This window comes from Hyaena hyaena, unplaced genomic scaffold, assembly GCF_003009895.1.
Source record: "Hyaena hyaena isolate Hyena2069 unplaced genomic scaffold, ASM300989v1 scaffold_214, whole genome shotgun sequence".
NCBI classification, from domain to species: Eukaryota; Metazoa; Chordata; class Mammalia; order Carnivora; family Hyaenidae; genus Hyaena; species Hyaena hyaena.
The window spans coordinates 1243026-1386863 of NW_024080842.1; the positions used below are offsets into that span (position 1 = coordinate 1243026).

A 143838-nucleotide genomic window follows, 5' to 3' on the forward strand; every position below is an offset into this window, starting at 1 on the left:
AATGACCATGGCAACTGTGAGGAATGAACTGTTCCAGTTTCAGGGGAGACAGATAAAGAAGGAGTGTGTGAAGGAAAATAATTGGGGCTAGTCTGGACTTCGCCACAGGGCAAACCTATTTTTCCCTAGGTCTCCATTCCAGGCTACAGGTGTTGGTTTCCCTGCCATGGGTGGCTTGGGGAGCTTTGTGGCACTGCTGTGGAAGGTTAGCATGGAAGGGCGATACTTACAAATACTCCCTGGCACTTAGAGGCCAGACACCGGAGATTAGCTCAGTTCCTCCACAGGACAACCTTGGAGGTAGGGGACTGTCTCCTTTGAGTTTCATAGATAAGGAGATTGTGTCTCAGAGAGGTTACATGACTCACCCAAGGCCACACAGCCAGCCTGTGATACAGTCAGAGTTGGCACTCGAGTCTGTCCCAGTCCATATTCTACATCCTTAGCTCCTGGCTGTGAATATGCACCGACCACGCTACAAGCTCTGGCAGCCCCACACAGCACACACAGCCTCAATGAAGCCAAAACAAAAGAACACAAGTTGGGTGAGCGCGGCTCATGGCAAAGCATGGGAGAATGACGGTCAGTACCGCAGTCTGGAGAGCTCAGCGAAGACAGCCCCGGGCCAGGGCACGAGTTGGGGCTACGGCATCTCTCTGCACAGGGGATTCTGTCCAGGCCTATCATGCATTCTCCCCTTCCCACGCCATCCTGTAGGATTTGGAGCAAGTCTTAAAACCAAGTTGTTCCAACGAGAGAAAGCTTAGTGGGTTGTCAGTCCAAACCTCCCATAGTACACATGGGGAAACAGAGGTTGTAAAAGAGGAACTAACCTGTCAAAGGTAATTCAGATGCCTGGAATCAAGGGGTAGGCAAGCGTCAGGCCACATTAGCATTTCCTCAGCTTTGGAGCTGGCATTTATTTTTTTTAAGTTTGTATTTTTTTATTTTGAGAGAGAGAGTGCAAGCAGGGGAGGGGCAGAGAGAGGGAGATGGTGAGAAATCCAAGCAGGCTCCAGGGGGTCAGTGGATAGAGCCCAAAGCAGGGCGCAAACTCATGAAACTGTGAGGTCATGACCTGAGCCAAAATCAAGAGTCAGATGCTTAACTGACTGAGCCACCCAGGCCCTAACATTTAAAGGAGAACCTAAACAATGTACTACAATTCAGTGCCCCTAGAATATACCCTCTCACATCACCAAGAACTCCCCTATCCACCCTTACTTGTCAATTTCCAAGATAGTGGGAATGTTTTCTTTCTTGATGGTGATAGTCACATGGCCATATTGACCTTGTGAAAATTCATTGAGCTGTTACTTATGGGCAGATGTTTTCTCTGCATTTTTCTATATTATGTCAAACTTCATTAAGAAGCTTACTTAAAATAATATTGGCTAATTAGGTCTATCCCAGGACCAGGAAAATATTCCATGTTTTCACTGAAAAGCCTCTTCCTTTCAGTCTTAAGTGGCTGAAAAAATCATATCCTGTGTTGCTGTCACCACAGGATTTGAGTAAACTGAGGACATCAAAGATCCAAGAAGGTTTGGAGGCTCTTTGCAACAGCTGAGACCTTCTTTTTTACTTTTTCTTTGGAAAAGGCAGAAATACACACACACACACACACACACACACACACACACACGAGACCTGTGGCAGGGACTTGATAGCTGTTCACAAACCATTTACCTACTCCTCCTGGGCCACCACTAAGTTACACTTCCCACCTCTTTCACAGGTAAGTACAGCCATTTGACTGAATGGTAGCCAACGAAATGCCCAAAGTAGGTATAAGTGATACATACTAATTCCAAGTCCAGTTCACAAACTTCCCCATGTGTAAACCTTGACTACCTTTCCCTACCTATACTGCCTGACTGGACAGTTTGCTGAGGCCCTAGAAGAGGGCGGAGCCATCAAACAGAAGGAGCCTGAGTTCCTGTGACATCAGGTGGAAGAGAGCCAGGAGGAGAGTCACCTGACCAGCAAAATCCATGACGAGACACTGCACAAGCAAGAAACAAGAAACAGACTTCTTCTTCTTCTTCTTCTTTTTTACAAACCCTCGTGTTGAGCGCTGACTTTTAATAGATCGCAGCGAGGGAGCTGTTCTGCTATGTGGGAAACCCCAACCCGGAAGAAATAAACTTTCTTGTGTAAAGTAGTAAAATGTGTAGCTTATGTGTTTCAGCAGTTAGTCTACCCTTAAAAATACAAGGGCCATTGTGAAATTTGGCAAATCCTATTCTCCAGATCACTCCTACCTTCTCGACCTAGAGCCAGCCCCAAGGTGTTTTTTTAAAACTGAGAGGCCAAAGTGGAGTCTTGCTTGTTACCTATTGATTCTTAATTCAGAAACAGTTATCACAGGTATAATTCACCAGTCCCTGGGGAGTCAGGGCAAGAGATCAAGGGTGGAAAGACTCCTTGTAATAAGATGTGAGAGTCGGCTGTCCTTTCTCTCTTCTAATTGTTCTGTCTCCTCCTTTGTTGACAGTGTTCAAAATGGCGGAGTTCTGGGCCCATTCTTTAAGGGGCCAACAGTTCCATCCACCAGAGGGCAATACTATATAACCGAATCATCATGAAAAGGAGAATTGGAGTCAACATTTATGGAAGGGGACCGGAGGCAGATAGCAGGATTGTGGAAAGGTCCCTGGGTGATGGAATGAGGGACCGTGAAGCAAGCATCTTTGAAATGCACACCCCACGCCTCTGTCTCCCTTCCAATTGTTCCAAGGACTAACTCTCTGCTTTTTTCCTTCATGTAGAAAGTTCTCTAGCCTACCCTATGATTTCACTCATATGTGGAATCTAAGAAACAGAACAAACAAGTGAAGAAAAGAAAGAGAGAGAGAGAAAAGTCAAGAAGACTCTTTAAAAAAATGTTTTTTAGAGAGAAAGAGAGCAGGCGAGCGTGGGAGAGGGGGCAGAGGGAGGGAAAGAATCTTTTAAAAAAATGTTTATTTTATTTATTTTTCAGAGAGAGCACTGGAAGGCAGAGAGAGGAAGACAGAGGATCTGAAGCAGGCTCCACGCTGACAGCAGAGAGCCCAATATGGGGCTTGAACTCATAAAGGACTCAAGAGATCATGACCTGAGCTGAAGTTGGATACTCAACCGACTAAGCCACCCAGGTGCCCTGAGGACTTAGCACATAGTAAACACTCAGTAATTAGCAGCCCTTCATAGCATTTGAGAGTGGGATGAAGGGAGAGAGAGAGAGAGAGATTGAGAGAGAGAGAATCTTAAACTGATTCTCAGCATGGAGCCCCATGGGAGCTTGATTTCACAACCCGGGGATCATGACCGAAGCTGAAATCAAGAGTCAGACAGAAGCTCAACTGACTGAGCCACCCAGGCACCCCAAGAAACAGACTCTTATCTAGAAAATAAACTGATAGTTACCAAAGGAGAGGTAAGTGGGGGGATGGGATGAATGGGTGATGGTGATGAAGGAGAGCACTTGCTGTGATGAGCACTGGGTGATGCATGGAAGTGTTGAATCGCTAAACTATACACCTGAAACTAATATAACACTGTATGCCAACTCTACTGGAATTAACATTTTAAAAATTTAATAAAAAATAGAATTATAAGTAAAGATTAAGTATGATCTTACATCAAAACTTTTCAAAACCTTGACAATTTTCTAGGAAAACATACATTAGAAGAAGAAATTATCCAGCTGACAGATCCAACTGTATATAGAAAGGAAAGCTGTACTAAAGCTACCTTCCACCAACACACTCAAACGTGGAAAGCTGTTAGAAAACAAAGGCGCTGAGAAAAAATAGAAATAACAAGTGAGGCACGCGAGGGGCAGAGCCCTGTTCCGTTCTCTGCCGGGCCGGGGGCCTGCCAGAGTCTGTAAGGAAACAGCAGTTTTTCTAGTGGTGCCCTGTGGTTTCCTATGAAAACCCAGGGTTGTGAGTTCTGCTTCCTGAAATGGAGAACTAGCTTTTTTCCCAAACCAAGCTTCCAGCTGAAAATAACTAGAGGGAAAAAAAAAAGACAGAAAAATATATCTTTAAACGTCTTGATGGCAGGAAAGAAAGACGCAGGATTTCCAGAAGCAAGATCTCAGAGAGAAGGAGGCGCCCAGAAAGCCGAGCCTGATATTTGGCATTCTTTTTCCCCTTGAGATATCTTCCAATTCGGACTTTTTGGTGGAAAAGGAGATCAGAAAGCGGCAACTGAGAAGCAGAGTACAGCTGATGCCGCCTCTCCTCAGCCCTCAGGAAGAAGGCTGGAGTTCGAGACCTGCCAATCAGGAGAGGGTAGGAGTAGCCCCTCGGCCTTTCAGTCAGGACCCCAAAGCCTAGAATCCAGACCCAGAGCCTAGAATAAGAGAGTCTTTTTTTTTTTTTTTTTTTACAAATAGTTTATTGTCAAGTTGGTTTCCATATAACACCCAGTGTTCATCCCCACAAGTGTCTCCCCCGCCCCCGCCATCAGTCCTCAGTTTGTTCTCAACATTCAAGAGTCTAAGAGAGTCTTACTGTGGATTTCCTAGAAGAAAGAGCCGGAGGCAGAGGCTTGCATGCTGACACTTTTCTAAAAAATGCACTTGCAGGCTGGCTAGAGAGAGGGAAAAAAGGAAGCGGGGCAGAGCAGGAGGGGCACGTGTGCAAGGGAGGGCATCCTGAGCCCTCGACGCAGTGCCAGGGCTCCTCCGTACTCTCATCCACAGCATGGAAAGTCGGATCCAGTCACAGACCAGAGCAGGCGGAGACGTGGTGACCAAATATAAAGTGGTATCCTGGGACAGAGGCAGGATGTTTGGGAAGAAACTAATGAAATCCAAATGAAGTATGGAGCTCAGGGAATGGTCATGTACCAGCGTTGGCTCCTTAGCTGTTGTAAAGGCACCACAGTAACATAAACAAATCATAGTGACAGGGGACAGTGGGTACAGGTGTGTGGAACTTGCTGCACTATCTTTGCAACTTTTCTGCAAACCTAAAACTAAGATAAAATTTTATTTTAAAGAAAGTAAACAAGTAGTTTAAACCAAAATGATTTTTCACTTTGACAACATCTATAATAATGTCATGTGGGATTGTAAATATATATATTTAACATTACTTGTAATTAAATCATACACATTTAAATATTAATAAACACACGTAATTAGGGGTGCCTGGGTGGCTCAGCTGGCTAAGCATCTGACTTCAGCTCAGGTCATGATCTTGTGGCTCATGGGTTCAAGTGCTGCATCGGGCTCTGTGCTTACAGCTCAGAGCCTGGAGCCTGCTTCGGATTCTGTGTCTCCCTCTCTTTCTGCACCTTTCCTACTTCCATTCTTTCTCTCTCAGAAATAAATAAACACTAAAAAAAATTAATAATAAATAAACACACAATTATATCATGTACATAATTAAAACATCCAACGGTAACAGAGAAGGCAGGAGGAGAGACAAGTGAAGATGTTCTAAAATCCTTGTATTACTCGGGGCACCTGGGTGGCTCAGTCAGTTGGGTGGCCGACATCGGCTCAGGTCATGATCTCACGGTTCGTGGGTTCGAGCCCCACGTCGGGCTCTGTGCTGACAGCTAGCTCAGAGCCTGGAGCCTGCTTCGGATTCTGTGTCTCCCTCTCTCTCTGAACCTCCCCTGCTCATGCTGTGTATGTGTCCCTCTCTCAGAAATAAATTTAAAAAATTAAATCCTTGTATTACTAAGGAAATTATAATAAAATATTCATTTATATTAGATTTTAATAAATCAAAAATACACATTGTAATCTCTAGGCTTATCACTAACAAAATAATTACTAAATGTGTAACTCACAACTAATAGAGAAAAAATAGAATAATAAAAGTAAACAATAGAAAAGAGAGTAAGAAAAGAAATGGAATATAAAAGAGGTGGAACAAAGAGAAAATAAATAATAAATTGCAATGCTTAACCCCAAATATCAGCTGTAATATCACATAAATAATGGAAATGCTCCAATTAAAAGTCTAAGTTAGAGTAGATTTAGAAACAACAACATTAACCAAATGCATCTTTAAGTACATACTTTAAATATAAGGATACAGAATTATTAGAAATTAGTACGGTCAGGGTGCCTGGGGGCCTCAATCGGTCACGTGTCCAACTCTTGATTTCAGCTCAGGTCATGATCTCACAGTTGATGGGATCGATCCCACCCCATGAGGGTGGGATTCAATCTCTCTGTCCCTCCTCCATTCATGCTCTTGCTCTCATTCTCTCTAAATAAATAAATAAACTTAAAAAAATTAAAGGGATGGGGGTACCTGGCTGGCTCAATTACTAGAGTATGTGATTCCTGGTCTTGGGGTTGTGAGTTCAAGCCCCACATTGGGTATGGATCCTACTGAAAATAAAAAAAGAAAGAAAATTAAAAATAAAAAAAATTAATTTGATGGAAAAGACATTCAATTCAAGCAATTTAAATTCAGTGGAATTTAAAACAAAGCATTTCCTAGAGATAAAGAAGGATAATGTATATTAAAGGGTCAATCTATCAGAAATATATAACAATTCCAAATTTGTATGCATTTCATAATGGAGGCTCAAAATATAAAAAGCAAAACTTTAAGAATGGAAAGGGAAAGAGACAAACTTTAGCACATTTTTCTTGGTCACAGAACAAGGAGAAAAAAATCAGTAAGGATTGAAAAGAACTATACAATAAAAAAGTTGACCTAACTAACTGACATACATAGACTACTACCTCACAACAGTAAGAGAATGAATATACATTCTTTCCGAGTGCACATGACCATTGGCCAAAATTGAACACATGCTGAGCCATAAGGCAAATTTCAACAAATTTCAAAGAATAGAAACCACACAGAAGATATTCTCTAAACACAGTGGAATTAAATTAGAAATCAGAAAATAAATTACAATAAAATTATCCCCCAAATACTTGAATGTTCAGAAATGAAGTGATATACTTTTAAATATCACTTGGATCAAAGAAGACATCTCAACTGGAAGGAGGAACCTACTGAATAGCAATGAAGACACAGCATACTAAAACTTGTGTGCTATGGAACGGAGTGCTTCTGTCTCCCCAAAACTCATATGTGGGAACACCAATACCCAGTGTGATGGCATTCAGAGATGGGGCCTCTGGGAGGTCATCAGGTTTAGCTGAGGTGGCACCAACGGAACAGCCATAATGAAAATAGAGCCCTTGTGAGAAGAGAAAGAGACCAGATTCCTCCCTGTCTTTCCACCACATGGGGACACAGCAGGAAGGTGGCTGTGTGCAGACCAGATCCTCACCCAGCACCTTGATCTTGGAATTCCTAGCCTCCAGAACAATGAAAAATAACTGTTTGTTGTTTAAGCCACACACATCTATATGGAATTTTGTTATAGCCCTCTGAGCTGGCTGAAACATTGTGGGATGCTGTAAACCTGGGCTTAGAAGTCCAATGCACTATCTATTGTGCCACAGAGCCTGCACTAAACCTGGGCTTAGAGGGAAATTTATACCCTAGAATTTGTGTAAGAGAAAAGAGGACAGAGCAACTATCTCTGGGAAGTTAGAATAATGACAGCAAATTCGACGCAGAGTTCTACTTCCAGATAGATGAAGTCGTTTGTGGCAAGGCAATGCTCCCACTGAGAAGACCTAGAAACATCAGACAACTTATAAAAATCATACATTCTTTTGTTTTTGAAAAAGAGCATGAGAAGGGGAGGGACATAGAGAGAGAGGGAGACAAAGGATCTGAAGCAGGCTCTGTGCTGATAGCAGACATGGGACACGAACCCACAAACCATGAGATCATAAACTGAGCTAAGTCAGATGCTCAACCAACTGAGCTACCCAGGCAGCCCATAAAAATCAAATATTTTAAAGCATCAGAGAACCATGAAGGCAATGGAGATTGAAGGACATAGAATTCATGAGGGAAGATGTCTCATCAAACAACTGCAGAACACACATTCCTTTTGAAAGACGTGTATATGGTCAAGTCACTTTCAATAAATATGTCAAAACAAACCAAAAGAAATTTTTTCATCAAGTGATGCCAGAATGACTGAGGATCCAAAGGAGATAAAACAAAGCTTGACTTCCTTGCCTCATACTACACACAAGACTTAACGTGCCATAGATGGTCGACCTAAATGTGAATGCTGAAAGTATGAAGCTCTTATGGAAAATATCTTCACCATATGGGGCCAAAGATTTCTTTGATAAAACTGGAAAGATATAATGGTAAAAGAAATCATTGACAAAATGGAATTTGTCAAAAGTAAAAACACCCGTTCATCAAAAGACGTCACAAAGAAAATAAACAGGCAAGCCACAGACGGAAAGAAAATATTTGCAAGATATATAACTAAGAAAGTAATTAGTGTCCAGGACATAAAAAGAAACCTATAACTTAATGGTTAAAAAAACAAACAATCTTATTTTTATGGGACATTTCACAAAGGAAGATAATAGAATGGAAAATGGCAAGAATATAGAGTAATTCAAACTCTTCTATTGCCGGTAGGAACATAATAAAAAGAGACAGCTATTTTGGACAAAGTCTGCCAATTTCTTTGCCGGTTAAGTGTATACTTAGGCTTTGACCCAACAATTCCAAACCTTGAAGGTGTTCCTTCAAGAGATATAAAAACATATGCTTATGATCCAGCGTGTTAAAGGATGCTTGTCATGCCTTTACTCGCAATAACAAAAAATTGGGGGAAAACCCCCCAAACCACATACCCATCAAGAGGAGAATGAATAAACAAATGATATATTCATACAACGTGATGCTATTCAACAATAAAAATTTATGCAGTATTCGTTCACACAACAAAATACATGGATCCCTCAAACAGGAACCTTGCAACATGAAAGAGATACACTGTATAATTCCATTTTTATGAGGTTCTAAAACAGGCAAAACCAATGTAAGATAAAACACATCAAATTGGTAGCTGCCTCCGGGGATAGAGATTCACTGGGAAGGGACTCAAGGGAACTTTTTAAGATGATGAAAATGTTCTGATTGTGATAAAGGAGGCAACTAACGTGGGGTATCTGTTTGTCACAATCACACAGCTAAAATGTGTGTACCTCCATATATGCACATTTTACCTTAAAATAAAAGAGCTATTAAAAAATCATCATCATCCTCACCATTTTTATTGGTCAGGCCACACCCCGCTGCCCATCTTCTAAAAATTATCTGCAATATGTCATCTAAACCTACCCAAACTTCAATTCATACCCTATGAGTTGCTAGATTACAGTATCAGGGCACGGTAGAATATTTTTCACAACTGTTGGCAATTGTAGTTCTTAACTTCCCTCTTCAGAAGACAATTGGATTAGGGGAGCCTGGGTGGCTCTGTCAGTTAAGTGCCCGACTTCGGCTCCGGTCATGATTTTGCAGCTCGTGGGTTCAAGCCCTGCATGAGGCTCTGTGCTGACAGCTCAGAGCCTGGAGCCTGCTTCGGATTCTGTGTCTCCTTCTCTCTCTGCCCCTCCCCAATCCACGCGCTGTCTCTGTCTCTCAAAAATGAATAAACATTTAAAAAATTATAAAAAAATAAATAAAACAATTGGATTAGCCTACACCATAAAGAAGCAACCTAGAAATAATAAGTGATTTCACCAACATAAAATCTGTTTTACTTGTCAAAGCCCTTGCCCTTTTACATTTTCAGATACTAAAATTTAAAGGTTTTGTTTCCTCCGTAGTTGATTTTGTGAGACAGATTCTGAAGTGTCAGACTTCTTTTGCCTAGTTTTACAACCAATCTAAACAAAACAATCATGCTGGCTTATAGTCCGTCTTCTGAGAAACACTGAGAAAATCAAGCTGTTGGGCTAGTGCTTTCCATGATTTATGAAAAATTTCCTTCCTTTGCATTTCCTCTAACACTGTTTTCTCTACAGCCACGCAATCTTACTTTCTTTTATCTTTTGATCTGTGTATGCATATATCTATATATCTATACCTATACCTATATCTATATCATCTATATCTATCTATATCAGAGTTTATAATGCAATTCATACAATGAAATGCCTTGCATTTCCTTCTGTTTTCTTGTTTAAAAAACATTAAAGGCCATTGTGCACAATTCCTCATTTAAAAAAAATCATCATCATTATCATTACCATCAAGGTGAGGTGTGGTTGGGAGGAGATGTGAGAATGACCGAATTCGATAATTGTCATAAGTGGGTGATGAATCCGTGGGCAGTCATTACACTCTCCTCCTTATTTTGTAAATGTTTGAATTTTTCCATAATAGAATTTCTTGTGAATTAAAGTGAACTGAAGAAGTTTTGAGATTTATTTATTTATTTATTTATTTTAACGTTTATTTATTATTGATAGAGACAGAGCAGGAGCAGAGAAGGGGCAGAGAGAGGGAGACACAGAATCCAAAGCAGGCTCTAGGCTCTGAGCTGCCAGTACAGAACCCGACGTGGGGCTCAAACCGACAAACAGCGAGATCATGACCTGAGCTGAGGTTGGACGCTCGACCGACTGAGCCACCCAGGTGCCCCGAGACTTCTTTAAAGAAGGAAAAACAAAGAATTAGTCGCTAGCACCAATGGTGGTTTTTTCAGGAAAAATCAAAATGATACACATCATGACCTAGATGTGCCAAGGAGAATGAAGACTGCCAAAATGGTATAAATGAATAGAACTGCACAAAATAATCCTAGTGATGGATGGAGTTTCAAATAGATGCAGAAGATTCAGGAGAACAATGAAACATTGAAATAGTTAAAATATTCTCAGTTGAAATATTCTAGGTCTTATAATTATCGGGAAGATAGAAAAAACAATTTCTTCATAAAATGTCAAGGGCACATATTGTAATATGTGTGGCAGTTTGTTGTTGTAACAGTAGTCAGAAACGAATACTGTATCCACTGAGGATTTTTGCCCAAACTAATCTTGATCAGCATCGTTGTGAAAGGCTGATGTTCTAATTTCAGCCTTCCCTCGACATTTACCAGTTATTTCAATATTCTACTAAAGTAAGAGAACTTCTTCCCCTCACCTTTATAAGTACATAAACAAATGTATATTATAAATAAGTATATGTGATTTTTTTTCTTCCCTCGCCTTTATACATACACATTTAAAATGATATATATTATAAATAAGTATATGTGATCATATGTGTAAATGAGATCTTTTTATTCTCAGTATGGACTTAAGAATCTCTCACACTGTCCCAAATTTGGCCCATAGGTGCCTCTTCAAATTGGCTACTTTGTTCTTGTGACTTCCCCCCCATCGTGTGTGTGTGTGTGTGTGTGTGTGTGTGTGTGTGTGTACCTCCCTATTTTCTGGCATAACAAGCTATCACAGGCTTTTCTTGCATACTTCCTACTCCAGCCATGGAATCGGCCATTTCTCCAAGGAGCCCTGGCTTCTTTTAGTAGGTAGTAGAGTTAGAAAGCAGTATATGAGTGCTAGATATGCTTCTGTAAAGGGGTGTCTTTGCTTCCTGGCTCTTTTAGTGGGCAGAGCTAGGAAACATATGCATGCCTGTATATGTGTGCATATACGCAGGTATAGACACATACATATTTATGTATATTTTAAAAGTGAGTTCACACCAATACCTCCAATCCCAATTCATCCTCACAGGGCTCCTTCTTGCCTTCCAGCATGCCATATTTATACGACCCTGCTCTTACCCTGAGAACCCTACCTCCAATAACATCAACACATGTCCTCATTTGCTAAAACCTACAGTAGATCCAAAGTTGTCTTAGAATTGACTTTCCCATGCCACTCCAAAAAACAAAGTCAGTAAAAGTGGTTCCGGATTTATTTGTAATTCTCCCTGATGCCCTTTCTCACCACAGGCCAAAAGTATCAAATACTGTGTTCATAATGAAGTGGATTATGTCTTTCTCCCTGCCTTCAGGAGGATTATGACATTCACTTGAGATACACATGGGTTTATTGGTTTTAGTTTGATTTCAGTTTTAGGAATTTTCTCCCTGTCCATTATTATAGATGAAATGCTAGGTTTTGAGTATGTAGAGCACTAACACGATTCCAAAAGCCAAAATTATGCAAAGCAATATACTCAGAGAAACGTCACTGTGTCCCTTTCTTTCTGTCCCTCACCCTTCACAGAGAGGTAACTGTCTTCAGGGTTTTCGTTTATCCCCGTGCATTGCCGTCTGTAGAGATACTATGCATATGTTCTATTTTCCCTACTTTCTTACACAAAATGTAGCATCCTGTATAGGCTTGCCACCCTCTGCATTTTTCACTTAACAATATCTCCTGGAAATCACTCTGTAATCAGTTTATAGAGATTATCATTTGTTTTTTACAGTGTATAGTACTTATTGTGTGTACCTATCATAGTTTATTCAACCGGCCTCCCACGCTTGGGTATTTCAGTGTTTGCAATAAATATTTTGCAATGACAAATAATGATGCAATGAACAATCTTGTGGGTTTGTATTTTCATATCACTGGGGTGCACCGGAGTAATTGGAGTAAATTCTACAAGCAGAATTGCTAGGTTAGGGAGAAATGCAGAGATAGCTTTATTTAATACTGTGAAAGTCCCCTCTGCAGGGCCATAGCAGTTTGTAGTTCCACCAGTAATACAGGAGAGCCTGTTTCCTCTGTTAACAGTTTCTAGCTTCTGTGCCAGTCTGGTAAGCAGAAATGACAGCTAGGTGTGGTTTTATTAGCACTTATGAGTGAAGTTGAACATCTTTTCATATTGTAAGCACTATTTTGATACCTGTTTGTTAATTGTTCACACTTTTTGAGCCCTCTTTCAATAGTTTTAACACCCCCAGCTATTTTCATTATATATATGCATATATATTATAATGCATACACACACACACACACACACACACACACACATATGACTTCTATGGACTGAATTATGGCCACTCACAGTTCATATTGAAGTCCTAGCCGTCAATGTGACTGTGTTTTGAGACAGAGCCTTTGGGAGGTAATTGACATTAAATGAGATCATAAGGATGGGATCCTAATCCAATAGAGAGCCCTCCCTCTCCCCACCTTCCCCCACCCCTGGCCAAATACACACATGCACAGAGGAAACGTCATGTGAGGACAAGTGACTTTGCTTTGGAAGGGAAACTTCATTGAGTCAGAACCTTGACCCTGGATTTTACAGCCTCTAGAAGTGTGAGAAAATTCTTTCCTTAAAAATTTTTAACTGTTTTTATTTATTTGAGAGAGACAGAGAGAGACAGAGAACCACTGAGGGAGGGGCAAAGAGAGAGTGAGACACAGAATCCGAAACTTCTGGGCTCTGAGCTGTCAGCACAGAACCTTACACTGGACTCAAACTCATAAACCACATGATCATGATCTGAGCCACCCAGGCACCCAGAGAAAATTCTTTTATAAGCCATTCAGTCTATGGTATTTTGTTATGACAGTCCGAGCAGATTAAGACTGGGACAATCCTTTTATCTGTGCTCTATTTTTCCAATATTTTCTTCCAGTTTGTCATTTGTCTTTTGACTTTTTTATGTTGGATTATTTTCCATGAAAAAGTTTTATTTTGGTTTTTATGTAGTCAAGGGAGGAACATTATAATAACTTTTCAAATAATTGTGGATATTGTTCTCTGATTCTACACCCAAACTTGACAAGTGGTAGGTTCTTAAAATGCCTTCTTGACATTATGTAGATTATTAAAACATATCACTGAGCTTTTCATACTCTGTGACATTAAATCCATTGCTTTATCTTGCACTTTGGATCAATTTTTTTAACCTCCTCATGACACTGTAGCATCATACGTTAGTCATTGGGAAAATACTAGTTCACTACATTGTACTATCATGTATCACTAAGATAAATAAGATCTTTCCAAATGTTGACAGATTTTATCATACGACATCAAAAAATCATGTCTGTTAATATCATCACCAGTCTCATTAGAAATTTTTTTTTTTTGATACAGAGAGACAAAGTGCAAACAAAGGGGAGGCAGAGGGAAAGGGAGAAAGAGAATCCCAAGCAGACACCACACTCAGCTCAGAGCCCAATTCAGAGCTTGGCTTGGAGCTCGATCTCATGACCATGAGCTCAGGATCTGAGCCAAAATCAAGAGATGGAAGTTCAACCGACTGAGCCCCCCAGGTGCCCCAGAAAATGTATTGGGAAGCTGTCACGTTATGGTGGCAGATACAAAAATTTTTAAATCTGCTTCCTTAAGGACATTTTAAATTAAATGAAATTAGCTGTGTGTGTGTGTGTGTGTGTGTGTGTGTGTGTGTGTTGAAGGATCCCATGACTGCTAGCAGTTTGAGACCACTGTCTTGATTCATGCTGAGACACCAACAGTTTACCCAGCAGTATTTTTGCATCATCGGTGCAAATGTCAACATAGTGAAAAAGGCAATTAAGGCCTTAGCATTATTATGAAAGTACTTTCAAAGCACAGACCCTATTAAAGTGTCTCAGGCACCCCACAGTGGTCCGTGGCCCACACTTTGAAGACCACTGCTCCACAGGTAGTCTAAATCCTTCACACTATATTTTCAATCCAGCACTAACTTTAGGGAGAAGGCATTCAAATCTAGAGATGCCTGGAAAGAGGTACTAGAGCCCCTCTTTCTTCTGACACACACCCTAGGATGGTTTTCCTCAGGCCTTTGTGACACCTCACTAAGGGGAAATATGCACGTGCACTCCTCTTGGAGAAGGGCATTCAGTGCTTCACAAAGGTGAGATGGGGCAGGAGTTGTTGAAAACAAAGGAAAGTGTCACATGCTGCCGCCAATTGCAGATCAAAGAGAGAACTAATCTCGGAAGTAACCAAGTAAGGAAGGAAGTCTCCGGCCAGTAGAGGTGACAAATGCACCCGTTCAGTGGAAAAGAGCACATCTGTCTGCTTGTGGGGGTGAGGGCGGTGGGGGGAGATGCGTACCAGAGGCTTCGTTTCCTGGGATCCCCCCCTCCCTCAAGTGCACACACACCCTTCTTGGCGTGGTATGTACTGATCAAAAGCTTAGGAATTAACTGGAGACCTGCTCTCTGCCCTTCCGCAATCAAGATCAAGGTAAACCAAAGGAAAGAGAGACACCCAACTAAACAGATTCTCAGATCATCACAGGTCTTGGAGACCAGTCAGGGTGGGGCAGAGAGGTGCTGGGGGATTCAGGAACGTTTGGGCCTGCCCACTGAGGCACCCTGTCCTGCCTTCTCTGGAGGGCTATTTGGCTCCCTGTGTTAAAGCTTCAAGCAGTGTCGGTCTCTTTGATCAACAATCAAATGTGCACAAAGATGTATCTTAGGGTATTCACTGTGTCTTTGTAATGGAGTTGGAAACGGCCTCAAAGAAAAAAGAACAACCTTAAGGAAAGGAACTATCATACGGCCCCAGGGTGTTTGGAACACTGCTTCACAAAACGGGGTCTGCGGAGCCCTGAAGGTCACGAGACCCTCTCCAGGAGCGCACGAGTCAGAGCTTCTTAAGATAAAACTAAGACACTATTTGGACATTTCACCATCTTGATCTTTGCACCAGGGACACAAACACAGAAGTGGGTGAAATGGCTGGTGCCTCAGTAAAGATCAGCAAGGGCACCAAACTGCACTGATAGTCACTTTCTTCTGTAATTGCCAAGCACTTGCAAAAAAAAAAAAGTTTCACTTCAGAATGTTCTTGACGAATCAATAAAAAGTTTTAATTTTTACTGAATCTTGATCCCTTACGATACATTTCTAAAGATTCTGTGTGACCATATGAGAAGCACGGAGAAAGCACTTCATCAGGTCACAAACCAAGACAGTTGCCTTGAGGAAAAACCTTTGTGGGACTGAGTTGTGCACTAACCTGGCCGTTTTTTACAATGAACTCCATTTGTGCTTGAAACAATGACTGACTGCGGGACTTCATCAGTACTGTTACTGGCCATGAGCATTTTTGCCTTTGTGGACACTTTTCTCCATAAAAAGATACAAAAACTATATTTTATGATTGCAATGGTAGAGGATACATATTTTAATATCATATATTAAGATATTTTCTTCTAGCTAAAAGAATTAACTTTCATTTTTTCTGATTTTTTTTCATTTTTTAAAAATGTTTATTTACTTTTGAGAGACAGAGGGATGGAGCACTGGTAGGGGAGGGGTAGAGAGAGAGGGAGACACAGAATCCAAAGCAGGTGCCAGGCTCTGAGCTGCCAGCACAGAGCCCAATGTGAGGCTTGAACCCACAAACTGCAAAACTGTGACCTGAGCCAAAGTCCGACGCTTAACCAACTGAGCTACCCAGGCGCCCTTCTTTTTCTGATTTTAAAAGAAAATGTTTCTGTGGGCCCATAAAGTCTTGTGAACCTCATCAATATTCCCGATGGAGAAGTTGGCCCAGTGACTGACAAGCTATGGTTGTTGAGGCTCGGAATGTGCTGGATTTTCTATAAGGCACAATTTTAATCTCTAATGTTAATGTATTTGTCTTTATACCAATGCAAGGTTTTTTGGGGTTTGTTTTGGTTGTAATGGAGGAAGGGACCCATGAAGGGAAAATGCCTAAGGCTCACAGAAGTCATAATGCAATCCTGGGTATGTGATAAGCATTTTCTTGAAAATGCAGGAAAGGAACCTGTCATTTCAAGGAAAATGACTGTAATTATGTTGCCAATGAAAAATTTGAACTTTCAAGCAAAAAGTACAGTTTTGGGATACTTGTATTTTGCTGCCATAAGCTTTACAACTTAGCAATACTTAAAAATCTTTTGGTGAAATGTTCATAGCAGCACTCTACACAATAGCTAAAACATGGAAAGAGCCTAAGTGTCCATCAACAGATGAATGGATCAAGAAGATGTGGTATATCTATACCATGGAATACTACATGGCAATGAGAAACAATGAAATCTGGCCATGTGTAGCAACATGGATGGACCTTGAGGGTGTTATGCTGAGCGAAATAAGTCAGGCAGAGAAGGACAAATATCATATGTTTGCAAGTATAGGAGGATTAGGAGGAACTAGACGGAGGAACAAGGGGGAGAAGAAGGGAGGAAATGGTGGGGGAAAGGGAGAGAGGCAAACCATGAGAGACTCTTGAATGCTGACAAAAACTGAGGACTGATGGATGTGGGGGGGAGGGGGGGATGGGCATGGAGGAGGACACTTGTGGGGATGAGCACTGAGTGATATGTGGAAACTAATATGACAATAAACTATTTGTAAAAAATAAAATCTTTTGGTGATATCGGTGCTGATACTAAAGAATGTGATTTGCTAATATTGTACGATGAAAGGGGTTCATAGTTGGAAGATTGGAAGATATATGACTCAGCTGAAAAAACTACTTTCCAAATGACCAATGTAGGATTTTACCATATCATGCATGACTAAAATATCCTTTCAAGATACAGGACAATCATCAAAAAAAAAAAAGATATAAGAAAGATTCATGAACTTTTGTGTTAGTTCAAAAAGTTTATTGATCAGTTTGGATTCTCCATCGCAATGAGCAATTATGAAACTACTACCTCTTGAATTCTGGCGTAATATCAAAGAAAAACAGGCTAGATAATCTGAGGAGGCTATTAAAATCCTCTCTTTTAATAGAGGATTTATGCACATAGAAATGTTTCTGTGTGTGTGGGCTCTTCTTCATATACTTCAAATAAAACAACATCAGAATCTAGCTATTGTCTATTAAGTCAGACATTAAAGAAATGTGCAAAATTGTAAAACAATGCCACTTTTCTTATTACAGTTTTTGTTTAGAGAATGTTTTTCACACAAATACATCACTTATACATATTACATATTTTAAAATGAATACATTAATAAATATTTAAACTTCTTTGTTTTAATTTCTAATAGAGCAAATTTTGATAGATATAACCCACATGAACAAATGCTCTTTGGAGCCCTCATTAATTTGTAAGAGGACAAAGGAATTTGAATCCAAATAGTTTGAGAACTGATGTGTTAGAATAATGACCTGTTAAAATGTTCATAAAGGTCCATTAAGCTTAAAAAGCAGGTGACAGGGGTGCCTGGGTCTCAGACGGTTAAGCAGTTGAGCGTCCGACTTCGGCTTAGGTCATGATCTCGTGGTTTGTGGGTTTCAGCCCCGTGTCGCACTCTGTGCTGACAGCTCCGACAAGCGTGCTTTTGGATTCTGTGTCTCCCTCCTTTTCAGTGCCCCTCCCCTGCTCATGCTGTCTCTCAAAAACAAATAAACGTTGGAAAATATTTTTTAAAAAGCAGGTGACAAGCACTGAATGCAGTAGAAACCCAAATACATTTCATATTAAGTAGATATGCATACAAAAGCTAGAAAAGGAACAGTGCTTCTCTCCTAGTGGTGTATGAAGGGTGGTTTTTATATTTTGTGCATTTTTAGTCTCCAAGTTCCATATGGTGAACATGCATTTTATTTTGCAAACGGAGGAGGAAAATCTTGTGAATGTCCCCCCACCCCCAACACCAGAGCCACATTAGGTGAGGGGAAAGGGCACCAAAGGCATACAAATACAAAATTAGGAGGAGAGACAAAGGAGAGAAAAGACGGAGCCTTCTGGAAAGAGGAGGACACAGGGCCTCTGCCTGAGCAGCTCTGGGGCACAGTATTCCTAGTGAGTTCTATGAGAACGGTGTGCTGAAGAGGGGTGTTGGGGTGGGAAGGCACCCAGATCACCTCTAGAAGGGTACAGCGTCTAACCTATGGATGGCAGGGTGTGACTGGGTGGGGACAAAAAGACCCACTCTGAACTGGGGGACATGGATGACTGGATGGTGCACACAGAGAAAACCCAACCTCCAGAAGGGCTCCCTTCAGGCCTGCATCAGGAAAACTCAGGTCCTGGACAAACCTGGATGTGACCCCCAGGGCCAGCCCTCTGTGCGATCTCGGGCAGATTTCTTGGCTTCCTGAAACTATCTCATTCTTAACTGTAAAATGGAAGTAGAAACGTACCAGAAGTACCCTGCCTGCCATGAGGGGGAGATTATAGGATATACGTGATCTTCCCTGAGTCAGAAGCAGGGCTGGGGTGGCGGTGAGCGAGCTCCTTCTTGGCCTTCTAAGGTTGTAGATGGGGATCTATTGGACAGTCGTCCCCTGTGGCTGGCCTTGGCCATCGTTGAGGACCTGGGGAAGAACAAGCTTCACAAAAGTCTGGGGCCAGGGCACCAACTGGCTGTAGGAGAGTCCCCAGTCTCCACAGGTTCGGCCTTCCCTTCAGCCCCAGATGTTCTCTCCTGGTAAGGTTTCCAGGACTACCGCCTACATTTTGGACCAGGGCTTGGAAAGGGTGGCAACACACCTAGAAGGTTTCTCTCTCTGAAAAGGAGGCTTCCACGGGCCTGGCACAAAACAGGTGCTCAGCAAGCGTTCATTGATTAAATAAAGTCTGGCATCCTCCTTCCGCCTTGCTGTGGCCCACAGAATACTCAGCTGGTGGCTGATGCCTGCACAACTGAGGGACCAGGTCAAGGACCCAAGAAAGGATGAAGCAACGAGGTAGGTGGTCTCTGCACCTTCCCTGGCACCCCCTGTAGCTTCCCCGGGGGATCCTCACACAGTCTTAATGCCTTCATCTGGAACCTCAAGAACCATCATCATTTCTCTAGTTTCTTCTCCTGTTACTCTCACCTTTACTCATTTCACTCCAACCCCACACTCATTGTTCCTTCAAAAAAAATTTCAGATATGACTGACATATAACATTGTGTAAATGCAAGGTGTTCAATGGGCTGACTTTACCCATTTATATGCCGCAATATGATTACCACCGTGAGTTGACACTTCTATCAGATGGCATGATTATCATTTCTTTTTGTAATAAGAGCACACTCACTATTCCTTGACCGCCTCGGAGAGACTTCTGCCACTTGGCCTTTGCACTTGCCGTTCCTTATCCTGGAACACTCCTTCCCCCCATCCATATGGCTTGCTTCTGTAATTCCTTCAGGCCTTTGCTTAAATGTCACCTTCTCAGAAAGGCCTTCTCTAAAATTTGAAACCCCACCCCACCGTACATTCTCCATCATCCCTCCCTGCCTTATTTTTCTCCACAACATTTACACAATCTGACACGTCAACTCTTTTGCCTATTGTCTTTATTTACCTACGAGTTCAAACTCCAATGCTGGCACTTTTGCCAGTTCTGTTCACTACTTCATCTTCATCACCCAAATTAGAGCATGGCACAAAGTATGACCCCAGTAGTTAACTGGATTAATGAATGCTGGAATGGCCTGTTTGGGACACTGCTTTGCAAACTTTTGAAAGCAGTGAAGGCAGCATAGCGAGGGGAGGAGGTTACCACTGCTGCTATAGAGGCAGCCGGAGAGTTATAAGAGATTTTGCGTTAATCCCATAATCTCTTCCCATCACCTCCAGCAAGAGCACAGGAAACTTGTGCTGGGCGTGTATTGTTATTTAAATGTGGTCCACACCTGGGTGCTGAGGCGGCTTCCCCCTTCACAACTTGGCCACTAGAGGGGAGGAAATAGAGGGAAGGTCCCTATTTAGGTACCCTGGATGGGGCACTAACGCCCTCGAGCAAGAAATCAATTTAGGAATATACAGGTGGACTTTACAGTGGTTCCTTCTCTTTCTCCCGTCTGCAGTTTAAAAAAGAAATATGTGTGATAATCACTTTTGATGTTGTAAATCCCAATTTGAGTCCAATAGTGAACGTTGGCGGAGTTAAAGCAGCTAACCGCTTCCATGCACAAAGCAGGTCCAGACTTCCGGGGGTCACTATAAAGAACCCCAGGAGAGCATGATGTGCAGTAGCTGGTCGTGGAGCAGAAAAGAATTTCATGGGGGCTTGAAACGAAAGACCGCCGAAGGTTCTCAGGTCCGCGGGAGGTTTGCATTGGTGTGGAGGGAAAAGTGCTTGCTGGGTAACACCAATTGTGCCTCCACTTCCCTGGAGTAATGAGAGGGCTTCTAGGGCTGAGTCGGCTACAAGTCCCGCTCCACGCCAGGCACACAGTAGGCACTCAAGAAGTGTCGCTTGAGACCCATGGGCTGGGGCGCGCGCCAGAGAAGCGCCTCTGCTGGGGGGCCAGACCCTTCCGAGGACTTAGCTCAGGGCGCGCCCCGGCTCGGGGCCCGCCCTGCGTCGGGCGTCCAGCCTCGGGGCGCGGTGCCCGCGGGCAGGGCCTCGGGGCGGCCCGCGGACGGACCGACCGACGTCCGGGCGGCGGAGCGCGGAGGCCGCGGCGCGCGCAGCCGCGGGGCTGGGGTCAAGGCCGGGTCGCCCGGGTGGCGCGGGAGGGGTGGCCGGACGCGCGGGGACGGCATGGGATGTGACGAGCGGCGCGCTGTGCATTGTGGGAAACCCGGGGCCGCGGCGACTGGTTCCAGTTCACTCGGCAGCGGAGCCGGGCGGAGGGGGCGAGCGCGCGGCGCGCGGGCGGGAAGCGAGGAGACGGGCGCGCGGGCCAGCGACGAGCGCGGAGAGAAAAGGCGCGAGCGGCCGAGAGGGCACGGGCCGGACACCTAGCTGCTGCCGCCGCCGCCGCCGCCGCCGCCGAGCCGCCCCGTAAGTGCCGCGCGGGCCCCCTCGCCGCGCGCCCGGTCCCCGCCGCCGGGTCCGGCCACCGCGCTCTTCCGGCCGCAGGGGCTTGGGAGCGGCCGGGCCTGGCGCGCACAGAGGGCGCTCGGCCGGGCTCGGGGCGCCGCGCTCGGCGGGGCCCACGCGGGGGCCTCGAGCGCGCGCGCGGCGCCCTCCCAGGCCCTGCCCGGCCGCGCGGGATTCTCTTTGGTTTTGTTCAAACAGCGAACCCGGAAGCCAACTTCTCTGCAAGCCGAGTCCTCCTGCCCGCGCCTGGGCGCTTTTGTGGGAAGGCGACAGGGCCGGCCCCTCCCCCGGCGACCCTTCCCGGGGCGGGCGGGCGGGCTAAGCCGGAGCCCCGGGGAGGCCCCGCGGCGCCGGCCGGCCAGCGTGGGCCTGGGCGACCGGGAGCTGCGGTGCTCGGAGTTGTACTTGGTGAGGCCCCCGCTGGCCCGCGAGTTGCCGGCTCCCGCACAATAAGTCGGGCCCGAGAGCCAGGTGGCCGCGGTGCAGACGTCTGGCTCGCTCTCTGCGGGGAGGGGAGGGTTGGTGGCTGGGGGATACTTGTGGGATTGGAGCCAGGCAGGGCCGGGGAGGGGGTTGTCTAGGGACTGGCTGGAGAGGGGACGCGGGAACCCTGCTGCCCTCCTTCATCTTCTGATCGGCCTTTTGTTTGCTTTGTGGTTGGGAGTTTTTTGTGTGCTTTTTTCTTTCCTCCTTTCTTTCTTTCTTTTTTTTTTTAAACGTAACTCCCGAAGGCTGTAGGATCCCCGGTGGAGAAGGCCGGGTGGAGAAGGCCGGGAGGGAAGGGAAGGGAAGGGACTCGCTGGGGGTGGGGTGGAGTGGAGAGGTGAGTGCGCTGGATGCTGCTGGCGGTGTCACCTGACAACAGGTGTGCGGGCTGGCGCGCCCCGCCTCCACTTGTGCAGGGACCACGGATCACTCAAGGATCTGGTCAGTAGACTGGAAGGTTCTTTTAAACAAGATGTTTGGAAAAATACTGCTGAGTTTGGAAGTGAGAAATGTGCGTGCGTACAATCAGCTAAGACAAACTTGGAATTCAACAATTACAATTACCAGGAAATCCTTGTAAGATTTTAACGGTCCAATAAACAGCATATAAAAATAGACAATTAGAGGGGCACTCCTGATAGCTTCTCTGTTTCTTCCACCTTTGTGGTTTGAGGTTTTACCGTTAAAGAGGGGGCAAGGTGCTTTGTTCCAAGGCTTCCTGCACCACAGGCTAGGGGGATTTCAAACCGTTTTAGGTTTGAATGGGAGACTCTAGCTGGAAGTTAGGTGGAATCCACCCACTGCAGGGGCCCCTGTGGTGTCCCAGTCTGCCTTCCAGGCTCTGAAATGGCCACCCCGTGCCTGCAACTGGAATTAATACACGTTGTACAACAACTAACCAGAGTTGGGCAGTGTCATCTTGGTCTTGCACAAGAAGCCCTCCAATGAGATAAATATGCTTTTAAACCTTACTTCCCCCCCCTTTTTTAAAGCTTTTAAAAATTTGTTTAATGTTTATTTTTGAGAAGGGGAGGGGAGGGGGGAGAGAAAGAAAGGGAGACACAGAATCCAAAGCAGGCTCCAGGCTCCCAGCTGTCAGCACAGAGCCGGATGCGGGCCTCGAACCCACGAGCAGCGAGATCGTGGGCTGAAGTTGGACGCCCATCTGACTAAGCCACCCAGGTGCCCCATAAACCTTATATATTTTTTTCTTAACAAAAGCCAAAATCCCTCCGGTCTTTAGATTCTTCTCCCCTCTAGTTTTAGGTGGAGAGTGGGAAGTCTCTTCATTCTCTTATTTTGTTTTGACCTGTAAAACAATTACCATTGTTAATGCTGACTCCTAGGTAAAGGCACTGGGAGGCGGGAAGGGTTTAAGTGAAAATTATTTGAGGCAGGTAGGGCCTTTACAATGAGAAGTAGTCTGGAACGTCACATGTGACCGTCTAATACACGGTCCAAAGTCATTGGCTTGGTCTATAACAAAGGGCCCAGACACAGGGAGTGGTACATCTCAGTCTGCCATTTCTTTGGGTCCTGGTGACAGCAGAACGCAGAGCCCTCATCCCTTCCCCACAGAGAGGCTTAGAGTACGTGTATTTTGGGACCTGCCTCCAGTACCTTCAGAGCTAATGATGCCCCCAGTCATTTAAAGGAGATTTCTATAAATAAACAAAATCCAAACTCCATGCTGACAAAACACAGTAAGAGCCTATACATGATATTGATCAGAATTGCAGCAGCTTCTAGTTTTTGTTTGACTATGCCTTTGGATTTGTGTTGGGTTTTTCAGAGCCCCGTTCTTGGCACATACGCTGGGAAGGAGCAAGGGCGAGAGGGACCCCACCCGTGTCCTGTGAGTCCTCCCCACGTTCTACAGTTTTAGAAGTGCATTAGATCCCACCCCGGCTCTTACGAGGGAGCCCAAATGGCTTCCGAAGAGCTGTATACCTTGTTTGCTTGATTGGTATCTTAAAGGCTTTCAGTGTTTCCTGAGAATCAACTCTGTCAGGCACTGGGGACAAAAGCAGGAGCGAGACATGCGCAGTCCTCATCCTTGGGAAACTGACACGAGGAGAAGACAGGCAAGGGACTGTTGTGAGGTTGGTGCAGAAGACCGCAGGAGCTCCCATAGTAACCCCCAGCGGTGATGTAAGCAGGAGCAAGCCCTTACTGGGTACAGACAGACCAAGCAGGAGTTGGCTGGGCAAAGGAGGGCAGATGGGTACAAGCGATCGAGGCCTGGGGAAGCCCATGTGTCGAGTGTCAGAACAGTGAGAATAGAGGTCATATGGGGAAACTTCCAGAGGCTCAGGATGGCCGGATCATGGAGGGGACTCAGGTGAAGCTAGAAGCCGTTGAAGGCTCTGAGCAGGAAAGAAACATGGCCAGATGTTCTTTATTCTTACTATGAAATGCTTCATGTATTCAACAAATACTCAGTGGCTTCTGGATGCCAAGCCCAGTCAGCCAGGGTCCTGTCCCTATTGAAGCTCACATTTAAAGTTTTCCTTTGATGGCCTTCCATTGAAATGGTTATCTTAGAGTTTGGCACAACCTTTAAAAGAGGGAGGTGTGAATAAAAGTTTCCTCGTGAGGCAGGAGGACAGTGCCTTGCTATTGAAATGTCGTGCTGACTCCCCTAGCCTCCTGTAAACTCTTCCCGAATCACCCTCCTTCAGGTTCTCTTTGTTCTCCACCATAAAAACCTAACACACGAGGAAGACGCGTGTGTTGGATCAAAAGGTGCCATTTAGGATTTACTTATTATCTCAATTTATACTTCTCTCCTTGTTTGTAATCCCTTGGTTCGCTGAGGGTGGACTGTAAGTTCTTTAATGATCCGGCTCACTTTATGATGTAGAGTTTTATGAATGGAGAGAGAGGTTTTTTCGGATTGGCTCGAGTACCAGAACAAGGCTCTGTTCTCAGCCAATCAGAGCCCTGTTTCTGAACCGCAGCTCTGTGAGCCGTACTTGTGTAGTAGATCCTCGTGCCTCTGGGGACCTGACAGCAGTGACACCGTTAATCATCTGGTATGATAGGAGTAAGTGGGAGAGAATGCAGTAAACAGGATTAGTGTCCTACGCTTCAGAATTAAGTGTCTCAGGTTAGCTGTTGTGATTGGAGTTGATGGGAAGCTGACAAATGCATGTGGACACATGGGCATTCATCCAGCTGCGGGGAGTGGATGGTGCAGTCCTCCCTTGGCGACAGGGACTGTAAGCGCTGATCGCTCAGATTCCTCGGTCTTTGGGTGCTTGGGATGGGGGCCCTGTGACCGGCAGCTCCCCAGCAGTTCTGGTCAGTATTTCATTCGGTATCAATATGCACAAGTTCATTGCTTCTGTAACAGAAGACTTCACAATCGCCAGTTCCAGTGGTTTTCCAAGTGCCCTGATTAAGAGTTGGCTGTGCCGTAGCCTTAGTGGAGGTCAGTCACTTGCAGGTGTGAGGAAGGCAAGTATTTCCCTCTAGTCTCTTTTACTGAGCTAGTCTCGTGGCAAGAGGAGAGGTGGCTGGAGCCCCAGAATTACCAGGGAGGGGGAAGGCCTCTGTGGAGCTCTCACCCCAGTCATCAGGGAAGGTGTGGTGTTTCCTCCCTGGGAATCCCTAAGGTGTCTCCACAAGCCCCCTGAACTTCGAGGGGCTGAGCACCCACAGGGATCGGCCAGGTATGTGTCCGTGAACAGTTTCACTGAAGATCCCTGACTGTTGTCCCACTTGCCACATTTCTGAGGCCCATGGCCTTTGGAGATGCCGCCCTCACCTTTGTGCAGAGAACTGTAAATGATGCATCCACTGTAAATGCCAATTAATTAGTCACCAGCCAGCCAGCCAGCGTTTGAGCACTTACCAGGTACCAGGCAGGGCGGTGGGTTCCTGGAGGTATGCTGGGGAGCAGACTGGTGCATCCATCAAAACAGACCAGGACATTGGCAGTGATGATACAGTATAGCAGCTGTAAGGTTGGGGATATTGACTTCAGAATATTTATATAAATTGGATCTTGAGTAGCAATCCCATTGGAAGAAAGGGCTGGAAACTGCATTTGCAGGGAATGTTATGTAAGACTGAGGAAAGCAGTTGAACACATTAAAGAATGGTGTCAGGGTAAGGAGCGTTAGAAGGGATTTGTAGCTGGGCTCGGGCCACACGCAGGAATGCCCACTGAGGAATCCTGGAGCCATTCGGCCTGGTACAGCCCTCGTTGCTGGAAATAGGGAGAGATGGGCTGGAGGTCAGTGGGGCCTTGTGCACAAGGCTGGAGTCCGGGCATAGGGCTGCCCCCAACCAGGCTGTGACTGGGGGGGCACAAGGCACGGCTGCGGCGGGAACACAGAGGAGGGAGCCACTTGCTAGATCTGCATCACCAGACTACTAGGTAGGGTGGCCCCAGACAGACGGCTGGAGACAGTGTTGTAGACTGAGGGTGGTATGTGCCCAAGTACGAAGGTGATTTACAGTGCAGCGAGGAGCCTGTTATAGGAAAAGGGCAACACTGTGGTTGTGGGTAGACAGCCCTTTGACCCCCTTACTTCTGTCACCCTCTCTGTTAGTGGAGGGCTTGTCATTCTCATGTGAGGATCTTACTCATGGGAGCGTCACAGCCAGGCTGTGCCCAGAGGACAGATCGGGTGCCCTGGTCATATCTCCGCTGTTGAGGGGCCTGTGGTCAGAGACTTGCCTCTTACTCAGGCCTGTCATGTCTCCGAGTACACTTTGGGTTTCTGCAAGCAAGGTTCCTGTCTATCGTGATTGATTTATAGTCGGAGGAGTTGCAGAGGTACAGACCGCAGAGATCCCTTCAGGATCAACCACAGAATCTTCATTTCCTGGCCTGGTAACAGTCAAAAGAACAGCAAGGCTGACATGTAGTAAGGTTGCCTGAGGCCGTGTCACCATCTTCAAAGCATTGGGGACCCTCTCTAGGGGTGCAGACTTCTGGTTTATTGAATGAGGTGTTCTCCCGGATGACTAGTCTGGGAGGGAAGGACATAGCTTTGTCAGTTTGACAAGATAGTACAGCTGTGTCTTTTCTGAGCCATGTCCATGCCTTGAAGGGAAGCCAAGTGTGCAAGAACACACTTTTTTCTGTGGTGCAGGACTGCCCATCCCTCAGAAGAGGCTGAATGCAGGACATGGGTCAAACAGGGCCCAACAGGCTTTGGCTGGTTAGTCACACCCGGCTTCAGGGTCAGCTTTCAAGTTGGGTTGTTACAGGAACGAGACTGGCTGTTTTCTCTTCTGACCAAATAGCTGAAGGCCATTTCTCAACCTTTCTCGCAAGTACGTGTGGCCTTGTGACCAAGTCCTCTTTGGTGAATCACAGTCAGTAGAGGTATGCTCCACCTCCAGGTCTGGGCCCCGAAGACCTCCGTGTGTTATTATCTGCGACCTCTTCCCTTCTGGATCCTTGAATCATGTGGAGAAGCACCAGCCAGTCATGGAAACCTACTTTGGACTTTCCACGAGAGAGAAATAAGCTATAGGGGCATGTTTGTTACAGCAGCTGGTGCTATCCTTGCCAGTACAAATACCCAACCTCAGTTTTCAAGGAGGCCGTCTTTTTTCATTGTTGTTGTTTTTATTGACTTTCCTGAGTACTCACTCATTGAGTTCTTAGCAGGCCCCATATATGCATGTTTTTCAGTTTTCCCACTGAATGTCTGAGGTCCGTTCTATCCTCATCCCCACTTGACTGATGATAAAATAAGCCCAGAGGGTAACATCGTATCACCTGCCCAAGGCCACACAGGTGGTAAGTGGCAGAGGCACAACTTGAGCGAGGTCAGCCTGACTTTGGCATTTGAGTTACGAAGCCTAGTGCTCAACAGCCACTTCCATCACAGCAGCTTTCTCCCCCCATGTGGGTGCCTGGCTGTGGCTGCTCGGATCTCCATAGACCCCTGAAGAGTGGGATGGAGCTGGCACGGTCATAGCTTCATCTGGAGACACACTGATGGATGTCTTGAAGCTGCCTGGCTTAGTCAGAAGTCTTTCCAAGCTGTGGCTGCACACTGGGGACCTATAGTTAGAAGTGCACTGGGAAAAGGAAGGAAGGAAGGGAGGGAGGGAGGGAGGGAGGGAGGGAGAGGTGGCTCAGTCGGTTGAGCGTCTGACTTTTGATTTTGGCTCAGGTCGTGATCCCAGGGGCGTGGGATCAAGCCCCACATTGGATTCCATGCTAAGGGTGGAGCCTGCTTAAGGAGGGAGGGAGGGAGGGATGCTTAGGTGGCTCAGTCGGTTGAGCGTCTGACTTTTGATTTTGGCTCAGGTCGTGATCCCAGGGGCGTGGGATCAAGCCCCACATTGGATTCCATGCTAAGGGTGGAGCCTGCTTAAGATTCTCTCCCTCCCTCTGCACCTCTTCCCCGCTCACCCGAGTGCATGCTCTTTCTTTTTCTAAAATTAAAAAAAAAAAATGTAGGAAGAACATGGGGAGGGGTGGGGAGCAGGATCTGCAGGACACAGGCCCCAGGAGTGGAGTGGAGACTGGGGCTGCTTTATCAGGAGCCTGCCTGAAAACTAGATGTGAAGATGTTCTCCTCTCTGCATAATATCACTTGAGGATCCATGACGTTTAAGGTCCGGCCTGGGACCCAGGGACTTAGGGATGAGCTGACCACAGTGCCTGGCATCAAGTACCTTGCAGTTCAGCCAAGCTGGGGAGGGAGGCACACAGATACATGCCAGGATATGTTCTCTGGGGACATGGAGCAATGAGCGCTTCCAGCCCACGGTCGGGTCCGAGGGCAGGGATCGCATGAGAGCCAGTCCAGCAGATCAGCGCGAGGACAGAGGGCATCACAGGCAGGAGAGATAGCATGTGTAAAGACATTCTGGACACTGCGTCAGAGGGCAGGAACCCACTGGGGGCCTGCTGCAGCAGCCCAGGGGAGGCATGACAGGAAGCAATGCCACGGAAGTAGTTGAAGGATGCTATTTGTGGCTGGCTCAGGGTGATGAGGAACCGGCAAGGGAGCAGAGATTCTCTGGCACCCATGGAGCGAGACTGGTGCAGGGGAGGGTAGGTGAGAAATAGAGAGCGCTGAACCAAGGCAGGGAGGTTGAAGCAAGAAGTTACAAGGTGAGTTCAACAGAGCTTGGATGCTGGGGAAGGAGGCAGAGAAATAGGACCCAAGTTGACCCCTCCTTGGGGTGTTGATGCATGAGGTTGTCACTGCTGGAGCTGAAAAATCCACAGGAGGGCGTTCAAGTGGGATTTTTCATGTGGGTCATAGCCACAGGCAGTCAGGACGGAGCTCTGGGGCTCTGTGGCCAGGTATGTACTGGACTAGAGACCTGGGAGTCACCGTCCTGTCTGTGTCCACATAATGACCAGGTCTGTCCAGAGATAGAGCTGAAGCCTGTGCTCCAGTAAGAATGGGACTGAGCTGCATTAATTATGGCTGACCACAAGCCTCTCCTGCTTAAAGAGGGGGAAATGTTCAGATCTGAAAACTCTGAGTCCAGAGGCCTTGGGTTGGTCTGTGAAACACATTTGTGGTAAAGCAAATGATGGCTAGGAAACCTGGTGACAGCTTTCCCTGCAAATACACACCGGCGCACGTGTACCTCTCCCATTTCCTGGTCACAGTGAGCACATGCACCTGGTTGCCGGGAATGTTTCAAAATGGAGCTCATCACAGCAAGAAATGGAGCCATCTGATTGTTTCAGAGAAACTCAGACCTTTCTGGGACTCTATCTTCAGCACTCAGTGATCAGTTAAGCCTTGGTGCCCCTTGGTGAGCAATACAAGGTAGTTACCATAGTCGTCTTTAGTGCCCCTCCCCCCGCCACAACCCTCTAGACATCTCTCCAGAGCTGGGGCTTGAGCCACCTTCACTGTCAGAGTACCCAAGAATTCTGCTCTCTGCCGTGTCAGCCATCTCTGTCAGCCAGACAACTTGAGATGATCTTGGGGGTCATGCTAATGTTAGGTATGGACCACAGCATGTTCTCAATACAGGGCTGGGTGTCAGAGTAATGAGATCCCTAATGCTGTGGCCTCTGCTGGCACAGAGGCCTGGCCTGTTGGAGCTGGAGGGGCCCGCACCACACACAGCCTGGTCTCAGTTTACCCGCAAGTGGGAGGGAGACCTGCCTGTTTGGTTAAGCGGTTGAGCATAAATGTCCTCTGAGAAATGCTTGCCCGGTGCCAGAGAATGGGCTGAGAGGCCTGTTCATAGCTCCTCTCCCAGCACCCTCACTGCCTTTCACGAGGATCCTTTCAGTGACAGTAGGGTTATTTCCTCACTCTCTTCCCCGCCAGCTCTGGGAGAACAGCGCCGTCCTCTGTCCTGTGCACTACTGTCCCCAGCATCGTTCCTAAAGTGGACGGCATGAATGGCTTGAATGCTTTTAGCAAACATCAGAGACCTCGAGTGCTCTTAGCAAACATGGAAGCCTTAGTGGTACTGTGCTAGCACAGCTAGGGACAACTCTCTGAAAGCCGGGGCTAAATGCATGTCGCTGCAGTGGCATGAAGTGCAAAGGAGCCCGGCGGACGGAGTGGCCATACCTGAGCATGCAGGGCAGGGATGGCAGAGAGCAAGAAGCAAGCGTGAGGGATAGAGCAGGTCCTGGCAAAAGGGACGGCCACTGCAGGGGAGGGTACTTGACGGGAGTTGTGTGTGACTCCCCCTCCACTATGTCCGAGTTTGGGCCCCAGGAGGTAAGGGGTGAAGCTCTATGGATGTTGCAGGCCTAGATTTCTAGGGCAATGCATGACAAGTCTAGGATCTTGATTTGACCTTGGGAACTGTGGCAGCCAGAGAAAGCTTTAACACCGGCTGTTGAGTACTCGGATTCGTCTGTACCACCCTCAGAGGGCCAGTGGATTAGAGAGCAGGGCGAGCAGTGGGGAGATCTCTTCAGGACATATGATTTGTGATCGTTTGGTTAGTGATGACCCAGATCCTGTCACAGTCACAGTTGGGTGAGGAGGAGAGGACCCTCTGCAAGGTGGTGGAGAGTAGCATCCTCCGGATGGGGTGCCATTTTGGATGTGGATTGGGAGGAGGAGAGGGGTAAGAAAAGCCCTTCTCCCTCTCATCTAGGGAGACTGAGGGCCTGTGATTGCAGCCTGGCTCTCTGCGGAGCTCCTGTGAGCTGTTCTTGCACCTCACAGGGAAAGGGTCGTGAGATAGAGACGAGACTTTCATCAGAGGACCTAGTCATCAGGCTTTACGTCTTCATTCCAGGGGAAGGGGACATCATTTGCTTCTCAGCAATGTATCAGCCCTGGTCTCAAGCGTATGCGAATGCAATTGTTAAATAAGCATGTAAGACGTAACCAAGAAATCTCATTTTCTTTTACGCCATGTGGCATAAAGGCAGGGCACTTAGGAGCACTCATTGTCAGAGTACCGTTTAAATGTAAGTGTCCGATAAAATTGATGTCATGGTATAAAATGTGAGAAGCACAGCCGACCTCTTTCTAGGGGCCAGAGTGCTCCCTCCAAGTGCATGAACTGGGCCCGGAACGCTCAGGGGCCAGAGAGGGTGGGGCAGGGGGGTGCACTGCCCACAGGATCCTGACGGCTGTGCCTCTTGCCTCCACAGTGTGCTAACTGCCTCGCCTCGCCATGTCGAGCCGGGGTGGGAAGAAGAAATCCACCAAGACCTCCCGGTCTGCCAAGGCAGGGGTCATCTTCCCCGTGGGGCGGATGCTGCGGTACATCAAGAAAGGCCACCCCAAGTACAGGATCGGAGTGGGGGCGCCCGTGTACATGGCCGCCGTCCTGGAGTACCTGACAGGTGAGTGTGCCCAAGTCCACCGAGGAAGGACTCCGCAGTGCTCACCGGGTGGCCGTCCGACACTTGCCCGGGACGGATAGGACCTGTCTGCTTCCTTTTATTTTCAAACTTTTTAAACCCACGGAAGACTCGTCAGAGTAGGACAATGAACCTTTTCAGCCAGATGCCCCAGTGGTTAACACTTTGGGCCCCTTTGCCTTTTCATCACCCCGCCTTGTGTGTGTACGTGCATGTGCACGATGTGTGCACCTCTGTACCTTTATTTCCGGCTGTTCCACAGTCCGTGTGGGAGTGTCCTGAGTTGTCCCCAAAATGTCCTCCATACTTTTGTTTGGTTGTCTTTCCTGCCCCAGGATCTATTTCAAGATCATACGTGTCCTTTGGTTGTTGGGTTTCTTTAGTCTTGTTTTGGCTGAAGCAGTTCCCCAGTTTTCACGACATGGACGTTTTTGTTCACAGGCCGGCTGTGTTGTAGGTGCGCCAGCCTCGGGCTTGGATTCAGGTTAAACGTTTTGGTAGGGAGACTGCCCAAGTGACGGTGAGGTCTTGCCTGGTGTCACGCCAGGAGGCCCCTGATGTGGGCGTGTCCTACCCTTGTTGATTCCTTTGGTTCAGTGGTGTCTGCCAGATTTCTGTATGGCCTGAGTCACGGTCTTCACCCAACAGTTTTAGCATTACTTGATGATCTTACCTGGGGCTGTTACAACTATGGTGGTTATAAAAGAGCGATTTTTCTATTTCGGTCATTTCTGCTACATTTATTAGTTGGCACTCTTCAGTAAAGAACTTATTTTCCTTCTGCCCTTTCTACGTCTTGTCCTATCAGTGTTGCTTCATGGATGTCATTGACATAGTGGGCAATATGCTCTTCTGCCCTTGCTCAGTATGGTGCTCATGTATCCCACATTTGCCCTTCAAGCCGGTTCTGCTGTCCCCTGCAGCGGCCTCTTCCAGTCTCACACATCTTCTTGCCTTTTCATGCAATGAGATGTTATAGACTCACCCTGAATTTTCCCAGCACCGGTCTTGGAATTGGCTCTCTCTCTGGGAGGTAGGGGGTGGTCCTTTGCTCAGGAATAATCATATTGGTCTGACAGTGGCTCTGTGGCAGTTGTGGGAAGCCGGCTGGGCAGGGATATCACCCCCATTTTTTGTGATGACAAAACCAGCCTCAAAGCAGAAGAGGACTTCGTGGGGCAGCGCATAGCCAGTGAGTAGGGACGTAGATCCTGCTGGCCTGCTGTAATGCTTTCCCCACCGACTGCTCCCCACACAGTCAAGGGAGCTGGTGGGGGGAGGGGGCTTGAGTCTTGCAGCCAGCTCTCCTCTGGCAGGGTCAGGAGACTCAGCAAGGCAAGGTTTCCTCTCCCGAGTGGTGTGAGGAGGCCGAGCAGCTGGGTTACTTCTTGTTCTCCCAGGTGTCTTGGTAAAGCGAGAGTCAGGGTTCTTCCATCGAGAAGGTGGTCTCGAGGGATATAAAGTTTCTGTGTTCTTTTGAGAGCATCAAGGCAGGAAGAGACATCGGTGTGTTACAGGTGGGAGGCGTTTTGTCCTTCTGGGACACTGAAGCCTCGGCTCCTCAGAGACTCTGGTGGGTGGAGTGCTTGGCAGCACCCGCTGGGCGTGATTCTTCTCTTCCATGGCTGAGGAAACAGAGGCCCAGAGCTCGTGATACAGGCAGGAAAGCCGTATGTAACACTGGCAGTCAGGGGAGAAGTTACTAGGCGGGAAACAGAGGACGTTTTCTAATCCTGGCTTGGCACTTTTATGTGCTCTGTGACCTAGAGTGGTTCGCTGAACCTCTCTGGACCCCGACTGCCTTACAACTTCAAATGTTGACAATAGCCCATGTCCCACCAGCTCAAGGCTGCTGTGACAGCCAAAGGGCTTTGTTTGAGCATAATGGAAAAGCGCATGTGCTGGGCACACCCAGCTAGGCTTCCTGGTGCCCAAAATGCCATGATGTCCCTGTCATTGGGATGTCCACAAGACACTACCATTAGGTCAAGTACAACATCAGTTTCCTTTCTTCCATCAAGCTTCTGCTTTTTAGTGTGCAGGGTGGGGGGCATGGGTGGGGAGTTCCGTTGCTGCAGGGTATCTGAGGCAGTTACTAGTTGTGCCACACAGGAAATCTGGACGTCCTCGGTTGCCTGGCTGGCTCTGGAAGTGAGCAAGTGCTCAGGAGTTTGAGGTCAGTGGGTCCATTCTCATGGGGCCAGAGACCTTGACTTTCTTTGCACCCACAGCCATTACGCCTGTCCCCCGCCCTCATGGGAGAGTTTTAGTGGCCGCAGAGGGGTGTGAGAATGGCCAGGGCAGCCCATCCCTAGCGCTAGAAAGGAGCTCAAGGTGAATCTTTACTCAAGCGTCAGCCTTGCTAACCCCTATATTAAAACATAATACATCTTTTTAAGTTTTACCAAGTCCTTCCAGCAGAGCTATAGTTAGCTAAGTCCGAGCCACTGTTTTCTGCCCTCACGCAGCGCTGAGTCATTGGCTTGACCATTGCCCCTTACCTGCCCCCAACATGATGTCTTGCCTATGTGACAGACACCTCAGGAGACATCCTGAGCCATCACCACTGTTGTGGTTACTTGTGTCCTCTTCCCTGATGAGAAAGCAGCTGAGCTCTGGGGTCCCATGCAGTGAAAACACTGCTTCGTCATGCCCATGCTGACTGCCAGCCCTGGGCCCCCTGGGCTGCGATGTGGGAGCACGCAGATAATTTGGAAGTTCTGAGTGTCTGCCCGTTCACAACTCTGGTTTTGGTCTGTGACATTGGAGGGAAGGTGAGACAGGCCCACTTTCTGTCCCGCTCTTTGATTTTATTTCCCTGAAGACACTTTCTGGTCTGTTCCACACACTTACCGAGCACCTGCTGTGTGCCAGGGACCGTTCTATGCTCTGCGTGACAACACAGGAATGATTGGAGCAGAAATGGTCTCTGTTCTGTGATGCTTACGGTCTAGTCTGGGAGAAAGGACCAGCCACACCAGGTGGTTACTGCCTGTCATAGATGCCACAGAGAGCATAAATAGGCCAGAGCGGGGCCCAGGTGCCTGATGACCTGGAGAGGAGCTGACTCAGGAAGGCGTCTACGAGGAGGAGATCTCAGATGAGACCTGGAGAAAGTGGTGCGGCCCACCGGCCCTGTGAGGGCTGGGAAAGAGGGACAGTGCCCCTCACTCATCTGTGCTCCGTGTGCCTGCCGAGTTCCAGCCTCATCCCAGGGCTTGGGGAAAAGCGAGGAGCCATCAGGCAGCCCGGGGCCTAGACACGGATGGGGCGCGCACATCGTGCTCTAACACGGGACGTGTGACAGAAGTGCCATCTGCTCCGCGGGTCCTCACCGAACATGCATCTGGCCCCGGGATAGAAGCCAGAGCAGGACCTTCCATTACCCCACAGAGCCGTGTGTCCAGTGACAGGCACAGGCCAGAAGAAGGCGGGGATGCTACAGAGCCTTGTGTGCTGCTAGTAGGTGTCAGGCAGGGGGATGCTTGTCAAGCCAGCAGCCAGAGCTTCCCTGCCTGTCCCGTCATCCTCTGAAGGGCCTCGTAGAGGGACTATGTTCTCTGCACCACCCGGACTCCCACAGGTGGTGCACACTGGGCTACAGGGCCCTGGCGGGACTAGGTGGCTGTGGAGCAGAGAGCTGATGTCTCCTTGGTGACCAGCCCTGGAGACCACATGGGATGCCACAGTGTTCAGTGGACATCAGGAAGAGGCTGCAGAGCTGGCCGGTTTAGATGGGGACTAGGCGCCAGAGCTGCCCTTTCCTGACCGTGGCCTCAGGCAAGTCACTCACATTCCTGAGCTGCGGTTGATTATCTGTACAACAGGGTAGCAGTGAGTGTCAGAGTTCTAGAAGCTGCCATGAGAGGATGCAAGGGAAGTGCTCTTCCCCCGCCTTCACGGTGTTAGTGCGCACATCTCACGTTGGCGGTGGGGTTAGTTAAGGCAGAGAGAGTAGGAGGTCCCTGGCACTCCCGCTCTGGCTGCTGAGGTGACTTCCCTTAAGGCTGGTGATGGGGGCTATCACTGCCCCCTCAAGCGCGTTGTCCTTCAACTCGCCCAAAGCCTCTGGGCCTCACCAGGTCCCTGCACAATGCCTGGGCAGCCTCGGCCCTACTTCTCCGGCTTCGTGTCAAGTGGCACCTGACTCCTCTTCCCGCAGTGGCCTCAACACCAAGATGTCCTGTTACCGAGCTCTTTTGTCTGATTTGGAGGCCCCTTCTGACTGAGCATCCAGCACAGCCTTCTTGAAAGATTTTTGAGTTAGCCAGGAGCTGAGCATGCCAGGGCTGAGGCCAGACCGGTGTTCTAAGTGCCAGACCCAGAATGCATGGGCAGCTCAGGCAGTTAAGCAGCCGACTTCTGCTCAGGTTATGATCTCGCAGTTTGTGAGTTCGAGCCCCGTGTAGCGCTCTGTGCTGACAGCTCAGAGCCTGGAGCCTGCTTCGGATTCTGTGTCTCCCTCTCTCTCTGCCCCTCCCCTGTTCATGCTATCTCTCTCTCTCTCTCTCAAAAATGAATACATGTTAAAAAATTTAAAAAAAAAAAGAGTGTCTGAACCACCAGCAGCCCTTCAGGCAGGGGGCCATCAGAGCCCAGTGACACCACCCCCTCCACCCCGCCATGCAGAGCATGTGTTTAGTGGTGCGGGACCACAGAGGTCCTCCTCCGTACAACCCACTCCCGGCTGGGGTAGATGTGGGGAGGAGGTGGTAGCTGTGCATCTTGCTCTGAAGTGTGAAGCAGGCCTCTGTTTCTCCTCTTGGGTCCAGAGCCCAATCATCGGCTGCACTTAAAAGGAAAAGGTGACACCTGGAATGAGCTTGGGGATGGATGGTGACCGGATAGCTCCTTCTCCACATCGGTGGGCACCTGGCTCTCCTTCCCTGCTGGACACTTCCTGGAGTTCTTCCCAAGGAGTGTGATGCTGTCCACTTGTCTTCTCAGCACAGAGGACTATAGGGCCTCACTCTGTTCTCCATCAGGGGATAATAGCAGCCCCAGCTCTTAGGGCTCTGTGACAATTAACCAGCTTTCTTAGTGACCACTCGATACATGGTGGATGGAAGTGTTATTGCATGGAAACTGAGGCAGTCGGGGCAGCCCCAGCCCAGCCATTGTCTTTGCCCCCACCGTACTGTGGTACTTTTCTCTTAAATGATATGTAAGGGAAAAGGGCACCTGACCTTAGTAAGTTTGGAAGCTTTTGGAATCTCTCATATGTGCCCAGCGTAACACTAATTGAAGGTGTAGGAAATGTGAAATGAGAAACATGTGGCATGACTTTTGCCCCTGTGAACTTTCCACTGATGCTGGGGACACCCAAGCCCAGAGACCAATAATGGAATAGGGCAGGCAAGGGGCTAAGTCAAAGGTGCTTGAGTCCCACAGTCGGAGGTGGGGGATGGTGGGAAGTGAAAAGTGTGTAGTAGAGCAGAGAGCAAGCACCCTTATGATTTGATGGTCTTAAGTCATGGGTCAAGGTCCTGAGGGTCAGCATTGCTCAGACTGTGCTCGGCAGAGCCTAGGTGTCTGGTGAAAAAAATGTTTTAATTTTTTTTTAACATTTATTTATTTTTGAGAAACAGGGAGAGTCAGAGTATGAGCAGGGGAGGGGCAGAGAGAGAGGGAGAAAGAATCTGAAGCAGGCTCCAGTCTCTGAGCCGTTTGTCAGCACAGAGCCTGATGTGGGGCTCGAACTCTTAAGCCATGAGCTCATGAATTGAGCTGAAGTCGGACGCTGAACCGATTGAGCCACCCAGACTCCCCTGGTGAAATTCGAGAGGTGTTCTACCAAAAACCATGACTCTATGGCTGAGATCAGAAAATGGCTAGATTCACATCCCCTCTTTTGAGATGGATTTATGAATAACCTCGATGAGTTTCTCAGTAATCTGTCTTAGTTTGGGAACCAGCAAGAAATAGCTTTCTTTATTGCAAGACTCTTTAGAGCCTTTAACGTGTTGGTGCTACTCTGAATCCCAAGGGTAAGGAACTATGCTATGTGGTGGTTCCTAAACTCTTATCACAAAAGTCTTTGAAGGAACGCCTTTAAACACCTTGCACAGTACAGTGCAGGGGACACTGGTGTGGCTTTAGCCCACGACAGATGGCACTACGAGAAAGGCTCGGTGAGGAAACAAAATGGAGAGCTCTTATGAAGGACCAGCTTTGGTTTGTGGCGTTGAGGCACGAAGCTTGGCTGATAGATAAGGAGCCCTAACATCTTCCTCTTCCATACAGGGCCCAGCGCATAGAAGGTGCCTCAACATTTGCTAGGTGAGGCACTATGATGGGAATCCCTTAGCACTTACTTTGCTGAGTTGCTCACGTATTGACTTGGTGACGGCCTGTCATACCCCAGGCCTGTGCCAGACACTGAGGTCCAAAACAAAAGTCCCTGCCCAAGGAACTTACTTCCTGGAAGGGAAGCACCTTTGGAGCCATTTTACCCAACCCTTGAGAAAAGAACAGGCCTGGGCCTGATCATCAAACCCAAAAAGATGTGTGATGGCATCTTTTTCTTTTTTGGGGGGTGGGGAGGACAGAAACCCTGTCACGTGGCCTGAGCACGAACCTTATTCTACCAGCTTCCCTCCTAGTATGTAAGTTTGTTTGCACAAATTCAGGGTTTCTCTGAGAAAGATGTGAAGCCCTGGCTCCCAGCTCTCAGGACTGAATGCTGACCCCTTGCGAGAGGTATAGACCCTCCCAAGGCAGCCACTGAAGCAGTCTGCTGATTCGGACACCTAAATTGGGGTCCATTAAAAACCTGCCATCATAGCATTGCATTTCCACCTCTCACGAGGTAAGGCAGTAGCCAGATTTTTTTTTCCTGGCTTCTGTGGATCTCATCTACAAAATGATGACCTCTGGAGTTTTGTATTTCTAACCCCCCACCCCTTCCATTTTCCCAAACCCTGCCCCTCCCAGTGCCCATGTTTCAGACTTGGTCAGCCCTCTCCTGTCTCTTGTTAGGGACCAGAGCCTCCCCCGGTTCTAATCGGCACCTGGAATCTTCTCCCTGTAGATGCTCCAGTTGGAAACTGCCATGGTGAAGTTTACAGGGCCGGCTCCTGACCTGGGGAAGAAGCAGGGTCCCCTGGGTACATTATGGCCACTTTGTAGACTAGATGAGTCTCAGCCCTTGTGTCTGATGGCATCCTATAATATCCTATAATATCCTTGTGTCTGATGGCATCCTTCCCCTAAGGAAAAGGGGTGACTCTTAAGAATACACCTTGCTGTCTGGTTTTGCTGATGAAATGATCATCCTCATCCCAAGTTTCAACTTGCTTGATTTCTGATCTGTAACTGGGTCAGATGCTACATATCTCTCCCGTGTTAGGGGCTGGGCTGCAGGCTGTCCCCACCCTGTCTCCTATCAGTGCAGTAGGGGAACCCTCCCTGTCAGCAGCCCATCCTCTTACACAGATACTCATTCAGAAAACACCTATCACACTTAGTGCTCCTGGCCTAGGAAAGAAAGAATCTGATAAGCTTGGCAGATCGGGGTAGGCAGAGCCTGCACTTGGCTCAGTTGCTTACCTGGCCTCTTTACCACTTGCCTATCCAGGACATGCAAGTGTGTCTGTTACTCCTGCAGCTAAAAATAGGGCAGGAAAGAGAGGACAGTCAGGCTGGATCCTTGATGCTCTGAGGCCCCCCGAGTTCCTCTTGAGTCTCTGGCTTGTCTGTCTGACCACTCCTACCTTAGACTAACACTTCATTCGTGCTAGGACTCAGCTAACTCTTGCTATCACCTTCTTGGGCATTCACGCTGCCCTCGGGCTCTCCCCACCCCACAGGGCTCACTCTTCTGCAAAGCCCTTTACCAGCTTCATTTTCCTACACACACACACACACACACACACACACACACACACACACACTTTAATGAGCCAGAGGGCCACAACTAGAAAGAAGCTGGAAACACTGGAGTTGAGACTATGTACTGGACACCCAGTGTGTGCAGACCATAATTAAATGTGTATTCCCGTTTCAGGTTATGTGAGCAGTTGGTGTTTAAAAATGTAAGAGGCTAGGGGCACCTGGGTGGCTCTGTCAGTTAAGCATCAGACTTCTGCTGAGGTCATGATCTCACGGTTTGTGAGTTTGAGCCCTGCCTCGGACTCTGTGCTTACAGCTCGGAGCCTGGAGCCTGCTTCAGAATCTGTGTCTCCTTCTCTCTCCGGCCCTTCCCCACCTGCACTCTGTCTCTCTCTTTCTCAAAAATTAATAAACATTACCAAAAAAATGTTTTTAAATGTTAAGAAGCTAAAACTCATTCATAAACTTTCCAGAGATAGCTGCTGGGACTGAATGCTTCTTGTGTGTATGCATACATGCATGAAGGGGAGTTCAATTTTAGCCTCCATTTTATTAATATCTGCTATTAACGCTCTCCACTGATAGCCCATCACAGAAAATCCTCATTGTACATAAACTTGCAAAACCAGTCATGAGGTGATTTAGGAGGTGCTCCCACCTACGCTGCACGGTTAGTCCTCCCTCATCCCCCCAGAGGAGTAGATGATTCCATGGTGGGTAAGACATCCGAAGAGTGCTTTTAAAAGCAGTTTCTCACAAGGTGCCTTTGACATTTCCCTCATGTGCTGTTGCTGGCCAGCCTGTTAGCAGACCCAGGGTGGGCAGGTCCCAAGGCTTGAGGAGAGAGCCGGGAAACCGCCATGGGGTGCAATGCCCAGAGCTTCCCTACTGCAGCCAGGATGTGGAGGTTGCAGCCTGGCCTGCCAGCACCCTTCTCTCACAAGCACGTGAACCTGCCATGGAGCTCAAACACTGAGTTTGTATCCAGCCTGCTGCCCAATCCTTCCAAAGGGTCCGTAAGGTGGTCCACGAGAGTGTGAGTGTGTCCGGGACCCACTTCATGAAACATTGGTCCCCGCTTCCCCTGCTTTCTCGGGGCCGTGGGCTGGACTGGGTCACTGGGATCAGAGACAGGAACGGCCTCATTGCTGCCTTTTCTCCCAGTCTGTGCCTGGTCTTCTTATTCTCTTAACAGTGTCTGTCATAGAGCGAAGTGTATGATTTTTTTTTAATATTTTTATTTATTTATTTCTAGGAGAGAGAGAGAGAGAGACAGCGTGAGCAGGGGAGGGTCAGAGAGAGAGGGAGACACAGACCCTGAATAGGCTCCAGGCTCTGAGCTGGCAGTCAGCACAGAGCCCGACGCGGGGCTCAAACCCACGAACCGCTAGATCATGACCTAAGCGAAAGTCGGACGCTTAACCGACTAAGCCACCCAGGCACCCCTGAAGTGTGTGATTTTAATGAAATCTGGCATCTCAATTCTTTTTTCATGTATTAGGCCTTTGGTGTTGTATCTAGAAAGTCCTCGCCAAACCCAAGGTTGTGCAGATTTTCTCCTATGTTATCTTCCAGGAGTTCTATAGCATTTTACATTTAGTTCGGTGATACATTTTGAGTTAATTTTTGCAAGGGGTGTAAGGGCTGTATCTAGATTCACTTCCTTGCATGTGGATTTAGTCCTAGTGCCATTTGTTGACAAACTCTGTTTTCTTGAAGATGAGGTGCATTGCCTGGGAATGCTTAGTGGCCCAGGGAATCGCTTCAATGATTTCCCTGTGAAGGGTGACATGCCACTTTCATTTCTGCCACTGGGCTCTGCAAATGCACTGACAGTTCCCTATCAAGGGTTGTGTTTTCGTCGGGGCCGGTGGAAAAAGCACATAGCAAGACAAAACCTGTTTTTGGATTCAGGCAAGGAAAAAGGTGTGCAAACTAAGTGTGCCTCTGTCCTCTCAGACCTGCCATCTGGGATCACTTTACTTGTGATCAAAGTACATCCTTTAGGATTTCATTTCATAAGGTCTTTTGGTGATAAACTTTCTCAAGCTGTTTTTGAACATGCTTCTGTCATCTCCATTAAGTTGTTAGCTGTTATTTCTTCAGTGTTTCTATTCTAGGCTCTTTCTCCTTATAAAACACAAGTCAAATATATGTTAGTGTTTCACCCTTTCTTCCATATCTGTTCATCTCATTCTTATTTTTCATTTCTGTCTTGCAGGACTTATTTGTGGATAATTATTTCTGATCTTTCATCTGGAACTGTCTCCTAGTTTCCTAATTCTCTCTTCAGCTGTGTCTTATCTATTTAATTGAGTCACTGAATTTTCAATTTCAGCTTTGAAACTTTTATTTCTAGAAGTCCTGTCTGGTTTCCTTTTGAATCTGCTTGGTCATTCTTATAATCTCTTATTTTCTCTTCATTTTTAAAGTTTCATTTAACTATTTTATACACAGTTGTATATTTATTTGAATAACTCATTTTTTCCAATTTCATCAAGGAAAATGACAAATATGATTGTATATATCTAAAGCATATAATGTGATGATTTGATATCCATCCACATTGTGGAATGACTGTCAAGTTTATCTGAATAATCCTAATAATGGAAGTCTTTATACATCTATTTCTGCCAGATGTTCTTCAGAAAGTCTACCTCTCTTCAAAGTTACAAAGGAATTCCCCCCCCCATTCTTTTGCTTAGTATTTTTAGGTTTTATTTTTTTACATTTTTATACTTGGTCCATTTATGATCTATAGTGTGAAATAAGGATGGACTTAATTTTATTCCAGATGGTTACCCAGTTTTCTCAACACAATTAATTGAATATCCCATCTTTTCCCTGGTGATCTTAGATGCTACCTTTACCATCCATGAAATCTCTAGATATATTTAGGGCTATTTCTGGGCTTCATTTTCTGTTTCATTGGTCTGTCTAGTTACATACTTTATGTTTCTCATATCTGGTAGGTCTTTCATTGTCTTTAAGTGATTATTTTCTTTACTAAGTGATATTTACCAATGGTAAAATTCGCATGTTCCCACAGGACATGCAGTGAGACATGCATTTCCCTTCCTGCTCTTTTACCTACCCAGTTCTCCTCCTAGGAGACAATGTTACTAGTTTTTTATGTATGTTATCTATCTTTCTAAAGATATTTTTCTTCTCCTTTTTCATCTCAAAATCTAAAATATCAAATGCCAAGAAATAATGAATCAGGATAATGGGTACATGTGACATGCAGAAACTACATTGATATTTGAGCCAGCATCTTGGTTGGGAGAATCTGAGGATTGTTGATTTCCCCGGTAGCCCCCAGACCCCTAGCCATCCCTGAGACCAGACTTGAGACTGTGAGGTGAGGCCTGCCTGGATCCTGGGCCACCAGGGGATAGGGTGACTTTCCCCTGGGAGGACTGCTTGTTGTTCACCCTGCCTGCTGTGGCTCCCGAGTGTTGGCTCTAATACATGAAACCAGGCCAGTGCCTTGGAAAGTGTCCCTGTGCTTCCATCCTGTATCACGGTCTGAGGGCTTCGATTACTTGTCTAGTGATCCATCCCTATTGACCTATTGGTGAAGGAATTACCAAGCTCTGGCTAGATGCAAGGTGCCCGGCTGGGTGCAGAGAGTTGAAAGAATCAGTGTTCATTTCAGAAGATTTGCACTAAGTGGCTGTGATGGGTCAGACATATAGGAGGTCCTATTTGTGACCCCAGGGCTGGGACTGCACCTTCCCCACCCCTCCCTCATCACTGTGTGCTTGGCTGCCAGCACGAGGGCTTCTATTCTGCAGCCGCATAGTACATAGGATAAGGGTATGAAGGATAAGAAGGATAAGAAGACCAGCTAGAGGGGTGAATTTTAGGAGGAGGGAACATCATTAACGTCAGATGCTGCCAGGAAATTGATGAGGTGGGAGCTGAACTAGACCCCTGGATTTTTAAATGAGGCATAATTTAGGGTTATGCTAATGACCCCAGGGCATGGGTGGCCAGACCTGCCTGAGCAGCAGCAAGTGGCCCGGCAGCCATTGGTGGCAAATGGGAAGGCGTGGGACATTTATCAAGGGCTGATCTCTCCTGACACAAAAGCCACTGAGGTCTATACCTTGGAAAGTGGAGGAAGCGAGGAGCTGCTCCATGGATTCAAATAGCAGAGCAGGAGCTGTACTGGAAGTACCCCAGGGCTTCCCTGTGGATGACCAGCAAGGATGGCTTTAAAAAACTACTGACTTACTAAGAGGAGAAAGAAGTGATAAGAATTCTACAAATATCTTCTGTCTTGATATCTTCCTGTTAAAATATCAGCAACTAATAAAACATATTTATAGTCCTCTTGCTTGCTTTCCCTGCCTGAGGGCCTCTATGTCTAGTCAACCTAGAATAAAATATCGTGAAAGCGAAAAGCCATTCCTCAGAGCTATAAATAAGTTGTAGCAAGAAGAGAGACCCAAAGGGTATTAAGGACAGTGTGCCTCCCTCCATCTCCCTGTCTGTCCCTCCCCATCCCCCGGCCACCTCCAGTTCTGGCTGCCAAGATGACAATAGGGACTCTCCTTGCATTTGCCAGGCTGCTCAGCGCCCCCTGCAGCTCTGACCCTGGCTTCCACCGCCCCTTCCTTTATGTCTTCCCTCCTTCACTTTACGCCCCACCTTCCTTTTTAGGCAGGTGCCTTCAGTCTGGTGGCCAGAAGAGTGTGTTCCCTGGGACTTCGGGGGCCTGTGATGGCACCTGACGCTGAGGTGTCCTCTCATGGGATTGCTGTCCTGCCTGTGTGCACGGAGAGACATTTGTAGAGTGGCCTTTACAGAAGACATTTATAAATGTCGTCCTCATTACAAGGAGGCTCTTTCTCTGCCACAGCCCACATTTGTCGCCTGCAGGACAGGGGGAACCACGTGGGAATCCAGGGCCTCTGTAAAAGGCTAATTGTATGCTTCCCTTGCCCTGTCTACCCTGATGGATGTTCCTTGTGGTAACTGGTAACCGAGGTAGTCTTTGGTTAGCGTTTATCTGATGCTTTTATAAATCTGGCTATTGGCTGCCAAAAGTCAGTATCAGAAAAGGAGGGCTCTTGGGGCAACCTGGGTGGCTCAGTCGGTTAAGCACCTGACTTCAGCTCAGGTCATGATCTTACGGTTTGTGAGTTCAAGCCCTGCATCGGGCTCTGTGCTGACAGCTCAGAGCCTGGAGCCTGCTTCCATTATGTGTGTTTGTGTGTGTGTGTGTGTGTGTGTGTCTGCTTCTCCCCTGCTCACGCTCGCACTCTCTCTCTCTCTCTCAAAAATAAATTAAAAAACAAAAGAAAAGTAGGGCTCTTACCTTGAGCAGCATTGGTTTCTTTGCCCTCCTGCCTCTTCTCCAGGCCCTGACAGGTCCCCATTCCAGATTGAGATAGTGGCTTGGGGTAGTGTTCGTTTGGGGGGCATGGAGGCCGGGGCTTTGCGTGCTCGGCAAAGGCAGACCCGTTACGAAATGATGCATCTGCCTGATAGTGAGCGCTGCTCTGTGCCAGGCACCGGGCGAGTACCTCACATTTGGTAGCTTATGAAATTCTCACACTATCTATTTTGCTTAGAAGGAAATTGGGGCTTAGAGTGTAAGTAACCTCTACAAGGCCACTCAGCATAGTGACCTGTCTTGAGAAGAGCGTCTCCTGTAGGCTCTCTTCAGGAGCTCAGTATGCATCCAATCCTCCAGGCCTGGCTCAGAGCCACAGCCTGGCAGAGGAGGCAGACAGGGCTTCCATAGAAGGGCAGGCCCTGAGCAGTCGCACGTTCCTGTGGCCTGGCATAGGCAGAGTGGACGGGAGTCTTGCAGGGTGGAGGACCTGGAGGGACAAGGAGTCACCAGGGGGTAGGAGATGGGTTTGAGCTCAAGAAACGTGGCAGTGGCCGTCGGCATGACCTGTACTGGGCTATAGAGGAGGGATCAAGTCACTGTAGGAGGTGCTGGCTGTGGCAGCTGCAGGACAAGTCAGGTGCTGGGGGAAAGAGGAGCGAGAAAGAGTTCTAGAAGAGGGGAGGGTCGTGCCCTCATACTCTCAAGAGAGTCAGTCATGAAAAGAACCTAAGAAGTCTAAATGCCTAGAACTCTTGTATGAAGCAGGATTGGGACAACTGTCAGGGCAGGCGGGTGCTTGTGACGCAGAGTTGCAAAGGTTGGGGGGGGTGCTGTGGAGGGGTTGCCCATACCATAGTTGCCTCTTCTCGTTTACACTGCGTTTTCATTTTACTTCTGACATTTTGAAATGCCAGCCCAGGCATTGCTCCGCCCCCCCGCACGAGGGCAGCCCGCCCAGGCATTGCTCCGCCCCCCGCACGAGGGCAGCCCGCCCAGGCATTGCTCCGCCCCCCGCACGAGGGCAGCCCGCCGCTGCCGCCCTTGTTCTTAAACGTCCGTCCATCTGGGAAATGGCACCGCGTCAGACCTCTTGCAGTAAGTTTCCTTTTTACATTACACCCTTCAAATCATTTCATTTCACCAGACATGTGATTGTTCACCCCTTCGCGAGATGAATTAAGAACAAATGGCTGTGATTTTCCGTATCAAAACAAACACACATATTAACCGCTTCCTTGTAGATTAACTTGGCGTCCTTGAAAGGGAGTGAGTGCTAGGGCAGAGGGCCTGGCCCAGCTGTCAGCCAGAGCAGGAGAAAGAGGGGAGTTAGAGCAGGCTTCTCTGGGCCTGCCCCCAGCACCTCACCCTTCCACCTTCCTTCCTGGGCCTTGACTTCCAAAGGCTTTGGTTCTGTCCCTGCTGTGGTATACCGTCTGGGGGTCAGACACCAGCCCCAGACCCCATCCCGAGGCAGAGACTGCCTGTGGGGCTGCCCTGGGTGCTGCGTTCTATCAAGGTAAGTTTGGCAGCACCAAGGTTAATCAGGTTCAAGTGCATTTTTCAAACATATGTAAACTGTTAAGTGTAACAGCAGAGAGTAAACTATCGGGCGCGGGAACACCAGGTTTTCTATATTGCTCTTCTCCTCCTCCTGGTTCTCAAGCTAGTGCATCTCTCCATTTGGCTGGGCCGTTATTGGGATAGGAGGACACTGAGGAATAGGAAATTTAGTTTTCTTCCCCTAGAAATTAAGCCTACTACACTTTTTAAAAGAAGAAGTGTGTGGTTGTAGCCTCAGTAACGGTAGTTTACGTTTCCCAACTGTTCTAAGCATGGAATTTGGGAACTCATTAATCCTCACCTGTCTAAAAGTGACCTAATTCTCATCCCCTTTCTATAGAAAGGGAAAGCCCGCCTCGGGTATGCGTTGGCACATTCACAGTGAGGTGTGGGAGGTGGGATTCACACCCAGGCTGCCTCCCCAGCTCTAGCATGCTGCCCTTTGTGACTCTTGTGCTCCGCTCAGGACAGACAGAGAAGTTGAGTTTATGCAGAAGCACTGGAGTCATGGGGGAAGATACAGGAAGGTGTTCCAGAAAGGTAAGGTACTCAGGTGCTGGGCTGGGTGGGTGGGTTAGAGGAAGGTAAGGTTTGTCAAGAATCATATCTCCTTTTTGTTCATTTGTATTGTGTAGCATGACCTACTTTTTACTTGGAAATATAAGAACCAGCTTGCTTTAGAAACTCCTAAATTAAGCCGTGTTTCTGTCTCACTGGGAGATGTGAGGAAGGTGGGAGACTAGACCAGATGCTCATGGGTTTTAGGAGGGGCCTGTAAGGTGGGCTTAATGGCAAGAGACAAGTGTGTGTCAGACTTGGGACATCTGCAGGAAAGCCACAGAACAGCTCACTGTTACAAAAGATCTGGCATCCTGCACAGAAAATGCTACCTTCTGTTACTGCTGTAGGTTTTATTTTCTCTACGGACTCCCCAGTTCCTTTGAGGCCCTGGGACAGGCAGACTGGAGAGCTTTGCCGGGCCCGTCGGTGAGGCCCTGAAGCTCTGGGTTGACAGCTTAGCAGGCTTCAGACTCTGCCGCTCATCTCCTGCAAAGGTGAGGTGCGGGCCGGTGGATTCTGAACCCCCAGGGGAATTGGAGGAACTCGTGGTGCAGCCGGGATGCAGGAAACTCTTAGCAATCCCTCCTCAATTGGGGTTGATTGGGTTAAAGCTTTCCAGAATGGTGTAAAACAGTTCTGAACTCCGTGAACTGCTGAGGGAGGCCCGATGAATTGAAAGAAATACAATAAACAGATTGCTCGTCATGTTGTTGGCCTTGTAGCAAATATCTGTTTTCTCCTTGGGATTACGTGAACATTTGCTTTCCTTTGATTTCTGGTTGTTATTTTCAATATTCCTTTTGTTAGCAGAGATGCTTCAAACATCTCTGTAGAAGCCCCTGACTCTTCGCAAGGTTTGTGTTTAGAGTTTGGCGCAGCCTCCACATGTCACCTGTTAGCTGTTAGGAGTCTAATCTGCAAGCCATGACTTCATCTCCCTAAAGGAAGATAGGCGAAATGCTTCAATACAACAGATAGGGCTCAGTTCAAGATGTGTGTGGGGGGAGGGTGGAGAAAGACTAAGACTTTGGTCTCTGGGTGAACTTGGAAAGTAGACCTGTCAAAGGTATTCATGTTCAGACAGCTGGTCTATAGCTGAAAAGGCTGCCAAATAGAGCCATTATTCACGGCTGTGGGAATTTTGTCAAGTGGCCTTAAAGAGCTTGCGTTCCACGGGGCTGGGAGGCCCCAGGGTGTCTGCAGCACTTGCGGCTCTGAGGACAGAACAAGGTCTCATTGCTGGGCTAGGCCCCTACAAATGATAGATCCAGTGGCTCACGACTTGCCGGAGACGCTTGGGTGTTTTGTGAGTTAGATCTTAAAACAAACAGATCTCGAAACAAAAAAAATAGTTCGTGAACCGGCCAGTGTTGCTCATCATTGGACATGTCCCCTTCACAGCATTTAGCTTTGGGAACCTTACCACATTTAGCGTCCTCTCCAGGGCTGACCCCAAGTGTCATTGGTAACAAAACTGTTCCCGTCACTGGCCAGGAAGACATGGCTTGAGCAGGTGGAGAACCTTGTACCTTGTAAGGGGCCTGTTTCTTCTCTTCCTAACTGCTCTTGCCCAGTTTCCCCCTGTGGTTTCTTGCAGATTCCATTTGTATTGGTTATAGCCCCAGGGCTGTGGCTCCTGAAAACAGCTTCCAAGGGAGGATCCAAACATTAAGCCCTGGACACCGGAGAGAAAAGGACTTGTGTCTGTAGATCCGGTACTTTCCAGATTGTCTTTCCCAGAATCCTTTTCTCTTAATTTAGTCAGGGCAAAAAAAAAAAAAAAGATGGACAAAACCTTCCAACATACAAGATGAATCAAGTATTTGAAACTTTCCCTTGCAGGAAGGCATGGGGTTCCATTCAAGTTGAGACAGAACTGAAGCTGGCTCTGGCCTACCCACCAGGGACTAACCCCCCCACCTTGTTTGTGGAGGCGTGGGCCCTTAGCACTGTGCATGTGGTGGGAGGCAGTGGCAGGAACTGATGTACAGCCCTAAGCCTAAGGCTTCCATGCCCCTGCCCTCGCTGTCATTGGCGAAGACGGGGATCAATTACTAGGAAGGAAGCTGAATGAGGAAATATCCTTTGCTGGCGTGTGCCCTGTCCCTAGTTTCCCGGCAGCTGGCACCGTCTCCCCCTACAGAGCAGATGGGAACTGTTCCATCATGAGGAGCAGCTGGCGTGCCACACCTCTCCTCTCCGCCTGCAGTGGGCAGCCCTCTCCTGGCCAGGAAAGCCCCTTGTGAGTGCTGTTTCTGAAACTGGCCTGAGGATGAGAGGGCGGGCATTGATGGAGACTTGACAAGGGCTGAGTTCGTCCTCTGGGCTCCTGCCTTTGTTAGCTGTGAGATGCGGCCTCTGTCATTCTTGGCTGCTGTGAACAGCCCGGCTCCCTGCCTGCCGCGGTACCCAAAACGGCTGGGCCTGGGCGTGGAGCACACTTCGCATAAAAGGTGTGTCTCTGAGGTGCTGTTTTGTGTGTCCCTTGACAAAAGAGTTGCTATGGTAACTACCCTCTGGGAAACACAAGGGAGTCAACTGAAGGTACCGCTCTTGCTCAGCTAGCTGGGGTGTGAATCTGTGGCCATCTTTGTTCTCCCCACCTGCCACACCTCCTCTCCCTCCCCACAGGCTGGGCACAGGGCAGGAGGGCCAGCCAGTCTTCTCAGCACTGGCAGATTGAAAGGGAGCTGGGGTCTGCAGTCAGAAGAGAGTCGTGGATTCTCCTGTTCGTTGGTGAAGGAGGCAGAGGAATGACAGCCCGGCTCTTTGCGAGGAGCTGCGGTGCTCCTCCCTTGCCCTCCTCCACACACCTGCCCGTCCGCGGCGCTCCCACGTGGATCCGTGCTCAATTAGCAGGAAGCAAGCACAGTCCTCGCAATTGCCCAAGTGCAGAAGCTCAGGCCCTTAGAACTTCAGGCACAAAGAGCATGGTGGGCGGGGGCAGGAACGCTCCTGGAAGGGAAGGGAAATTCCTAGTGAATTGGTCTCCAGTTACTGCTCCACGGGTGCTACTCGCAGGTCCTTGCTGCCCTTTATGTGCTTGCATATGCTCCCCGTCTCCCACCTAGATTAGTGGCCCAAGCCCACCTTTTGGGTCTTGGCGTCTGTCATCACCGTCTTCCCTGCACACAGAAAAAGTTACAGCAGCGCTGCCTAATGTAAGACCACAGGCATTCCCCACAGTGGCCACGGTGTCTTCTTGTGGGAGAGAGCCTTTCGCTGACACTGTAACACAGGAAGAGGAAACAGGCCACGTTCACGTGCCTGAGAAGCTGTAATTTCAGTCCATCTTGCTGGAGGGCCTCGGGTGCCATTGTGGATACTCTAATGAAGGCCGGCTAATGGCCTACTCTAATGAAAGCATTCTTAGCACCTTATTGGGAAAAGGTTGTAATCCACTAGCCTCCTTCTGTACATTCTGGTTTTGCAGATACAGATGGCCCCGTGCTTCCCTAGGGTCTCAGAAGGTAGGGGATGGCAAGGAGGAGAGGGGACAGTGGAGGCCCGGAAGAATGCCAGATGGGCTTCTGCTCTGTGGTGCCAGCTGCTCCTCTCTGGCCCTCTTGCCGCTTGGTCTCCAGCCAGAGACTGCTACAGCTCACCGTCTTCCCTCTGCCTTCCCTCCTAGAGCCTGTGCTCACACCAGGTGAGGCTCCTGCTTCAGCTCCTCACCAGCCATGGGCAGAACAGTCGTGGTACAGGTGTGCTGCTTCCTCAGTGAACACAGCGGGAAGAAGCCTGAGCTGGGCTCATTTCTGCATTTACGGCCGCTGGGGCCTGGGGTTGCTGAGGCATCCCAAGCACCTCCTTCTATGTTGGCCAAGATGGGCCCATCTGTGTGGGGCATTGGGACACCCTGCCGTGATCACTTACAGGAGGCTTCATTGAAATGGCTGGGTGGGCTGCCTCCCCCCAACACCTGCACTCGTTACAGGGGAACAGTTCTGCTGAGCCTAACGAGTTAGGGCGGGAAGTGGGCTGGTTCTCCTCCTGTCCTCCCCTGGACTGACTCTAGTGACACTCAAATGGGAAATTCAATGTGAGGGACTCTGGCCTGGGAGCATCAGGCAGGCAGGGGCCTCGTGGTGCCTCCAGTGTTCGCATGTGCTCAGTGATGGGATGATGGAGTGAATGAGGTCCTGCCTTGGGTTCAGAGCCAAAACCTGTCCCAAGCATGACTGGTTTTTCACTTCTGCCAACATAAGAGTTTGAGTAGCTAAGCAGTTTTCTGGCATTCAGCATACACCATAGTTAGCACATGAGATTCAGCAGCTGGGGCTTGTGCCGTGGAATATTGTAAAATTTAAAGATAGGACTTTAGGCAGAATGTTTGCCCTACTTAATGTTGTCATGAGCATCAGTTTTGCCTTTGCCAGAGACATCTAGTGTTGACAACATGAGCTGAAATACTAGAAAATCTTTAGTACCAGGAAGAGGTCAGGCTGGAGCCGGGCCCAGAGGGCCATCCTAGGCAGACCACGGCTTGGGCAGAATTGCAGATGTGGGGAGAGGGTATAAGATGCATTTTGAGACAACCTGGGTTAAGGAAATGACACAGTGATGATATTGACAGCAAGAGCACTGTGCTGTGAAGGAGAAAACACCCTCTTGCAAAGGGCACTGGCCGTCCCCTGGGTTTGGTGCTATGGCAGAGCTGTCCTGCTGTCCAGTGAGAGCCTGCCCTGAAGGACTGGTCAGTGGACTCTGGATAACTACCAACCAGGGGCCAGGCTCATAACCTTCTAGTTGGTAACTCTTTACAGTGTCACGTGTACAGAATGCTGAAGGAGGGATGCTTCCACGCACAGCTACACTTCACAGCACTTCTCGCTGCGTTAGGTTTACTCCGTGGCGTCTGTCCAAATTGTTGCAGACTAAATTGCAGACATCAGGGTACTTCATGCCCATGCACTTGGACAGGTATCTCCTAGGAACGGTGTTCTCTACCGAGCACTGATGCTGCGGTCACACCTCTGAAAATTAATAATCCTTTAGTACCTAGTATCCACTTGACATTCACATTTCATTTTTCTCTAGAATGACTTCTATAGCATTTTTTTTCTTGGTTTTGGGTGTGAATGTGCGGTGTTCAACGTTGCTTTGGTCAACAGAGGTTTGCTCAGCCACCTTACCCCACCATCCCGTGGACACGCATGAGCCTCTCCGTGCTGTCCCATGGACACACGTGTGGGCCTTTGCTCACAATACGCGGTTGCCTCTCAGGGCCGCCTCCCAGGGCCACACGACTGGCTCTGCAGGGTGAGTCCTGGTGACATGTGCAGCGCTGACTGTGGGCAGCCTGTTCTGGGAAACGGTTCACATGTCCGCTCCACCACTTAGGACCGAGGGACCCTCAGCTCGTCCTTTCTATCTAAGTCTCGTGTTTGTGTCTCCAAAACAAAGGGGATGCCCCAGGGGACCTCCTGGCTCTACTGGGTACCTCTGTGACTCCATTCAAAGTGTGGCCAGACAGGCCCCCTGCAGCTTCATACCTCAGGGCAGCTGTTTTTTGAGGCTGCTGCCTGTGCCCCTTTACCATGAATGGGGGAGCAGGAGGATGCCCGGGACCCTCTGATGCTGATGCTCTAACGTGACACATGCTCTCCCCCTCTGCTCCCCACAGCTGAGATCCTGGAGCTGGCTGGCAACGCGGCAAGAGACAACAAGAAGGGGCGGGTCACGCCCCGGCACATCCTGCTGGCAGTGGCCAATGACGAAGAGCTAAATCAGGTATGGGGCTCTCCTCCACGTCCCCCACCCCCCATGCTGGTGCATGCAGTCACACTGGCCCGAGGGACAGGGGGCAGTTGGTGTCCGGCTGGCTCTCAGAGGTGTGGACTGCATTTTGGACCATTAGCTTCTCTGCCCCCATGGCACTTCTTCCTCTGGGCTTTATTTGGGGGCAGCAGGGAATGAAACAAGGTATTTGGCTCTCCCTGGAGGAAAGGTAGTGAAATTTCACCAGAGTGAGGGGCTCTGAGGACTTGTTTCCTGTACATTGAGCCTGGGTCCCATCAGCATTCTTGTAGATGCCATGGATGAAGGAGCTCTGCCATCCCAAAGCAGGAATGTGAATGGGTGGCCGACTTCTTTAATGTCAGAGACAGGGAGACCTGGCTCACAATCTGCTCCTTTGATTTTCCTGCAAGCTGCTAAAAGGAGTCACCATAGCCAGTGGGGGCGTGTTACCAAACATCCACCCGGAGTTGCTAGCAAAGAAACGAGGATCCAAAGGGAAGTTGGAAGCCATCATCACGCCACCCCCAGCCAAAAAGGCCAAGTCTCCATCCCAGAAGAAGCCCGTGTCTAAGAAAGCAGGAGGCAAGAAAGGGGCTCGGAAGTCCAAGGTATGTGATCGGGCGGGAGTGCATGGGTTAGGGCAGGTGCAAGCAGATGAGGTCATGAGTGGCTCTTTCCTGCTGAGGAGGAACATGTGGGAGCTGTTTGCAAAGAGGCTAGTCCAGCGCAGGTGGCCAGAGTCTGGGCAAAATTGGAAGACTGGATTCCTGTAGGCAAGGTGGATGTGGGGAGGGGGCTGGGGCAGATAGCCCCAGGCTGGAAGGACCCCATTCCTGGCCTGCCAGGGAGGTGCTTACACCTCTGGGAAGGGACCTGTGTGTGCAGCAGCTTTCCTGTGCTAGGGATGGCTGCCATCGAGTCCCACCCAGAGGTCCTGGCTGCCTCTCAGAACTGTCACTGTGTCACCACGCCTGCATGTCCTCCACTGAGCATCTTCCAGCAGGGATGGTTCAGACAGTTGGGTCTGTAGGGAGGTTGCCTTGTTAAGGAGAAAAGCAGATGTGTGATTCAGGTGCCCCTACCAGACCTAGCTGAGATTGAGCAGGTCCTAGGTGCTGATATTTTTGTGGTGAGTGAGGCCCTCTCATTAGTGTGACCTGATGTTTTCGTGGGTGGGGCAGGCCAGCTGATCCCCGTCGTTGCCCTTCACTGCATGGACGATCAACAGGCCACCCTCCAGAGGTCTGGGCCTGTGGGTGGTTGCTCTTCCCTGTCTGAGCATCGGTGGGGGCGGGGGAAGTCCTGAAGCAACTGGAACATGTACCCTGTGTTCCTCCCTCACCCGTTCCCTGCCTTTGAGCTGTTGTCTGAGCTTCCGGGGCCAACCAATGAGGGACAGTGATGGTGAAAGCTCATCAGCAGTAGAATGGAATCCTAAGCTACCCTGCCCCGCCCTGGGGCACCCCCTCAGGTGTGATCATTCTGGTCTCCAGCCAGATGAGGACGCATTTACCTTTGGTAGAAGGTGACCTGGCTATTTTGTGAGACCCTCAGTCGTAGCTCAGTGGAAATGCCTTGTGGAGCCGATACAGTGTCAGCCCCGGTCTTCCCAGCAGAACCCAGAGCCTCTCGCCTGATGAGATGGTGAGGACATCTTCCCAGGGCAGGCTGCAGGAGCACTAACCCGGGGTCACTCTCGGGGCCCACACTCCCAGCACATCGTCGTCTCTAAGCCGGTCCACAGAGCAGGCTCCAGGCCCTCACCTGGCTACAGTGTTTGCTGGCCTTTTGGTTCTTGTTCCCCCTTCTGAATGCAAACAAATGGTTCCCTGAGGACAACGAAATCTGAATTCCTCTTGCCACCAGGTCCCAGCCCTGGCCTACCCCACCTGACTGAGAATCACTCCTAGCTCTGTCTGAGACAGAAACCCGTTACTGAGGAGTGTCCTGCGGGTTCTTCCCAGGCGCTTGTGCTCCACGTCGTCCTGCGAGACGTGCAGGACCAGGCGAGGATGCCGTAGAATGCTCCCTTACTTGTTCCTGCCGATTGTAAGATTAGCAGATGGAACTGCTTTGTCTCCTTTCAGCTTTTGCATTTGCAGGAAGAGCAGGACAAGGAAGGCCGGGGAAAGGCGCATGTGCAAGCACAAAGAGGCAAGGTCCGTCATCTCTTGATCACGGGCCTCAGGGAGCTGGTACCCTTGGTTCTTGGCGGAGCCTTCCCCCCCTCCCCCCGCTGTGGCCCCAGCCATGGCCCTTGTTCATGCAGGCCCACTGCTGGTTGGCGTCTGAACACCTCTCTGACGCTGCGTCGGGCAACCCTGGGCTGAACCCCACTCCCTCACCCCAGGACCCCCCATTAGTTTCTGCCTGTCGACTTTCTGCCTTCCCACTTAACACTAAGCACGTTGTGTCTTACGTTTTGGACTTCAGCTGAAGGGTGTGTGTGTGTGTGTGTGTGTGTGTGTGTGTATATTCAGCTCCTAGTAGCTATATTTGGAACTTAGTGTTTCTAATAACCATATGCCAATAATCACTCGAACACTCAGCTTTTCCCTTGATTACAAAAGCAGGAAGTCTGTTATGGTGGTCTGTTTTTCTTCCACACAATAAAACACATTGTCTGCTTACTGTACCAGTATTTGGCTAACATTAAACCCTGGGGGAAGCTGAAATTGGAACCGTGAACAGCTAATTTTCAAAACATTTGTTTAATGTAAATTGTGGTGTCAGCTCCCAGAAACAGCAGAGAACCTGCATCTCCAGGTTTAAGTGGAATGTTCCGAAAATAACCTTTCCAGAGACATGCAGAGAAAGCCTTCGTAACATGCTAAAACATTTGGAGTAAAAGGGAGTTGGTATTTTTCAAGTGTCAACACGTGAATTCCCAATCATAATTTTCCCCCCAATTCTCTGTAATTGGAAGGTTTTGAGAGTCTCCAGTTGTGACAGCTGAGTCAGCTATTGTGTGGAACTGGTTGGAGAAGGCGCCAGAACCCACTGTGGCCGCGAGTCCAGGACCCTGGTGGTGCCTTAGGGCTCCTCTCTCCTGCTTGGGTGGCCTCCACCAAGTCTGTACCTCAGTTTACCTCCCTCCCATGCAATGAAGGGGTGCAGTCCAGCCTTAAATTTCAATGACTGTGCATATTTGCATCACGTTTCTGGCTCAGTAGTAGGTGTCAGGGTTGGGATGAGACTGAAGAGGGTGCTGTAAGAAATCTCCCTCTTGCCAGGCCCCCCCCCCCCCGCAGTCTCTGTGGTGAATTTTTATGGGCCTTTCAGAAAGTCTGTGCATGTTAAAGCATAGAGAGCCATACAGTCCTCCTCCTCATTCTTGCCTTTAAATATGAATAAATCCTGTACCCAGTGTTGTAGCGGGTGGAGAAGTGCTTAAGGCTGCCAGCTCCCTGGCTTTGTGGAGAACGGTGTAGACAGCCTACAGCAGTGTCTGGCACACGTGTTTGGTGCTGCTCTCGCTGACTTCTACAGCTCTGACTATACAGCTGGTTCTTTATTTCAGGGGGTGGTTCCAGTGACCTCTCTAGTGTGCAGTACCATTTTAACCAGTTCTCTGTGAATGAACTTGCAGCTGTTCAGAGCATTCCAACAGACACTGCCACAGTGACTATGATTGTTTGTGGGTGACGATGCTCACGTAGCCAAAGCATAAAATCCCCAGTGGGAACTTGCTGAGGCAGACTGTTTTCTGATCGCTCTTGGTCACATAAAGAACTTTTTCCCCCATGAAGAAATTCCAAAATCTGCCTCCTTTTAACATTGAACACCAAAGTTGTTGAAAGAAGATGCATTCATTCGATCAGTATTCACCCAACCTGCGCGTGCCCATTATTACCCTTGGGAATGAGGGCAAACAATGAACAAAGGCCCTTGCCCTCCACTAGTGTTGGTCTAGCTCTGGTCTAGCGAGTGGGGGCAGAGTCATTGTAGAAGGGGTATAGGGGCCAGCGGATGCTGTGACAAAAGTACAGCACAGTGACAGCATGCAGTGTTACTTTAGGCGGTGAGATAAGGCTTCTCTGGTAAGGTGACACTGGCGCAAAGACTTGAGAGAGAAAGGTGTCGGGACATTCGGGTGACTGGCAGGAGGGGTGACTGGCAGATGACCAGGTGTGCCTGTCCCCCTCCCAGGGAGAACTCAGCAGGCTATGGCGTGTGAGATTCTGAAATTTCCATAACATGCACACCTGTGGCAGTTGGAGAAGCCTAGGAATCCTTCCCAAGATAAGGTTTTCTAGTGCACAAAATGCTGAAGATTGAAAGGAAACCATTTATGCTTAAATCTTCCAGGTTAACATCCCTTGTCAGAATGTTTACGGAGAGCCATAGGGTAGTCTTTAGGAGATGTCCAAGAAGATAGTTATTGCCAAAAATCTGGATCAAAAGTGCTCTCACCTAGGATATATTTTCCTTAAGTTTTTGTTCAAATTCCAGTGAACTAACCTACAGTGTTCTATTAGTTTCAGCTGTACGATATAGTGATTGAGTCTCACGTAGAATTACTTAACCCAAAGTCTGCCCTGCCACCCCAGCTGAACTCCACCCCCGTGTGGAAATCACCTGCGGGATCATGAAGATAAGGTTGCTCCTTGCTGCCTGGCAGAAATCCCAAGGTGATTTTGGGAGACCACCTGTGTCTTTTTTGAGAAATAAATATTGGAACTGAAAATTGAGTGATGAATGTTTGGATTAGGGATACCAAAGAAAGAGATTGGTTCTTTTGAGCAGCCACCATCCTTGCAATTAAGAGGCCAATTTTGCTGGCCTTTCAATGAGCTTTCTAGCAAGTCTGACATCAGGGTGAAGGAGAGTGGGCACACAGAATCCTAGATTGATGATTTCACATAAGACGTTTTAGAGAATCACTCAGTTCTACGTGTTTTTAAAAAGGTGTTTCACCGACTCTCACTGATGAGGTTTTGTGCTGTTCAAAACAAAACACGGTGCAGGTAGAGTACATGGGAGCTTTGAGATTTGTAGAACAATACAAAATTCTCCAAAGTCAACATTTCGCAGATGGACGAAGAATATTCCCTCCTAGCTCTTCCCCCTCGTGCCAGGATCTGAAAAGAATCTACCGCTGTCACCATTTCATAAAAGAAAATGGCATTTTAATCCAAAAGGTTTGGAAGGGAAATAATTCCTGACTACAGACTTTATGTAAAAGTTTGTGGAACAGTTATCAGTGATTTGAATGTAGTGACCTCTCAGGACGCACCTGAGTGCAACTACCCTGTCATGGGCTGGGACCGTTGCACGGAAGAGACAGGCGTTTGCCAGGTAGAGAGGCTGGAGAGAACCGGGAAGGAAAGGCCTGCCCTACACACACAGCGTTTGGCAGCTTTCTCTCAAGGCCCCTGGGTTATCAGGAGTTCGCCCACCTTAGACTCCTTTCCGCAAAAGGATTTGAAGGCAGAGGGAAGTTCAGCAATTTTCTCAAGGTTACATCACTAGTAGAACCAGAAATGAAATGCAGAAGTTCAGAGCCCAAACATAGTGTCCTGGGACCGTGGACCACTTACTTTCCTTGGCAGAAGTCCCTCTGTGCTGTTGGTGGAGGGCTGAACGCCATCTGTTGTATGAGTGGGGCGACTGCTTAAAAATTTTTTTTACGGTCACAGTTTGGACTCACAGAATATATTTGTACGTTTGCGATATATACCTTTCTTACAATTTCCTCCTCACGTTCTGTGTAGCACTGTTTCCCAGTTTTATTGAGCTGTGCTTGGCATACAGCACTACACACATTCAAGGTGTGGAGCATAAGGACCTCCCTGAAATACATTGTGAAGTGATTACCGCACTACGTTTAAGCGACCTCCCTTGTCTCAGAGAGATACAAAAAAAAAGTGTGTTTTTCTTTGTGGTGAGAACTCTTAGGAATGATTCTTAATAACTTTATTTTTTAAATTTTTTTTGAAGTTTTTATTTTTGAGACAGAAAACATGAGCAGGGGAGAGGCAGAGAGAGGGAGGCACAGAATCAGAAGCAGGCTCCAGGCTCTGAGCTGTCAGCACAGAGCCCGAGTCGAGGTTCAAATTCACAGACTGTAAGGTCATGAACCGAGCTGAAGTCAGATGCCCAATCGACTGAGCCACCCGGGCGTCCCTCAACAACTTTCACATATGGCATACAACAGTGTTAAGTGTAGTTGTTAGGCTGTACATTACATCCCCTGTACTTATCTCCTCACTGGAAGTTTGTACCTTTTTTTGGTAGTGTTTTAAAAAAGAAGTGTAGTTGACCTACAACATTAAATTAGTTTTAGGCGTACAACATAGTGATTCATCTTCTCTGTGTTTCACCGTGTTCTCCGCAAGCATAGCTACCATCTGTCACCGTGCAACATCGTTACAGTGCCACTGATTTTATTCTCCGTGCTGTACCTTTTATCCTTGTGACTTCTTCCCTCCGTAACTGGAAGCCTGTACTTACTACACCCTTCACCCATTTTGCCCTTCCCATCCAACCTCTCCCCTCTGGCTACCATTAGTTCTCTGTATTTATGATTCTCATTCTGCTTTTTGTTTATCTCTTTTGATTTTTAGATTGCACGACTAAGTGTAATCATGGTATTTATCTTTCTCTGACTTACCTCACTTAGCATAATACTCTCTAGGTCCATCTGTATTGTTGCGAATGGCAGGATCTCGTTCTTTGATATGACTGAGTAATGTTCTTTGGCATGTGAATGTGTATTATATGTGCATGTGCCACTTCTTTATCCATTCTTTTATAGATATTCACCTGGGTTGCTTTTCTGTATTGGGTATTGTGAATCATACTGCAGTAAACATAGGTGTGCATATCTTTCTAAGTCAGTGTTTTCGATTCTTTGGGGAAATACCCCATAGTGGAATTATTGGATCATGTTGCAACTGCATTTTCACTTTTTTGAGGAACATCTGTATTGTTTTGCATAGTGGCTGCACCAATTGACAATCCCACCAGGAGTTCTTTTCTCTCCACAACTTCACCCACAGTTGTTATTTCTTATCCTTTTGATTTTAGCTATATTCATAGGTATGAGGTGATACCTCATTGTGGTCTTGATCCCTTTGCATCCCTTGCCTTTCCCTGATGATTAAGGATGTTGAGCATCTTTTCATTTATCTGTTGGCCATGTGTATGTCATCTTTGGAAAAATGTCTATTCGTGTTCTCTGCCTATTTTTTTTTTTCCTAATGTTTATTTTTGAAGGAGAGACAGCTTGGGCAGGGGAGGGGCAGAGAGAGAGGGAGACACAGAATCTGAAGCAGGTTCCAGGCTCTGAGCTGTTCCAGGCACAGAGCCTGATATAGGGCTCAAATTTAGGAATCGTGAGATCACTACCTGAACCGAAATTGGATGCTTAACTGACTGAGTCACCCAGGTGCCCCTCTCTGCCTGTTTTTTAATTGGATTGTTATTTTGAGGTTGAGCTGTGTAAGTTCTTTATATACTTTAGATACTAATACCTTATTAGATATGGGAAATATTTCCTATTCAGTAGGTTGCCTATTCATTTTTTAAAAATATTTATTTTTGGGGGCACCTGGGTGGCTTAGTCGGTTAAGCGTCTGACTTTCGCTTAGGTCATGATCTCACGGTTCGTGGGTTTGAGCCCCGTGTCGGGCTCTGTGCTGACTGCCAGCTCAGAGCCTGGAGCCTATTTCAGAGTCTGTGTCTCCCTCTCTCTCTGACCCTCCCCTGCTCACGCTGTCTCTCTCTCTCTCCTAGAAATAAATAAAAATATAAAAAAATATATTTATTTTTGAGAGAGAGAGACAGAGCATAAGCAGGGGAGGGGCAGAGAGAGAGACACAGAACCCTAAGTAGGCTCCGGCTGTGAGCTGTCAGTACAGAGCTTGACATGTGTATTGAGCCCACAAACCCTGGGATCCTGACCTGAGCTAATGTTGGATGCTTAACCGACTGAGCCACCCAGGCGCCCCCGCCTTTTCATTTTCTTGATGGTTTTCCTTAGCTGTGCAGAAGCTTTTTAGTTTGATGTAGTCTCAAAAGTTTATTTTTGCTTTTGTTTCCCTTGCATGGGGAGACATATCTAGAAAAATGTTGCTAAGGCCAATATGAAAGAAATTACTGCCTATGTTTTCTTCTGGTTTTATGGCTTGTTGTCTCACCTTGAGGTCTTTAATCCATTTTGAGCTTATTTTTGTGTATGGTGTAAGAAAGTGATCCAGTATCGTTCTTCTGAATGAAGCTGTCCAGTTTCCCGGCACCGTTTGTTGAAGAGACTGTCTTTTCCCATTACATATTCTTGCCTTTCTTGTTGTAGATTGATTGGCCATATAAGCATGGGTTTGTTTCTGGATTCTGTTCGATTGATCTCTGTGTCTGTGTTTGTGACAATACCATACTGTTGTGACTGCTACAGTTTTTGTAGTGTATCTTGAAATCTATGTGATACCTCTAGTTTTGTTCTTCTGTCTCAAGATGGCTTTGGCTATTTGGAGTCTTTTGTGGTTCTACCAAATTTTGGTTTTACTTGTTCTACTTTTGTGAAAAACGCCATAGGGATTGTGTTCAGCCTATAGATTGCTTTGGGTAGTATGGACACATTGACAGTATTAATTCTTCCAATCCATGTGTGTGGAATATCTTTTCATTTGTGTTGTCTTTATTTTCTTTATAGCTTTCAGAGCACTGCTCTTTGACTGCCAGGTTAAGTGTACTCTAGGTATTTTAATATTTTCTGTGCAATTGTAAATGGGATTGTTTTCTCGATTTTCTGCTCTTTCATTATTAGTGTATACACACTGATTACCGTGCATTAATTTTATATCCTGCAACTAAACTGAATTCACTGATTACTTCTAGTAGTTTTTTGATGGAGTCCTTAGGGTTTTCTTTGTATAGTGTCATGTTATCTGCACATAGTGACACTTTACTTCTTTACCAATCTGGATCCCTTATTATTTTTTTCTTTTTTGATTGCTGGGGCTAGGACTTCCAGTACTGTGTTGAATAAAAATGGTGAGAGTGGGCATCCTTGTCTTGTTCCTGGTAGAGGAAAAGCTCTCTGTTTTTCACCAATGAGTGTATGATGTTTGCTGTGGGTTTTTCATATATGGCCTTTATTATGTTGAAGTATATTCCCTCTACACCTGCTTTATTGAAAGTTTTTATCATGAATGGATGTTGAATTTTGTCATATGCTTTTCCTGTATCTGTTGAGATGATCATATGATTTTTATCTTGTGTTGGTGGTGGTACATCATGTTGATTAATTTGCCAATATTGAAGCATCCTGCATCCCTGGGATAGATCCACTTGATCATGGTGAATGTATTCTTGCGTTGAATGCAGTTTGCTAATATTTTGTGGAGGATTATTCATCTATGTTCATCAAGAATATTGGATCTAGGGCCCTGGGACCCTGCTGTCATCCACCTATGCTACCAAGGTATAGGGGAAATGTAAATCATGGCACTCACCAGCCCATCTGACCTGGAAAGAGTTCCAGCAGATTCCCTGCCGTTTGGTGGAGTTACAGCACTGGATCTTCTATATACTAGTGCTCTTTAAAAAAAAAAATTTTTTTTTTTTTAATTTTTGAAAGAGAGACAGTGTACGGATGTGCACAAGCAAGAGAGGGCCAGAGAGAGAGGGCCAGAGGACTTGGATCTTTTATATACTAGCCACTCTTTTTTTTTTTTTAAGTTTATTTATTTATTTTGAGGAGGAAGGGGGAGAGAGAGAGAGACAGAGAGAGACCCAGAGGGGGAGGAGCAGAGAGAGAAGAGAGAGAGAATCCCAAGCCGACTGCACACTGTCAGTGCAGATCCTGATGCAGGGTTCGGACTCACAAGTTGTGAGGTCATGGCCTGAGCCAAAGTCAGACTACTTAACCGACTGAGCCACACAGGCGCCTCTAATAGCTGCTGTCTTCAATCGAGGCTTTTTCTGTGCCCCAGGGCAAACAGATCTGCTCCCAGTTCCTCCATATATCCCTTCCCCCTGCAGTTCACAGCAATAGGTGGGGGTTCCCCTCATTACCGTGTCTCTGTCTTTCTGTTATTTTCTATGTGGTCTCTTTATCTCTGTTGTACAGAAGCTGTTCAGTCAGCCCTCAGTTCTTTGGAAGGAATTGCTGTATCAATAGCTGGAGACGGGGGTGTCTGCGGAGGTGAGGTTCAAGGTCTTCGCACATCATCCTTTTGGACTGGAACTCTGTGTGAAAGTTTGTACCTTTTGACCGCTGACATCCAATTCCCCCACAAATATACAACTATAAATAAAAAATTAGGTACAGGGGCTTGGATAGAATCTTAGTAAGTTAAGGGACCTTTTATTTCCATAGTATATTTAACTCAATTGGGTATGTTTTCTGTCTTTATTTTTGTCTTAACATTGTGTCTCATTCATTTAGGTTATTGTATGTAGCAGATAGCACTAAGTCTGTGCATCACATGGTTCGAATTTACCATGTAAATTTCAGTTCGAAATCTGCTCTCGGGAGATTTAAGTTATTTGCAGTTTGAGGCTCCTACCAGTATTCCTGCTACAAAAGTACATGCCTTTTGGTGCACACGTGTTGTACTGTCTCGGGTATACTTGTAAGTGGAATTCTGATGTCACAAGGTATTCATATGTTGAGCTTTAGTAGAGAGTGCCAAATAGCTTTCTCGAGTGGTGGTGAGTGTGTATTCCCATCGCAGCAAATGGGAGCTCCAGTTCTACATTACTACCACGGCAGGCTGTTGCAAGAGTTAAAGTTCAGCCATTCTGGTGGCTGTGCATTGTCTCGATGCCCATTTAGCTTTTGCATATGCTGAAACAGATTTTGGCCCTTTGGATAATTCCTTCTGTGCTAGTGTTTTGTGCGATTTTCAAAGTTTGCATTATTTATCTCTTTTAAATGACTTACAGTACATATTTATTATGGATATGAATTCCTTTTTTATTGAGCTATAATTGACATTTAATATTACATTAATGTCAGGTGTACAACATGATGATTTGGTATTTGTGTATATTGCAAATGATCACTACCGTAAGTCCAGTTAACATCTGTCACTGTATGTAATTATCAATTTTATTTTTCTTATGATGAGAACTGTGAAAGTTTGCCTTGTTAGCAACTTCCATATATGCAGTACAGTATTACAAACTATAGTCACCATGCCGTGTGTTACATCCCTGTGACTTTTTTTTTTAATCACTGGAAGTTTGTACCTCTTGACCAGCTTCATCCATTTCACCTCCCCCTCCCCCATGCCCTCCACCTCTGTCAGCCATCAGTCTGTTCTCTGTATCTATAAACTTGGCTTTTTTTTTTTTCTTTTTTGAGATCCCACGCATAAGTGAGAACATACAGTTACTTGTCTTTCTCTGTCTTGATTTACTTCACTTAGTATAATGCCCTCCAAGTCACACCCTTCTTTTGTATGGTTTAATAACACTCTATTTTATACGTGTGTGTGTGTGTATATAACACATTAGGAGATAAGGGTAATAGGGTACATAATATATCTAGTAGGACATTTATATCGTGATAAAAAATATGTTGGTATATGTAATGTATAAATATCAAATTTTCACATTTTCTATAGCCATGTTTTCACTGATGAATACTCCGGTTGTTTTCATTATTTGGCTTTTATAAATAAAGCTGCAGTAAGTAGGGAGGTGCACATATATTCTTGAGTTGGTGTTTTGTTTTCTTCAGAAGTAAAAATTGTTGGATCATATGATAGTAGCGTTTAATTTTCTGAGGAACCTCCATAGTGTTTCCCATGGTGGCTGTACCAATTTACGTTTCCATCCACAGTGCACAGGGAGTTACCCTTTCTCCATGTCCTTACCAACCCTTACTATTTCTTTTCTTTTTGATAATAGCCTAACAGGTGTGAGGTGATAGATATCTCACTATGGATTGGATTTGCATTTATCTGATGATGAGTGATGTTGAGCACCTTTTCATGTGCTTTTTTACCGTCTGTATGTTTTCTTTGGAAGAGTGTCTACTCAGATTCTCTGACCATCTTTTTTAAGTTTTCACTTAAATTTCAGTTGTTTAACATAGAGTATAATATTAGTTTCAGGGGAACAATATAGTAATTTAACACTTCCATACAACGCTCAGTGCTTATCACGACAAGTGTACTCCTGAATCCCCATCATCCATTTAGCCCACCCTCCCCACACCCCACTCTGGTAACCATCAGTTTGTTCTCTATAGTTAAGAGACAATCTCTTAGTTTGCCTCTCTGTTTTTTTCCCTTTGCTCATTTGTTTCTTAAATTCCACAAATGAGAGAAATCATATGGTATCTGTCTTTCTCTGACTTATTTCAGTTAGCATAATATTATCTAGCTCCATCCACATCATTGCAAATGACTAGATTTCATTCCTTTTTATGATTGAGTAATATTCCATTGTGAACATATACCACATCTGTATCCACTCATCAGTCAGTGGATACTTGGGCTGTTGCCATAATTTGGTTACTGTAGGTAATGCTGCTATAAACGTCAGGATGTATGTGTCCCTTTAAATTTGTGTTCATCGTATGTATTCAACAGTACCCATACTGTTTTCCACAGTGGCTGCACCAGTTTGCATTCCCACCAGCATTCCTACTACATCCTCGCCAATAGCTATTGTTTCTTGTGTTGTTGATTTTAGCTATTGTGACAGGTGCAAGGTGATATCTCATTGTGGTTTTGATTTGCATTTCCCTAATGATCACTGATCATGAGCATCTTTTCATGGTTCTTTTGGCTATCTGGATATTCTCTTTGGAAAAATGTCTATTTGTGTCTTCTGCCTAGGTTTTAATTGGATTATTTATTTTTGGGTTGTTGAGTTTTATAAGTTCTTTATCTATTTTGGACACTAATCCTTTTTGAGATAGGATGTTTGCAAATACTCCATTCCTTAGGTTGCTTTTAATTTTGTTGATTGTTCCCTTCCTTGCGCAGAAGATTTTTATTTTGAGGCAGTTTGCTTTCCTTTCCCTTGCCTCAGAAGACAGCTGGGAAGAAGTTGCTACAGCTGATGTCAAAGAAGTTACTGCCTGTGTTCTCTTCTAGACTCTTTATGGTTTTGTGTCTCACAGTTAGGTCTCTGACCCCTTTTTAATAAAAAAAGTTCTTACTCTTTAGCTGTGAAGTTGTATGAGTTCTGTATATATTTTGGATACTAACCCCTTATCAGATACAGATTTTCCTTGACTTATGATATGGTTGTGTCATGATAAACCCATTGTAAGTTGAAAATATCATTGAGTTGAAAGTGCGTTTAATACATAACTTACCAAACATCATAGCTTTTGCCTAGCCTACTGTAAACATGCTAGAACACTTATTAGCCTACAGGCAAACAAAATCATCTAAGCCGAAGCCTATTTTATAATACAGAGTTGAATATTTCATGTAATGTATTGAATACTGTACTGAAAGTGGAAAACAGAATGGTTCTGTGGGTACAGAATGGTTGTGTAAGTGTATCAATCATTTACCATCATGATTGTGTGACTGAGATGATTGTGTGGCGCTCTGGCTACCTGTGGCCACCCAGCATCACGAGAGAGTGTAGTACTGCACATTGCTATCCTGAGAAAAATTTAAATTTAAATTTGATGTATACTTTCTACTGAATGCATATAGCTTTTGCACCATTGTAAAGCAGAAAAATTCAAAGCCGGGGCCTATTTGTATATGACTTGCAAATAATTTCTCTGAAGGTGGCCTTTTCATTTTGTTAATGGTTCCTTGGCTCTGCAGAATCTTTTCAGTTTGGTGTAGTCCCATTTTTTATTTTGCTTTCATTGCCTTTGCTTATCATATCATGTACTAAAAATCATTGCCAAGACCATTAACAATGAACTTACCATCTCTTTTCTAGGAGTTTCTTGGTTTCTGGACTTGGATTCTAGCGTTTAATCCATTTTGAGTTAATTTTTGTGTATGATGTAAAATGGCGGTACAGTTTCATTCTTTTGCATGTGGCTGTCCTATTTTCCCAGTATCGTTTAATTGAAGAGACTGCCCTTACCTTACCCCATTATATATTCTTGGGTCTTTTGTCGTGAATTCATAATGTATGTGTGGGTTTATTTCTGGCTCTCCATTCTGTTCCACTGATCTCTGTCTGTTTTCGTGTTGATACTATACTGTTTTGATTACAGTTGCATCTCATAGCTTTGTAATGTAATTTGAAGTCAGGGAGTGTGATGGCTGCTGTTTTGTTCTGCTTTGTCAAGGTTGCTTTGGCTTTTGGAGTCTTCTGTGATTTCATATAAATCTTACTATTATTTGTTCTGTTTCTGTAAGAAATGCCATTGGAATTTTGATACAGATTTCATTGAATCTGTAAATTGCTTTGGGTAGTATTCACATTTTAATAATACTAATCCATTCAATCCATGAGCACAGAATATGTTTCCATTTATTTGTGTCATCTTCAATTTCTTTAATTAATGTACTAGAGTTTTCAGTGTATAGTTTTTGCCTTTTTGGTTAAATTTATTTGTAAATTTTTTTGATGCAATTGTAAATGGGATTGTTTTCTTAATTTCTCTTTATGATAATTTGTTATTAGCATGTACAAATGCAACAGATTTCTGTATATTAATCTGGTGTCCTGAAACTTTATTGAATTCATTTATTCTAAGTCTTTTTTTAATGCTTATTTATTTTTGAGAGAGAGAATGAGAGAGACAGACAAAGTTTGAGCAGAGGAGGAGCAGAGAGAAAACCACAGAATCTCAAGCAGGCTCCAGGCTCTGAGCTGTCAGCACAGAGCCTGGTGTGGGGCTTGAACTCCTGACCCGTGAGATCATGACCTGAAATGAAGTCGGACGCTTAACTGACTGAGCCACCCAGCTGCCCGTATTCTAACAGGTTTTTTATGGAGACTTTAGGGTTTTTTATATATAATTCATGCTAGTTGCAGACAGGACAGTTTTACTTCTTTCTAAGTTGGATGCCTTTTCTTTTCCTCGCCTAATTGCTCTGGCTAGGAGTTCCAATACTGTATTGAATAAAAGTGACAAGAATGGGTATTGTTATCTTATTCCTGATCTCAGAGGAAAAACTTTGAGCTTTTCACTAATGAATACGATGTTAGCTGTAGGCTTGACATTTATGGCCTTTACTACTTTGAGGTATGTTCCTTCTATACCCAGTTTGTTGAGAACTTTTATCATAAATGGCTGTTGAATTTTGTCAGATTCTTTTTCTGCATTTGTTGAGATGATCATAGGTTTTGGGATTTTTTTCCCTTCATTTGTTAATTTGGCGTATCACTTTGATGGATTTGTGGGATATTGAACCACCCTTATATCCCCTGAAATCCCACTTGATTATGGTATGATCCTTTTAATGCACTGTCAGATTCATTTGTTAGTATTTTGTTGAGTGGCTTACATCTATGTTCATCAGGGATATTGGCCTGTAGTTTACTTTTCTTACAGCATCCTTGTCTGGTTTTGGTATCAGGGTAGTGCTGGCCTTGTAAATGAGTTTAGAAGTGTCCTCCTCTTATATTTTGGAAGTTTTAGAAGGATTGGTATTTGTTCTTCCTTAAATGTTTGTTAGAATTAAGCATTGAAACCTGGTCCTAGACTTCTGTTGGTTGGAAGGTTTTCGATGGATGGTATAAATTGATCTGTTGAGATTTTTATTTCTTCATGATTCAGACTCAGTAGGTTGTGTGTTTCTAGGAATTGGTCCATTTCTTCTAGGTTGTCCAAGTTTTCTGGACTCTAATTGTTCATAGTCATCTCTTGGAATCCTTTCTATTTCGGTGGTATCAGTTGTAACATCTCTTTTATTTCTGATTTATTTATTTGAGTCCTCTGGGTTTTTTCTTAGTCTAGCCGAAGGTTTGTCAGTTTTATCTTTTCAAAGGTCTAGCTCGTAAGTTTACTTACCCTTTCTATTTTTAGTCCATTTGTTGTTACTCTGATCTGTATTATTTCCTTCTTTCTACTAACTTTGGGCTTCATTTGTTCTTTTTCCTTTCTTCTGGTTTCTTTTGGTGTAAGGTTATGTTGTTTGAGTGTCCTCTTGTTTTTTTTGAAGAGGCCTGTGTGGCTGTATACTTTCCTCTGAGAACTGCCTTTGTTGCATCTTGTGAGTTTTGGCAATGTTGCATTTCCATTTCCATTTGTCTCAAGGTATTTTTTGGTGTCTCTTTTGATTTCTTCTTTGACCCGTTGGTTGTTGAGTAGTGTGTAGTCTAATCTCCACATATTTGATTTCTCAGTCTTTTTGTTGGTAATTGAGTTCTAGTTTCTTGGCGCTGTGATCAGAAAAGATGATAGATACAGTTTCAGTCTTCTCAGATCTATTAAGATGTATTTTGTGGCCTAAAATATGATAGTTACCGCAGAATGTTCCATGTGCATTTGAAAGGAATGTGTATTCTGTTACCTCTGGATGGAGTATTCTGAATATATCTATGGAGTTCACCTGGTCTAACGTGTGATTGATTTTTGTCTGGTTGATCTATCTCTTGATGAAAGTGGAGGTGTAATGTCTCCTTTTATTATTGTATTGCTTTTTATTTCTCACTTTAGGTCTCTTAGTGTTTGCTTTATATATTTATGTGCTCTTGGAGTGGGTACATCAATGTTTACAATATTTATAAAATATATACAAATGTCCTCTGGTGGGATTGACACATTTATCATTCTGTAATACCCTTATGTATCTGTTATTGTAGTCTTTGTTTTAAAGAATATTTTGTCTCATACATGTTTAGCTACCCCAGCCTCCTTTTGGTTTCTAGTTGCATGAAAAATCTTTTTCTATCATTTACTTTCAGTCTGTCTTGTCCTCACTTGTGAAGTAAAGCTCTTGTAGGCAGCATATAGATGAGTCTTGTGTGTGTGTTTTTAAATGTTTATTTTTGAGAGAGAGAGACAGAGTGTGAGCATGGGAGGGGCAGAGAGAGGGAGACACACAGAATCTGAAGCGGTTCCAGGCTCTGAGCTGTCAGCACAGAGCCCAACGTGGGGCTCAAACCCACAAACCGTGAGATCATGACCTGAGCTGAAGTAGGATGCTCAACCAACTGAGCCACCCAGGTGCCCTAATGAGTCTTGTGTTTTTATCTGTTTAGCCACCATATCTTTTGATTGGAGAGTTTAGTCCAAAAGTAATTATTGACAGGTATGTACTTGTTGCCATTATAATTGTTTTCTGGCTATTTCATAGTTCTTCTGTTCCTTCTTTTGCTCTAGCCTTTGTGGTTTGATGATTGTTTTTAATGATGTGGATTTATTTATCTTTTGTGTATCTGCTGTAGGCTTTTGTTTTGTGTTTATCATGAGGCTTATATATAACCTATAACAGTCTATTTTAAGTTAATGTAAGTTCGAACACATTCTAAAATGCTACACTTTCACCCTCCCAACATTTTGTTATCAATGTCACACTTTATATGTCTTTATCTTGTGTATCTCTTAATTATTGCAATTGTTTTCACTACTTTTGTCTTTTAACCTTCATACTAGCTTTCTAAGGAATTAATTCGCTACCTTTAGTATATAGATTTACCTTCACTAGTAAGAGTTATACTTTCATGTATTTTTCTATTACTAATCACACCCCTGTCTTTTCAGCTTAAGGGAGTCCCTTTAAAAACATTTCTTGTCAGGCTAGTTGAGTGATAACAAACTCCTTTAGCTTTTGCTTGTCTGGAAAATTATTTATCTCTCAATTTCAAAGGACACCTTTGCCAGGTAGAGTATTCTTGGTTGGAAGTTGTTTTAACTTTCAGTACTTTGAATATATTGGGCCACTCCCTTGTGGCCTACAGATTTCTGCTGAAAAATCTGCTGATAGTCTGTTGGGGGTTCCCTTGTATGTAACAAGTTGTTTTTTCTCTTGCTGCTTTGAATATTCTCTCTCTTTTTTAAAAATTTTTTAATGTTTATTTATTTTTGAAAGAGAGAGACACACAGCATGTGAGTGGGGGAGGGGCAGAGAGAGGGAGACACAGAATCTGAAGCAGGCTCCAGGCTCTGAGCTGTCAGCACAGAGCCAGACATAGGGCCTGAACCTACGAACCATGAGATTATGACTTGAGCCGACTGACTGAGCCACCCAGATGCCCCATATACACCACAGTTCTTTAGCCACTCATTTCTTTGTGGCCATTTCGATTTTGCCCTTGTATTGCCTGTTGTAAATGATGCTGCTGTGATCATGGGGTATACTTCTCTCTTTGACACAGTGTTTTTGTTTCCTTTGGTTATTCCCAGAAGTGGAATTGCTGGATCATATAGTAGTTCTACTTTTAATTTTTTGAGGAAGCTTCATGTTGTTTTCCCCCTAGTGACGGTACCAGTGTACAGTGGGGGCAGCAGCTTTAATGGTGGAGGCCATGAGCAAATGGATCATTGCTTGTTAATTGTCACAGACTAAGCCTCAGAACTCGCCTTCGTAGGTAGGTACTGACTTGTGCCCAGGGCACAGGGAAGCAGTTTTACCCTTCTAGTAAAACCAGCTCCCTTAGTTGGATGCCTGAAATTCTGTCAGTTAAGGCTTTCTCACCTCTAACAATCCAAGCATTTTGGGGCAAAGGCACTAAAATCCCTGCCTACTTATGAATGGTATCCAATTCTCAAGTGTTTGCCAAGGACCTCCTGCATGCCTTGTGCTCCCTGGGTAGAGCACTGGTTCTCAAACTTTTTCAGTTGCCTACATCCTAAAACAGTTTTGAAGATCTTTGTATCTCACATAGTTAAAATTTGATAGCTAAACTTTTCATAATAAATTTAAATATCTGTGGAGTGTATAAATTTTGACATAGAAAACACTGTTTCATCACTCATTTACATGTATCCAAAGAAATAGAAATACAATGTTGACTGAGAATACCAGCATTTAAAAGTATTCAGAGAAGCTCCTTTTTAACAGTCAGAAATTTTACATTACTTTTCTCCTTGAACCCATATTTCTTTTCACTGATCTCACAAGATTTTATCTTAATGTCAAACATTTTATGCTGCTCATATTTTCTTGATCTTTAGAACAAAAATACTATATATAAATTTAAATTTACTTGGAAAAAATTGTCTTGTGATCATAAATCCACTAAATGCTGTGGGTTCTACAGCATTTGGTGGTTGTCACATTTATTAACACACAGTTGATCAAACCAATACTGTGCAGATTTAATAAATATTAAGGAAAATAAAATATTCCCAGAACTGTATCTTTTTTTTTTTTCCAGACCTGTATCTTACAATGGGATAGATGGAGATAGTTTTTGCAATTCACTCAGGTTCCTACAATAGTTAGGTATTGCTCAAATGAAACAGGGTTCAGCATCCTATATTCGGATATTTATAGGTATAAGTACTTGGAATGTCTTGCGCACAAAAAATAATTGAATGGGAATGGAAAGGATTTGGGGGACAGCAACATCACTCAATCCTCCAAACTCTTGAGTTACGTGTCAGCAGTCACATAGTAATCGGTCATCAATTTGTTTTAGTAGGTTTTACTCCACAATTGTTTTATTTAGATGGACAGAAAAGTTACAGAGATAGTCCAGAGAGTTCCTGAATACCCCTCATCAGTTTCCCCTTTGTAACATCTTCCATAACCCCAGTACCTTCATCACAACTAAGAAACTGGCACTGGTACATTATTATTGACTCCATTAGTCTGTTCTTTAATGATCTCTCATCTGTTAAGTCATTTTGGTATTTCTCCCATTTTGTTGAAAGCACTGAATTAGAAACATCTGAGTAGTGAAAGGATTTGTCACTCAGCCTTTCCCTTTCTTGTTTCCTGGAAAGTATGTTAAAAATAGGATTGGGGCGCCTGGGTGGCTTAGTCGGTTAAGCGTCCGACTTTCGCTTAGGTCATGATCTCGCGGTTTGTGGGTTCGAGCCCCGTGTTGGGCTCTGTGCTGACTGCCAGCTCGGAGCCTGGAGCCTGTTTCAGTCTGTGACTCCCTCTCTCTCTGACCCTCCCCTGTTCACGCTGTCTCTCTCTCTCTCCTAGAAATAAATAAAACATGAAAAAACAAAAAAAACCCAAAAAAACAAAAAAAATAGGCTTACTAAGACTTACGACATAACCATGGGTTATATACCTTTTTCACTGTTGGACTCTATTGCTTGTCCAATCTGGTATACTGAAAGAATTAGGAAAACAATAATATTCATCATTTTAACATATCTTTGCTAATATTGTGTTTTTTGATAAAATGATTTTTGTCTTATTTATATCAAAACCTTAGAGCTTCAGATTTAGGTCATTGAATTTATGGAAAATGTTCCAGGTTGGCCATAGAACTTAAATGTCAAAGCATTCCTTCTTGTTAAAGCATTGAGTAAAGCTAGCCCTTATTTTTTCAATGTAAGCAAAAATGTTAATATGTTAATGAATTTGAATCCCTAAGTAGGCATGTGGACAGGGTTTGTGGTCCAGAGCCTTCCTTCAGGAATGTGTGGTCATTGGGGATACCTCTCATCCCCTTTTCTTGGTTTGCTCACAGTGGAGCATCCCTCAAGAGTGATGTCCTTTTTGATAATAATTGGGGGAAAGGGAAAAAGTGAAGTCTGTAAATGCAAATTGCCATTGTTCTCGCTGTCCTCAGTGTACGATATGTGAATGCAGAACATCTCCGAATTAGCCAAACTATGCATTTCTCCTATTAATCTTCATGCTTAACAGAAATGCATAAAAGACTGGTAAAGCCCTGTATCCCTATTCCCTTGGGGGGTGCCAGGCTACCGGTCACTGTGGGAAGCAGGACAAGATACCTGGCAGGAGAGCTCCATCACAGGTGCAGATCACTCAGGGCAGACCACTTGCAAGAAAGAGGATATGAGAAAGCTGAGGATCTAGAAATGAACCAAGCCTCTCTGGACAACATACCTTGCAAGGCTCTTAGGAACCCCAGGGAATACATAGTTGAGTCTGGATGGGGCTGGGAAGAGGCCTCTGAGTGTGCTGATAGTCCTGGCCATTGTGAGGATGGGAGTGCCCAGGGGCAGTGGGGCTCACCAACAGCCACCACAGGGGTCCTTCTCCAAGGCTAGTTTTCCTGAAAGACACTCGGGAGTGTCTTACCTACTGGGCTGGAAAAGGTCGTGAGTTACGGTTTTTGGTTTAATTTTTGCTTTTTGCGAACTAGTGTGCAGGAACAGTTTGCTTTTTCCCCTCACACTTGAATAGTGTGCAGACATCAAGAAAGCAAAGACCCTCAACTAAGATATTTGATTGGTGTAAATTTATAAAAATAGTCGTCCTGGATTATCATTCTCCAGTAGAGTTTTGCCTTTAAGCAGCTGCATGTTTTGATTACAAAGTGATGGAAATACAGCCAACAGTTGTCACAGAGCTCCCGACTTCACAGTGAGCCTGCAGCTCCCACGTTGAGAAAGGTGCCACACTGGCCGTGTTTTAGTTTCTTGCTTTCTGCAGTGTTATGGGCAGGGCCTGTGAGCCCCCTCCCCTTTAGAAAAGCCCAGATTCCTTTGGTGTCTGCCTGTGTGGGCCTCATAGTGATTCTTGTCTTTGTGCAAGAAGAAGCAGGGCGAAGTCAGCAAGGCAGCCAGCGCCGACAGCACCACCGAGGGAACGCCGGCCGACGGCTTCACAGTACTCTCCACCAAGAGCCTCTTCCTTGGCCAGAAGGTAGGCACATGCATGGCCTTAGTCTGCTCGCGGCCCTGGGACAGACGGGTGGAGGCCACCTCCATTGCAGGAAGGCCTGGGGATTCCCGGAGGCCACTCCTGGCCATGTGGGTGTGGGAGGAGGAGTGGGTGGCCTCGGGGGACTACGGCGGGAGCGCTGCAGGAGACTGGCAGGTGGGAAGAGGAGGTAGTGGTAACGAGGTGGGAAAGCCACTTCTGTGGTGCTGGGGGCCTCGGGAAAAACCTGGGTTAGTCTGCAGAAGGAGCTACTAATGTGGGATATGCTGGTCATCATGTAGCCCCGGCCAGAAAAACAGCCCCAAGTCAAAGCTGGGTCCTGGAAAAGTAAAGGTCTAGCAGGCAGCCCACACGCTTGGGTGGTAACTGAAGGCAGAGCCTCTGCTCCGGGGGCGGGATCGTTGTTAGACATCCTTAGGTAATGGGTGCACTGAGCCACCTCTTGACTCCTCAAGCCAATCTTTTGTTTGTTTTAATCGTGGGCAATGTATTTTCAGCCATCCCAGTGATGCAGCTTTGCCAGGACGCCATGGTTTTGTAAAAGATGATTCACTTTTGTTGAAAATAAAAATGATGCAAAGGCTTTTAAGACCTGAGAGTGAGAGTTAATTGATAACTGCTCTATTAACACCAAAAAAAACCCAAAACAAAACAAAAAAACAAAAACCGGGGGGTGGAGAGAGAGGGAATTACGCTTCTCTTAATGTTTCAGTCCTACATGACAGACAATTAAAGGCATGAATTTGACCTTCACGTAAATGGTGTTGTGGCTAACAACTTGGTTCTCAAGCTGCATCATTTTTACAACCTCACTGCCAATTTTCTTTTGCATCTCAGTGACACAGCCCTCCTGCTCCTGCATTGCAAGCGCTCCTTACCCCCCCCACCCCCATTCCTGTCACTAATTGCACTCAGGCTTTCATGATGCAATTCCTGTGGTGGACCTTGTGTTCCAGCAAATAACCATTGCAGCCGACATTTTATAACCATTATCTGTATTTTGTATGCATTTTTCAAAGGGAAAAATAAGCAGTGCTTGTCATCTTAAGGTCTGGGGCTTGCAGAGTTTTTGTTTAAAATCTATTTTTTTTTAATTTACTTAAAAAGTTTCAACTCAGCAGTGAAGGCAACCACGTGAGTCTACTTTCACACCCTTTAACGTGTCCTTTGAGTAATATGTTGAACATTAATGCGAGACACCTTCCCACTTGCTTTGGTTTGATCTCCAGCGTGAACACCCCCTGCTTTTGAGGAGTAGCTCCCGTGTGAACACCCCCCCTGCTCTTGAGGAGTAGCTTCAGTGTGAATACCCTCCTGCTCTTGAGTAGCTTCAGTGTGAACACCCCCTGCTCTTGTGGAGTAGCTCCAGTGTGAACACCCCCTGCTCTTGAGAAGTAACACCAGTGTGCTTTAGGTCCCTGCTGCAGACTGCTAGCCAGGTCTGGAAGCCGATTAAGCAGGTAGAATAGTTCAGGCCCTCCTGCTGTCCCCCATCGTTCCTCACTCTTTTTCCTATCTCACCCTTGGGTGCCCTGACACTCGCCTCTCCCTTGTCTATGGTGTTCTTGCTGCCTCCTGCCGGCTGCTCCACAACTGGCCTCACATCCCCTTACTGGACCCACCCAGGTACCCTCAGAATAGTAGCACTCAGCCACCCAAATGTCCGTGTACAAATGGATGCCCTCTTTGATCTCAGGGTTGGGGTCTTGTCTGGGCTCTGCTGTACCTGAGCCCTGGGAAGGAGCTGGAAAAGACCGCAGACACCTCACTAGTTCCTCTGCAACCACACAGCGCCGTCTTCCCAGCCATGTCAGGACTAGGTGCCACAGGCCTGACAGTACCAGAGGGTACAAATTAGCAAATATTGTTCCCCATTCAGGACTGGGGAGAGGGGAGACCGAGAAGCTATAGGGAAGGACTGACACTCTATAATAACCTACAGATGTGTCATCTAATGTTATTTAAGAAACAGAGGAAAGTGGGAGAAATAGACTTGCCAAAAAACTAATGCTTGAGGTCCTGACTTGGGATTGGTTGGGCTGAACCCAGTGTAACACAGTCAGTGTTACACTGACTGTTACACTGACTATAACTATAACTGGGGCACCATGTAACACAAGACAGCCATCAGAGAGGGGGTCATGCAGGCCCAGACACACCACCCACCCTCTTTCCCACATTCCACAGTTAAGTGTCAGTGGGAAGAACAAATAGCAAGCTACCCCGAGGCTGCCTGCTGCATTAAATGTGCTTCCGGGTTAATGACCTGAGATTGACACATCCAGGGCGAGGTACGTCCAAACCCAGCACCACATGTGCCCTTTAGCAGGGTAAACTCGATCTACCCTACTGTGGCATCATGGAATAAGGTAGCACCTCAAGTCAGCCAGGGTACCAGCATCAGAAACTAGTATGCCAGCCACCCTTTCTGGAACGCTGGGCCCTGAGGTGTGAGATGGAGCAGGTGTTTATGGTCCGGAGTGTTCTGTTGCAAGCAGTCCTTTCTGGTCCTTTATTGGCTATTAACTGTGGGGTGAAAGTCATGGCTTAATAATGCAAAAGGAGCAAGAGTCCTAAAATTGATGAGAATTTTCACACGAAGCACATTTTAAAATGTCATGACTACAGATGTTAGTTTTTGTTTTTTATTCAAGCTCCTTAACATACAGTGTAGTCCTGAACCCAGTGATTCATCTCTTAGGTACGACACCCAGCGCTTATCCTGAAAAGTGCCCTCCATTCATGTCCATCCCCCATCGTGCCCATCCCCCCCTTCCCTTCCAGCAGCCCTCAGTTTGTTCTCTGTATTTAGAAGTCTCCAGACCATAGTTGTGACTTGGGTTTAAGCAAATGTTCTCAGCAGGGTACCTGAAGATGAAGACTGTATCATACCCTATGTTCTCCACATCCTGTGTTCCCATCTGTGACCGTGAAACCCATGCTTGAACGCTGTGAGCAAGAGAAGGTAGAGAAAGGTGATATTGAGCCCTGCACAGCCCTGATAGGCCGGGTTGCTAAGCTACTCATAGAAGCCAGCCCTGGGCTCAGGATCCTGGGGTCTAATTATCGTTGAGGCTGTTGTGTTTCAGATTCTCAAGTCTCCGGAGTAATCGTCCTCATTACTCTGCTTTTACCTAGCGTTCACACACACTGTTGAATTGTTTTCAAAAAGACAAGGCTGTGCTGTGAATCTGAATCTACCACATGTTTTTGCTTTGTGCTTCAACAGAGATTCACAGCTTCCTTTCAGAGATTGAAAAACCTGATGTTTTGGGTTTTTTTATTTCCAAAAAAATTCTTCCAATGTGTGTTTCTATAAATCTTTGTCAGTGGTAGTAACTGATATGGGCTTTCTTGCTAGGGTCAGTATTATTCGAAGTGGTAGGGAAGGCAGTGTAAGGAGGGTATGAGTGAGTCTCCATGCCTCCCAGACCGTCAGGATAGGAGCCACAGCCCTTGTAGGCCACTGAAGGCAGGGGCAGGGTACTGTGTATTTTCTTCCTCACATAGACCCCCAACTTCCAGGGACTGGAAGATTATAAGGAGAGAGGGAGCAGTTGAAGCAGCAGGGAGGAGGGAAGGGCTGGTGCCGTCTTTCTCCCCTATGGCTGACAACTGGCATCTCACATCCCATGAAGGGTGCTGGCTCGGCTCCTGGGCCTCCTTTGTGGCCACATGTGTCTTTTGTGTGGCCGGTTCTACCCTGAAGCCTGCCAGATGCCACCCCAGACCCAGTTTCTCCAGGAGAGTTAAAGCTGGGGACCTGGCATGTGTCAGGCAGGGCATCAGAACACAGTTAAAGGAAACCACTCATACCAGAGGCAGGGCAGCAGGTGGCCACAGAGAAATCACGGTTCTCCGTGAGGGGCTTAGAAACAGTGCCGGCTCCACCAACCTGGGTTGAAATGTACTTTGGGGACAGGAAGAGAGTTGTGTTGTATACAGCCAACACAAGGAACTATGACTGTTCAGCCTTCTCCCTTCCTTGTCCATTGTGAGGGCACTGTGAGAAATATCAGAGTTTAATAATTACAAACTAGATTTGACGTGTCACTCAGACACTGTTTATCAATTACTTTTGTTTCCTAAAATGGAAATTTTGATAATACTTTTTAAAAAATTATATATAGATGATTCCTGTAGCCAAGTAGGTCATGTCCAGGCACAGTCCACATGTCTGTCTAGTAGTTCCAAGCCACTGGCTCCTTCCCTGTCATTGGCAGGCTGCCTCCTGACCTGCCCCAAGAGATGGGGGCCACGGCCTGCCTTCCAGAAAGGCACCTGAGCCACCTCAGGTCCAATCCAGGCCAAGGACCGGTTCCTGAGCTCTGGCATTTCCATCAGCCCCGCTTTAAGAGAAGAGAGACATACATTTCACCTCAGAGTTGTCGGGAGGTTTGACATTCAGTTCCAACTCTGTGTGCCTGTAGCAACCTGAGCACCGTCTCAGGCATCATGTGGCACTCAGGTTTAAGAGACAGCCCACTCTCTACCTTCCAGGAGCTTCTCCTAGTGAGTTCACTTGTGAGTAGAGAACAAGCACTAACATGGACATAACTGCTGGAGGGAAGTTGGGGTCACTACAGACAGACAGACTGGATGTAGTAAAGCCAGCTGAGAGTAGGGTGGTAGGGGCCTGGAGGTGGAAGGGTCTTGCGGGGTACTTAGCTAGCTCTCTTTCTTCCACCACCACAGCCAAGTGGGACCCTCTTCTGCTCTCTAACTGGCAGTGCCCTTTTGTCATTCTCTATGGCGGCCAGCAATCTTCAGATGTTTTAAACTCCCCATGCTGTTGTTTAAAACTTATTTTTTCCTTTTTTTAGACATTTATTTATTTAATGTTTTATTTTTGAGAGAGAGAGAGCATGAGCATTGAAGGGGCAGAGAGAGAGGGAGAGACAGAATCTGAGGCAGACTTCAAGCTCTGCACTGTCAGCACAGAGCCCGACGCAGGGCTCAAACTCATGAACTGCGAGATTATGACCTGAGCCGAAGTTGGAGGCTTAACTGATTGAGCCACCCAGGCATCCCCAAAATTTATGTCATTCCCAACAATAAGACAAAGGAGTAGAGACCCTATTCACAATTTGAAATCATTAATCCCACCTCCCAGAGAATCAGACTAAATATGAGAATTTTTGCAGTTACCCAGAAATCTTATTTCCCAGCCCACAGGTCCCCCTGCTCTGCCATGTGCTTCAGACAGCCACAAGGCCCCTGGGGAAGGGGACCAGGACTGGCCATCTTTCCTGGCCCCACCAGGCTGATCTGTGTATCTCCACTGGGCAGTAAGATCCTTGCCAGACATTTGCACACATGGTCTCTTTGTACCCCATGCTCATGGATATTCTTCTCTTGCCCTGGGGCGCTTTGGCCTTTGTTCTTGATCATTTCACTGTTGGCTTCTGTCCACTGGCCTGCCTGCCCAAGCCAATCTGGTTACCCATGTGTCTTTCCACAGTGCCTGCAACAGTGTGTCCTCTCCCCTCCCACCCATTCCTGTCTCCCCCACACACGAGCCTCCCCCCACCCCAAATACAAGCTGTATACTACAGAGGTGGTCTTTAAAAGCACCTCTCGATATTTAATAACAGAACGGTTCTATAGCTCAGCCCCTCAGCCCCAGGACTTGTGCTGAGCCTGATACTCAGCAGAATGTAGTTGAAAAAGTAAGACTCAGGTGTGAGGGAGAGAGTACGTAGTTGGCTGGGAGTTTTTCATTGGAGGGGGCGGGGGGGGGGGGAAGAGAAAGGTAGAGGCTCCCTACAGTGCTTCACAGAGCAGGGTGCCTCTGTCAGAAAGGAAGGTGCTGAGTCCAGAGTGAGCAGGGAGTTCTTGAAGGGATTTATGTTGTTTGTAACCACTCCCTTGCCTCAGCACAACCATGAAGCCCTGGCACCCACCCCCACCCACACAGTTTCTCCAGAGAGCCCATCCCCCAGGCAGAAGGGGACTTCTCCCCAGGCAGAGTCCAGGACAGTCTCCTGGCGTCTTCTCTGCTAGCTGAATCAAAGCCCTTGAAAAAGAGCTGATTTTCCTTCTAATGAGGAACTTCCAAGTATAAGTTCAGAAGCATCTACACCATTGGAAAAAAAAGTGTGAATTTTAGGGATTTGAACATGTATATTTTTTAAACAACAAAGGAAACTCGTAGGTGTCCTAAAAGTGTACTTACTTATACCACACCAAGTGTTGCTTTCCCAGTTTTCTCCTTTCCCTTACTCCTTCAACCACCTCCTCCTCCTTCACAGTATAGGGTTTTGGGGTATTTCTTTTAGGGGGAAGAGCAGGGAGGATTCACTTAAATGGAGTTGTTATAAACACTGTTTGCTTGAAGTGAGATGCAAAAATGCAGTGCTTACATGATAGCATAATCAAACCCTTGACCTTGTTCTGAATCCTGACTCCTTACTTGCCTTCCTCGAGTCCCCTAGTCTGTGCCCACCCACATCCCTTCTCCCTGAGCACATAGCTAGCACCCTAGCCCCGGTGCTGGTCCCCTGTATGCCTCTGTCCTCTAGTGCTAAGCCCTCTGCTGTGTCTGCCTTCCCCCCCCCCAACTCCCGGGGGCCTCTAGCTTCAGGGGTGTTGGTGGCCCCTGAAGCACCCTGCAGTACTGGGAACCATACCGTAGGAAGTCCTGGTGCAGGAAACTAGAAGTGGGACCCACTGCCCTGCCGAGCCTTTCCCCAGCAGTATGACCAGATTTCTTTCCAGAAGTGCTTTCTCACAAAGAGTGACTTAGTTTAAGGAGGTCTTTTTTGAGACTCTGCTGTCTGCTTTTAGGCATCAGAAAAGTGGGTGTATATTTCTGGTGCTTATAGAGTGTCAGGTTTTTTGGTTGGTTTTGTTTTCAGCAAAACACTCGGCCCCAGAAATTCAGTGCTTTGGAGCTTAGGTGCCAAGAGCCTCCCTGCCAAGTGTGTGCACACGGCCCTGTCCTCCGAGTGCACGCCTGGACAAAGGCTCCTGTCCTGCCAGGCTGTGCGGCTGCAGACAGCTCTTCCAGCATGGATCACAGCGGGTCCTAGGCAGCAGCGCCTCTGGGAGCTGCTCAGACATCGCTCTTGGCTGCAGCTCACGTTAGGAACTCATGTCCCTGAAGGATAAGCATCTTAACTGAGAGCGAGCGAGCGAGCTAGCGCTTTGCTGCAGGCACTTGTCCCTAAGAACAGGAGGGGAAAGCATAGCACCCACGACGGTAGTCCTGGGCCAGCTAATTCCACTTGCCCCTCGGACAGCTGAATCTAGAACTCAGGGTTGCTCTCATCCTGATGGTTGCTATAGCAATGGAATACTTGTGGGATGGGAGGACATTCATTGGCTCTTCCAGGAGAGCCATTCGGTTTCCATGCTCATGAAACTCGAGCACAGTCCTTGACCCACTGGGTCGAAACACTTGAAGGTGCAACACTTGAAGAGACTAACAGTCTTGCTAGAGAACGGCTATTTCTCTTCCTACCTTTCACCAGAACTTCAGGATTCGATGTTCCTAAGCAACACACCATCTTGGTCCTTGCTACCTCTGAGCAGGGCAAGGGAGCCAGCCAGCCAGGGTCAGGCTGATGGGGACAGACTTAAAGATCCATGGCCACTTAGAGAATGGCAGAGCTCCCCAGGCTTTCCCACACCAGCTGGGACTTCTGTACCATCCCAGGGCTCAAAGAAGAGGGCACATACACCATTCCCACCCCAGCACTGAGTTCCCTGATTTTGGTCCTGATAGCTGCTGTACTCCGTTCCTTCAAAGGGAAGTGGATCCACCAGTCCACATGGCTTATGCCTCCCTTTGGCCACAAGCATCACCCACCAGGTTCTGGAGCCTCAGCCTAGTTTGCTTCCTTTCAGCATCCGAGCAGCACTGGAGCCTTGTTTGAACTGGATTCGTTTTAGCCAGCGACTCCCTGTCCCCACCCCGTGTGCCCAGTGCACCCGGAGTGTGTGCACTGCCCTTCACCTGTATCCCAAGGCTCACTTCTCTGTGACTTCCCGGCTGTCCTGTTATTTCCCACCTCATGCTTTTCTTTTCAGCTGAACCTTATTCACAGTGAAATCAGTAATTTAGCCGGCTTTGAGGTGGAGGCCATAATCAATCCTACCAATGCTGACATTGACCTTAAAGATGACCTAGGTAATTGGGGATGGGGTTTGGCACCACCAGCTGTCAGATGAAAAGTTATGGAACCCAGAATTTAGGCTCTTCATCTTGTCAAACTTCAGATGGTCAAGCCAAATGCCCAAATCCCCGTTGAACATTTGAAGGAAATCCTGAATGTTTACTCACTCTGAGCCATTTCAAATGGAAATGATCTGATAAGGTTTCCTTGAGTGCAATTGGCTACTTTCCCCTTGATTGTAAACGTATTGCTATCTAAATTCTCTTCCATAATGATCATACTGACTGCTGGTTACTTGGGAGGGATTTTTTAAAAATGTGTTTGTTTTTTTTTAGAACTGAAAAATCTCAGGTTACTACAAAATGATAGTTTCTCCATTTAAGCCCTAATTAGAAATGACAAAGCTTAAAAGCACTTAAAAAGGGAGAAAATTAAACTGCATCAGTATATCATTAAGTTGTCTTTAATCCACCAGTAAATTGGTTTCCCTTAAATTTACCACCTAGTGTCATTCCTCAATTTTTTTCTATGACTGAAAACAGTATATGACTGCATGCCGCCTTCATGAATTACTTGATTAGGGGATGATTAATATTAAACAGAAGGGCAGCATCTCTTTCTGAGTGAGTCTCCACAGAGGACAACTGTGCCTCAGAGCCAGGGTGGTGACTCCCGGGTTCGGGGCAAGCTGAGAGGGACCCCTAAGGGCTTGATTCTGTGGCTTGATCTTTGCATGGAAGAACTCTCAGCTCAGGGGCTCAGTGAAGGCTCCTGTCCTCTTAACTGTGAGCCTTGCCAGGGGCAGCAGACTAGCGGTTGCCCACCAAGGCAGCTTCATGCCTGATGCTGACCCAGGTTTGTTTTATAAGCCTTTAGCCCCCACCTTCGGCTACCTTCGTAAGGTGGCCAATTCTTTGACTGTCAGAGATGCTCGTTCTAGAGCCCAGGCCCGAGCCACACAAATTGAGTATAACCGTGGGCTGCAAACGTCGGAACCAGGACTCAAGAATGCCCTGCCTGACCTTGTTTTCCGACCACATACTCTATTTATACAGATACTTTCTTTAAAAAAAAAAAAAAAAAACCACACATTGGAAAAACCAGGGATTCTTTATATCCAAAGTACGTCTTCTACGTAAAATACATGAAAGGAAGAGTGACTAGAATAAATGGCAGACCTGGAAAAACATTTGTTACACATTGAGGGGGAAAATAAAGGCAGTTCTCTGTGCACACATACTGTTTTCTTGGTTTTCAAGAGCTGTCCCTTGAAGGCAGACGAAACGATGAAGGTCGTAAGACCAAAACTCCAGCTCTGAATGCTGACGGCTGCCAACAAAATGGAGAAACTTGTTGTTGTGGTTGGCCTGGTAGTCCACGTTTTTTTTTAAAAAACAGATGCCATGTTTTAGTAGCCTTCTCAGTGGGGTGCCAGTTTTATAGGCTTTTGCGAAGTGAAACGGGGCATTCGTTGTTTTGTTATTTCTTTTAATCTTTGGAAATGATCTCATGTGTGTGTTTCTCTTTTTTTGGACATGTCATTCAAATGTTTAATTTAAACATGTCACATTTGATATTCCTCCTCCTCCTCCTCCTTCTCACCCCCATCCACATGTGCACACCTCGTGGACTGATTGCCCCTTGGGCTCACATGTTGGAATCGACCAGGTAGGCCAGCCCTGCCATTGGGGCATTAGTAAATGTGCCTGTGCGTGGGTCTCAGTCCAACACAGTTGATCTACATTTGTTTACCTGTTATAGTTGCAAGTTGTACAGGCTGACATTGCCTCGATCGACAGTGATGCTGTCGTTCACCCGACAAACACTGACTTCTACACCGGTGGTGAAGTAGGTAATGCCCAGCCGGGTGCTGCCGAGAGTGTGTGTGTGCATGGGCAGTCGGCCGCCGCAGACAGCTTGATCCTTTGACAGCTATGCAGGGCTGCATTCATTTCACACTTCCAGCTGTCCCGACCCCCCCAGGTCGACCTTGCCAAGGTCTCCGGTCCCTGGGCTGCAGACCCGAGGTGCAGCTAGCCGGCAGCCAGGGCGCATCATGCAGCTCACAGATGGGAGCACTTCTGGTTTGGAAACTGGTTCGGCAACATCACTTTTGCATTTGCTTCACGAGGCACGGCTTTGTTGGAGACTGGGTTCACCCGTGATTTCAGCTACACGGGGGCTTCCAAGACCCCTGACGGGCCCACTATGGACCAGACACAGTGGAGAGCCCGGGCACAGTTCTCAGCACCCCCCCCCCCACTTTGGCATCGGAAACATGCTTTGCTGAAACGGCCTTCAGGCCTCAGGTGCACTCGGGCGTGTGGGAACACTCTCCCACACTGAGGTTCTCAGACCTTAACTGCATGAAAGTCACCTCATTCTGGTGTGGGGTCCCCAGACCATTTGAGAAACTCTCCTAGACCCAGAAAGCTGCTTCCTGTTCCCTGGCAGCTGACCCCCATAGTCATTTGGCTTCTGGTGCTCACCAGCTGAGGGCGGGCTAAGGGAAGAGGGGCAGGTGGGTGCCGAGCACTGTGGCCACTGCTGTGCTGACATGATGAGGGGGCATCCGGACTGACAGCAGAAAGGCACAAGTATGGAGCCAGGTGGAAGGAGCTTAAATCCCAACCTTGCCATCTCCTGGTCCTGAGAGCTGGGCCAGTTACTTAGCTCCCCAGTGCCTCCATGTCTCTCTCTACGCCCACGTGATAATGAGAGTTGGGATAACCTAGGCAAAGCACGTTGTCTTGTGTCTGCCTCCTGATTGGTGCCGACTGTATGGTCTCACTCTTACGTGTATCTAATGATTTTTACCATCGATGTGCTCATCCTGAGAGCAGCACCCTGGGTGTATATTCAAACACCACTTTCTAAAGTGGTGCCCTTTCTACTAAGGGCAGAAGTGAAGTCATGTTGAAGGCTGAGGCTATGGGGCTGCTCATGAGCGTCCCAGACACCGGAAGTACAACAACTTAGCTCTGTTTAGTGTCCAGCTCTGTTTAGTGTCACAAGCAGAGCCCACTGTTCACAGCCTGCCCTGGCCACTGTAATTTGGGCTGATTGCTCTCCTGGGCATTTTGGATCTCGGACATGGATGGAAAAGACACACTGGACAGGAAGTCCGGATTCGCCAAGTCGCCCAGGCCAAAATGAAATCAGGCTGGAGGCAATTAAAATAAACTCAGCTTTCACAAGATTTTGGAGGAGTTTAAGAGCTCCTAAGTCAGGCAGCTTAAGAGAAAGATACTCTTTCTCTTTCTGTCTTGACCAAATGAAAACTTGATGGGAAGAAAATAAACAGAGCAGCCAAGGGCTTATTTTTCTGCCAAGAGTAACTGAGGCTTGGGTTCATCCTGCCAGCCAGGACTTTGGGTGAAATGGAAATTAGCACCCTTTCAGTGCAAAGGTGTCTCCCCCAGTCCCAAGGAAAAGAGAAAGCTGACTTTTCTTTGCTGTGGCTGTGGAAGGGGTGTGTTCAGCAGGATTAGTTGTGCTGGGACATAGAGCTGGAGGCTTTGAGATGGAGTCAGGAGCCAGCCCGCGGGGGGAGCAGGCAGAGAACCTAGTCCTTCCCAAACCGGGATCGGAGCTGGTCTCCTTGGAATCAGAACAGTGCTAATCCTTTCCCCTGTTATGTGCTTGCCCTCCCCCTCACTGGGGTGCACAGGGCAGGCACAATGAGCCTCGGTGACCTGTAAGTACCTGGGGTTCGAGAACTTGCCCGATGTCATGAGACACATCACTCACGGACACTGACACAGCTGGAGTAGAACATCAGCTGGTCCGGACGGCTTCATTGGCCGACGGGGACCCTAAACGACTGTGCCAGAACCCAGGTCTTCCAAAGTCCACCTCAGTGCCTTTTCTTAGTGAACCAGTCCAGACTAGTACTGAACCCACCTATCTTGTACGATGCCAAAACAATGACAAACCAGATTTGTGCATGGCCTCAATTGGTTGCAGCTCCCACTTTGATGTGTGAGAGGGGAAAAGAGGAAGCCAGGACATGATCACTCCATTTCTCCCATTGGGTGTGAATTCCTGAGACCCAAGACTGCTGGAAGAAGGAATGCCAGTGCAGGAATGCTTAGCCCCGTGATTAACTCTTACCCATCACAGTTCTTTCTAACAGTGAAATAGACCACAGGCTTAGCCTGACATTTGCCCAAGCCTAAATTTTCGCTTAGGCTGTTTTGAACACCAATACTTATGCCTGCTTTCTAAGCATGAAATAATGTTCTCGTTCTCATGGGAGTAACACGTGTTTATGCTTGGGGGCAAAGAAGCCAATTGCTTTATGATTAACCCTGAAGTGGAGCCTAAAAAGCAAGAGTCTTACATTACTAGTGTTGACAATACAGTCGCAATGGGCCTGTTTCTTGTTACAAAGTACACGTGTGTCTACATGAACATGTGCGTACATATGTGTGTGTAGGAGTCCAGTCCTGACCGGGGTGATTGCCTGCAACCTAGGGTTCAACTTTTTAAGTTTGGGAAATGCATTAAGTGTATTTTAACTTGGAAATTTGACTTCTAATTAAAGCAAGATTTAATTACAAGTAAAAAATTTTAAAGTAAACACTCTTCCTAAGATCAAACACCTTTAATTACAAATCAGCCCATTTTCTTAATCATTTTTGCTTTAGGAAGGAGCTGGTAGTAGTCCCTCAGCACTGATCTTACTTTGCCTTCCAAATTTCTCAGTTCTCCCCGAAGAGTATAGAGGGTAGACAATGCAAACGGAAAACTGTGGCACATGGAGCGTATTTGTTTCCCTCCCGCAAGGTCAGGAGGGAAGGCCGGACCACGTGCGGGGGTTGGGCAGCAGTGTCGGGGACCCAGTAGATTCCAACTTCACAGGCGTTTTTCTCTGCTGCATGGTATTTTGAGTGAACCCATCATTGGGCCTCACTCCCCTGGGTTGTATCCCCAGAGCGTCCCCTTCCTGCCCAGTGGAGGTGGCTGTGAGCCTCACGCGCATTGTCATTCAGCCACCGTCTGTGATGGCGGTCTTTGTCAGAAACATACAGCGGCTGTCACAGCAGTTAGAAGTCTCTGGAGTGGATATGTTTTCCCTCCTGCCCCCTCTGATTTAAGCGTCCGTGACTGCTTTCCAAACAGGCGAAGGCACAAGGAATGCTGGATCCCACGCCAAGCCTCCCGCGCCAATGGCTCTCTAAGAGCCGGGCCTGCTCCTCACCATCCTAGAGCTCCGGGGGAGGGGGGGGGGGTGCTGGCCCGCCGGTCACGTGCGCACGCGCACCCCAGACTTCCTGCAGTGGGCCGGCGTGCAGGCCAGTGCCTGCCATCCACCCTGGTGCCAACTCATTTGTGACAGTGCCCAGGCCGTGTGCTCTTCCTTCCAGATACTTCTTGGGGTTAGTTCACTCCAGAACAAGCACGCCCATGAGGCAGTTTTTTCTAAGAGAAAGAGACCTAGTCACCACAGGGTGAATCCAGAGAGAATTTGGGCTGGTGCACTCTGACGCCCTGACTGACACATACCACGGTGTGCCGAGTGCAACTCCGAATTTTCCACGATAAATGGTGAATCTTAAGGGGAGTATTTGATCCTCTTGTGAGGAAAAGTACTTTAAAATGTGAAAAACTGATGAATCAGAGCTTAAGGAAGAGAGACCCCCTTCTGGCCACACTTTAAAGGACGATGTTGTTATCCGTTCTCAATGCCACCTGCTATGCCACACAAGACATGTAACCATCAGGCCACAATGGCCTTGGTAACCTTGTGTGGGAACGCAGCTTTCCTGGCGGGAATTGGGTCCTTCACAAGAACCTGAATTCCAGAAAAGGCGCTGCCTGCCTCTACCAGGTTTAACCTTGAAAACCTGGCCCTGAACACTTGGTCATCTTGCTGTCCAAGCTTTCATGTGGTACAACTTCCTTTTAAGCTCTGCTTCTGAGGTTGCCTTCCTTTACCTGAAGTGATTCTGAGTCATTAGTGTGATGAAGGAAATATTGTCTGAGGCCTTTTTTTTTTTTTTTTTTTTGTATTCACTTATAACACCATGGCTGCAAAATAGGAACGAAGCATGGTAATAATGTTGGTCCAGAGATGACCAAATCTCAGTGCTTTCTTCTGGGCCCGCTGCCATGGGGAGAGCTGGCTCCCTGATGGGAGTCTGGTATGCTTTCCCTGAAGCATCCATATTTGGGGGTTCTCCCCTGAGAGAAGAAAATCTAGAGGAGGCACGAGCCTCAGAAGCCAGCACCATCTGGTTTCTCATGGCAATGGAAAGCATGCCAGGACTGGCATGCTGGCATGGCACAGGCGGGTCCCCTGTTCCTTACCTCTCTGTCATATCCAGGATGACCCCGAGTCACCCCCAAATGTGGGAGAGCAATGCCAGCTCAGCGGTAATTGGTTAAGTGGTCAGTCTTTTTGAAATTTCCCTTTTAGGACTTAACCTAGGCTTAGTTTCCTGTTTTGCAGCCATGTGAAAATTGAGCTGGTCAGATCATTTGAAGTATGTAATCACCTTACATGCTAAGTGTCTGTGTGTGTCCCAAGATGCAAGAGTGGCCATCTGACCTCGCCCTGTCCCTGTCTAGGAAACACGCTGGAGAAGAAAGGCGGCAAGGAGTTTGTGGAAGCTGTTCTGGAACTCCGAAAAAAGAACGGGCCCTTGGAAGTAGCTGGAGGTGAGCTGGGGCAGTGCCTTGCTTATTTGGGCATGGTGCAGGCATCATCAGGAAAAGCTGGTTATGAAGCATCTTGGAATTCAGGGGTGCGTTGGCCACGCAAACCTGTCTCCTGGCTGGGGGCACAGGGAACCCTGTCAGATTTGCAACTTGGACTTAAAACACAAATGCAAATTGGCAGGGGGAGTGTAAGGGCTGTGAAACCTGCCTTTCCCATTTTTTTCTTTATTGCTCAAAATAGCTTTTAAATGTTTGATGTCTAGACTCTAATTTTAAGTAATTACAGCAGCTGGGTTTGGCAGAGCTGAGAGTTGTAGATGGCCACACTGAGCCGTCTGTGAAAGCGCCGGTGAGAGGTGCAAATTAATCATTGTCATTCAGCCATTTGTCTAACTGAGCAAAATCGAAATAGACATTTTTCACTCGCCCATCACACCTTTCCTCATAGCAGGGGTAAGAAAATAACGTGGAACCTGATGTGCCGACAGTGGTTGCTAAGAGGTAGAGGAAAGGCCTTCTTCCTGCTGCTGGCCTGGAGTTTGGAATTGGAGATGGACAGTAGGAAGTGAAGGACAGAGGGCCTCCGGAGGGCCTGGGAGTCCAGACAGTGGGGTGAGGCCCAGTTTCCTCTACCAGCCATGCAAGGACATGCCATTCCCTTCCTGTGGGCTCTGGTGTCTCTTCATACTCAGTGGTCCCCAGTGTCCAAGCTATCTTATTGCTGCTTTGAAAATGAATCTTCATTGAATACAGTGTATAACACCAGTTACTGTGTGACTTCTGTACCAGCGACCCTCTTTCCCCAGTCATCCTGGGCTAGGCACGGAGCCAGGTATGGACAAGAGCATAGCATTCCTTTTGTATTGGACCTCTGCCCTGCCCATTTTGTTTTGCCTGCAAGGAGTGCGGCATCAGGTAGGGTACAGTTCCAAGCCATTCTAGGTATTTCCACCAAAGTCCCATTCTGAACAAGGGACAACTGATGTAGCATTAACTACCCAGCCAGGGGCTCCTGACCTTTCTTCAGTCCCTTCCCAGCACTCCTCTGTGTGAGCCTGTAGGGCCTTTCCAGGGATGACCTTCAGATGGAGGTGTGATGAGAGGTCGGCCTAGTGCTGTCATACCCCAAACTCAGCAGGTGACACTTGGGCCACAGCTGATGCAGACCCAGTACATTTAGCCTGGCTGAAGATAGGCCTGCCTGTTGTAATAATGCTGTTTGTCCTGGATATTAGGATCAGTTTTAGAAAAAGTTTTAGAATATCATTGAAGGTAGTATAAAACCTTAGCCCGGCTTCCACTATTGGGAGATGATCACTGTAACAAGGTTTCTTTCCAGTCTTTTCCCATGCATTGTTCAGCAGTGACCTGTCCCGAGGACAGGTCAGTGCATAAACCCCCCCATCTCATGCTGCTCTAGATCAGCACGTGAACGCAGAGTTCTTAGGAAGCAGAGCCAAGACTCAAACTCTGACCTGTGGCTTAGCCCAGAGCTGTTTCTACTGCACCATGAGACATTGCCCACCGATCACTCTTCCCTGGTACCTACGAGGACCACAACAGACCCTGAGAGCCCTGACCAGGAGGACCGTTGTCCCTCATCAAATGGGCTCAGGCGGCAATCACACCGTAGCAGTGGTGCAGGGGCTGCAGTGTGTTCCCGCGTGGAAATGGCCCAGGAGGCGATTGGCAAACCTGTCACCCAGAACCAGCACCTTGGGAACACGAGTCCCAGAACATGTTCTAGGAGACCCTGGCCAAGGTGGAACACTTCCTACGGGGTAGAATGCCCAAGGCCAGTGCCTTTAGAACTGAGGGCAAGAGCTGGGTGAGGTGTGGAGATGTGTAGTGGGGGGAAAGGCCGTCTTCCAGGAACAGCAAACAGTTCCAGCCTCAGAGAACAGTTTAATTAATTCTGTCAAAACTAAAATCATTTTGGGAGGGGAGGAGGGTACCAGAGCTGCTAGTCATGTTCCTTCATGGCTCCTTAAACAGAGTTGCTTTCCTAATCAATTCATCCTAAACTGCGCCGGGGAGGTTTATAGATATAATTATCTGTATGGGAGTGCACTGGAGGAACGGGGCACATTTGAGGCTGCAAACATTCTGAATTCCGGGGCAAGTTAGGTGGCCCAGGGCCCACGTCTGGGAGGATGTATGGAGAGGGCTGGCTGTCATCTTGGCTAAAAATCCTAGAGGGGATGCATCCTCACACCAGCTTTCCAAGTTTGGGTCTTGGGCCGGTGTTCCCCCTGAGAAGACTGGCTGGTGAGCAGTTTCTAGCGGGGCTGACATCAGAAGCACAAGATGGCAGGCGCTACAGCCCTCCCTGGATGCAGGCCATGGGGCAGCTGTGCCCCGCAGCAGGACAGAACTCACTGTTCCCGTCTCGTCCCCTCCAGCTGCTGTCAGCGCAGGTCACGGCTTGCCTGCCAAGTTTGTGATCCACTGTAACAGTCCGGTCTGGGGTGCTGACAAGTGTGAGGAACTTCTGGAAAAGACGGTGAAGAACTGTTTGGCCCTGGCAGACGATAAGAAGCTCAAGTCCATTGCGTTCCCCTCCATTGGCAGTGGCAGGTAAGGGCACATCATTATCCTTATCTGCATACTTAGCGCATAATGGTGGTGCTCTGGCTTGTGCACCGTCAGCTGAGGCTGTTTTCGAGCCACCTACTTTAGTGGAGAAGACAGGAGGGGAAAGAATACAAACATAAAGCAATGGTGAACAGCACTTTAAAAGATGTAGTGAGATAGGAAGGTTGAGGACAATATGCATTTTCCTTTGTGACAGCAGGTGTCAGCACAGAATGTGACCTCAGGGTCACATTGGGACCATCAGAGATAGGGTTTAGAGAGTGAACCTTGCAGGACACGAAGACTTAGATGTGGGGGTGAGTGGGGAGGATGGGGGGGGGCTGTGAATGCCAGGATGCTCATTCCATCTCCATCTGTCCAGCTCGTGAGAGGCAGATGTGAGTGGACACTTACATGACAGTGACACAGGGCTGGGCCTGCCCTGGCTCTCCGCCCTGAAACAGCCCCCAGTGACTCTGGGTGTGCACTGGAAGAAATTAAGGGAGCTCTGAGAAGGGAGAGCATTTTGGGAACTCTGTGCCATGATGCAGGGCCCCACCGCCCATCACAGGGTCCTCCCTGCCCCAGTCTATGCCACATGTCTCACATTCTGGCTTTGGCACCAAAGGGAAGGGACACCGGCCAGCAGAGGCTACAGCCGTGTACATGCTGGGCCCCAGAGGGCCATAACCCAGGGCTGTGTATTGGCCATGGCTGCACCTGGGACGTCCTGTCCAGCCTGCCCGCCCACTTGGGTCTCTGCTGTTGGATCCTCCCAGTGCCCAGGCAGGGCTGTGTGGCTGCAATACACCAGCTTCCTTTGACACTGCAGGCCACATAGGGTGAGGCAAGCCTGAGTGACCATCCTCAACCACCTTGTGTTTATAGAGCCTGCCTCTTTTCACAGCACTTCCCCTCCAAACCCACAAGGAAGAAAGAGTGGAGCTTGCCCTCTCCATCGTGGGCAACCATTGTAATGGTGCCTCCCTGAACGCTGCCATCACTGGGGTTCCACATCTCAAGTGATCAAGCTAGCCTTGGGCAGGCTTCCTGTCACATGGCACCAGGAGGTCTGCCCAAGCTGCCATGTTCCCGCAGTGTGTGTGAGTAGAGAGGGGCCCTCAGGGCACAAGTGACTGCTCATGCATGCCCTGTATGCTGAGTGCCACTTTACTGCCCAAGTGAGAAGTGTCCAGAGGTATGTGATGACACGTTTTGGTTTGGGGTGCCGTCTACATTTGCAGTCACTGTGCTGCTTCATCCTGTTCTCTTTTGCCAAGAGCCTGTGTTGAACATCACTTTGAAACATCATTTAAATGTCTCTTAAAAGCTAAAAGAGAGAGACCATTGAAAGCCCTTGACTGTCAGAGCAGCTGGTATAGACACAAGCCACCATCCTTAGGTGGTCAGCACGCCCCCCCTGTAGCTTGAACTTTCCCCAGAACTAGGGAGCTGTGTAATGGGTGCCAGGGTCGATTCCAAACCATTTTTGACAGCTTCCTGCTTCTCCCACCTCCCTTAGAAGGTCTGTTCTTCAGCACTTTGCTGCCGTGTGACCTTTTCTGAATGAGTTAGCCTCTCTGGCCCTGGCCTGCCTTATCAGCTAAGCTAGCAAGGCTCTGGGGACGACCCTTCCCCCCAGATGGTCCGGAGGCTCAATTAGTGCTTCAGATGCACTTTGATCTACTCTGATGAAAGGTGCTTCCGAAGAAAGAAGCAATAGAAGCCTTTATTGGAGGTAATAATTTCATATTCTTTCATATGGCTATTGGGAAGCTTTTAATTGAAGCATAAAAGTAATTCTCTACATTTTTCATGGAGTAAGAAGTTTTTAAAAACAATCAATTGAAAGCTTTTAAGAGGGCAGAATGCCAAAGGCCAATACATGTGTACCGCCAGCGGCCCCACATCTGCCAGGCAGACCTTGCCCCATAGAGCCATGTAAACAGCTGCCCTCTCTTTCATGAGCAAAGATTAGGATTACACCAGAGCCGGCCTGTAAATCACAGTGGGTTTTAGGAGGGGAAATAAAACAGCTCGTTTGTGGCATCCAGTGTCTCCAGCATAAAAGGTTGGAATGAAAATAATAGAAATGCAAACATGTTGGCAAGGAGCAGTGGGGTCACTTTCTCTCAGCCAAGGCCCAGCCTGTGGAGGGCCATCCTACCCCTACACCCTCTCCCTGCAGCGCGTAGACCCCCGGGCCAACTGTAAAGCCCCACGGAGGCCAGACCCTGACCTTGGGAGACTGTCCTTGGGCACTGTGGTCACAACGTTTATGGGTACCCCCACTTTCAGCTCTGTGTGACTGGCGGCGACCCCTCTCTGGAGGGATGGGAGAGAGGGAATAGGTAGTTTGGGGCTTTGATTAAACTCTGTTGATTTATGAGCTTTTTAAAGGCCAGTTTGGTTTTTTTCAAGCTACCATTTATGGGTCTTCGTGGAGTCTCCCCGGGTCTTGTGCTCAACCCTTGATCTGCATTATCTCACAGCAACCCTGCAGGGTGAGCACTGTCATTAATTCCACTCGAAGAAAACAAAACAAAGGAAGTTGAGAGGGGTTAACTGGCTCACCTGAGGTGACACGGCTTAGACTGGGGAGAGCCCGAGTTTCAGGGCAAGTCCATGGCTTGGCTGCTGGTGACATGGGATGCCTGGAGCCGCTTCCTCGGCAGACCCGGTCTGCTGTCCCCCAGAGGATGGTCCTGCTGCCTGAGCACCCAGTATAGGAGTAGATTTCAGGGAAGCTTGGAAACCCCACCTGGGAAGTCCCTGACCTGCCTGGGCCTAGCTGCCACCCTCCCTCCACCCCAGGAATGGGCCTTACAAGAGAGAGAAAGGAAGAAACCAAACCAAATGGGGAGAATTGCCTACTAGCCTAAAACCAGAGAGAACTGGAGAGAAGGTTACAGACCACGTGTGGGCTGTGCTCCCAGCCCCTCCTGCCATCCCCTCTGGATTTGGAGCCCACTGCTCCCAGCTGCTGGCCTGGTCTCTGTTTCTGGAACGAGTGGCCTTCAGGTGGGGCAGCTTGACACAGGCACTTCCTCAAAGCCACACAGAACATGAGAAGATGGAAAGGCCCAGTGGCACCATGAGAGGGAAACCTAATCCTAACAGAAAAGATGACCACACGCTTTCCTAACATCCCCGGGCCTTTCGTGACATGTACCCTACCCACTTCCAAACCACCAAGACCAACAGGTGGACCTGGCCCGCACCACAACCAGAGTCCATGTAGCATCTGCCTTTAATCCTCCTCCACCTTCCAAGGCAAGCTGCCAGTCTGTCTCCTCCCGAAAAACCCTGCCTGGACTTTACCAGCCCCCAGGATGTAGCATGTCCCCCAGGATCCTCCTGTGCCCCTGACTGGCCTGGGCCACATGGCTCCTGGCTGAGAGTCTGCGTGCCGGTTGTGGCCAGCCCTGCAGGTGTGCTCGCCGATAACAGGGATGCCTGGCCATGCCCCAGCGGAGGTGGGGGCCCGACAGGGCTGGAGGCATGATGATCTCGTCTGTGACGTGCCGCTTATGAACCCAGAACTCCTGCGGTCCAGGGGAATGGAAGGACAGACAACCCCGATGTACCCCTAACCATCTCTAAGCAGGCAGACCCAAAGGGAACGACAGCCCATGTGGTGCCCTTGCCCTAGTCTAGAGAGAAACTGAGGCTGCAGACACTGGGGAAAGGCTGTTCGGACAGCTGAAAGGACTTCAGGGAAGTTCCTAATCGGCTCAGGACCAAAAGGTCAGAGGCTAAGACACTTGCCTGCAGAGTAATTTAAGGCATGTGTTGTAACTGCAGCCCCTAGCAGACCTAGGGGCGCTCACATGGGAATATGAGGGGGCACCACCTTGGGGGCAGCAGCATCCTTGGTAGTGGCATCCCGTGTACCCAAGTCCAGGAAATTCATGCTTAGAGGTTAACGCCCCCGCCCCAGGGCAGCTGGGCTTCAAACACGCATCTAACACTACAAGGGAAGCCCCTGTCCCCTCTTGCTCTACTGTGCTTTGGGGAAGGGGGCATCTGGTCTTCTTCAGAAGGCAGACAAAGGGACTGTCACAGGATCAGCATGCCTGAGTCGGGGGGGGGCGGGGAGGAGGGCCCAGTGACTTGGCCGAGCAGGGATGGCCACTGGGGGCAGCTACAGGGCAGGAACCAGCAGGGACCCCAGCCAGGAAGCCGGGAGGTGAGCGAGCCCCCAGAGGCCAGTGGTGCCCCTGAAGCTGCCTCCCATAGCACGGGGGCACTGTGCTTGCCAGCAGTCACGGCTGACTGGCCATAGCAGACCCCGATGGCTTTCTGGGGGCCTGAGGCTGACATTGTCAGCACAGAAAACAGGCAGTGGCAACAGGTGTCACCGGGCCTGAGCAGAAGACTGTAGTGCACCACATGAGCCTCTAGAAAGACGCTGCCAGACTGCCTGCTCTACGGATGACTTTACCGGTTGAGGACATTCTGCACATTGTCCTGTTCAACACTCCCAGCCTCCAGCGATAGTAGGTGCCACGCTGACCTACCCCAGTTCCCTGGATGGCAGACGAGACACAGAGGCGGGGCCTGGACGCTAGTCCTGTGCGGCTCTAGGGCCTGAGCCCCTCACTGCCCTGCTGCTCTGCCCGCCCAGGCATCGGTGGCCACCCAGCTGCCCCTGACTTAAGGGCTCCGGGTGTGGCACATAAAGCACTCCCCTGAGAGCACATGCTGCTGTGGTCCATTTTGCTACAAACACCTCTAACCATGGCTATGAGAAAACATTCTGGAGCCCTGAAGACATAAAGAGAGCGATCACCTTGCCCAGTCCTTCCTGGCTGCTTGGGTGGTCCAGAGCAGCTACAGTCGGGTGGCTATGTTTCTTCTTTAGGCCCTGAGAGCCTACGACAGAGGGATGGGTTTGTCAACAGAGGTTTTCCCGAAAACGAATGAAATTCACTTGTACCCAACAACAACCTTGAAAGGGGAGACGAGCCCATGCTCTATTAACATTAGGGCCGGCAGGTCTGGAGACTACAGGCCTAAAGTCTTTGATCCCCATCTTTTCTGCCTCACTTCTAGGTTCTTAGCCTTGGGGCCCACCCTGTGAGCTCAGATTAAAAACTCCTTGCTGGCTCCATCTAGAACACTGGTTCTCAAAGGACGTTCCCTAGACCTGCACAATTCGACCCCCTGGGCAGAGCCCAGCCCTGCATCTGGATAAGCCCTCCGTGATCTTGACGTGGGTATGAAAGGCTCCCTGTCCTGCCGCGGCTTCCAGGAGCTCCCAGAACTCCTGGAGATCTGGCCACTGGCTTTTCTCCCAGGGGTGAAGTTAGAGGCCATAATCTGACAAATCCTCTGGGCAGCAGCTGAGTTTACAGCAGGAATATAAATATTGGCTCTTTGTGAGACACTTAAAAGGGTCCCTTATTCCAGTCACCACCCCCATGGCCCTGAAACAGCATAACCCTCCCCAAAAGCTGGCCCTGGTCCCGCTCACAGGACTGGGGCTGGGTGAAGGCAGCCTCTCCACGATCAGGCACCCACAGTGGGTGTGAGTTGCACTTCCCACAACACGCATGTGTACACATGCCCCAAAAAGGAAAGTCGAGTTCTGATTGAGTACTTGCCAACGTGTGTCTTGCTCCAGACCGCCCATCCTGTGAACATCATCAGGGCAACTCTGTCAGGTGTGGTGAGAACAGCTTCTTCCCCGAATGAGCTTGCAGATCTGAGAGGGGATAGGGTGGGAGGGTGAATGACTTGCCTTGTGGGTCCCCAGTTCTCCCCACTTCCAGCAAAAACCCTTTGTTCAGCATGGTCCCCACCACCCTCGGTCCCACCCCACCCACTGGGCACCCTTCCTGCCCTGCTGGTAGAGTGCCTGGGGGCTGCTCCAGGGGAGTCAGGGCCAGGCGCCCCCTTCCTTCAGCTGGTACACCTGTGCAGCTTTTCATTCAGCCTCCGAATTCCGCTCTTCACGGGCTGTCCCGTGTGTCCTGGCTGCCCTGGAGGGCACTGTGTGGCTGAAGACCCACCGCCTATGTGAAGGATCGCTCACACCCCACTGTCCCCCAGAGGCCCCTCGGCACAGGCTGGGAATGTGCCCAGGGTGAGGCTCCTTGTCTGCTAAGAATGTGCTTTGCATCCAAAGCATCCCCAAGTACTAGGGCTCCGTCTTCCAGGTGGGTGAGGCCCTGTTTCATGGAAACCAAGTCATGAGAGTGGTTTTGCCCTGTGGCCCTATGATGTGCTTGGTACGGACAACCAGACAGTAAGCGCGGCTCTCCAGAGGGGCCAGCTGAGAGAGTTCAAGACTCACAGTCACTCAGTTGAGCTAGGCTCGGCACGTTCTAGGAAAGCCCCCACCTTACACATTGGAAAACCTCTCACCTAGCGGCAAGTACCCCATCGGAAGGAGGGGTGCAGCCTAAGCCGGCAGGCTGATCCAACGTTTAGGATACCCACAGTCCATCGACTCGGGCCTCGGGAACGCTGGAGTGCTGCCAATGATAAAAAAAAAAAAAAAAAAAAAAGTGAAAAGCTGGCCTCAGCCTCACACCTGATGATCCTTAACTGTACCCCGGGGTCAGAAAGGGATCTGAATCCAGGGCCCCCGGGTCCAAACCCCATGTCCCTTCTGCCAGACAGGGGAAGCTGCTGTGTTCCTGCCCGTTCTGCGTTCCCTGTGTCCCACACCTGCGCTGGGGACCAGGAACAGCCCCAGGCCCCTTGGGCCTCCTTTCAGATTATTGCTGGAGTTTTGAGCCCCTACTTCCAAATTCCCACCTTTTATCTTATGTGGAAGTACGTGTGAATTCACAGCCTTCTGGCCTCAAGATATGAATGCTGTCTCCTGAGATAAAGAGCCCGCTGGGCCGGGAGTTGTCCCTGCTCCCCCAGCCCCCCACACCGTGGCCTATGGGTGATGCAACCTGGTGTGTCCCAGGATGCACTCTGGGCCAGCAGCCCCAGCACCTATCAAGTCGAAGGCCCATGTGAAGGGTTTCACTCTCCTTCCCATGTGGCTGAGCCCCAGTCCTCTCCTGGAGAAGCTCCAGCCTCCAGCTGTCCCATGGGCAGGTAATCAAGCCCTGTCCTAGTCACAGTGATGCTTGGAGCAGAAATATGGGAACTCACACTACCCTTGGGAGACCCGACGCGGGAAACTCACATCCCACACATGTGCTGGCTACTTTCAGAAAACCTCTTGGCACATAGTTCTCTGCCCACCTGTCCTTCCCGTGTGGCAGGCGCTGGCCCTTCCCATGCCCGTATGTGAGCAGCCTGAGGACCTTGCGCCCTGTGCGGGCACTGAGGTGTCCCGGGGTGAAGCACAGCACACGGCCCTGAGGGCCCCTGGGAGGGAGAGCGGCCGGCAGGCCCACGGCCAAGGTGGCCTCCTGGTTGCTGAGCTCTCTTCTCTCCTGCAGGAACGGTTTTCCAAAGCAGACGGCAGCTCAGCTGATCCTGAAGGCCATCTCCAGTTACTTCGTGTCAACGATGTCCTCGTCCATCAAAACAGTGTATTTCGTGCTCTTTGACAGCGAGAGTATAGGCATCTACGTACAGGAAATGGCCAAGCTGGACGCCAACTAGGCTGAAGAGCCACAGAACCAGCCTGTGCCGTACCCCCGCCTCCAACCTGAAAGAGAGAGAGAAAAAAAAATCCCCTTCACTCCTGTTGGGAGGCGGAACCCTTTCATTTCCAGTTTTGCTCATCTAGGGAAAATAAGGTTTTGGTTTCCAGTTTAATTGTTTTTGACCTTCTAAAATGTTTTTACGTTAGCACTGATAGTTGGCATTACTGTTGTTAAGCACTGTGTTCCAGACCGTGTCTGACTTTAGTGTAACCTAGGAGATTTTATAGTTTTATTTTAATGAAATCCTGCTTGACGCAGAGCAGCGGGGAGACCAGTGTCTTCTCCGTGTGGCTGAATCTGGGAAGCCTGTTTTGTAACCGTGTGTCGTGGTGCTTTATCGTACACCCAGTGGCGTTCTTTTTACTATAACGTTCCTTTTTTTCCTCAAGACAAAAGATCATGAATTTGCAGCAGACTTAATTTTTGTTTACTCTTTGTCTTAATGATGGATTTGAAAATGAAAGATTTAAAAGGCAGAACAGAATCTGGTCCTTAATTATATTTGCAATTTGGAATTTGTGTGAATTGATTTAGTAAAAGGTTAAATTGCTGTTGTGACTGGCGTGTTTTGAGTTCCTGTACCCTTGAGGCCTAGGTGGGCTTCTCCTGTCACAGGAGTGGGGGACGAGGGCGGCTGTCCCCCACCCCAGCCCCTGGCCAGAAGGATCACAGGGCCACTGCAGCCTGGACATGGGCATCTCCAGCCCCTGATGACTGCTAGGGGGAGCTAATGTAAGGTTTCCCCGTCCACCCCTGTGACACTCGGGCAAGGGCATTCTCCCCATTTCACAGATGAGGAAGCAGACACACTGAAAGCCATGTGGATGGCAAGTGGTAGACTTGTACCTGAGTCCACATCTTCAGACTCTGAGCCCAGCTCTCTCCTGCCGTCTGCCCCCTCCTGACGGACGGCCTCTCTGGCTCATGGATGGGCCCAGTGCCTCCTGGCCACTTGCCAAACGGAGCTATAGAAGCCTCAAGACGTCTGCGGGAGCCGCATAGGGCCTTTTGTTCCTAGGGGACAGGGTCCCTGCTGCCAAAAACTTTCCAAGGGCACGGTGCCACTCCCAGGGTCCCCAAGATGTGCTCTGGGCTTTGACATGCTTTCTCACAGCCGAGGGGGTTTAGTGATGCAGATTACAGCTGGCCCTTGAACAAAGTGGGGCTTCAGGGCCCCAACTCATGCACAGTTGAAAATCCATATATAATTTTGACTCCCCCAACACTGAACTACTAATAGCCTGCTATTGACTGGGAGCCTTGCCGGTAACATAGCCGATTAACCAGTTTTCTATGTGACGTGTTATTATATGCTGTCCTGCTACCGCAGAGAAAGCTGGAGATCAGCAAATGTTATTAAGAAAAGCAGAGGGAAGACAAAATACATATATGGGCTGTACCACATTTATCAAAACAAACTCCTCGCCTCAGTGGGCCTGTGCGGTTCAAACCGGTCTTGCTCCAGGGTCAGCTGTATTTCCAAAGATCCCAGCTGGACGACAGGGCTCAACTTTGTGTTTCCCTAAACTCAGCAAAACATGGACACTATTTGCTTCAAAAAGCACGTTTGCCTTCATCTACATTTGCCTAAAATGCACAGAACACTGTTTCTCTCTCTTTAAAAAGAAATAGGCATGCTTCTAGAACAGACCTTAACCAGGAGAAAATCTGCAGCACACACAGATCAGGGATGAACATAAAGGATCAGTTTTCCTTTCCCAGCTGTGCCTAATGAAATCAAAATAGAAGTCCTAAGCCATCACACAAGCACGCTTTTCAATGCAAAAGCAACTGCTTCTAACTCACACCTGAAAGACAATTTCTTCCAAGTTTCTCCTCAAAGTAAGGGGTTATTGAAACTTTCACTTTTCCGGGGCGCCTGAGTGGCTTAGTCGGTTAAGCGTCTGACTTTCGCTTAGGTCATGATCTCGCGGTTCGTGGGTTCGAGCCCCGCGTCGGGCTCTGTGCTGACTGCCAGCTCAGAGCCTGGAGCCTGTTTCAGAGTCTGTGTCTCCCTCTCTCTCTGACCCTCCCCTGCTCACACACTCTCTCTCTCTCTCCTAGAAATAAATAAAAATATTTTTTAAAAAAACCCTTACTTTTCCTCCCAAAGAGCTCTACTGAGTCTACATTCCCTACTTCTTGATTAGAATTTGACAAAAAAAAAAAGCAGCTTAATTTTGGTCTTTTCAAGATGCATCTTAAAATGTTATCACTTCTAAGGTAGTATCTTCAAAGTGTTTGCTCGGTCAAACCACACGGTGCAGCCATTCACACAAGAGCCTGCGTCTGCAGGTAGAATCTGCAGGTGCAGGGTAATGGGAAATAAACCGTGCTACTGTTAGCTGCACGTAGTGATCATTCGCTGTGGGCCAGGCAGTGTCTGGAGCCCCTTTAGGGGCATAATTTCCTTGTGTCTAAGGGATAATTCTATGGGCAGTTCCTGTTATCAGAGCCATTTTGCAGCTGAGAAAACTGAGGCTGGGAGAAGTTAAGTAACTTCCTAGTGATCACACTGCTAGTAAGTCACAACCAGACTCAGATGCAGAGACGCCGACCACTGTGGTACAGCCACCCCCCCACCCCCCGGCCGCCCGCCATGGCTCACTCCTATCAGCAACAAAAGAGAATCCAGTTCACCATGCTGGGTTGTTTATTTTGTTGTGTTTTTTTTTAATGCTTATTTTTTAGAGACAGAGAGAGAGCTCACAACCGGAAGAGGGGCAGAGAGAGAGAGGAGGACGACGACAGAGGATCCAAAGTGGGCTCAGTGCTGAGAGCAGAGACTCAACCAGCTGAGCTACCCAGGCACCCCCCACTGTGGTGACTGAACCTGGAGACTGAAACACAAAAGGAACCGAGGGTTAAAAGGCTTCTAGGTGAATTGCATTTCCTCATGGAGAAGAGACCATAGGAGCGAATCCTGCTATTTAGCGAGAGGCTACCACTAGATGGTGCTAAGAGGACTGGGAAGCCAATCCAGCAAAGGGGGCCAGTTTAGGCTCTTCGTCCAGCACACACAAAAGAATTAGTTGCAGTTGTTGGGATTTGCGTGAATTATTTACCATAATCACCTAAATGTTTCTAAACTTTCACTAATCCAAAGTGCATCTTGCCCCTGAGATGGGGGCTCATTGAAGAAATACTTCTCAGTGAAAAAGAGCAAAGAGAGCCAGCCAACTGCCTGGGATTCCCATCATGTCTAAACCACCCAGATAGTTTTTAAAACCAGGATCAAAACTTGTTCTCTGATGTCAGCCTCATGTTTACAGGGGAAAAAGAAAACAGCTCATTACTTTAAAGAAAAGTTGGTGTAACTGCAAGGAAAACGTGAAAGGCACACATGCCTCCATTCAGAAGAGCCGTTGCACTTAATGAAATTTACCAAAACTGAAATTATTCTGTAAACTGGGGGCCTTGCAGCCCTGCAATCTGGTGGTAGCACTAGGTAGATAGCAGCCACCCCCACTCCCTGTGCCTGAAGAGCAGCCCTTGCCCTTGGCAGCTGGGCTCTGCCCTCAATAATCCAGACAATTTCCTCCGCGTCCTGCATCTGAGCTCTAACACAGAACAATGGCTCCGACTGGGACCAATGTGACAGTAATAACCACTGTGTGTGTGTGTGTGTGTGTGTGTGTGTGTGTGTGTGTGTTCAGCTCTTGGTGCTGAAGCTGGAATGTGACCCCAGTTGTCTGACTCTACAGAGTGCTCCCCATTCTATGTTCTCTGAACCCCTAAAGGTGGCCTCTCCATTGGTATGTACTCCCAAGTTTTGCCCGTTAGGCAGGCCTTCTTGCCTATTCACATATAGGTCATGTGCAGCCAGCCTTGGCACCATAAACAGAATGAATTAGAAGACAGATGTATGGAAATCTATGTTTAAAGCAATCTAGGGGCCAACGGGATTTACTGGGTACTCAGTATGAATGGGCTCTCAAACTGAGGCAAAGGCAGGTGGGACCCTGCCTCTGTCCAGCACAGAGGGAGACCCAGAGACATGTGTGCTAAATGGGCAGGGACTCGGGAGGGAGCTGTGCGTGCAGCCTCAGCGTTCAGGGAGGGTTTGTACAGCAAATGACATAGACCAGAACTTCATAAGACAGGTTGGAATCTGCTAGGGCCCAGAGAAGAAGGTGACAGATGGTAAGTGGCCACAGGGCACACAGGCATGGCAGCCCCAGCCAAGGGAGCTACGGGTCTTCTGGGGGCCAAGAAGCCCAGACCTGCACCCCATGCACAGCCAGGCCAGCTCACCAGCCCAGCCTCTGCTCCCCGGCTCTGTCCCCGGCATGCGGAGCTGTCCATCCGTGCCTGTGCTTCTCTGGCAGAACTCCTCCTGCCTGTTCGGGGTCAGGCGGCTGTGTCTGGTCACAGCTACAGTCTACCCTGACAGAGAGAAGGCAAGAAGGCAGGAGAAAGAAGAAAACGAGATGAGCAGTCATTTCCGTCTCGTCCAGTCACACCCTCCCAATCCTGGTCCCGGTCTCAGGTGCATGATCCAGCTGGGCCAGTCAGGGCCGGGGCCAGGCAGTCCTCAGGCAGATTCCTTAGGCGTCACTTGGGCTGTGTCACTGGTCGCCCCGAGTGGGCCGGCACTCCCTTCAGAGGCAGTGGGGGCTGGGGAATGGTGCAGACGCTTCCCTTCGTTAGCAACTGTGATGTTTGATTTTCCTGGCCCGGCGCCACCGGCCAGTGTTATCTTGGGAGCTGGCCTCCATGCGGCCTCAGAGGGATCCCCCTGAAAGCACCGGGGTGTGGGAGGAGGGTCCTGGGCCCACCCCGGCTGAGAAGAAAAGGAAACGCTCAATGGCCAGGGGTGAGGCCACCTTTCCTTTGGCATTTCTTCTGTTCATAACCTAACCTGATGTGTTTGCTTCGGGGGGCCCCCAGATATCAAAATAATATCCCATGACCCTCCTGACAGGCGAGGCAATAAAACTGCTCATTAATCCCGGCCCCCATCATGGCCCCGCCATGCTCCTGAGCAAAGGTGTGTAAATAGATTGGCCTTTCCCTGACCCCTAAAAACCAACTCAGCCGGGCGGCTTTGTCAACCCCAGAAAGTGCTTCACAAACGCTCTCTCCATGGAACGCACTGTCCTCATATTCTTCCACCGCCAAAATGACCACAGCCTTCTAGGAGATGAGAACACTCACCCCTCCCACACCCTCCATACCCATGCTCACACACACCTATGGGGACTCCAGAGCCCCATGTCAGCAGAGCTCAGAAGGGAGGGACATGCAGAGAAACATCCACCTTGAACAGGGGTCATCCCAGACACAAAGAGGCTGACATGTCTCCTCGGAGAGGCCGTGTTTGCCCTGTGAATGCAGACCTTTGCTAACAGACCCCTTGAGTATGCTTCGAGGGGTCACCCAGACTGCCCTCCAGAGTTGGCTGGGGGCCCCCCACCCCGCAGCGTGGGGTGGGGGGGAACATCATGGGCCCCGGAGCACACTCCACAGCAATGTAATCATGGAGGAAGAGGCCTCGGAGTGCCCTGAACACTGTCCTGCGTCACAAGGTGAAGATCACTTCCACGGCTGCGGGCTGGGTGACCATACTTTACTGAGGGCAGCCATCTCAGAGTTCTAGAATGACACCCTCCAAAGCTACCACCAGACCCACGACCACAGCAAGGGGTAGCCCAGTCCTAGAACACATGGAAACAGGTCCTCTGTGCCATGCAGGTGGAAGTCCCTTCTGGCCAAGCCGGGGGCAGGCGACGGGTCTCAGTGACTTAGAGGTCATACAGCTCCTATTCCCACATACAACCTTCCCATCGATGAGCCCAGCCTCCCCGACTCAGATGCCAGCTGATGGCACGGCCCCTGCTGGGCACCACGGCTGCCCTATCAGGGCCTCCACTCAACCTTCTCAACGCGCCCGCCTTTGCGCTCCAGGCCCAGGCTGGCTGGGAAGGCCGGTATTGCTGTACCCTGAAAGGGCAAGGCTTCTGAAGCTTAAGAGAATAAATTAGAGCAGGCTTCGAGCCGGCTCAGCTGCAGCGGATGGGCAAATTGATTTGCTTCCCATCTGGGAGATTAAATTCCACCGCCCAAAATGGCAGCAGGGTAATGAGCTGTCAGTCACACGGTGCGGCGCTGGATTCGGTGCCTAATTGAACCCCGGCAGCTCCTCATTAGGTCTCACGGAGGTCATGCCCATGGTGTCCCACCTGGAGGCAGCCCCCAAAGGCCCGGAGAGAGGTCACCTGGCCCTGGGGCACATCGCAGTTAAGGGAAGTGCCACCCCATGGATAGGCCAACCGCCAGGAACCCTTGTTTACTCACAGCCTCAATTCTGGGCAAATCCAAATGACCAAGGGGATGCTCCCAACTTCCCTTGGGGTGACGTGAAACCCAAGGGACCTTGCTAGGCAGGGAGCCCTCACCTGCACCGTCCTGGGCCTCAAGCGGCCCCAGTCACTCCAGCGCCTCTAGCGGGCAGCACCAGAAACCATCACGCACTCAGCCACAAGACACAAGACGGATGCACACACGCCGCTGTCTCAATGCTCCCAATGGCCTGGGATGATGGCCCAGCGTCTACACCTGCAGAACAGGTAAGGACAGAGGGACCCAGGGAAGTTCAGAAGCTGCCTTCTGCAGATGACGTGGGCCTGGGTCCCGAGAAAGGCAGCTCAGCCTCCCCCCGCCTCACCTTCCCACCTTGGCCCCTCTTTCCACCAGAGGACAGAGTAAACTCATCTCACCTCACTTCCAGGCCACCGCATATGCCAGTGCCTCAGCCTGGAACATACCAATGCCACTTTTTCTTTGTCATCCTGCCCAACCCTCACATCTCTGCTCTGAGACATCCATTTCTCCTCCCTCAGGAAGCCTTCCCTGATTCCCTCTCTGTCTAGGCCAGGTGCCCTGTCTTGGTGTGGCCTGCACACCCACCAGCCACAACGCTGTGCCTCCTGGCTGGCTGTCGACATGGCTGTCTCCCCATCACACAGTGAGTGTCACTCACTCACACATATCCCCTGAGCCCTGTGGACCCAACACTCTGGGCGGGCAGCCGTGAGCAAGCAAAGGAAACCCTGCCTTCCGCGAGGCCAGGGAGTGGGGCCTCTGCCCCGCGTGGCACCCTCGGTGTCTTCCCCCCAAGGGCCCAGTGTGAATCACTGCTTGAGCCGAGTCTACCAGGACCTCAGAGGCTAGTCACCAGGCAGAGCGCCTGAGTCAGAGAAGGTGGGGAGAAGATCGGGAAGGACACGGTCGTTCCTGAAACTCCGGCCCTGTACACATCCGCCGGGGGCTCCACCCGGCTGGGTCTCTCGCTTTATGTGGGCACAGGGCGGCTTCAGAGTGAAGTGTGATTGGCCCCGGGCCCCAGCGGGGCACCCTCTCACCACACTCTTAACCACAGCCCAGATCTCAGGGCGGCGGGTGCTTCTGCTTTCTTTGGCTCTCGATTTGAAAAGGGAGTGGTCATGGGAGCTTCCTGGCCAGATGCTAAAGCCACACTACCCATCAACAGGGAAAACAGTAGAAAACGTCTGCAGGAGAGACCTCTGACTTGTTGCAGCCAAGAGCGTCTCGCCTGCATGCTCATGGGCCTGGTGCACATACTTTCCAGGTAAGGGTACTGGCCACAGGGCAGATGTCCTCAGGGGGGCACTAGCACCATTTCCTGATGGCCCAACACACAAGCCCAAGTCAGCAATCTCCTGCTCAGAAACCCAGCCCTAGGACAGGAGGGCCAAGCCCTGCTCTCAGTCCGAGGCCCAGAATCGACCAGCAGAGAGAAGACAAGGGACATATGGTGGCCCCTATGAGTCTCCAACATGCCCCTGACAGGGTGCCTGTCTGACCCACTGGCTGCCCAGAGACCACAGCACAGGTGCACAATCACAAGGACACAGGGCCTTCAAGAACCCACCTGCCACTCGCCTGCTTGAGTAGGAAATGGACAGTAGCACAGCCAGCCATGACTGTGCAGAGAGAGGTGGCAGTGGGGGAGTACCCGGTACACTAAGGAGTCTACATGCATTCTCTTGTCACATCCTCCTCATGACCCTGCAAGGTGAACATCGTTAGCCCCACGTACTAGGTGAGGGAGTTTGGCTCAGAGAGGTGAAGCTTCTTGGCCAGGCCACACAGCAGAACCAGTCAGAGCAGAGATTCAGAACCAGGAACGGGCAACCCGTGAGGTCGACTCTTCTTCATTCTGTTATGCAGTCACCCCATGGCCTCAACACCATATGGCCCCATTTTACAGATGAGGAAAAGCGAGGAGGAGGTCAGCGGCTTACGCCATGCCACAGTTAGCAAGTGGCATGTCGTGTGCTTCCCGCCGGGCCTCCTGAGTAAAGACTGAGACTCCAGTGGAGCCTCAACTGACACAGGGACCAGCCCCACGCTCTGCTCCTTTGCAGGCTGGGGACCTGGCCGGGGCCTTCCAGTAATTAGCGGGCTCTTGTTAAGACCCAGTCGCGCCGCTCTTGGGCCAGGAATTGTTTTTGTTCCCGTGCGGAGGCCCTCGCAGGAAGGCCAGGCGCACGTGCGCAGCCCCATAAATCCAGCCGGCGTCGCTCATTACAACGTTCTGCTTCACGACTCCGCCGGCCCCAGCCTGCCCGGGCCTCGCCGGCCCCGGGCCTCCTTGCAGGCAAGCTCGGCTGCCCCGTGCCGCCCGCAGCCTCAGACATGAGCTCATCCAGCGCGCGGCATGTGAGGAAGTGGCCGGGCGGTGCTCTCGGCAGCAAGGGGACAATGTGCCTATTAAGGCTGTCAGCTGTCAGCCCCCCCACCAATGCACCCCACCCCGCTGAGGCAGGACCACCCCACTCAGGGCCCTGCCCTCACTCCAGTTCGTGGGGATGGGCCCTGCGGTGTGGCCTATCTGCTCCGAGAGCGGCCACAGAAAGTCGAAGCAGGGCAGGGAGGGCTTGGGGGCTAGGAGAAGAGATCTTCAGGGACCAGGAGGCCCTGAGCACTGTCCTGCCTGCCGGTGGGATGACCGGCTCTCTGTGGCATCTGGGCAGGTCCCCTGGCCCCTCTGAGCCTTCACTCTCGCAGCTATAAATGGGAAGAGACTCTGTGCTCTGGCTGGGAAACCACTGCTCTGCAGCCCGTGACCTTGAGCCGCACTTTGGCATTCTGTCAGTACGAGACCTGGCTGGTCTTCTGTCTGTGGTCTGAGGAATGGGAAAGGGAGGAGGAGTGAGGCAAGTCACCCCACCTCTTGAGGGTGTGGTGTCATCTGTAAAACAGAGTTGGCAACACAGTGTCAGGGCCAAATACTTCAATAAATGTCAACTATTTCTTACTATTGCTCTGATTCCCATCAAGGTTAGAAGCCATGCACCTGTCGTGGCCAGAATCCAAACTGTGGCCGTGGGCAGTGTTTAAGAGTAGCCAGTTCATCTTTATGTGGGCCAAGTTTAAGGGAGTCTGGCCAGGCGGTTATCAATTCCATGTGTAACCCAAACCTTATTACTTATTACTCCAGCTGGAAGTGCTGGAGTAATATTAGTGAACTCTTCTCCATCTAGTGCTTAACACAGCTCAGAGAAGAGCTAGGCAGTGTCCAGTTTGGAGGGAACCTTCGAGAACCGTCCGGACCAATATGGTAGACGTTAACCACATGAGGCTAATGAAATTAAAGTTACGCACGATTAAAATTCAGTGTCTCATTTTTAGTCATCACGGTTCAAGTCCTCAGTGGGTGGGTGGACGCATGTGGCTAGTGGCTACTGTATTGAGCAACGCTGTTCTAGAACCGTAGTCTGTGGAGCTCTTCAGAGTGACACTACAAGCTTTTCACGCCAGTTAATTTGGCATCTGGGGCAAAAGCCATGGCCAGGGCATTTCCACCACCGAACGGTTCTATGCTACCGATAGGGATAAAGACAGTGATTGATAACCAAGGTGGTAGAAACAGTAATATCCATACACTGAACATTTCTGTGCTCCAGGCACTGTGATGGGTACCTCACACTCATTGTATTAAACTCCCCGCCCCCCAAATACTCTCCAGTTTGGGACCTATCCCTACAGAACCCACACTAACCTCCTTCTAGGCTTTGACTAGATGTACACTCGGAGGGTAACTGTTCTTTTCAAAGGTATCTGTCCCCTTCCTGCCTTTCACTTAGCTTCGAACACTTCCTGCTCTGAGAAAAGCTCAAACCTGTCAGAGACTAGGCCAAGGCTAACGCTTGCCCTTGGGTGCTGTGTGAAATACCTTGAGCTGGACAGGCCCGTGAAGGCTGCTGCTGACCACTGGGCCCCCCTCATCCCATCAACCACCCCCAGTGCCCAGAAGGACCTGCTGCCTGGGCCCAGGCGCCATGTGGGGAGACCACGGACGGAGGCCCTCGCTCTGCTGCCAAACCTCTTTGGACAGCACCACCCAATGCTGTTGGGTTTCAGGGGGACAGGCCAGGGTGTGTGCCAGTGAGCAGCGAACAGAATACGCTGAGACACAGAGAGCGGGACAGAGTGGCTGGCCAGGCCCTGGGAGTGGGCCCCAGCACATGCATTCACTCTCCCTTCCATTAGCTCTCCACTGAACAAAGGAGGGCCTTCTGCAGATCGGGTCCCTCTGGGCCACAAAGCACCTCTGCCACCGTTCCCAAATGCCTCTCTCTCAGTGTAGCCTCACGACAATCCCGAGAGGCAGGCAGGCACAGCAAAGCGAGCAGCCTCCCCCTCCCCTCCAGGTTGACAGAGAAACAACCTGAGAAACAAAAGCAATTTCCCCAAGGCTGCAGACTGCACCGCCCCCCATCCCCCCACCGCCACCAAGGCTGGACCACAGGGCTCATCACTTGATTACCCAGTCACACTATAAAGGGAGCATTTTACACGGACAGGGCATGCCGTGGGATCTGTGGCTCTCGTGGCCACACCAGGACACCAGAGGTATAAGTCCATCCTGCACCTCCACCCTCTCCTGCACCCCAGCAGGCTATGCAAGGATCCAAGTCACCAGGGCCGGTGATCAGGAAGCTCACTTAACCAGACTGTGGGGATTGTGGGACACTTCCTCCCGTGCACTTGACAGAGACCCTGGGATCTCAGGCATACCCCCTGGCCCTGGGCAAGGCCAGCTCTCTTGCTGTTGCACCCCAGAGAGCCATGCAGGCCAGCCAGCTTTCACCAGGGACACACCAGAAACAGAATGCTCAGGCAACCCCCTCCCCCAGACCCCGCTGCCCGCTGGTGTGGGTCCGCTACAGTCGTATGAGCCAAGCTTGGGTTTCTAGGCTTCAAGGTGAAGCAACATCCGAAATGGGCTCACACCTCTGTGAAGGCGGGGGGATGGACTACACCATCCCTAAGGCCTGATCCTACGTTTGTCTTGCTCGAGCCCTAGGACTCCAGTTTAAGAGCCTTTTTATAGACTCCTATAAAGGAGAAAGTGAACTTTTAACATGTTTGCACTCCGCTAAGTCAATACGCATAAAAGGGACAAGAGCAGAGCGTCCTCTGCCCAGATGTGGGCCAGCAGGGCGGGCGGGCAGCGTCAGGGCCATCCTGGCCCCCACGGACACTGGCAGCCACTTCTCCTCCCTGTGGGCCTACTGCATGGCCCCCCATCAGCAGGCAGCCGTCCACCAGGAACGTGCGCGGGCACTAATGAAGCTGGAAAGCCTTGCCTGGCAGGGCTAATGGGTGGCTCCTGCCCTTACTCAGCCGAGACGGCCCCCCAGACGCACGGTTTTCATGGGAAGATTGAGAGGAGCAGAAGTGCGGAAGCTGTAAAGTTTTACTGGGAATTCTCAACCATCCTCCCTTGGCCCCGACACCCACGCTGCCCTTCATTTTTAAGAGAGCTTCCTTTCCGCTTTGAACTCACTCCTTAAATATAAAGCAGTCCTGCGCCTGCCTCCAGGAGCTAGGATCTGGGCTCGAACTCTAAGCATGCCTCCCTGCCCAGGAGGAAGAGGAGGAGGCTGCTCCGGCACCCGGGAGGGCCCTCTCCTGCCCAGCCACGCCCTGGACCAATTCCCAAGGAGGCCATCTGCCTGCCCACCATCAGGCCAAGGTCACAGGAATCCAGATTTCATGCACGAGACCTGACATGCTCCTTGGGATCAGGTTTATAGACAACGCACATGGCTCTCTTCTCTTTGTTCATTCATTTGTACTCATTGAGCACCTACTGTGTGCAGGCCATTCCAAGGGCGGGAATTATCTCAGTGGTTAAGAGAGAGGACATATGACTGGGGCGCCTGGTTAGAAGTCAGTCGGTGAAACGTCCAACTTCGCTCAGGCCATGATCTCGCGGTTCCTGAGTTCAAGCGCTGACAGTGTAGAGCCTGCTTAGATTCTCTGTCTCCCTCTCTCTCTACCCCTCCCCTACCCACTCTCTCTCAAAAACAAATAAACAAACAATAAAAAGAGAAAGAAAGGACATTGAGTGCACTTCCAGATTTCGAGTCCCAGCTGTGTCGCTCACCAGCTATGGTTGTGGGTGAGGCACTTGGCCTGAGTCTACAACTTGTCTATAAAATAGGAACAATACTACCCCCCTCACACCCCCACCATGAGGTCACTGTGATTGCTACATGTCATGCCACATTTGCCCCAGCACATGGCAAGCACTCAATGAATGGTAGCTTAGCACCCTGACAGCTCTGTGAGGAAGATCCCATTCTCCCCTTTCGGAGAACAAGGGACCCGAAAAGGTTAAACAATTTACCCAAGGTCACATAGGAAACAGGATCAGAACCAGATTCAAACCCAGCTCTTCGAAACTCCAGGTCCACAACCATAAATGCTGTCATGCAAAGCTCCTCCAGGCACGTGAGGAAAGTGGGCCCCCTGAATCAGTGAGAAAAACTCAGGGCCAAGAAACCCACCTACAATTTTGTCATCAGCCAATCTACAAAGGCATTATTTTAATTTCCACATCACGGTTTAGTGTGGTTTCTTCGTGTGAGCAAGTTATGGCAGAGAGAGGGTGGAATCATAATGTTTCCAGTGCTCAGGGGAATTGGTTTAGTGCATGGGGACAACTTACTATCTGCTGGAGGAAAGCCAATGCTCACTCCACGGGCAGTTAGTAATTGTGGCTCTCGAGAAGCCAGTCCCTGCAGCATCCGGGCCGGGACAGGCCAGGCTGATGGGACACCCCCTGGCACCCCTCGGGGAGGGGTGGGGAGGGGAGGGATTGCAGACTGGCATCTAGTTCTCTGTCACATCCTGGTCTGGAATGATCGGGCCAAGTGCTATCTCTTTGCAAATTCTGAGGGCTGTCTGCTAACTACCCCTGTGGAATTCTTTCTTCTAAGAGGGTTTTTTTGTTGGGTTTTTTTTTTTTTTTAATCATTCATAAAATAGTTTCTCTCTGTTTCTGAACGGATCGAGGACTCCTCAGTGTGAAGTCCTGCAAAACTCACAGCGATGTTGAAGCCTGCCATCAACGAACGGGACAAGCCAGGAGTGGATGGACCCACGGGACGTGTGTAGGTGGGAGGCAGGGAAACCGAGGACCAGGTACAGAGGGTCTGCTCAAGAGCCAGGGACCAGTCTCGTGTCCATGCTGGAAACTAAGCAGCACTGTCCCGGTCCTTCTGCCTTTTCGTCTTTGCTCCTTTATATAACAACCGCGAAATACCTAAAGCCCGCGGTAGTTGTCTGTGCTAAATTCCTCTTTGCATAAAGAGCCGATTTGTCTTTCTAAGCTGTTAAAAGGTCCAGGGACGTGCAAGCCAATCAGGTTTTGGGAGGAGGCCCCGTATGGGCAAAGGCTGACCTTTCGTGGAAGATTCCTGAGGCCTTCAATAAAGCAAAACCCCAAAGCTGTTTGCCTCCATCCTCAGCCGGTCTCGTCCATCCCCACAACCTGACAGTTCCTCTCAGCAAAGCCCGCCGTAGGCTCACGCCTGTAAGCCGTGGCGACGACGGTTAAGCGCTTGCTCTCGGAGTACGCCAAAGCCGAAGGTGTTTCTGGAAAAAGCTCACAGATCCCATGGCCATGGTCACTTTCTATACAGCCATGACGGTGCAGTGGGCTCTCCCTGTGGTTCCCTGACGGCACTTGAAACCCATCTCTCGGCTGGCACTCTCCCTTCTGGGAGCTTCTGTACTCCAGAGCACAGACCCAGAGCCAGAGGTTACCGAAGAAAGCAACCAACGGGAGGGAAAGTGTTGTCAGAAAGCTCACAGTCGTGACTCCACAGGAAAGAAGGTGCGTGGAATGGTAGTTGCCATGTCACGGGTGACTGACTACGCACCCTTCTCTTTCCTGCTAATATGCCGTTTGATGTAACCCTGAAGGAAATGCATGCTCCTGAGGACACACCAGCTAAGGACACAGCCACTCATGAAGTTCTGCTAAAGAGGGGTGGCCTGGGGCCCCACTTGAGTGACAGGAGGGACGAGGTGGGAGGCAGAGCTCTGGGTTGGGTCTAGGACACACCTTGCACTCACCACCTCTGGCGCCAAACCTCAGGTCTTAGTGTATTAGTTTCCCATTGCTGCTATATAACAAATGACCATGAACTTAGTGGCTTGAAACAACACAAGTTATCTTACGGTTCTGGGGGTCACAAGTCCTAACTGTGTCTCACTATACAAAAAAATCAAGGCGTCACCAAGCTGTGTTCCTTCTAGAGGCCTGAGGGGAGAATCTGTTTTCTCCTTGCCATCTGCAGCTTCCCAAGGCTGCCCACATCCTTGGGCTTGTACCTCTCCTCCCTCTATAAAGCCAGCTGCTGAGTAGCATCTTCTAACTTCTCTCTGCCTCCTTCTGACCTGTGCTTCTGTAGTCATGTCTCCTTTTCTGATTCTGACACTGTGCCTCCCTCTCTGACTTCCAAGAGTGAGAATACTTGTGAATACACTGAGCCCAGCAGGATACTCAGGGGAGGCTCGCCATCCCCAAACCCTTAAGTGAATCGCACCTGGCAGGTCATGCGTGCCATGCAAGGGAACACATGTTCCCAGGGTCTGGGGATCAGGATGTGGACATCTTTGGCGGGGGGGAGGACTCTACTGACGAGAGCGTCTTCACAGACCTTCAGGACATAAGCACTCCTCATATCAACAGAAACAGCAAGGTGAGCGGTCATTATCAGGAAAGGATTAACAAAATCTGTGTCATCAAGGGAAGGAAATCCAATCAATGGTGCATGGCTTTTCCTACAAAGGTCTCGCACACCTAGTGTCACCTGATGATTGCGACTGTGATGGCACCTTCTGGTCCAGGAGACACAAAGTCCCTTTCCCATGGCTGGGTGGGCCCCAGGGTCCAGGACACCCTCAGCCACTGCCCACCAGACAGTGTGCCCCACACAGACCTTTCATAGCACCACCTGAGGAAGCTTCAAAAACAAGGCTCCCGCCACTTGGTTTTTGAGGCCGTTTTTTATCCTGCGAATTATTTTTTTTTTAATATTTATTTATTTTTGAGAGAGACACACAGATAGACTGTGAGCAGGGGAGGGGTAAAGACAGAGGGAGACACAGAGTCCGAAGCAGGTTCCAGGCTCTGAGCTGGCAACACAGAGCCCCACACGGGGATCAAACCCCCAAATTGCAAGATTGTGACCTGAGTCGAAGTTGGATGCTTTACCGACTCATCCACCGGGGCATCCCCATCCTGCAAATTCTTAGCAGCCGGTGAAATGGGGGCAGTGCAGAGCCAAAGAGGGCTCAGGGACAGGCTCTGGACAGCCCCCAGTCACAACTGTACACTGCAGCTCCCATAGGACACACACAGGATGCTGGCTGAGAACAGGGCTCCGGAGCCCAGACACCCAGGTTCAGCCCCTACCTTTGCAGCTGAGCCCGCAGGCCCCAGCACAACCACAGTCATAGGCACCCTGCAGCCTAGAGAATGGCCAGCTATCCTTTCCCAAACAGCGAGCTTGCTGGCTTTCTCCTAATTCTTTTTCGGGTCCTGGAGTGCCTGCTTTCTCTCCCAATTCCCAGCCCCAGGAACTCAGGTCACTTCAGGTTAAGAAAGGCCCTTGCAAGGGCGCCTGAGTGACTCAGTCAGTTGAGGGACCATCTTCAGCTCAGGTCATGATCTCGTGGTTGGGAGTTTGAGCCCTGCATCAGGCTCTGTGCTAAGAGCTCAGAGTCTGGAACCTACTTTGGAATCTGTGTGTCCCTCTCACTCTCTGCCCCTCCCCCATCATGCTCTGTCTCTCTCTCTCTCAAAACTACAGAAATGTTAAAAAAAAAATTTTTTTTTTAAAGAAAAAAGAATTATAAGCTGGGGTCCACCCTCTGGAACATTTCATGAGAAGAATGTGCCCTCGAAAGCAGGTACCCTTCAACCTAGGGCTCAACAAGCACAACAACCTGAATCTAACTCACAGCCTGGAGGAGAAGAGAGGACATACAGAACCCTGAGTAAAAGAATATTTTTGTCCTAAGCCACTGGAGCTACTGGGAGTTATTTTTGCTGTACAAAGGAAAAGAGAAATCTGCATCTAGAGGTGGAGTGCTATGCCAACCTACAACATGGCGCCTGGCTTTGGCACTGGGTAGCCAGTGGTAAGGGAACCTAAAGAAGGCTAGAAAAATGGCACCTGGGTTACATGGCAGAAAAAGTGGCGCCCAGGAGATGCAGGAAGATGAATGGAGACACCTCAACGTATTTGTGGTTTTGGGTGGAGAATTGGCAGAGAAGATGATCCCTCACGGGAGCTGACGTGACTGTAAGCAGTTCAAAGGGCGCTACAAGAAAGAAATGAGCACAGAAAGAAACCTATCAGTTCGCAAGCAGAAGGGACAGGTCCTGAAGTCCCTAGGTTTCCAGAGTGGTGAGACGGAGTGGTTGGCCCCCCAAATTGAGGACATGGCCATGAAGATGCAGATTCAGTCAAAAACCCATTCAAGGCCATGGCCCCTGAACTCTCAGGATGGAGATCAAATCACAGTTGAGGCCAGACACAACCTGTGTTAAAACCCGACTGGAAGAAGGTCCTACCTGCGAGGTTAAGGGCAAAATCAGGCTTTCCTCTCATGGAAACCTGATTACAGCAGAACACCTATGATTAAGGGGGGAGAAACAGAGGCAAAGACAGAGAGAAGGGAGAGAGAAAGGAGAGAGACAGGGAGGGAAGGGTAGACCTCAAAAGAATTGTGGGTCTGGCTTTTGGCATACGCAGCTGGGGCTCCAAACACTTTAAAAGGAACTTAATAAAATATTAAAAATACAATAAAACCAAATACATTTTAAAGGCTCTCTCATGCATGGGCCACATAGGCAGACCCTCCTCGGCTCATGATGGTTGTGCCTTGGAAAAAAAGCACCTTCCACATGAGGCAAGCTGGCTTCTGGGGCCTTCCTGGCCTGGCAGACCCCTCTTACCATCCCCAAGAGGGCATGCAGGCCCAGCCAAAACCAAACTGTGCCGAGCAGGGGCATGCCGGACCCTATCAGAAAACTCCCTGGCCAGACAACCCATCCCTTTTTGAGTGACCCTCTCCAAGTGGACAAGGCACGATTTCCCTCCACCCTTGGCTGGCCAAGGTTGTTCCAAGGACAGTGGCCAACATCAACAGCACATGAAAATGAGTCCAGAAACCGAATTTCCAGCTCCAGGATGATGACCGTCTATTTGCGTGTGGTAAACCAAGCTTCCTGGGACAGCTTCCCGGAGCCCGGGGCCATCTGTCCCGCCCACACCCCCGAGCCCAAAGGTGCCACTGGCAGTGTGGTGTCCAAAGATGACAGTTGTCTTGGGGATGTGCCCTCACAACGACCCCCCCACCCCCGCCCAGGCCCCAAGAAGGAAGGACAAACACAGCTCTGGGGCTCCGAGTGGCCTGGCCAGGATGGAAATGCAGAGGCTCGCAGGATATGCGGACCAGCAAGGGAAGGAACAGGAAATGGTCTCAGCCTGGACATGTGATGGGCCACAACTCGGCTCATAACAGCAAAGAATCATTGGCTGGTGTTTCCCTGGATGGCACCCCAGAAGTCACCCTTACGAGTGGCTACTGACGGTTACTATACTCTGCACATGGTGCTGCCCCATCTACTAACATGGGGCAACCACTGGGCTCCAAGGCTGACCCCTCATTCTCACGGTGATCTGTCAAGCAACCCTCCTACAAGGAAAGAAAGCAGACATCTTCCCAAACCAAAGGAGGTCACAACCAATCCTCAGGCAATCTCACCCCTGCAGAATATTTTCGGAGCTACAAAATAGGCTGCAAGGACTCTGAGCAGACAAGAGTGGACACAACACCCATGCACGAAAGGCCTGCCCTGTCCCTACACCACAAGTCCCTCAGAGCCAGGGACGCGGCCCCTAATAACTTGATCCGGTGGCAACCCAGCCCGGGCAGACAGCGTAGGACAGGCAGGAGCACCTGTAGGTGGCACATTGGCAACAGCAGACGGGGACAGCTGCTCACTGCCAGTGAGGACCCAGAGAGAAAGCATGCACGACTGCACAGATGGAAAGAAACTTGACAAAAAGTAGCCTGTGACCATTCAGAAACTAATAGTGCTTCACGTATGAGTAAGTTCTGAATTAGAGCAAAGGATGAGGCCTGGCACATCATCACATGCAAATGTATCTTAAAAGAATTTTTAGGGGAACCTGGGTGGCTCAGTGGGTTAAGCGTCTGACTTCAGCTCAGGTCAAGATCTCACGATTCATGAGTTCAAGCCCCGAGTCAGGCTCTGGGCAGACAGCTTGGAGCCTGGAGAATGTTTCGGAGTGAGTGAGTGAGTGAGTGAGTGAGTGAGTGAGTGAGTGAGTGTGTGTGTGTGTGTCTCCCTCTCTGCCCCTCCCCTGCTTGGGCTCTGTCTCTCTCTCTCTTTTAAAAATAAACATTTAAAAAGTTAAAATAAAATTTTTTTTACATTTTTAAAATTTAAAACAACTTTAAATAATTAGTTTTTCCTGAATTATTTTTTGAGAGTGAGAGAGCACATGAGCAAGGGGGAGGGGGAGAGGCAGAGAGAGAGGGAAAGAGAATCCCAAGCAGGCTCCACGCTCATCACAGGGCCTGACATGGGGCTCGATCCCATGACCCTGGGATCATGACCTGAGCTGAAATCAAGGATCATCAGATGCTCAACCAACTGAGCCGCCCAGGCGCCTCTGCCTGAATTATTATTATAATGACGGCTGAATGGAGATTTTTCTAACCCCATGACTCCTTCCACACAGATCGGTTAGCATTCTACAGTGATGTGGAGCTTTCTCTCATTCCACACGTACTCATTTACACCAGTGTAGACTCATGGGCTGCAATTTCATGGGTTTTAAACCATTGCCATCATTGTATATTTTGATGCTCAAATGTCTCAGGTTGTGCCCATGAGAGCCCCTTCGAAATGGCTTCCAGGTCCTCTCACCCTGCCCAAAGCATTTATTAATCATCTCCATCCTTTCCGGCAGGGATTTCCAGCGCACCCTAGGTTTCCTGCCACAGCCATTTCCCCCCAAGGAGTCCAGTCCCCTTTAGTGGAAAATGATGTTAGAAACTATTACCTGAGCAACCAGATGTGCTATTTGTCCCAGTTGCTAGGCCTCCTAGTGGAAAGAGCTCATCAACATTTACATATGCAGGTACTCATACATATGTATATGCAATATTTGCATAGAGGCTCATTTCTATATTTTCTATACTAAAAACCACAAGTTTACACAGACACCTCCAATACCAATCTAATGTAACTATGTTCATTCTCGTTTTCACCTTTTCCTCAAATACCCAGAAAACCAGCCTCCTTGACCCTCAGTATATGTTCTTATCTGCTCAATCCTTGTGTGTACAACCAAATTCTCAAATCCACTAAGCGGCCACCACACTCAGCTACCTTCCTCATGTGGCCTTCAACCTCTGCTAGGTCATGGTGCCTGTTGGGCCTTCACAAATGCTTTCTTTTTTCAGATAGTTTTAGTGAATTATAAATTACCATAAAATTAAGCCAGCTTAAGTATACAACTCAATGATCTTTTAGTAAACTTACACAACTGCATAACCACCACCACCATCATTTGGTTTTACAACACTTCCATCATTCCAACAAACTTCTCAGGGCCCGTTTCAGACTGGCCCCCTTCCCCAGCTCCAGGCACCCACTGGCCAGCTTTATGTCACCATAGATTTGCCTCTTCTGGAATTTCCATATAAAGATAAAAATGTATCTTTTACACCTGGTTTACTTCACTGAGCATCAAGTTTTTCAAGTTCACCTGTGATGTAATATGCATCGGTACTTCCTTTTGATTGCTGCATCATATTCCTCTTTAGAGATGTGTCATCTTATGTTTATCCATTAACATACAACTGGACTGTCACCAGTTTGGGGTTATTATGTATAATGCTGCTATAAATACTCAAGTACAAATCTTGGTGTGGACACGTACTTTCTTTTACTGGGGGTAGTATGGAAGGCAAAATCATGGCTCCCAAAGACAGCTGATGTACTAGTCAGCCAACTTTCCGAAACCAAGATGATCCTGGATTCTTTTATATGAAGTCCATGACCTAATCCCCAGAGCCTATAAATGGTTGCACAGCAAAGGGGACTTAAGGTTGCAGTTGGAATGAAGGTGGCCAATCAGCTGATGTTAAGAAAGTAAACTTACCCAGATTCCCTGGGTAGGCTCAGCATACACACAAGGGTCCTTTCTAAAGAGAAGAGGCAGAAGAGGAAGCCAGAGTACTGCTCTGTGAGAAGGACCCCGCCCACCGCTGCTACCTTTGAAGATGGAGGAGGGAGACCATGAACCAAGGGATCCTTGGCAGCCTCTAGATGCTGGAAAGTTTCTCCGTGAGAGCCTCCAGGAGGAAATGCAGCCCTGCTGACTCCCTGATTGTAGCCCAGTGAGATGCTGTTGGACCTCTAGCCTCCAAAGCCATAAGATAAAGCATGTGCATTGTTTTCAGCCACCCCGTTTCTGGTGGTTTGTTACGGCAATGGTAGAAAAACAAGACAGAAGTTCCCTGACTCAAAATGGTTTAAGTTATGATATTTGGACTTCATGATGGAACAAAAGCCATATGTAGTCGCTAGAAACCACACTTCACATTTTGTATTTTGCGCTTTTCCTGCGCTAACAATAGGCGGTGCAGTGCTCTCTCTCTCACTGCTGGGCAGGGGAAGGAGCCACGACTCGGAGACATGCAACCTCGAAGATAATCCACAGTGATTTACAGCCATCCTGTCCCCAGAGAACCCTTCTGTTTTTCACTTTCAGTCCTGTATATTCAACACATGACATGACATGTTCAACACTGTGTTACACGATTTTGCTCATGGGAGTGTTCTGAACACTTGGCTAAGCTACATTGTTGGTAGGTTAGGTGTATTTAATGCATTTGCCACTTTAATGCATTTGTCAACTTAGGATGGGATTATCGGGATATAAACCTGCCACAAGTCAAAGAAGGTCCGTACGGCGAGATCCGTAAAAGTGGATATTGGACTGGATCATAAGTTTATGTTTAACTTTCTAAGGAATTGCCATATTGGTTTTCAATGTGGCTGAACCATTTTACATTCTTATCAGAAATGTGTGATTCTGGTGAGTTTCTAGAACTCCTAAATGGTTGCTTTGGACACTTTTGTCTAATTTTACCACTGTTTTGGCGGGGGGAAGGGGGAGGATTTGCCGAGATCCTTTTGTCACTCTACCATACCAACACCCAGTGACTTTTTGACTGAGTTGCTGAAGAAGAGAGAAAGTAGAGAAAAAGGAAGAAACAGAGCCAAGACCAAATATTTGTAATTGACTTACTGGCAAGACTAGAAGACAATGGATTTCAGGGCCTCACGCTACCCTACTTCTTATTAACTGTATGATTTGGGGCACACTGTCTCACTTGTCTGAGCCTCAGTACCATCACCATAATCAGAATCAATAATATGATATGCATCCTGGGTTTGTGAGGGGGGCTAAGATAACATGGGTGAGGCTCACATGCAAGGCTTGGCCTCTAAGCTGCTCTATTTAAGAACATGGAAGAATATGTAATTAATCAACAAATGTGGGTTCCTAGGAATGTAAACCCTTGCCTGGTTGGCCTGTGTTCCAGGTTGCTCACAGATCTCAAAAACTGAAAACATAACTACAAAATCCGACAAGTCATCTGTCGCCCGTGGTTATCCATACACCACGCTCTCCCATCCACAACTCTCCATGTTTGTACAAAATTCTATTTCTAAGCATCTTTGAGGCACATATTTTCACGTGGTCATCCCAAAAGCCCAGTGGGCAGACTGAACAGGAACAATCGCATCTGACAGACTAAGGAAACTGAGGTTTCCAGAGCCGCCAAGTGATACACTCAAGACTCTACAGAGAGAAGGTGTCAAAATGTTGCCATTTTTCCTTTTCTGCAGTGCATGCCTCTGGTTTGCAGCCAAGGGCACCTTTCCCACCGCTTTTTCACTGATATCATTTGCTCATGGACCATGGAAAAGGCTAAAGTTCATCAAATCTGGAGATGCTTATAACACAGTCAACTTCCAGGAACACATGCTGATTTCATTGTAATTCTGCTGCTTTTGCTGGGAACAGCCGTGCCCGGCTTGGTAGAAATTTAAGACACCATTGCAGAGTTAAATTGGCATTTGTTCTGAGCCCAGTGGCATTTTTGATGCGTTTGTGAAAATGGAAATGAGTCGAGGCACCCAAGGCCGATTACGCAGGGCAAGTTAAACACTCTCAGAGACGACAAAAAAGGACCAGCCTGTTGATTCACAGCTGCGCCAACAGTGCCCCACATGCATCCTCCAAGGGTAAAGCCTTCTGAATGACTGTTCTCCTCACACAGCCCTGCCCTGCCTGTCCATCTTAGACTGATCTTCACAACAACCTGAGACCTATCACTCTCCTCATCTCACAGAAGAGAAAGCATAGGTTCAGAGAGGTGCAGTGACTTGCCTGAGGCATACAGCTCGTACAATGGTGAATCCAGGCTTCAAATGCAGGTCAGTGAGACCAAAATTCCATGAGCTCAGCATCCCTCTCCCCAGTGTCCCTTGCATACAGACCCCCTCTTCCCCCCTCACTACGTTCCCTTGATCATTATATATTCCGATCTGAAGAACACAGTGTACAGGCTGGATAACTGCACAGTACTGGGGAAGGGGTACGCATGTCCACACGTTCAAGGCTATCTCTGTGTAACCTCTGCCCTCCAACGTTCACGTCCCAGGTCAGTTTCTGATTTGAGGCCTTTAAAACAAAAAACGCTGGAGTTAGAAGCCATTTGTATGGAAGAACAATGCTTGAGGGGCTCATCGAACTTGTAAATTGTGCGATTATTGCTCTTTACTGTTTGGATTTCTGTTTTTGCTACTCTGGTAAAAGCTAATCCAGTACACGAGTGATGCTTTGTCCTCTTGGGCCAAGTCTTTAACTTTGTTGGAGAGCATGGGGGCAAGAGGTAGAGAACCAGAAAGTAATATCGAGCCTTGCAAACCCAAGAGAGTCTGACACACCTCCCGCTCATCTTCCAGGAAAACTGGAGAGAGGGGTCCTACCTGCAGCTCCCTGTCCCTTGTGGCCTTGGGCTGTTCCCCGCATCTCCACTGAGAGCACCTGGCCTCCGGGGTGGCTCCCCACATGCCCAGGGATGCGTGGGAGTGATGGAGGTAGAGACAGGGAGTAGACAAGCTTCAGTGATCCTACCTCACAAGGCAGGTTATGCAGATTCATTCATTCATCCGTCCATTCCTTCACGGCCAGACAGCAAACCAGGAGCCAGCGACTGGCAGTCACACAGCACTTGACAATTTCCAAAACCATTTCACACACGTTCTCTTGGCTGACCCACACGCTGTCCCTGTCTGGCCCAGGAGAGATCATGCCCATTTTACAGATGAGCAAATGGATATGCAAAAGTAACTTGCCCCAGTCCCAGAGCAAAGAGCAAAGCCAGGATGGGAACCCAGAAGGGAGGCATGAAGGTCCACCTCACTGCCTGGCCCCTCAGCACTGGGCAGCCATCTCTCTGTCTCTGTCTCTCTCTGTCTCTGTCTCTCTCTCTCGATAATTAATCCCTGCCCTGAGTTCCCAGAGTAACCTTGGCTACAGGCTTCCATTCACATCCCAGCCCCACCACTGTCAGCGGGGGCTGCACCCTCCTGGGCACAACTGGCCTCGTCTTTAAAATGGGCACAAGAGTGACAACATCATAAGATCACCGGAGATAAAGGTGAGCCATACCCTTTGGGAGGCACAGAGGGAGGGAGTACACCAGAGACAGCAGCGGCGCCGTGGGGCCCTGCTGGGCACACTGCAGGGGCTCAGGGCCCTCACTTCCTCCAACCAGGGCCCTGTCAGTGAGCTGGTTTCTCCCCTGCCCCTCCCCACCCCTCCCCCAGGAAAATAGCAGGGGCTGGAAGGGAGGGAGAAGCTCCAGGCAGGGCCCAGGGCAGCCTTGTGGCCGGCACTCCCGGTCCTCGCCTTTGTCTGTGCGCCTGTAACTGAGAGCCCCGTCTAGACTGAGCGGCTACTAGAAGTAATCCCGGGAAAATCTCCCTGAAACCTGATCCCCGCCCTTATCGAGGGCCCGGCAGATTAGCCTGATTGATTGAACAATGGACGCCAGGGCCTTAACGGGATCTCCATGTGCCTCCTGTGCAGAAGGGGCTCTGGGCAGGCGCAGGGCCCACTCTGCAGAGCAACCTGTCCTGCGGGGTCACCAGGCCACTCGGCCTCCTTCCAGCCTATGGGAGGAGAGGGCTGGGAGGACTCACCTGTCTCAGGGCCATCACTTACCTTCCATGAGCCAGGGCCCCTGCTTGGGACTCACGCCTCCCCCCCCCACCACACGGAGTACCTATCGTCATCATCATCATTACTCCTCCTCATCATCCCTGTTTCATGGGTAGGGGCACAGAGACTCAGCAACATCCTCTGGCTCACACACCAGAAAAGCAGCAGAATCAGGGGCCATCTTTGCCCTGTTGACACAGAGGCATGAGCTCTTATCCACACTCCGGCCCTGCCCCCGGCACACACACGGCAGTGGTCAGCAAGCCACAGGCCCTGGTCCTGTTCCAGATGACCTTCCAATGTCCTTTGGCAGAGAAGTCAGCCTCTGGGCCTCTCCGACATAACCGTGGGTGGGGAAGTGCGCTGTGAGCAGCACCAGACACCTGCTGGCCAATGTCGTCACCCCAACTGTCATTCTCTTTTGTTTTCATCTGAACCGTCAAGCTTGGGAACTAACTATAAACAAAGTAACGCTGCCCCAAGCTGCCTCCACCAAGAGCCTTCCAGAGCCAGTGCGTCGAACAGAGGTCAAGGCCACCAGGTACACGTGATCCACCAGCTTAGGAAGAGAAGGGACATGACAGCCACAACTCACCGGGCCTCACCAAGGGGCACATGCAGAGAAACGGGGTTGGGACATCCTGTGATCGGTGTGCTTTGGGAGAGCGGACAGGCAGCTGAGCTGGTCAGGTCGAGGCCATAGCGTCGCCCCAGGTAAGAGTGCTCAAGTAAGCCAAACCTGACTGGCCTCTTCCTCCGCCACTCACCGGTGCGAACTTGGGACAGTGACCTGCCCCGTCTGAGCCACATCAGCTCCAATTTCACAAATGACAATTTCAGCCCGCTGTCCCTGCCCAGCTTTCAGGGGTGTCGGGATCGAAATGAACCTGTCAGGACCCTACAGGTTAGGTTAGACGTGGAAAAAGACTTGCCTCCCAGCCTGGAAACTCTTATGAAGACTCAGAACTGGGGGCGCCGGGGTGGCTCAGTCAGTTAAGCGTCTGACTTCAGCTCAGGTCATGATCTCACGGTTTGTGGGTTCGAGCCCCACGTCGGGCTCTGTGCTGACAGCCAGCTCAGAGCCTGGAGCCTGTTTCAGATTCTGTATCTCCCTCTCTCTCTGATCCTCTCCTGCTCACGCTGCCTCTCTCTCTCAGAAATAAATAAAAGATATTTAAAAAAAAAAAAAAAAAGACTCAGAACTGATGTGACCTACAATGAACCGTTACCACAGGAAAGCCACGAAACAGTCACGTTCTATCCCGTCCTGCCGCGCACGTGCTCAGGAACGCTGCCGATTGGAGCAGCCCCTTCATCGCTGTCCCCAGCACAGGCTGGGACAGTGTCTCTCCTGGACACCACCCCCTGCATGAGAGCAGGACTGCTGTCCCAGGCCATCATGCCGCAGAGGAGGAAACTGAGGTCCAGGACACTGCCCTTGGGGACTCAGTGAAAAGGTTCCCAGGGAAGCATTATCAGCTCATTAACTAGAGTGGGTACCACTGATTCCCCAGTAATACCTCTTGGAGGGCTTTTGTGCAACTCAAATACCCAGCTAGGGTCCTAATTCACTTCAGCAAATGGCATCTGTCTCTGTGCAGCTGTGTCTCTGTGATCTTAAATTGGATAATCCCTGCCCCTCTGGTTTCCTGTCAGCCAGGTAGCACCTGCTCTCTCACGGTGCCCCTGTGCGGGTCTGTCGTCTACCCCTGGCCACCCCGATGTCGAGCCCCGGCATCGCCCATGTCTGTCCAGAGCCAGCCAGACCCTCAGCCCAGGACTGGTGCCCAGTCTACCTCCCAGAGGTTGGGCCCCTGGGTCGTCATCATTTTCTGCCTGCATGAGCCCACCTGTCCACCCAGAGGCACTGCCCTGGTCAATTTCTTCCCATACCTTTATTACTATGCAGGAAATGGCCACTAAGGCCAGTCCTCCTTTAGGAATAGGGGCCATGCCACTTGGGGTAGGGGTCGGAAAGAGTCCTGAGACCATGAAGCACCTTGGGTGCTAAGGACAGAGAGGCAAAAATTAAGTTTCCCTACCCAAGTTACTATCACAAGCATTAGCAGAACACCCACTATGTGCCAGTCCCCATGCAGGCCATCAAACAACATATGCCTCCTACCCTCTGGAACCCCCATCTTACCAAGGCCATGCAGGCCAGGGGCCCAGCTGTGATTGGCAGGGAGGGAGTGGATCCCTACAGGAGGGGCTTCTGAGAGCCAGGCAGGAGACCTGGGCTCAGGTATTGTCAGGGACGGCAAGGTGTAAGGGACAGAAGCCCACAGTGGAAAGGGCCCGGCTCAGTGGGACTCCTGGAAAGTCCCAGGAGAAGTGGAGCTCAAATCACAGTGTGAATCTGCACCAGGGGAAAAGGGAAGCCATTGATGACTACAGACCAGGGCTGAGTCCCAGAAAGACTGCTCTGGTGGCTTCAGTGGGGGTGGGGGCCCCCCAGCAGGGAGGGGTCCACTGTAATAGTGCGGCTGACAGAGGGCTCCAGGGCCCACGTTTTGTCTCATTTATAAGCTGTGTGACCTGGGGCAGATTACTTAACCTTTCTGGGCTATGGTCTCCGCCTCAGTCAAAGGAGACTTCATCGGCAGGGTGTCACATGGATTCAAACTGATAACGCATGAAAGGCATTTAGCATGATGCCTGGCACACAGTAAATGCTCAATAAATGTTTGCTTAGAAAAACAAAAAGGCAAAGGCTGACTTCTAGAGCCTCCTCCCTCCCCCACTCTCCCCAATCAATAAAAGCAGCCCTTTTATCTAAATCCCTGGGACCAAAGAGAAACCAAACACAGCAGCTGTAGCTCTGTTTCCCGAGACCCGTGCCCCCCTGCTTGGGCTTCTCCCGTTGGGGCCCACCGTGGCCGCTGTGGCCGAGGAAAGAATGCTGGTGCAGTGACCTGGCCATGAACCTTCCCCCAGCCTCCAAACACGCACAAAAGCATTGCTCCTGTCTTGGTAATGCCAGCACCACCCGGCCCAGCTCACCCTGCCCCCGGGGAGTCCACAGAACCGGTGTGGCCCATGCAGAATTACACACCTGCCTGGTTCTGCAGCTTGTACCGCCGCTGGGGCAGGAGCAGAAAAATGGAAGAAAAAATTTGTTCTTAATATTTATGACTCTGGTGGTATTCCTGTGCACAAGGCTGAATTCCTGCATAAAGAGGAGAAATTCAATCCAGTGTAAAATGTGCTTGGTAGAGGAGGGGGTAACACAAGCTCTCGAAACCCTGAGAACCTTTGGTTGGTCTTTTCACAAGAAAACTGCGGGACCTTCCAGGTGGGCTGAGAGATTGGGAGGCACAAATTCTGCAGAATTCCGGGGGGGGACCCAGCTTGGGACAGGCTCTCAGGGACTTCAGAGACAGGTCTGCACTGGCAGCTGGGGGATGGTGATGTGCTGGTGCACTGTCCCTTGCCGTGGTCCTCAGCCAGTGACGTGCGGAGCATCCCAGCAACTCGTGGTGGGCAAAACGAAGCAAAAAGGCATTTCAAATAAACTACAAGTGGGACGGTTTCCTTGGATCATAAATCATTCTCAGGAGTGAGGAGTTGCAGAAGGACCAGGGTCTTGGGGGTAAGGACCCAGGCCTGAGTCCTGTTTTGCAAATGACAACCTGCACGGCTCACCCCCGGTGACCTGGAGCCACAGGGGGAGGGTGGAGATGAGGGCAGGGGCCTGTCGTGAGGGTGACATTTAAAATGGTGATGTTCGTGAAGCGATGACCCTGTGCCCAGCGCATACCTGGCCTGCATAACAGAGTCCATTTCCCAATGCAGCAGACCTATCCTACCCCTGGGGTGGGGGGCAGTCAATCAATTACCGAGATAAAATACAGTTTTTAAATGACCATCACTAGTCATTGAAATAACAAGGGTTTTTTTCCCATGGAAATTATCTAAATAGCCTCAAGTTTCTTATGTGTGCAATAGATATGAACAGATAAACAAGGGACTTAGTGGCCCCCTTGGAAAAGCCAGCCCCTGATCATGTTTCCAGAAATCAAAAGGACAACTTTGCCTTTGCAGAAAGCATGCTCAGTCCTTAGAACTAAAAAAGCAGTTCCCTGTCCTACAAGAATTGCTCAGTGCTGGGAGTCAAGTTAAAGAGTATCTCCAGAGAGGTACAAAATTCATGTCCAGTGGTGGCAAGGGAAAGTCCACACGAGTGTGACTTTACCTTCGAACCACACCTTTTAAAAAACAGAAGCTTTTACGTTTTTTCTTTTTTAAAAAAAATGTTTTAACATTTATTTATTATTGAGAGACAGACAATAATCAGGGGAGAGTCAGAGAGAGGGAGAGACAGATTCTGAAGCAGACTCCAGACTCTGAGCTGTCAGCAAAGAGTCTGGTGCGGGACTCAAACTCATAAACTGTGAGATCACAATCTGAGTTGAAGTCGGATGCTTAACCGACTGAGCCACCCAAGTTCTCCCCCAACCTTTTTTTTTTTTTTTAAAACTAAGAATGCCTCCAGTCAGGCTGAAGGAACTTAATGAGAATATCCAAATTGGGCGATGATTTCAGGAACCTGGCAAACTTCCAGTAGGCTGAGGGTCTTGGTCAACATCTTTTTTTTCTAACTTTGTTGAAACACAATTTATACGTAAAATAAATTCATGCATTCATTCTGTGTATGTGGTTGCATTTTGACACACACACACACACACACACACAACCAGTACAGCAGTCAATATCTCAAACACTTCAGTCACCCGCAAACCCCCCTTGTACTCCCCTGCACTCGGTTTCCCTCACCCCCCGCCAATGATGACTAGGACTTCAATCACTATCGTTTTCCTTGTTCTAAAACTTCCCGGAAATGAAATCATGTAAGATGTACTTCTTTGTCGCTCATGAGTATGTGTTTGAGACTCCAATATCGTGTATATCAGCCACTTGTTTCTTACTGTGTTTATCCATTCACTTACTGATGAGTACTTGGGTTCTTTCTTTCCATTTCTCCCTTTATGTCTGGTAATGTTTCCTTTATATATTTAGGTGCTTCTATGTTGGGTGCACAGATATTGACAACTATTATATTCTCTGGTTGAACTGATCCCTTCCTCTAATATTATGTAATGCACTCCTTGTCTTATGAATGAAACTGGTATCACTAGTCTTGTGGGGGAGGGGACATATATTCCCACTTCTCGTGAGTAAATACTTAGGAATGGAAGACAGTTAAGTGAAAAATGTGAATTTAAAAGAAACTTCTGGGGTGCCTGGGTGGCTCGGTCAGTTGAGCGTCTGATTTCAGCTCAGGTCATAATCTAACCATTCATGGGTTCGAGCTCCACATTGGGTTCTGTGCTAACAGCTCAGAGCCTAGAGCCTACTGATTCTTTGTGTCCCTCTGCACCTCCCCTATCGTGCTCTCTCTTGCTTTCAAAAATAAACATCAAGAAAGATTTTTAAATAAAAGAAATTGCCAAGCCATTTCCAAGATTGTATGATGCTACACTTCAACACGGTATGAGAGTTACACTTACTCTATATCCTAACTAGCACTTGGAAATGTCAGGTTTTTTTGTATTTAAAGTATTTTCTTAATCTGCAGGTTGACTGAGGTATATATTACAGTCAGTGGCACTCACCTATGTTAAGGATACAGTTTGATTCACTCTGGTAATTATATGTAGTCATATAACCACAACCACAATCAAGATACAGAACATGTCTATCCCAAAATTCCTATTGTTCACTGAGCCCCAGTGCAGTGGGATCCTGTCCCCTGAACCTTACTACTCAGCCATTACTCATCTGCATTCCTTCCTCTTTCATTATTTGCAATAGTGTGAGAAAGACCAGGATTATACTTTCTTTAAATCTTTGGTAGAATTCACCTGGTGAAGCCATCTGGTTCTGGACTTTTGTTTGCTGGGAGTTTTTTGAATAGTGATTCAATTTCATCACCAGCAACTGGTCTGTTGAGATCTTCTATTTCTTCCTGATTCAGTTTCGGAAGATTGTATGTTTCCAGGAATTTATCCATTTCTTCTCAGTTGTCCAATTTATTGGTATATACTTTTCTGGAGTAGTCACTTACAATCCTTTGTATTTCTGTAGTGTTGGTTGTAACATATCCTCTTTCATTTCTGATTTAATTTATTTGAGTCTGCTCTCTTTTTTTCTTGATGAGTGTGGCAAAAGGTTTTTTGAGTGCTGCTCATATTTGTGAAGAACCAGCTCTTTGTTTTGTTTTATGATCAATCAGTTACGGTTCATCTTGTGTCTCCTCAAAAAATTAATGCAATTCTTGGGATATTTTAGTGTGAATGACTGCAAAATCTGTGATAATCTTTTCCAAATATTGCACATTGACTTGAATGCAAGAACATGCTGTTGGATTCCTCAGAGACAACAAAGTGATATTTGAAGAGTTTTTAATTATAGTATCTTTTTTTCTTGGGTCATAATTAATATAGACGGTTAAATTAGTTTCACATGTACAACATAGTGATTTGACAATTCTCTACATAACTCAGTGCTCACCATGGTAAGTATAGGACCAGCTCTTAATTTCACTGATCTTTTCCATTATTTTTCAAGTCCTTAATTTATTTCCTTCCTTCTACTAACTCTGGCCTTTGTTCTTTTTTTTTTTTTTTTTCCTCCTAGATCTAAAGGGTCTAGGAAAAAAAATGTTTCTTGAGGCAGGCCTGTATTGTTGCAAACTTCCCTCTTAGGATTGTTTTTGCTGCATACCAAAGATTTTAAACCATCATGTTTCTGTTTTCATTGGTCTCCAGGTATTTTTTTATTTCCTCTTTGCTATCTTGGATAACCCACTGGTTGTTTAGTGGCATGTTTTTTAGCCTCCACGTGCTCGTGTTTTTTTACCCATTTTATACTGTTGTGATTGGAAAAGATGCTTGGCATGATTTCAGTCTTCTTAAATTTACTGAGGCTTGGTCTGTGCCCTAACATGTGATCTGTCCTGGAGATGCTGCATGTGTACTTGGAAAAAAAATGTGTATTTGGCTATATTTGGATGGAATGTTCTGTATATGTTTGTTAAGTCATCTGGTTTAATGTGTCATTCAAAGACACTGTTTCCTGCTTGGGGTTGTCGCCGAATGGTCTATCCACTGACGTAAGTGGGGTGTTAAAGTGCCCTACTATTATTGTATTACTGTCAACTTCCCGCTTTATGCTCTGCGTATTTAAGTGCTTCTATGTTGGGTGCACAGTTATTTACAACTGTTGTAGTCTCTTGGTGGACTGGCCCCCTCTTTATCATTACTTAATGCCCTCCTTGTCTCGTTACAGGCTTCGTTTTAAGGTCTATCTTGTCTGATATGGGCTACTGTCCCCGCTTTTCTTTTACTCCATTTGCTTCGAGTATCTTTTTCCATCCCTTCATTCTCAGTCTATATGTGTCTTTAGGTCTGAAAGGAGTCTTTCACAGACAGCAAACAGATGGGTTTTATTCTGTTTCCATTCCTTAAGTCACCCTGTCTCATGACTGATTGGAGCATTTAGTCCATTTACATTTAAAGTAATTATTGATAAGTATTTACTTATTGCCATTTTGTTCACTGTTCTCTAGTTGTTTTTGTAGTTGTTCTCTGTTCCTTTCTTCTTCTCTTGGTCTCTTCCCTCATGATTTGATAAATTTCTGTAGTGGTATGCATAGGTTCCTTTCTCTTTATTTTTTGTGTTTATTTTATAGGTTTGTAGTTACCATGAGGTTTATACATAACATCCTATGTAAATAGCGGTCTACCTTAAGTTAATGGTTGCTTCAATTCAAATATATTCTGAAAGCACTACATTTTTATGTCACCCTCCACATTTTATGTAGATAACATATTTTACATTTTTAATTTCGTGTACCATTTATTTTTTATAGATATAATTGATGTTGTTACTTTTGTCTTTTGATATTCACACTGGAGGTTCCTTTAATTTTAGGGTATGCTTTAAAATCAGGTAGTTTAGGGGCACTTGGGTGGTTCAGTCAGTTAAGCATCTGACTTCAGCATAGGTCATAAGCTTGCACTTCATGGGTATGAACCCAAACTCGGGCTCTGTGCTGACAGCTCAGAGCCTGGAGCCTGCATCGGATTCTGTGTCTCCCTCTCTCTCTGCCCCTTTCCTGCTCACTCTGTCTCTTGTTCAAAACTAAACATTAAAAATAATAATAATAAAATAAATTAAATTCTCCAAATTTTTCTCTTTTAATGTATACTTATTTATTTTGAGAGAGAGAGACAGAGAGAGCTGAGGAGGGCTAAGAGAGAGGGAAAGAGAGCAAGGATCCCAAGCAGGCTCTCTGTACTGGCAACGCAAAGCCCAACACAGTCTCGAACTCACGAACTGCAAGATCATGACCGAAGCAGAAATTAAGAGCCAGATGTCTAACTGAATGAGCCATCCAGGTACTCCTCCAAATTTGTTTTTCTTGGTCAAAATTACTTTGGATGTTCTAGGACCTTTGCATTTCCATATGTATTTTAGAATCAAGTTGTTAATTTCTACAAAAAAAATTCGCCGTGGCAGATCTGAATTGCATTAGTTGGGGAGGACAGACATCTTAACTATACTGAATGTTCCAATCCATGAACATGGTACCTCTCTCAATTTGTTTAAGTCTCCTTAAATATCCTCAGTAATGTTTTGTGGTTTTCAGTGTAGAGCTCTCTACACATTCCATCAAATTTCCCCTTACATATTTTATGGGTTGTTTTAATAACTACTACACGTTGAACTCTCTCGTAAAGTTTATTTTCTAATTGTTTGCTCCTAGTATATAGAAAAATGGATTACAACCCATTTACAAAAGTGACCATGTATCCCATGAATTTGCTAAATTCACTTTTCAGTTCCAGTTACTTTTTCATAGATTCCTTAGGATTTTTCTACATGTCTGATCATATTACCCAAAAATGAGGACAATTTTAATTCTTTCATCCCTATCCATATACCTCACTTGTTTTACTTGACTTTTGGCATTAGCTAGGCTTTCCAGTTCAACCCTGAGTGGAAGTGACCAGAGTGGACAACACTATCTTATTTTAAACTTGGGAGGAAAGTGCTTCCTATTTCAGCAACAGACTTGAAGTAAAATGTAGGTTTTGTATAAATGTCTTTTATTGGGTTGAAGAATTCCTTCCTCTTTCTAATTGGTGCATTTTTATTATAAAGACAGCTGTTGAATTTTCTCAAGTTGTCCTTTCTATGTCTTTAAGATAATCACTGTTTTCTTCCTTCACTCTGTTAATGTGACTTATATTGACTGATTTCCAATATTAAATCAACTTTGCATTCCTAGAATAAACACTGCTTGGTCATGATGTATTATCCTTTTTCATGTTGCTATATTTGTTTTGATACAGCTACATGGAAGATTTTTGTCTTCTTAATGTGTCTCATGTGTTCTCACGTTCAAGAAAGATAATGATCAGGAGTTTACTTACTCCTTTGTCAGCTTCTGTTAGGAGGGTCATGCTGTCCTCATCAACAAACTAGGAAGTATTTCTTCTTCCTGTATTTTCTGAAGGAGTTAGTATAACATTCCTATGAGGTATTCCTTAAATGTTTGATAGAATTCACCAGTGGAGCCACATGGGCCTGAAGTTTTCCTTGTGTGTAGGCTTTTAAAAAACAAAGTCAATTACTTTTATAGGTGTAGGGCTGTTTGGATTTGGCAATGAATCCTTGGATGCAACCAAAAGCACGTTCGTGTAAGGATAATGTGACAGGGTGAAATTTAATAAAACTTAAAACTTCTGCTCTGACAAAAACACAGTTAAGACAATAAAAAGAAAACCCACAGATTGGAGTAATTCTTAAAACTCAACAATAAGAGGGGTGCCTGGACGGCTCAGTTGGCTAAGCATCTGACTCTAGGTTTTGGCTCAGGTCATGATCTCACAGTTTCGTGGCTTTGAGCCCCACGGCAGGCTCTGTGCTGAAAGCACAAGAGCATGCTTGGGGTTCTGGTCTCTCTCTCTCTCTCTCTCTCTCTCCCCCTCCCCTTCTCTGCCTCTCCCCCACTCACGTTGTCTCTATCAAAATAAAGAAATTAAAAAATTAAAATTTAAAAAAACCCACAATAAGAGAACAACCCAGTTTTAAAAATGTGTTAAAGATTTGGAAAGCTCACCACAGAAGCTATACAGATGGAAAATAAGCACCTTAAAAATGCCCAGTATCCCAAACACAAATACATGAAACAGAATTCAGAAAACCAGATCCTTACCAATGTCAGGCACTAAGAGGTATTAGCTTTATGATACCATTTGAGAAGGCAGCAAAGTATGTGATAGACATTATTTGGTTCAGAAATACATTTTGTCTTAGAATTTGTTGCCTAAGAAAGCAAACTTGTAGTGATCCTGATCATTTCAGTGGAAAACCCCATTCCCTAAAATGAAAATTACTGTTGTTGATAACCATCATGATGATGACTGTGATACTATTAATGAAAGAAATGCCTGGTAATATGAAGGCTACTAGTCACTTACATACAATGAGTCCAAATTCTTTAAAGTCTATAATGTATTAAAACCTCTGTTGTACAGGACAGGAAACCAGGATCTTAGTGTGCTCAGTATGCACCAACAAAATGCCAAAGCCTGGTGGTGTTACACAGCCCACTTAATTTCTCACTGTTCTAGAGGCTGCAAAGTCCAAGATTAGGGTGGTGGCATTCTTCGGGCCTGGCGAGAGCCCTCTCCCTGGTTTGCAAATTGCCTTATCACCGTGTCCTCACATGGCAGGGCAGAGGCCAGGGGGTGGTGACAGAGCCCAGGGGCAAGCCCTCTAGGGTCTTCTTATACAAGGGCACTGATACAGTCATAAGGGCCCCACGCTCATGATCTCGTCCAAACCTTATTACTTCTCTAAGGTCCACCTTCAAATATCATCACAATGGAGGTTAGGGCACAAACATATGAGCTGGGGGGACACAGTTCAGTCCAGAGCACCAAGATTCAGAGAAAGTGACCCGCTCAATTAGGTGGTAAGGGCCAGGCTGAACTCCCGTCCACCCGGCCTGAAAGCTCATGTCTTCTTTTTTTTTTTTTTTTTTTTTTTAATGTTTTATTTATTTCTAGGAGAGAGAGAGAGAGAGCCAGCGTGAGCAGGGGAGGGTCAGAGAGAGAGGGAGTCACAGACTGAAACAGGCTCCAGACNGTGAGCAGGGGAGGGTCAGAGAGAGAGGGAGTCACAGACTGAAACAGGCTCCAGACTCTGAGCTGGCAGTCAGCGCAGAGCCCGATGCGGGGCTCGAACCCACGAACCGCGAGATCATGACCTAAGCGAAAGTCAGACGCTTAACCAACTAAGCCACCCAGGCGCCCCTGAAAGCTCATGTCTTCTGTAGGCAACATTTGCCGCTAATCAAGCAGGGATTTGAGACAGCCTTCCGACTCGAGCCCCTGCTTCTACTAACGCAGCATATGCCGCAAGGAAAGCCAAAATTGAGCAACCAAAACTTTGAGATTTCAAGAAACCAGTTTGAAGACAAAGTACAGTGTCTGTGTCCACACACCACACTCAAGGGCTCTCCTGGACAAGCTCACAAGGGGAGAGGCGGGAGAGACTGTGGCACAGGGAGACAGGAGGCAAAGTGTTTGGGGGCAACAGGGACACAGAAAGTGCTGTGAGGGTTTGGAGCCCTCCGTTCGGATGGGTCAGGGGCCACCCTGGCCTTGATTCCCACTAGTGCTTGGACCCCCAAGCCTGCCCTTTGGATGCCCAGTGAAGAATGGCCTCTCATACAGATGGAAGGGATTTTCAGGCGTCATCCGCAAAGAGCTCATCCTAGTCTTAATGCCTCCCTATTGCAAAGAAATAAAAAGTTTTTAAAAATTGAATCATACCTTCCTCACCCCAACCAAAACCCAGAGCCTCCTCCATCCCAAACTGTCATATTTGGGAACGGGGGTGAAGTCAGGGGTATCTACTGTTCACATCATTAGATAATAAAACAAACACTGCAAGCTCTAGTTTTAAGATATTTTAAAATGTTTTTCTTTAGACTATGTCATTGCTTCCCCATGTCAAAACAGCCAGGTGAGTATGCCATGCTTCTGAATGACACCAATGAATCAGACATGTCAACGTGCCCTGCAGAACACTCTCTGGGTGTTAACCAGCTAGTGTGACAGACACTCTCATCCAGAGCCCGTGCTCCCGGGAACAGAGAGAGAGAGGAGTGGTCACTCACTGGAGTGGTCAGAACACACAAACTTATCAATTAAGCTCATTGTTTATTATGGGCTCAGTTCAGGATGCCCCCAAACAATTACAATAGTGATATCGAAGCCCATTGATCACAGACGACCCGAAAACTATAGTGCTGAAAAAGTCTGAAACTCTGTGAAAATTACCAAAGTGTGAGACAGAGACCCACGTTGAGCAAACGCTCGTGCAAAAATGGCACCCACGGACTTGCTCAGTGCAGGCTTGCCACAAACCTCCCATTAGGGAAAAATCAGTATGTGCAACATGCAATACAGCAAAGCACAGTGAAGCAAGGCGTGACTGGTGGCCTAAGCATAGAAAAAGCAAGGAACAGCACGGCCAGACACAACATCAAACTGCAAAACCACCAAAGGTAAAGCAAAAGTCTTGAAAGCGGGGAGAGAAAACAACACATGATACATAAGGCAACAACTACTTGAAACATTACTGAAATTGTATCACAACCATGGTGCCAGAAGAGAGTGAAACACCACTACTCAAGGGCTGAAAGAAGAGAAATACCAACCTAGAGTTCTCTATCTAGTGAAAACAGCCTTCAGAAACGAAAGCACAATAGTGATATTCTCATATGAAGGAACCGAAGAGCATTCATCACCAGGAGAATGACACTCAAAGAAGTGCTCAAGGAAGTGTCCCAGCCGGAAGGACAACGATCACGTTAGGACACTTGGATCTTCGGGAATGAAGGAAGAGAAACAGGAAGGGGAAATAAAATAGACTTTTTTTTTTCTTTTAGGTTTTTAAAAACACATATGGTTGTGGAGAGAAAAAACGGTCCTCAACAGAACCCTGAAAGAAAGACCCAATGAATGTAGGCCTGTAACAACTGTAATGTAAAGGGGAGGCGTGTTGAGTACCTGCATGGTTGTAGGTCTTTTACATTATACTTGAAATAGTAAAACATTAACTCTGAAAAGTTGGGTTTGTGGTGTTTCATCATCTCTATAGCAACCGCTAAAAAAATATATCAAAAAAGATATCATCAAAAAGGCAACAGATAAATGAAAAAAGGATACTAAAGAATACTCAGTTGACCTCAAAAACTGCGATGAAACAAGATAACAGAAACCAAGAGAGAGGAAACAAATAGAAAAACAATAAAATGGTTGACCTGATTGTAAATATTGAAAATTACATTGAATGAAATGGTCTAAAAACATCAATTGAAAGACAGATTTTGGGGCACCTAGGTGGCTCAGTTGGTTAAGTTGCTGACTTTGACTCCGGTCATGATCTCACAGTTCATAGGTTCAAGCCCCTTGCTGAACTCTGTGCTGACAGCTGGAAGCCTGGAGCCAGCTTTAATTTCTGCCCCTTCCCCTGCTCTCACTCTGTCTCTGTCTCTCTCAGGAATAAATAAACACTAAAAAAAACTTTTTTTAAACAGATTGTGACATTGGATTTTGAAAAAATAGTCCCACTGTATGCTGCATTCAAGAAATCTACTTAGGGGCACCTGGGAGGTTCAGTCGGTTAAGCGTCCAACTTTGGCTCAGGTCGTGATCTTGCAGTTCGTGGGTTCAAGGCCTGCATTGGGTTCTGTGCTGACACATCAGAGCCTGGAGCCTGTTCCAGATTCTGTGTGTGTGTGTGTGTGTGTGTCTCTCTCCCCCTCCCCCACTCATCCTTTGTCTCTGTCTCAAAAATAAACTATTAAAAATTAAAAAAAAAAAAAAGAAATCTACTTTAATGAAAAGACAGGCATCGGCTAAAAGTAAAAGGATGAAAAAGACATATATAAACACTAATCAAAAGGAAACGGGAATGGTAGATTAATATCACACAAAGCAGACCCTAGAACAAGGAAATGCACTAAGGATAAAGAGGAAGACTGTGCAATGATAAAAGGCTCAGTTCATCAGGAAAATACAGTGATCCCAACTGTCTATCTATCTATTGACAGAGCTCTAGGCTGGCATTTAGCGAACATGCCACTCAAAAATACCACAGTAAGAATTCTTTCCAAGTACACATGGATATTTTACCAAGATGGGCATATCATGGGCCACAGAATAAGCCTGAATATGTTTTTGAAAACTGAAATCAAACAACATTTGTTTTCTGACTAAAACAAAATTAAACTAAAATTAAACTCAGTTAATTAAAGTAAGTTATTCTCTCACAGATCAGAGAAAAGGAGAAAGTATTTATTAACTTATTTTATGAGGCTAGCATAACCATAATACCCAAACCAGAGAAACATATCATAAGGAAAAAAGTACAGATGATTGCAAATGCAGAAATCCTCAACGGAATACAATCAAGTCAAATCCAGCAATACGAAAAACAAGAACAATGCATCACAACCAAGTGGGGTTATCCCTGGGATGCAAGGCTGGACCCACATCTGAAAATCAAGCCATGTAATACACTGTGTGAGCCAACTGAAGAAGAAAAACCAAGTCACGGCAAAGTGCAAACTCTGTTCATAATAAAAACTCATCTAACGAGTAACAGCAGCAAATTCCCTTAACCTAATAAAAGCCAGCTACAAAACAAACCACTAATAAAACACTTAACAGTGAAAGAGGGAGGATTTTCCTCTCTAACGCTGGGAACAAGGCAAGGATGTCTTCTCTTACCACTTGTGTTCAGCCATCGAACTCGAAGTCCTAGCCAGTGCAATATATCAAGAAAAAGAGATAAAAGGCATGCAGGTTGGAAAGAAATAAAACTGTTTCTATTAGCAGATGGCACTTTGTCCATATAGAAAAGCTTTTTAAAAACACCTTTAAAATCACTCCTATGACTAAATAAGTTTAACAAGGTTGTAAGATACATGGTCAATCTACAAAAATCAATTGTACTGCTTTATACTAGCAACAAACAATTGGAATTCAACATTAATAAAGTAGTGTTATTTCCAGTATCACCAAAAAATGAAATAATTAGGTGTAAATCTAACAAAGTATAATATACAAGATCTGTAGATGAAAACTATAAGCCACGATGAAAGAAATCAAAGCTAAGAAAATGGAAAATACATTGTGTTTATGGATCAGAAGACTCAATGTTATTCAAATGTTAACTCTCCCCAAGATGTTCTAGCTGCACCAAAAGTATAATCCATAAAAGAAGAAGTGATGAATTCAATTTTTTTCCAAATTAGAAAGGTTTCCTCCATGAAATACACAGCTAAAAGAAGGAATAAACAAGCTATGCAACAGAAGAAAATATTCACAAAATGTGTATTTACTTAGAGACTTGTTTCCATAATATATAAAGTATCCTCAAAACTCAACAAGGAAAAAAAAAACCAAGCAATCTAATTAAAAATGGGCAAAACATCTAAACAGACACTTCATCAAAGATATACAGAGGGCAAATAAGCATATGAAAAGATGTTCCATATTATTAGTCACTAGGCAAATGCAAATTAAAACCACAATGAGATCATTATATCCTTACTACAATGTGCAAAATGCTTTAAAATGACAACACCAACTGGTGACAAGGGTACAAAACAAGTGGAACTCACGTACCTTGCTGGTGGAAATGCAAAGTGATATAGCCCCTGCCGAAAACAATTTGTCAGGTTTTTATAGATTTCAACACAGAACTACTATACACCCAAAAATTCTCAGTCCAAAGTACTTACCCATGAGAAATAAAAACTTATGTTCACACAAAAACTCCACACATTTCTATAACCACTGAATGGATAAATGCCACTCGAGTGGGACAACTGTATGAGGGAATACTCTTCAGTAATAAAAAGGAACTAACTAATAATTCATACAACTGGATGAATCTTCACTACACTTGGCTAAATCAAAGAAGTCAGACCTAAAAAGCTATACATCATCTGATTCCATTTGATAACATTTTGAGAAAGGCAAAGAAATAAGACATCAATGATTGCCAAGGACAGAGGGTGGGGAAAGGCTGATAAAAAGGGACAGCACGAGAGAATGTGGGGGATGACAGAGCCATTTTGCTTCATGACCCTGGTGACGCAGTCATGACTCTATGCATTTGTCAGAGTTCTTAGATACACTACCAAGAGCCAATTTCACGCCTGTACATTTATATCAAATAAAATCAACCAGGAGGTGTTAAGAACTCTAGATGGAGCACAAATTTATCCTAAGTGTATTACAAAGAACCGTATAAGCACACCCTTCAGTTTAGGGAAGAAAAGAACTAACCTAAGGAATTGTCCAAAGCCCTATTTTGAGGAAAGACTGTACAGTTAAAGAGAAAATACTGCACTCAATTATGATGGTGTAATTAGTAAATTTGCTCCTCATGGAGATATGGGTTAGGAATTTTCAAGCGATTTTATATGTATGCTAGAGTTGAATAAATAAATAGATATATTGCAAATGATAAAAATCAGGTTTCTAACAATCTGAAAAAGTAGTTACAAATAAGCAAATGAGGAAGGTCAGAAGAAACACTGGTACTTGGTTAGATGTCAGGATCAATACCAGAAATATCAACATGAACTAATAGTGTGTGTGTGTAAGGGGGGGGTAGGTTTATTTATTTATTTTGTGAGAGAGAAAGAGAATGGGGGGAGGGGCAGAGAAAGGGAGAAAGAATCTCTAGCAGGCTCCAGGCTCTGAGCTGTCAGCCATAGAGCCTGAGGTGGGCCTTGAACTCACAAAACATGGGATCATGCTCTGAGCCGAGATAAGAATCCGATGCTTAACCTTCCGAGCCACCCAGGTGTCCCTGAAGGAATAGTTTTTAAAATACATTGAGACAGGGACAAAAGTAAATATAAATGAGTGAATGCATGGATTAGTATTACTAATTAGTATTAGTACACACACACACACACACACACACACACACACCCCTAAGCTGGTGCACTAGTAGAACTAATAGAAACAATGACATACCAGTAGCAACGACTATATTTACTGCCCAGACCTTAGCTTCTAAATATTATTCTCCCATTAGAAAACAAAAACAACCACCCCCACCCCCAGGGTTCCTTGGATACACCAGTTAAAGCCAAAGCTGGGGCAAAGAAAATGCAAGAAGAGCCTGGAGGGCCGGAGGTGCCAGAAAGTAAAGAAGAGCTCAAAAAAGGATGAGGACACGTGAAAGGGGATCAGGAACCAACCTCAAAGAGTTCCCAGTGGCCAAGCTGGGGCAATTTGAGCCACCAGATGCATATGAGAGAGTAACCTACAGCAGAAACTAAATATACATGGGTCAATACTGAGAGAAAGAGGGTGGGGAGAGACAGAGGGCAGTGGAAGAAATAGCTCTTTCTTACAGAAGAATTCCAGTTAATACAGGCAGAAGGAATAAGGGAAATAGAAAATCACCATTAGGACATCACAGTAATTGTGCTGCTGATCCATTCTTGGGTGCTAAAGTTAGTGAGAGAAAGTTTGAGGAGAGATGGGATATTAGTACAGGCTCAGAGTATTTTTTTTAGTTTTTTTAAAAAAAATTCTGTTTGTTTATTTTTGAGAGACAGAGTGTGAGTGGGGGAGGGACAGAAAGAGAGGGAGACACAGAATCCGAAACAGGCTCCAGGTTCTGAGCTGTCAGCACAGAGCCTGAGGTGGGGCCTGAACCCACAAACTGTGAGATCATGTCTTGAGCTGAAGTCAGACACTTAAACAGCGGAGCCGCCCAGGTGCCCCTAGTCTCAGAGCATTTCTTCCAAGATATTTATTAAGAAAAAATAGTAACTTTCAGTAGCGAGTCCTGGCAGATACTGCTTGAACCAGGTGATCAATGTTACGCCTACCAATAATCAGACGTATCAACATTATACGCCCCGCGATAACATCATTGAGAAGGGTACGTTTGCCAAAAAGGCACAACCTCAATCTAATCATGAAAAAACATTAGGTCCAGACTGAGGGACATTCCATAAAATAACTTCAAAAGTATCAAGAATATCAAAGATAAATATAGATAAGGAACTATCACAGACTGGTAGAGATTAAGGAGAGGGTGATAATTAGGTGCAATGCAGGGATGTGGATTGGCTCCTGGAACAGAAAAATGACATTTGTAGAAATACTGGTGAAATCTGAATACAGTCTAGTTACCAGTTTGTATCAATATCAAGTCCTTACTTTTAGTAACTGTACTATGGTTACACAAGATGCTAGTTAACATTAGGGGAAGGGTATATAGGAACTCTGTGAATTTCTTACCTCTTTTTTAATCAAGTTATTACAAAATAAAAAGTTTCAAAATTTCCTTTAAGAGATATTTGTATAATGCAAATAAACATACAAACATAGATACATATACGGCATTATGGCTTATGTAGAAGTAAGATTTAATTTTAAAATAGCACCAGATGGGTGCCTGGGTGGCTCAGTTGGCTGAGTGGCTCACTTCAGCTCAGGTCATAATCTTGCATTCCTGAGTTTGAGCCCCATGCCCCCATGTCGGGCTCTCTGCTGTCAGTGCAGAGCCTGCTTTGGATCCTCTGTCTCTCTCTTTCTGCTGCTTGTGTTCATTCTCTCTCTCTCTCTCTCTCTCTCTCTCAAAAATAAATAAACATTTTAAAAAATATTTTAAATCAATAAAATAGCACAAGGGATAGGAGGGGGTAAATAGAACTGTACTATGGTAAAGGTCTCATTTTGTAAATGAAGTGGCATAAAATTATTTAAAGATAGACTGTGACAAGTTAAAGATGTTAAAACATAGAGCAACCACTAAAAATAAAAGTAAAAACACACAGTAAAATGAAGGTGAACCTAATAAGTCATGAGTGGAGTTGAATCATTAAGAAACTCAGTTACTCTAGAAAAGCAGAGGAAAATGCTTTTTAAAAATGTATAAAAACAGGAGAAACAAATAGAAAAATAAATATTGCATAATGGTACGCTTAAAGCCAATCCAACCATATCTATGATTACATTTAATTACAAAATAAAAATTTAACTCTAAACAGTAAATTAAAGGGCAGAGAGTCTCACTATAGATTCTACAGACATTAAAATGATAATAATAAAATTTCATAAACAATTATGGGCCAGTACATTTGTCAATTAAAAAGAAATGGAGAAGTTTCTTGAGAGATGCTAAATGCAAGGAGTGACTCAAAAAGAAATAAAAAATCTGAAAAGCTCTGTTTTCTTTTCTTTTCTAACAATATACAGTAAAACTGGCTATTTTAGTACATGGTTCCTTTTAGCCTTTAAAAATACTGAATTCACAATTTAAAATATTCCCAACATTTCGGGTCTGGATGGCTCTAAAGGTGGGTTAAAAGAAACAACCCTACGCTAGTCTTTCAGAAATTAGAGAAGGAGGGAACGGTTTGTTTCCACCTAATACTCTGAAGCCAGTATTGCCCTCACACAAAAAGCAGACCAGGCCAACACAAGAAGATTACAAACTACAAAATATTGTTGAAAGAAATTAAAGAAGAGCTAAATAAATGGAAAGTCATCCCACATTTATGAGTCAGAAGACTTAAAACTGTTAAAATAGCAACACACCCTAAATTAACTACATACAGACTGTATATC

The 143838-nt window shown here is 47.5% G+C and overlaps 1 protein-coding gene and 1 long non-coding RNA gene across 6 annotated transcripts; one reads left to right on the forward strand and one right to left on the reverse strand.

Moving 5' to 3' along the window:
* Positions 1-21308: 21308 nt before the first annotated feature.
* On the forward strand, positions 21309-100021 carry LOC120238528 (core histone macro-H2A.1). Of its 5 annotated transcripts, none has more exons than XM_039242311.1 (9): positions 21309-21504; positions 31598-31792; positions 52735-52841; positions 53261-53458; positions 74369-74479; positions 84376-84466; positions 89188-89277; positions 91680-91854; positions 99261-100021. In XM_039242311.1, the coding sequence occupies exons 2-9, from the start codon at positions 31621-31623 to the stop codon at positions 99424-99426; spliced, it is 1110 nt and encodes a 369-aa protein (XP_039098242.1). In that variant the 5' UTR covers positions 21309-21504; positions 31598-31620; the 3' UTR covers positions 99427-100021. The 5 variants fall into 5 exon arrangements, with proteins under 5 accessions (XP_039098242.1, XP_039098243.1, XP_039098239.1 ...); XM_039242312.1 differs by having other exon boundaries at positions 21310-21504; positions 74372-74479; XM_039242308.1 differs by lacking the exon at positions 84376-84466 and adding an exon at positions 82529-82628 and having other exon boundaries at positions 21312-21504.
* LOC120238529 lies at positions 97473-99246 on the reverse strand. The gene is made up of 3 exons (XR_005530245.1): positions 99061-99246; positions 98221-98330; positions 97473-97558 (listed from the first exon to the last, which is right to left on the reverse strand). It is a non-coding gene; the product is annotated as an uncharacterized LOC120238529 (long non-coding RNA).
* Positions 100022-143838: the final 43817 nt, after the last annotated feature.

Coding starts and splice junctions, on each gene's coding strand:
- LOC120238528 (XM_039242308.1), top strand. CDS start 31,621: ATGTCGAGCCGGGGTGGGAAGAAGAAATCCACCAAGACCTCCCGGTCT. Junction 74,480..82,528: donor GCCTCTTCCTTGGCCAGAAG/GTAGGCACATGC, acceptor TTTTCTTTTCAG/CTGAACCTTATTCACAGTGA. Junction 82,629..89,187: donor TGACCTTAAAGATGACCTAG/GTAATTGGGGAT, acceptor GTCCCTGTCTAG/GAAACACGCTGGAGAAGAAA.